Raw genomic sequence first — 144,179 nt, 5'->3', positions numbered from 1 at the left:
TTTCTGCCCTCATCAGGCACTGGTGCTCTCAACACGGAATGGGAACTATGGGATAGCTGAGGAACAGCTACCACAGTGCACCGCTCCTGAAATCGATGGTACTTTGGACCATGGACGCAAACAATCGATTCGGGTCCCACTGTGGACGCGCTAAACCGATTTTATTAGATCTGTTTTGTAATATCGGTTTAAGCTAATTCGAAATAATCGTGCAGTGTAGACGTACCCTAAGGGTTATATTTGAGAGTGAACCCATGGGAAAGATAATCAGCTTTCATTTGTAAGGATAATTTGAGGAAGAAAGTAGAAAGGGAGATGAGATCTCTCAAGTTTGGAGCCTTTGAGGACTCTTGGCAGAAGGAGGGTCGATGAATCGACAGCACTCACAGAAAGCCAGGCAGGGAAAGGGGATTGCGGCTGAGGAGGAAGAGGGAGGGGATTGTCTGACTGTCCAAAGCAGCAGAGAGATCAAGAAGAATATGAAGACAGAAATACTTATAAATGGGTTTATTAGTTAAATTTCATGGGGTAAAGTATTTTCAGTTTTGTTCTAAGGGGACTCTTCAGTCCCTAAATTTACTTTCCCTGAAAGCTTCACAAAATGGTTATTTCTACTTTAAAATATGAAAAATGGGAAGTGCTGCTCATTTCAATGCAAAATTTATCTTCATTTTAAAAGTGTTCAGTTTTGGCTTACATTACATTTTTAGTCCCCTTTTTGATCAAACAGTGCATAACTATGCTTGTTTTTCTTGGAACTGAAACACTTTCATGAATTAACAGACGGTGAAATTGTGGCATTAAGAGGGTTTCAAATATTTTGCACAATTTTTATTTAATTCTTAATTCCTTTTTAAAAGAAAAATAAAGGTGCCTAGCCTGTCATAGAACAGAAGCTTGCAGTTTGTTTCTATTTAACAAAACGTGAAGCTATTAAGCTAAAATACCACAAAAAGCATACCCAACTGATGAATTTAGAATAGATTTTACTTCCAGAACCTGATCCTGCAAACATGCAAACTAGTACTAGCATGTGTAAAGTTACTAATGTGGCAAGGTGTTTGCACGATCTGCACTCTAGAAACTAAAAGTAACACAAGTTGGTTTTTAGGCCCAATTCTGCAACTGAATCCATCTGGGCATAGCCTTCACTTTCTTGATTTCCCCATACCAGCACATAGGGATCCACCTAGGTGGATCTGACTGTGGGTTGAGGACAGAAGGAACCTGCAAACATTGGCTCATGTTCCATTGTAATAGTAGGACTACTCAAGTGAGTAAAGTTACTCTCATGCAAGGGCCCAATAATGCTGCAGAGACTTATGCCCGTGCTTGACTTGGAAGAATTTTGAACATTGAAGTCAATGGAATGACCCAGTGTGTATGGAGAAGCATGTGCGTAAATCTTTGCAGGATCAGAGTCTAAGCAGTTGCAGGAAGGGGCGTTCAGGAATTCAAGTACAATGGTGGTTGGCAGCTGCAGAAGACCCTAAATTAGATAAAGATTGGGGGGTGGGAGGGCAGAATTACCCCAGATGTTTTAATGCTCAGCTACTCCTAGAATACAAATATTTGTGACTCCGTTTTAGTTTATAACAATTCTCAGGACAATACTTTGGTAGGACTGGTCTAAAGCCAGAAAGATTTTCAGAAGCAAAGCAGATTAAAGGAACATAGGGAACAATGCAACTGGAGCAGATACTATTGTCTCGGTTCCACTTGGCAAACTGAGAAGTGAGTACCAGTCTCAGTATGAAACGCACTGATTCTTCCCCACCCCACCCCCCTTTTTGGGCCAACCCAAATGTTTGCATCTGCCCCTGTATTCCATGAAATTTAAACAAGCTCTGACTAGAGTGGGACAAATACTGCAATAGTGTATTTGTGAGCATTCATTTGAATAAAAGCCATTCGTACACATCAGCTTCACTCAACAGTTTTTATTGATCTTCTGTGAGCATTAATACAAGTCTTGCAAATATTCAGGCAAATGTGCTCATTCTGCGTGGCCATCTTAAAAGCTCTTTGAATTATTCTCCGTCTGTTAAGAGTTTTCCCTCTTGTCTACACAGGGAAAATGACTGTCAGAACATTAGTGGTGTAGTTACGTCGCTATAGCTATACCAGCCCTGGGTGGGCATTCTATTCCAGAATCAAAGCAACTTTATTCTAATGTCATCTCTCCACTTTAATTACTCACCTCCCACCCCCAAAAGGTTCTCTCACCCACAGAAGTTGGTCTAATAAAAGATATTACCTCACCCACCTTGTTACCTATCAGAATAAAAATAAAAAGCAATTTTACTGAAATAAAATCCCTTTTATTCTGGGACAGAGTACCTGCACAAGGAGTTATACACGTATAGCTACAGCAAGCTACTACAGAAAATACTGATGGTCAGTTTTCCCATCTCGACAAGTCCTATATTTGCACTATCTGGGTGCAGAAATAATGCCATTTGATTGGGACAGCCAATTACTTGCCACAAAAGAATTGTGAGTAATCAGAAATGGAAGCAATTTGTTGGTAAACAATTCACGCTCAAAAATGTCAAAAAATGAATAAAGGCATTTTAAAAAGGTCTGTTTGTGGTTAATCTGCAAACACACAAAAACGACTAAATTACAGTAACTAGTTAGGTTGTAGACTACAACTAAGTCACAAAACTTTAGATTTGACTACAATCCCAGTGCCAAGGACTCTAACTCAGATAATGTGTTTTTACTTCTTACCCATGCAGTAAGGAGTTCAGAGGATCAAGCCTCAAATCACTGTTCCTACACTTAGGAAACATCGGAGCATATCTGACAGTGGAGACATCCAGACCTATTCATAATATATAGGTAGGCTGGATTCTGTTCTCAAACTAAAAAGTGACACCAAAGAATGCCCTGTAAACAACACCACATTAAAGTTAGTTAAGCTACAAAGAAAATGTTGGAAGGAAAATATGAGCTGCAAAGTGGTTTCAGTTGTGAATGGAACCACTCATCTGTTTGTTTTTTTTTAAACCAAAACCACATTTTGTTACCTCTCTGTTAAGTGTGTGTATCATGAGGCAATGGATCAGAATGCAAGACATGATTTTATTTTTAATTTCTTGAAGGTTTGGACACAAATCACAGCCTGGTAGAATTGTGTTTTTCTCTTTTTCTATTGCTTAACATGTTGAGGGATTGAAAAGGAGCATATGTCAGGACAAGGCTCTGATCATAAAGGCAGAAACTTGGCAAGTTTCCAGATTTTGCTAGTTAAGCAACACTGTGAGCTTCCTTAACAGTTAATTGTGTCTAACTGAGCACATTAGATTCTGTAGATTGACCCATGGCCCCTGTAAACTGGAACTAGCTAATTTTATTTTGATATCACCAAATTGTGATTGTAAGTAACTGTTGGATCTCAGAGGACCACCTAAACATTGACTTGTATGTAGAAAACCCCCCTCAAAAATAAATCCTGCCATCCATTTTTTAAATTTATAAATTTTATCAAATTTATATAAATTCCATTAATAATACCTGCAGTATTGGAATGGTAATGTTGCACACTGAAGCATTCAAAAGTCAAGAAATATCAAAGTTGAAGTGATCTGTGCAATCTTTAAAAAGAAGGGATAGGTAAATGGGTTCTATGACCTAGGTTTGAAATTGAAATTCTTAGTGCCTCCCCCCTCAAAATAAAAAGATACCTGGGAAAAACAAATACATATCTGGCAAAGACAATCTGTATCTCAGGTTATTAAGAGGAGTATGAGCAATCTGTTGGCCATAATTGCTCTTCTTGAAGCTGTGAATTTCATTTGGTAATGGTCATGTCTCCTCACACTTTTCTCCCTTTGATTACCAAAAGAACTTCCCTGTGTAATTTAATTTACTGCTAGTTTAACCTAATAAAGGCAAAACAAATTTTCAGGAGCCATGGATCAATGCCTTGACATCTCCCTTTGATCTTCAGCTTCCTCAATCCACTGCCTACTGTGCTACTTCACAGTTCGTTTTCAATAATTAATGTGCTTGGACATCATTAGAAGTACTATGACTAGAGGGCATCATAATTACCTGCACTGTGAATTCTTCATGATGAGAGGTTTGAAAACAAAACATTGACTGTCCTACACTTTGATCGATCTTGCCACAAAGAAGCATAACAGAAATCCATTCACCTAGCACTGTTTTTCTTAGCATTGCAGACTACATGGAGCCCCATGATGGGATAGCTGTAGGATCCCTGTTGAGTCAGCTACAGAGCATTGTAATTGTAAATTGTTTTCCACTGCCATTTAACAGCTGGTGAGATGGTCCTCTAGAGGTGTAGCCTCCAGTTAAGAATGTTTGTTGGCATGTACTTTTCTATATATAATAATGTAAGGGGTTCCCCTTCCCTGCTAGCTAGGTTGGAGGTGAGTGTGGTTTGAGAGACAGAGGGGCATGGGGAATAGGAATTGAAACAATGTGTTCTTTTGAGGGAGGTGTCATGTGTTGCCAGTTGTAGGGCAAACAGGCACTGCTGTGCGAGGGTTGAGGCTGCCTTAAAGTTGTGTTAGATATTTTTAGACCATGTGGTCTTGCCTCATTCCTTTTGGGCATCCCTGATGTTACAATATTTTTAAAATTGAAAGTGTAGATGTATTATGTAAAGTTTATACTTCATCCTCCTTGCCTTCTTCATGTGTCGCTTGTCTTCTCCAGCCTTGATCCTACAAGAATTTACATGGGTACTTAACTTTTATGCAGCGAATACTCTCTTTGAAGTCAGCTCATTGGGACTGCTCACTTTGCATGAAGGTAGGGGGGTGTGTGTGTGTGTGTTTTAACTCTTTGCAATATCAGAGATAAGCCCTGATCCTAAAAACATTTATGCATGAAGTTAATGGAGCAAGTCTTGGTAGTAAAGATGAGCATGTGCTTAAGTGTTTGCAGGTTCAGGGCCTTAAATGGCAAATTCTTTGGGGGCAAGGATGATATCTTAGTTTTGTATAGTGTTTGGCCACTTCTAGAAGATAAATACTTAATGTGAATTGACACTTCCAGCAATGGTAATGTGGCCCTATTCTCCTCTTCTTTACATTGTTGTCACACCGGTTTGAAATCATTTACTTGATGGAAGTTATTCCTGGTTTAAAGTGGGTAACAGAGGAGAATCAGGCCAATATGTTTCAGAAGCAGCAGATTTACAATAACTGTATTTTCAATGTTTATAAGTTACTTTAATACCATTATTAAAGGAAAAAAAATAATTTTTAATGGCTGTATTTGTGGTAATTGCCCAACACATTAGAGACTCTTATTTTGCACAGCACAAGCATACTTGTTTGCTTCCAGCCTAGATTTCTGAAATGCTGTTAGCAATCTGATGACCTATCTAATGTGCCTCATGGAAAAAATCTCCAGTAATTTTAATTTATCCTGGTTGATTTTTATATATTTTTATTTAAAAAGCATCCTCCCACTCAAAGGAAACTTCTAGTACTAAGTTAAAATTTTTGCTAAGCAACAACTTTTTTAAAAAATGTAGTGTTTGTAGCTGGTTTGATCCCAGGAAATTAGAGAGAGAAGTTGGATGAGGTAACATCTTTTACTGGACCAACTTCTGCTGGTGAGAGAGAAGCTTTTGAGCTACACAGAGCTCTTCCTCCATGTAGGTCTGTGCCTTGTCTTTCTCAGCAACAGAAATTGGGCCAATAAAACATATTACTACTTCCACTTTGTCTCTCTAACATAGGTGGCAGGCATAATAGGCAAGGGGGCACTAAGCCTCCCATAACCAAGCCCTGGTCCCCGCCCATGCTTTGCCCCAAGGCCCTGCCCTTGCTCCAGTACCAGATTTACCACGGCGCCTGGCCAACGGTCCAAAGAGGCCCAGCCCGGCCTGCTTTTCTTTGCCCTGCCACCCCACTCTCTCCTGTGGGGTCAGAAACTTGATGCTGCCAGCTCCTGGAGCTCCTGCTGCAGTAGGGCAGGCTATGCCAGCAACCAAGCTCCTCCCCCGCATCTTCCTCCAGCGCGCTACGTTCCCTCCCTCTCTTCCTGTCGCCAATCAGCTGTTTGCCGGCAGGAGGGAGGAGGAGGGAAAGAGGCGGGGGCAGGGCCTTAGGGAAGGGGCTGGAATCGGGGCATACCTGCAGTCCCCTGCCCATCCTGACTCCTGCATCCCCTCTCACGACCTCTTCCAGCCCCCTGCCCTGATTCCTGCATCCCCCACACATACCCAGCCCCCCCGACCCCATGGCCTGATTCCTGAACCCCCCCCACAGCCCCATCCTGAGCATAAAACGGGAGGTCCTGCATCCCCTCCCCATTCTGACCTGCCACTCTCATACCAAACATGAGCTGCCCTAGGTAAGTGCTCCACACCCCAACCTCCTGCCCCAACTCTGAGCCCCCCCCTCACCCTGGCAAGATGCTGCACCCCGACATTTTTTTACAATATTTGGAAAGATCATTAAGTGGTCTGTTGAGACCGTCCATGATTTTCAAGTGGTCTGTGGAAAAATAAGTTAGGCTACAAGAACAATCAAGGTACCTCACTTTAGTTTCCTTTACTTGCTATTACTTACTTATAATATCACTATACTATTACTGCTGCACTTGCAGTTTACCCCTGGCTCCTCCCTTGCTCCAGGGACCAACCCTAGCTCCCGCCCCACTGTGCTTTTGCCCCCAGCCCCTTTTAGAATCGTTCCCCAGGGGGCCCACAAATATATTTAGCGCCAGGCCCACAAAAAGTTAATCCAGCCCTGCCTCGCTCCCTCTCTCCCCCGAAGCTGGCAGGGGCACAGCTTGGTGCTTGGGCTGGCCAGCGGCCCAGGGGTTGGGGATGGCTAGTGCTGCTAGGGCAGGCTGGCCAGTGGCCTGGGACAGCTAGAGAAGATGGGCTGGTGCTTGGGGTGGTTCAGCCACAACAGAGTGAACTCGGGGCTCTGGTGGGCGAGTGAGGTGGAAGGGGTGGGGCCTCTGGCAGAAGGGGCAGGGCTAGGGAGCTAGCTTCCCCCAAAGGGGAGGTTCACGTACCATCCATGATCTGCAACGTAGCTATTTTGCTGAAAAGGATGGGAAGGAAATTGAAATCCAGTAGTTGGTTGCCACTGCAGTGTTAGAGAATCTTTTCTCTGAAAAGACTTGATTCACAAGTCAATTGTCTCTCCTTATCTTTTTGTATTCCCAGGAAACATTGGTAGGGTGAGTAGTAGTGTCCTGTTTTATGATGTTGTCTGTTTGAATAAGAACATCACAAGTCTTCCTACAAAGAATTTCTTTTTCTTGGGCTTCTATGTAGTGTCTCAGCTTACCTAGCACTAAAGATATTGTGTGACGATGCCTGCCATGATTTTATAGAAGTACTTCTCATCAATGCTAGTGCAAACAAGGGGAAATGGGAAAGAGATCTATATATTATAGACAGGGTCTCATGATTCCATAGCCACAAACTGCTGCACAACCCATCTCTTGCTGCAGAACTGAGCTCCAGAATCTGTTGTCTAACTCTCTTAAATTAACCTTGAAAACATGAACTGAGTGTTTTTCCTCCTCAGTCTGCAGACAACCCAAAACAATAACCTTGAAAGTGCTGGCCTGCACCCATTAATCTCAAGTGGTATTAACCAACAGACAACAATTTCAATGCTACATTAATTTCATCTGCAGATCAGCTAAACATAAACATCTAGCTAACATCCACAACCACAAACTGCCTCTCATTCCTCTCAAAGTGCTTAAAGCACCAAATGTCCCCACTCCAGTTCTTCAGTCCTCTCCTATCTTGCCCTGGAGATTTTCTACAGTGCATCTGGGGATTGTCAATACAAAAACCTGTAGCACATTTGAAACTGAAATTGTGGGGGCAGCATAAAGAACACCACATTTTAATGTACAAGTAAGTAACACGAGCTACTGTACTGATTGGATTATTCATTTTCATATTTATTTAAAATCTCCATTTCAGTAATTTAAATGAAGGCACTAAAGAATCCAGACTGCCACAGTAGAGTGATGTAGCTATTATTTACTATTTCTATTGCAGCTGTATCTGTGAACCTTAATCAGGGCCCCATTGTATAAGGCACTATGCAAACACAGTGCATAAAGACCATCCCTACCCACTGATTGCTCACAATCTAAGAATTAAGGGACCTTGCCACAGAATTTAGGTCCAGTTTGCCATGGGGTACATAGGCCTTGATTATAGCACAAAGGAAGTGGTGCAGTGACTAAAAACTCAGGTTCTTTCTGCATCATATCCCAGGACATGTGATGTTGAATAGCTCTCCTTAGTGAAAGAATGAGGCTAGGAATGCCTCATCCTTTCATCCCAGACAGAGAGCTGAGAGAGGAGAGGTTTACAAAATTTTTACTTCTCTCACTTGTTGGTCAGCTAGGATAGGACAGGATCTCATGTTTTGTGCCATTCAAACAAGGTATCAGACTATTCCCAAGGTAAACTGCATTAAGACATTTTTAGTTTGTATAAATAACAAGAGGATAATGTTGGATGAGGTTAGGCTGCTATACACTGTGGGTGGGAAGGAGATTAATGATCTAGGTGTCATGGATCCACAGGATTGGTTTTATGTCCCCATCTTTGGAACTGTCTCTAGGAGGAGCTCTTTCAATGCACCAGATGTGCCCTTCTGCCCGCCAGGGGGGTGGGTGTCTCACTCTTTCTCCAGGATGAGCCCTGCAGCTTCACAACCTTCTTACACTGGACATCTGAGCCTTCAGCACTCCTGCTTCACACTGTGAACTCCGTTCAGAGAATCCATCTGAAGCAGGCTTCTGAAGGAGATGTGTACGTTCTTCAGGGATCAAAACATTGCTGCAAGCATTTGCAGGGACACTCACACAGCCATATCAAAACAGAAGGGTTTATTAGTCAACTGAACACAGCAAAGAAGTCCAGAGGTTAGTATAGAGAAATGAAGGTTAAAGTATAGCCCATTCTGGGTAGCCAGAGCCCAGCAAAGCTGTAGTGAAGAAGTGAACCCTCTTTGTCAAAGCTCTGTCTATCCATCTGTCTGACCACTGTCTTCAGATTCCCAGGTGTGCCTCGACTGCCTCCTGTAAATCACACTTAAACTTCCACCTCTCAGTCCTTTAGGGGAAATGCTGCTCAACTTCCTGAAGAGAGGGGGTCAGTCTGTATAGTCATTGTTTGCTAGGAGTAGACGTCTCAGTGACTGGATTTGCCATTGTTTTCATGGATTCTATACTGATATGGGGTCAACCTTAGCAAGTCCCTTTCCAATGACCCATTTAGTCCTAGACAGCTAGGTGCCATTCACACATGTGTCTTTGCCCCAGCAGTAAATGATCCCTCTCCACCTTTGCCATCGACTATGCAGCACATCGGGGAAACTAGGGCATGAATACACTTCATAAAAATATTACAAAAATTTCCCACTTCACCACACGAGTTATGGCCCCAAAATTAAATGAATACTTTGGCTTGGCTTTCAATAACGATGATATTCTAGCACATAGGCAGGATGGTGTTAGAATGGGTTCCTGTCTGCATCCTGTATCACTTGCCATACCGGTATTGCCCTGGCCTCTTCCTTTGTCATTCAGTGTTGAACGCATTCTACAACAATATGCATTACCTCACCTTTTGGGGGCGAAGCCAGACCTTTTGGCACCTGCTCCCCTATTTGGTGTAAACATTGCTTGTGCCAATCAGAGGCGAACACACACAGGTTTTGGGGTCTGTCCACTATGACACTTCTGTGATGTCATAGTGGGTATTTTAGGGGTTGCCCTGCCATGTGCAGGCAGAGAGAGGAGAAAACGTGTCCCGTGTATCCCGTGTATGCCGTGTATGCCGTAACCGAGCCTGATCACCTCGAAGCCTCTCTCTCAGCTCACGTGTTTCAAATAGAGCTTCTACGTTTGCCGGTCGTGATGTGTTGGTTTGTATTTGTAAGTATCAGTTATTACTAAATGCTGCATTTTGTTTGTAAATATTGTTAGTAGATATTTTAGGCATTGTGTGTTTTAGGTTTTGTTAACTCTATTAGCTAATCATAAGTTGCTCTCTTACCCCTTGTAACTATCCCCAATAAAATTTTAAATTGATTAATTTTAGTTATGTGTGTGTCTGCAGTTTGCCTCGTGACCCATATTCCCCTTGCATCTCTTACCTATATAGTCTGTTGCCACGTGCAGCCTGGTAAATAACAGGCCTGCATTTTCTTTTGCTCCTGCGAATACGTGGCAATCTACAGATGGCTGATGATAGTTGTATATAGAGACGGAAATTACCAAATTGGAAGTGGAAGAAAAACTGAAAGAGCTTAAGGTTTCAAATTTCCATCCCAAAATACTAAAAACTGTCACAGAAGGTTGCCATTCCAGTAGCAAGGATTTATCTTTCTATTTGAGTATGGGACTATATGACTGGAGAACAGTTAATGTCATACCTATATTTAAGAAAGGGATGGGGGCGGGGAAGTGATCTGGGTGATTACAAACCAATTCGTTTGACCTCAGCAGTATGCAAGGCTTTGGAACAAATTTTAAAGGAAAGAATAATTAAATGAATGGAGGTAAATGGAGAAAGGGATGTAATATAACATAGGTTTACCAAAGGTAGATCATGCCAAACTAACCAAATATCTTTCTTTGAGAAAACTGATTTTTTTAGATAAGAGAAATGCAGTAAATCTAATATACTTTGACTTCAGTAAAGCATTTGAAATGGTATCACATGAGAAATTATTAATTTAACTAAGGAGATAAGGATTAGTACAGGAATTGCAAGGTGGTAAAGGAACTGGCTAAAAGGAGGAAGGCACTGGGTTGTGCTGACAGGTGAACTTTCGGACTGGAGAAAGTGGAGTTCCTCAAGGACTGGTCTTGAGAGCAATTTTATTTAATATTTTTATTAATAATATTGGCAGAAAAAACTAGGAATGTGCCAATGAAATATGATGGTGATTCAAGGTTGGGAGGCATTATCAATACAGAGGAGGATCAGAATATTATACAGGAAGAACTGGATGAACTTGAAGACTGCAGCAACAAAAATAGGATGAAATTTAATAGTACAAAGCACAAGATCATGCACTTTTAGGGTCCAATTATAAAATTTCTGTCACAAGCGAGAGACTCATCACTTGGAAAGGAAAAAAGACGACAGACCTGGGAGTGTTGGGCAATCACAAATGACTATGAGCCACCAATGCAATGCTGCTGCAAAAAAACAAACACGATCCTAAGATCCATCAGGTGAGGCATTTCCAGTATAGCTACAGAAGTATAATGCTATGGTACTAGGCACTGGTTTGGAATACTGTGTACAGTTCTGGGCACCAGAATTCAAACTGGAACAGGTACAGCGAAGAGCTGCTAGAATGATCAGGGAAATAGAGGACCTAATTTACAAAAGGACATTAAAATAACTTGGCTTGTTTAGCCTGGTAAAACGAAGACTGAGTGGGAATATGATTGCTCTCTGTGAGTACATCAGGGGAGAAGTGTGTGGTAAATATTGAGGAGGGCGAAGAACCATTTAAGCTAATGGACAATGCTGGCATATAAATAAATGAGTATAAACTGACCATGAAAAAATTCAGGTTGGAAATCAGAAGAAGGTTTCTAACCGTTGGAATAATGAGGTTCTGGAATAACCTTCTAATAGCAGTCGTGGGGTAAACAACTAAATTTAATTTTGAGAGAGAGATGGTCCAATTTGAGTGTGAATGTATATCAGTATAGCTATAGTGTTGTAATACCATGTATTTTAGGTCCAATTAAAATCATTTTCCATAATGAAAACTTGCAACAAACCACCTGAGAACAAACTTTATGTTAAATATTTGCAGAAATAAATGAAATAACTTAATCTGAGAAAAATAATAAACTCCTCATGCTCTCTTCATGAAAAGAAATCAAGGTTAAATCCACTCAATAAACTTGCTATGAATTATTTGCTCACCTTTACATGGCAATCTGCCTGAAGGTCCACATGCTGCTATCAGTATTTTGGAACAGTGGCTAATCACTAGCAATTAACACTGTATTGTATGTGCTTTGTGTGCTTTTTCACTGTTTCAGTAGTCCTACAAAAAGAAGTGGAAAATTAACATCGTGAGACTGAGCATTCTATGTACCTGCTAATAGCTCTTAGAGTTATTCCTGTACTGTCACTATGCAGAGTCCTCACTTGCTGTATTCTTCTCCTTCAGTTTGCTCAGATTGAAAGCCAACAAAAGATTGTTGTAATGCAAAAATACACAACAAAAGACTTGCTAGGGTGGCTAATGCTGGAAAACGCATATTTGAGATATGTTTTACAATGTGTTACTTATTACTTTTCATTTTGTTTAAAGTGCATCTAACTAAAGCCCTGGGCACAGGAGCAAAAATATCATTTAAAAATACATGCAACATACAAATTGGACCAATGTCCAGAACACTCAACCCTGACCACAATTGACTCCTTCCATGCACTGCAATCCACTCAACCTTTCTTCCACAGTGTAAGAACAGACAAGCTTTTTAGTGAGACCAAGTGGTTGAGGTAATATCTTGAAAGTGAGGTGTCCTGACAAAGAGCTCTCTGTAGGTTGAAAGCTCGTCTCCTTCACCAACAGAAGTTGGTCCAATAGAAGGTATTACCTAGCCAGCTTTGTCTCTCTAATAGCCTGGGACCAATATAGCTACAATAACACTGAGAACAAAATTTTTAGCGTGCCTTGACCAAAAGCAATCCCAGCTCTCATGGTCCATCTTGGAAAGGCCTCCATGGATTCTGTAACTCCATGAAGTTCCTCTTGTGGCTCCCCCAAGGGGCAGGGTTGGGGATTCATGAAGGTGGGCAAGACTGGGAAGCTGAGCTCCATATATTTAGATCTTGGGGAAGTCATGTGGAGCTCAAGCTCTTGTGCAGTATGCCATTAACCCTATCTACAGACAGTGTGCCTGTACACCTCCTTTTCTGTCACTGTGGCCCTCTTTTCTCCCACTCCGGGGAAGACTGAGCAATGCAAAGGAGAGTTAATGCACAGATGTAAGCTCAGTAAATCACCATTACATAAAAAATACATGCTGCAAGATTGTCTGGTTCCACAGCTTGCCATTACCTTCCAAACACACGAGTCCCGTGTGTGTGTGTGTGTGTGTGTGTGTGTGTGGTGCATGGCGAGGCAGAGCCTTCTGTGGGTTCCCTGGAAGGGTAGGAGAGTACTATATATCTGCTCTCCCTTCACCTGAAAATACTCCAGCCTTTCTGCCCTCTTTCTCCTTCCTTTATTAATGCAATCTCCGTTGGATTGTTTTAAGCAGTTATTAATTGTATTTCTGGGCAGGAAGGATAGTATGCTTAGGTAGGTCAGTGGACTGGGAGTTGAGACCTGGTTCAGCTCATGGATCAGCCCTGTCTCTCCCCCCCCCCCCCCCCTCACCCCCCGACTGCCTGTCTCTTTGGATAAGCTGCTTGATGTGCCCAACTACACTTCAGTTCCCCAACTGAAAATGGGAACAATTCATTCCTGCTTCACAAGAGTGTAGTGAGAATACGAGACACTCACAGCTGTGCTCAAATGCTCTCATAACAGGAGCCATATATGTACTGAAGTAGAGATTCCCGCTCCTCCAAAGAAATCTGCCAGAACAGCTTACTAGATCTCAGTGTTATCACATAGAATGGCTCTTCTGTGTATCTCTAACTGTGAATCCTGGCTTAATCTGAATTTGGATTCATTTCTGCTGCCCATTTCTTGTTTAAAATATCACATTTTGTTCTGTTTATATTTAATGTGTGTTTATTTACAAATACGAACGAATACCAGCCCCCTCCCCCTTCAGTTTTTTCCAATTGGATTCTTATGCTTATGAAAATTAAACCCCGCTACTGCACATAATTTTCATAAAATATTAATGGTTACGTCGTTTCTGTGCTGTGTGTGGAACATATAAGGTATGCAGATATGTATTTGAAGAAGGGGCTTTTGTGAAACCCACCGCTTTTTATGGAGTGTGTAGCCTAGGAACCATTGCAGACTACACAGCAGAGTTTAATACAGAAATTGTTGCAAATATTGGACAGTAAATACTTTATTTTCCTGAATAGGACTCAGTGGCCTTGATCCTTGACTGAAGCTGGGGAGTGCATAGCCCAGCTTGGGAGAAGAAGGTGTATGTCGCCTGTAAGCCATGTTCTTTGCTCTCCTAATACCCTGGAGGACCAGACTGGCCGACTGACTCTGAGTTAGAGCAACCTTCTGATTGCTCTACCATCAAGCCAAAACAGCAGTGAGCCCTACAGTGGTGTAGACGGTGTTGTGCTCTTCTTCCCAGCTATCCCCCTTGTGCCAAAAGAGAGAGCAGAAACCGCTGCACTAGCTCTGTGAAAGAACTTCCTAAAAGAGGATGATCTTCCTGGCTTTAGGGCCACTTAGCATCAATGCTATGGGGGGCAAAGTGGCTGCTGCATGGCCCAGGATGGGGTCATGGTTTTAGTCAGTGTTTTTCAACTTGCTGATGGCAGTTAATTTTTAAAGAGAAGTCTTAAGATGCAGAATCATTTAAAATGATGTTAATTCCAGGTGAACCCCAGCAGCCACGGAGTTGACTTTGGCTGGCCCCACACCGGTATACTAGGCATGCAGAAAAGGTGAAGGAGCTCTTCTCCATCCTACAACTCACACGTAAGGTGCAGCCAGAATTTGTTTGCAAGGCCTTGTGCTGGGCATGTTGGAGATGAGCTAGGGCTGCCAGGATTCTCCCAGACATGCCCCCTCATAGCTGATGGTAGACTATGGACTCTCCCAAGCCACCCTGGCAGAGAAGCACTTGGAGAATGCTAGCTATGCTTTCTCAGATATGTAGCTAGAATCAATTCCTAGATGAGTCCTCATGGCATCAGTGGAGTCTGTATATTTTTCAAAGGCATAATGAATCCAGGCAACACTGCTTGAATAATACACATCTTTCCTAGTGTACCATCACCTTGTAGGAGGCAAAATTTGGCCTCAATTGTACAAACTATTGTGACAGATTTATGTTACCAATCTGCCCAGGGCATTAGGTGATCAGGCTGAGGCTGCAGGAATTTTAGGGGAGGAGATGGAGGAGCACACTAAGTGACTAAATTTTAAAGCTTTATTAATAAAATAACAGCAGAGAGTGCTGGGGGTTCCCCACGTCACTCAGAGGAAGGATGAAAACGTTAGCGCTCCAAGTCCTAACCCACTTTCATATTCACACCTGCACTACTGAGGCTGGCCAAGTCTGAGTGAAACATAAGAAGAAGAGGGGGAAGGGTGAACAGGAGTTCTTGTCTTGTGCATGGGTCGTCCAGAGTCCACTGTTGATCTCGGACTTGCTTTGGCTCTCAGGAGGGTTTTAAGCTCTGGGTTCTTTTGGGGGCGTTTCGTCCGGGGACCTCTGTCCCCCGTCCTCTTTGTACCAGTCCATACCAGCTTTCTGTGGCTTCCTCAGCTTTCCCAAAACACACTGGCTTCAGGGATGTGAAAATGGTTGTTTTCCCTTGGGCTGGCCTTCACTATCCCACTTTTTTTTTTTTTTTTTTTTTTTTTTGCAATCTCTTCAGTCCTGCTCAATTTAGTTCTCCTTTTCTCATGGCTGGCTGGGGTTGGCTAAGATAGGAACACAACTGCAGACTGCTTGTCGAGTGCCATGACCTTGGACTGGGGCCAGCGTCTTATCTTTAGACTGGGCTAGCTGAAGCATCGAGTGAACCCGTTCTCTGCTCTCTTCAGCCTCCCGCAACCTGCAAAGGAATCTTCCACTCCACACTCATACCTTTAACCCTTCCCAAAATGCCTTGTGATGCTTGCAACAGCGTTAGTAACCTACAATGCTGACCTGCCTCCCCAGGGGACCCCCCTGAGGGAGGAGGCCACTGGGTTGTAACACTATTCCTCTTTCCATGTTTCTGAGCCTCCCTATTTGTACGATGAATCTATTTTATTGCTTGACTCTCTCTATCTTTCTCCCAGTGTCTAAGAAGTTGGGATGGTAATATTTAAATATAGATGCACTGGGCCAAATCTCATGTTCTCCTTTGCAGCCCTATGAATGTCAATGCATTTATAGTGGTGGCAACAAGATGAGAACTTGGCCCACATGTTGAATTACACAAGAATGCAACATGAATGGGTTTAAATGGGATGCAGCGATCCCCATTTTTATGTTGCAGTTTACATTTAATCTAAGCAAAGTAGGTTTCACTGAAACATGTTCTGACTTTGTTTTAAGCAGAGAATGTTCAAAGCTCTTTTTTGACGGAGGATATCATATAAGCACACTTACATCTACCAATGTGATATATGCCATCATGTGTCAGCAATGCCTCTCTGCCATGTATGTTGGCCAAACTGGACAGTCTCTGTGCAAAAGAATAAATGGACACAAATCAGATGTCAAGAATTATAACATTCAAAAACCAGTCGGAGAACACTTCAACCTCCCTGGTCTCTCAATTACAAACCTCAAAGTTGCAATTCTCCACCAAAAAAACCCTTCAAAAACAGACTCCAATGAGAAACTGCAGAATTGGAATTAATTTGCTAACTGGACACCATTAAAAAGTATTTCTCCATGCTAATTTTTCCCTTACGGTTACTCTCAACTTCTTGTCAACTGTTTGAAATGGGCCATCCTGATTATCACTACAAAAGTTTTTTTTTTTCTCCTGCTGATAATAGCCTGCCGTAATTGATTGATCTTGTTGGAGTTGGTATGGCAACACCCATTTTTACATGTGGTGTGTGTGTGTGTGTGTGTATATGTGTGTGTGTGTGTGTGTATGTATATATATATATATATATATCTCTTCCAACTGTATTTTCCACTGCATGCATCCAATGAAGTGGGTTTTAGCCCACAAAAGCTTATGCCCAAATAAATTCCTTAGTCTCTAAGGTGCCACAAGTACTCCTCTTTTTTTTTGCTGATACAGACTAACACCACTACCACTCTGAAACCTGTTACATATCCCATTCTTCACTTCCAGTTACTTTTAGGTAACTACAAAGAGACAATAATTATTTTTAAGGTTCCATAATGAACACAGAGAAATACCAAGTGAAAGGACTCAGTCAGGTTAAACTCATGAGCCAAATCTTCATATAAACCAAAGTCAATGAACCTGTGTATTTACCCCACCTCTGGATCTGACTCCATGTATTCCTTCCTTATTAATGTAAGGGTGGAAATCATCCTATGCAGGGGATCAGCCACAAGGCCTATGTTAAACTTAGGGTTTGAGGCTTGGTCTACGCTACAAACTTAGGTCGATTATAATCTGTATTAAGTCGATCTAATAACGTTTGTGTCTACACTACTGAACCCCTTCTGCCAACCTAAGTGGCCAGTAAATTAGACATTTGTATTCCGCCTCTGTGAGAGGCATAGTGCTTGATTAGACATTCACAGGTCAACATGGGGATAGTGTAGACATAGCTTTGTGTAATTTGAATGAATTGGCCTCCAGGAGGTGTCCCACAGTGCTCTGCTGTGACCACTCTGGAGAGCACTTTCAACTCCACTGCACATCAGCCAGATACACAGGAAACAGCCACTCCTCTCTTAAAGCCTCAGGAACTTTTGAATTTTCATTTCCTGTTTGATCAGTGTGGAGAGCTCACCAACACAGCTGATCATGGAGACTCAAGTCTGCAAATGTGCTCCATCATGGAGTACACAGGAGGTGGTGGATTTTATTGCCGTGTGTGGAGAAGAGTCTGTGCAGGCAGAGCTCCAATGCAGCAGAAGAAATGCTGATATCTATGCCAGGATTGCGCTGGGCACAGGGGAGAAGGGTTACACCAGGGACACGAGGCAGTGCTGTGTGAATATAAAGGAGCTTCAGCAAGCATACCAGAAGACAAGGGAGGTGAACAGTCAAGTTCTGGTTCTGCCCCACAGGCATGCGACTTTTATGAGGATCTGCATGTGATTCTTGGCAGTGACCCCACCACTACCTCAAAATGCTCCATGGATACCACCAAGGAGCCCCAGGCGACCTTGAGCAACAACGAGGAGGACATTGTTGAGGAGGAAAATGTGAGGCAGGAAACTAGAGGATCTATTCTCCCTGACAGCCAAGAACTGTTTTTAACCCGGGAGCCCATCCCTTCACAGGACAAGTTGGCAGTGGAGTGTGATGCCGGGGAAGGCACCTCTGGTGAGTACACATTTCCAATCAAACTGTAGAGGTTACATGCTGCTTTTTTTTTTATTTAATCTGAACAAAAAAGTAGATGTAGTAGGTATCAGTGGTCACTCCAGCTATGCTCTCTGAAAAAGACTCTTTTATGTGCACAGGGATGACCTGGGAATCCTCCACGGAGATCTCTAGGAAGCTTTCATGGAGGTACTTGACAATCCTTTATAGAAGGTTTCTGAGCAGGGCTGTCTTATTTCGTCCACCATGGTAGGACATATTCTCACACAACTCCAGAGTTAATTCTACTGGCATCATTGCAGCACACAGCACTGCTGCATAAGGACCAAGTCTGTGCCTAGACTCTTGCAGCATCTGCTCCCTTAATCCACCTCTGTTACCCTCAGGAGAATGATATTGCATAGGGTCACCTAGGGAAAATGGGAAAAGTTTTCAATGCTGGCCCTTAAACTGCAAACAATTCATCAAGTAATCTACCCCATTTGCTGAAATCTGGGTCATATAACCATGCTTTCCCAAACATGCTATGGTGATCCCTTCCAATCACAACCACATACTGCAAACAGCATTGGAGAAAAATGGATGGTGTTGTCTCCTTTCCCTCCCAACCCAGTGCCGCTTTTGTACAAAACCAAACCATTTGGAGGGTTTTACAATGGTGCCTGTCTTCAGGATCCATCCAGGTTGCTAGGGGAAAGGGAGCTTTTCTCAGGTTCCAACTTGTGATCCCAAGGATGATGTCTTCACAAAAGCAGCAGCACAAGAGTTCTCACCCATGCATCCACCCATGGCTGGAGCAGCAAACTGACTATTGCAATAGCCAATGGTTATGATTACGTTGTGGCTTGCAGTGAAGTGTATTGATGGGTGCTTTTTTATTAAAAAAACAAAAATTAACTTTGCATCAGAAACAAGGTTTGCACTGTCAATGCTACCCTTGTGATTTGCATTCCTTGCAGCTGAAACTTTGTCCGTTGGCGCATCCTTCACACCAGGACAGAGACTTTCCCAGATTAGAAGGTGGAAGAAGCAGACTTGGGAGGACACGGTCAGTGAGTTAATGCACGCCTCTGAGACTGACAAGACTGAGCTCAGAGCATGGAGGATTCCACTGTCTGAGAACCTGAAGAGGGAGGACAGGAGAGCATGCATAGAAGAAGAGCTTGCCACGCAGGAAGAGATGCTGCCAATTATGAAGGTGCCATCAGACATGTTGAGGAGTCTGGCTGAGGGTCAAGAAAAGCAGCTGGATGCTAGAGTCCCTCTGCAGCTTATGCTGAACCTGCTGCCATCATCATCCAGTTCTATATCCTCCTCCCCCAAACGTCCTATGAGGCGGGGTGTAGGGTGGGATGGGATAGGAGTTCAGCATCCCTTGCACTCATCAGCAAGGGAGGATACAAGGACCACGAGGCACCCATTCCCACACCTTTGATTGTTGTTGCAGTGTATCTGTAAGCAAGCTTTCCTTGTTTCTCCCACCCCCACGGTGTTATCTGCCCTGTTGCCTCAGATTATTTTACCTTTCTTTGCTGCCTCTGTGTGTTTGTGTGCGTAATAAAACTTAAAGGATTGACAAGAAATGACTCTTTTATTCATTCAACATGGGGTAGAGTTTACAGGGGAGAAAATGCAATGGAGGGGACAGTTTGCTAAGGAACAACACAGGTAAGTGTCACATTACTCTGGCTCGTTGCTGAAAATGGTTTTCAAAGCCTCATGGAGATGAAGAGCCCCTCTATGTGCTCTTCTTATTGCCCTGGTGTCTGTCTGGCAGCCAATTCTGAGCACCCAATCTCCCTCAATTTCCCACCCCAGCCAAAACTTTTTTCCCTTTGTTTCACAGATATTATGGAGCAGGCAGCAGTAACAATGGGGATATTGCTTTCACTGAGATCTAACTAATAAGGAGACAGTGACAATGACCTTTTAAACATCCAAAGGCACATTCCATCACCATTCTGCACTTGTTCAGGCTGCCTGTGTACGGATTCATGAGCCATGGGAACAAGGGGCAGGCTGGGTCTCCCATGATCATGACTGACATTTCAACATCACCCACAGTTATTTTGCAGTCAGGAAAGAAAGTACCTGCTTACAGCTTTCTGAACAGACTGGAGTTCCTAAAGATGCGTGCGTCATGCACCTTTTCTGACCATCCCACGTTGATGTTGGTGAAATAGCCCCTGTGATCCACCAGCGCTTGCAACACCATTGAGAAGTACCCCTTTTGGTTTATGTACTCCTTGGCAAGATGGTCTGGTGGCAAGATAGGGATATGCATTCCATCTATCACCTCACTGCAGTTAAGGAACCCCATCGCAGTAAAACCATTCACTGTGTCCTGCACGTTGCCCCACTGACCGGTAGCAGTCTGGCATTGCAAGCTTCCACAGAGCTATCGCCACTTGCTTCTCCACTGTCAGAGCAGCTCTCATTTTAGTATTGCTGCACTTCAGGGCTGGGGAAAGTTCTTCCCACAGTTCCTGGAACATGACCTTATGCATTCGAAAGTTTTGCAGCCTCTACTCGTCATCTCATAGCAGCATAACAATGCAGTCCCACCAGTCAGCGCTTGTTTACCAAGCCCAGAAACGGTGCTCAACTGTGTAAAGGTGAGGTGTCACTGTCACCAGTAACTGCGCTGCTCTGTCTTACAGCAGGACTGCTCACACAGCCTTTCACTGTTCCATGCAGCAGCTCCTGTATCAGCTATATAAATACCGCAGGATAAGGTGTGAGGTGTTTGTAATGCTCACAGCAATAGTGTACAGATGAGTGGGTCCATGCAGATGTCCATGTGGGTAACCCAGGCTTACGAAAAAAGAAGTGAAAAAGGCTTGGTTTGTTTGCCATTGATTTCAGGGAGGAAGGGAGGTAAGTGCATCATGGGAGTCTAATGCCATGTTCCCATAAACACCTGCACCAATGTTTTGGGCATATAAGGTATTACAAGACCAACCCAAAATTCCACTCTCCTACGTGCACTGTGGGATAGCTACCCATAGTGCAGTGCTCCGTGCGTCAATGCAAGCCCCGCTAGTGATGCATCGACTTGATTACATTGACGGCTCAATGTTGATTTACATGAAGTCAACTTATCTTTGTAGTGTAGAAAGGGCTTAAGTGAGATTTAAGTGGGACATAGGTCTTGTGCTGATCTCAACACCGAGGTGAATTTTGACCATAACATCTTATATTATTAAAACTGAAAGGATATTAGATATCAGAGCTGGTTAAATTATATGCAATTAGCAATTTATTCTTGAAATATCCTTGATTGTGATTTAAACATCTGTGGGCAACTGTTCAACTAACACTTTATGCAAGTACATTTCAGTTTATGGACTGCTCCTAAATTGTTCATTTCAAGAATCTTTTTGCTATTCATTGTATGAGCTGTGTGAATGGTTCGTACTGTTTCTGCCACCTGAGTTGAGGACTTCTATAGGTTCTTCCTATAACTTCTATAGGTTCTGTTCCAAATGTGTCACTCTGGTATGAATGCACACACTTGTCTGCAGATGTGAGCATGCCATGATCATTTGCGTGAACACAATCTTACCCATTGGAATGTCTGCGAATCATCAAACAGATGGGGATCACAAATGTAAATGGCTAATGTGGTTCATACAAAAGCTTACTCATACGCTTTGGTAGTACTTGTTAATCTTTAGGAAGAATCTAGTTTGCTGTTCCCTATTTATGTTGTATACTTTTTGCATTTTCCTTATATTGGACAATAAAAAAAGAAAAAACAGAAAGGAAAAAAGAAAGGGGGAAACATAGTTTTATTTGTTTTGAATCTTATCTGTCTGTCTTATAGTTCCCCTGCACTAGCACAATGATTAGCAGCGGCTCCAGGTACCAGCGCTCCAAGGGCATGCCTGGGGTGGCAAGCCGCGAGGGGTGCCCTGCTAGTCTCTGTGAGGGTGGCAGTGTGGCAGCCTTTGATGGCTTGCCTGCAGGAGGTCAGCTGGTCTCGTGGATTCGGCGGCAATTCGGCAGCGGGTACACCAAAGCCGTGGGCCCAGTGGATCTCCCACAGACAAGCTGTCGAATCCGTGGGACCGGGGACCTCCCGCAGGCAAGCTGCCGAAGGCTGCCTGCCTGCCGTGCTTGGGGAGGCAAAAAGCTAGAGCCACCTCTGCCGATGCAGTGTTTTGTGTGGCAAATGCCACACAACACCATTCGAACCTAAACAAAAATCTTTTTAAAAAATAATGAAAATAATACTATTAATATAAAGATTTAGAAAAAATATTTCATTTAACAAAAACCTTTATTTTTTGGTCTAGACTACTTGACAGTGTTCCCTATCTCTATTCCTGTGTACCAGTTACTAACGTTCCTCCCCGTGAAATGATCCTCCTTAATACAAAGCACTTAAGCAATGCTTGAGTTCCCAAGCATGTGCTTAAGTGCTTTGCTGAATCACAGCCTGTAAACAACGTTCTATCAAATAAACTTTGTAAAACAAATAAACTTCCACAAAACTTTTCCTAATAAAATTCATACGTATTTTGAACCAAATTATAATTGGCACACACAGGTGCTGGAACAGGGGTGCTGCCACACCCCATGGTTTGAAGTGGTTTCCATCATGTGCAGGATTTACAGTTTGGTTCAGTGGGTCTCAGCTCCCCTGTCAATTTCTAGACTACATAGCATAGAACTGATTCCGTGCCTTATTAATGCAAGATTAAAATCTGGATATTTTTCACATGATGGCATTAATCACAGATTAAATACAGTGGAGCTTTTGTAGCAACAAGTATCCTTTGTATGCCTGATAATGATCTAATCAAATAGGACAATGAGGAAGAGAGAAAAAATCTTTAAGATGCATGTCTGCATTCCTGAGTGAAGGAATAGTGGAGGGAAGTTTGGCCTTTGCCCATCTAATGGGTGTCATAAATCGCTGTCAGGTGATGTGCTTTTCCCCTTCATCTTCTACAGCAGGACCAATATACCAATAGCCCTGTCATAATATGCAAACCTGGAGTCTGCAACTCTGAGTAGGAAGCAAGTTTATTTGAAAGAAGTTAGAATCCAGCTGAGAAATAACTGGTGCTAGTTCTGACAAATGTAAGTGACTCACTTAAACAAGTCAAGGTTTTATAGGGCAGCAAAGATGTGTAGGTCTTTATCCTATATGTTCATGAATGCTGCTCTGTTCAAGAGCTGTTTCAGGAGGGTTTTTAAATATTAATTAAATGAGAATAGGGATATTGTAATTGCTGTAGCTATTTTGTGACAGATTACATTGTAAAGAAGGTTCACGCAGAGTGAATGTCCAAACGCCTATTCAGCCTTAGAGTTACAGCAAGCTGCTTGCCAGAGATTCGAACTATGATGAACAAACACTAAGCTCACTTCTTTTCATCCATTTGACTCTCAGTGTAGCAGGCCTCCATTCTCTTCTCCAAGCAACACTTGTTTCTTTTCCTAGCTTCTCCATTTTTCCTGGTGTCACTAATATAGATGTCATTTTTTTACTTTTCTGATTGAACTAAGGTTTAAAGTGAGAGCTTCATTAGCAACAGGGTAGGGAGAGGGAATTAAAAAAAACAGTTTGCTTTTTACAGACCTATTCAATGCCTGTCCTACCAAAACAGCAGAGTAGAAAATGTTTATCTGTGAGATATTGAGAGCAGACAACTGTCTGTTTGCTTAAGGCTACAAAATCCCTAGATTAGGCCCTGGCCCTTCTTGATATGGACCAACATTGGACACTGCTTGTCTAAACCATTGCCCCCAGGCTTTTATGGCACTAAGCACCCTTTCATCCCATTGACTTCAATGTAGTTTTCAGTATCTTGCAGCAACAGACTTCTTGCTAGAGCTTTAATTAACATGGATTTTCTTTGAAAGAACCATAGAAGATTAGGGTTGGAAGAGACCTCAGAAGGTCATCTAATCCAACACTTTGCTCAAAGCAGGAGCAACCCCAACTAAGTCATCCCAGCCAGGGCTTTGTCAAGCTGGGCCTTAAAAACCTCTAAGGAAGGAGATTCCACCACCTCCGTAGGTAACCCATTCCAGTGCTTCACCACCCTCCTAGTGAAATAGTTTTTCCTAATATCGAACCTAGACCTCCCCCACTGCAACCATAGATGCCAACTTTCTCTTGCGCCGGTGGGTGCTTGATCCCCTGCCCCTGGCCCCTCCACCATTCCAACCTCATCCCCAAAGTCCCCGCCCTAACTCTGCTCCCTCCCTGCCCCAGCCCTCCCTCTTCCCCAACGCACTGCATTACCCCTCCTCCCCTGTCCCCCACTGGTCCGCAAATCATCTGTTTTGTGGTGCAAGCACTGGGAGGGAGGGGGGAGAAGCAGGATGCGGTGGCCTGCTTGTGGAGGAGGCGGAGGTAAGCTGGAGCAGGGGGGTGGGGTAGGGCCACAGGGAGCTGCTGGTAGGTGTTGAATAAAGGGAAATAATTACTTCCCTCGATCTGCTGGCAATGCTCCTACTAATGCAGCCCAATATGCTGTTATCCTTCTTGGCAGCAGGGTACATTACTGATTCATCCAGCTTCTCGTCCACTGTAACCCCCAGGTCCTTTCTGCAGAACTGCCACTTAGCCAGTCGGTCCCCAGTCTGTAGCAGTACATGGGATTCTTCTATCCTAAGTGCAGGACTGTGCATTTGTCTTTGTTGAACCTCATCAGATTTCTTTTGACCCAATCCTCCAATTTTTCTAGGTCACTCTGGACTCTACCTCTACCCTTCAGCATATCTACCTCTCCCCGCAGCTTAGTGTTATCCACAAACTTGCTGAGGGTGCAATCCATCCCATCATCCAGATCATTAATGAAGATGTTGAACAAAACCAACCCTTGGAGTACGCCGCTTGATACCGGCTGCCAACTAGACATTGAGATCCATGATTTTTCCAGGGAGTGAGGTGAGTCTGACTGGTCTATAGTTCCCCAGATTCTCCTTCTTCCTTTTTTTAAAGATGGGCACTATATTAGCCTTTTTCCAGTCATCCAGGACCTCCCTCAGTAGTCACAAGTTTTCAAAGATAATGGCTAATAGCTCTGCAATCACATCAGCCAGCACCCTCAGATGCATTAGGTCCAGCCCCATGGACTTGTGCATGTCCAGCTTTTCTAAATAGTCCTTAACCTGTTCTTTCAGAACTGAGGGCTGCTCACCTCCTCCCCATATGGTGCTGCCCAGTGCAGCAGTCTGGGTGCTGACCTTATCTGTGAAGACCGAGGCAAAAAAAGCATTGAATACTTCAGCTCTTTCCATATCATCTGTCACTAGGTTGCCTCCCCCATTCAGTAAGGGTCCCACACTTTCCCTGACCACCTTCTTGTTGTTAACATACCTGTAGAAACCCTTCTTGTTACAGTTCACATCCCTTGCTAGTTTCAACTCCAGTTGTGCTTTGGCCTTTCCGATTATACCCCTGCATGCTTGAACAATATTTTTATACTCCTCCCTAGTCATTTGTTCAAGTTTCCACTTATAAGCTTCCTTTTTGTGTTTAAGCTCACTGAAGATTTCTGTTAAGACAAGATGGTCACCTGTCATATTTGCTATTCTTTCTGCACAATAGGATGGTTTGTTTCTGCGCCCACAATAAGACTTTGAAATACAGCCAGCTCTCTTAGACTCCTTTCCCCCCTCATATTAGCCTCCCAGGGGATCCTGCCCATCAGTTCCCTGAGGGAGTCAAATTCTGCTTTTCTTAAGTCCAGGGTCCATATTCTGCTGCTCTCCTTTCTTCTGTGTGTCAGGATCCTGAACTGGACCATCTCATGACACTGCCTCCAGGTTCCCATCCACTTTTGCTTCCCCTACTAATTCTTCCCTGTTTGTGAGCAGCAGGTCAAGAGGAGCATGGTCCCTAGTTGTTTCCTCCACCATTTGCTCCAGGAAGTTGTCCCCAACTCTCTCCAAAAACTTCCTGGATTGTCTGTGCACTCCTGTATTGCTCTCCCAGCTGATGTCAGGATTATTGAGGTCCCCCATGAGAACCAGGGCCTGTAATCTGGAAACTTCTGTTAGTTGTCCGAAGAAAGCCTCGTTTACCTCATCCTCCTGGTCTGGTTGTCTATAGCAGATGCCCACCATGACAGCACCCTTGTTGCTCTTGCCTCTAAACTTAACCCAAAGACTCTCAAGAGGTTTTTCTTGAGTTTCATACTGGAGCTCTGAGCAATCATATGGCTCTCTTACATACAGTGCAACTCCTCCACCTTTTCTTCCTCACCTGTCCTTCAGTTTAAACAGTTTAAACCCATCCATGATAGTGCTCTAGTCATGTGAGTTACAACACCAAATCTGTTATTCCAATCACATCATAATTCCCTGATTGTGCCAGGACTTCCAATTCTTCCTGCTTGTTTCCCAGGCTTCTTGCATTCTTGTACAGGCACCTAAGATAACTAGCCGATTGCCTTACTTTCTCAGTATGCATCAAGAGGCCTCCCCTGTTGCACCCTCCTCCTTCTATTTCCTCTTGGTATCCCACTTCCCCACTTACCTCAGGGCTTAAGTCTCCATCCCCCGGTGAACTTAGTTTTAGAACCCTCTTCACTAGGTTAACAAGCTTGCCTGCAAAGATGCTCTTCCCTCTCTTTGTTAGATGGGTCTCCTCTCTTCCTATCAATCCTTCTTCCTAGAACAACATCCCATGGCTGAAGAATCCAAAGCCCTCTCTCTGACACCACGTCCACAATTTGATGGTCCCTGCCAGGGCCTTTTCTTTCAACAGGGAGGATGGAGGAGAACATGACTTGCGCATCAAACTCCTTTATCCTTGATGTATGCCTCCATATTATGTCACTCTGACATGTTACTGTTATAAGGCGTAAAGGTAATGTGCATAAATTTAGAATTAGTTTTAGCAACAGCTATACACAAGCATCCTTGTGGCATTAATTTTTATCGGTGCTTAAACATATCCAGAACCATTTTTCAAACCATTCAAGTATTTCAGAGACTCACCAAATGGACCAAAACACATGGCACATACAAAGCTGGGATTAACGTTTTTGACTGGGTCCACAAATTAATTTTTCATCCCATACCTCAGAAACTACCGAGAGACAAGGTAGGTGAGGAAATAACTTCTATTGGACCGACTTCTGTTGGGGAAAGGGACAAGGTTGTCTCTTTCCCCAACAGAAGTTGAACCAGTAAAAGTTCTCTCTCACACCTTGTCTCTCTAATATCCTGGGAGCAACATGGCTACCACGTGCTGCATGAGCAAAATACCTTGTTGTGATCACACCACTAAGTAAAGAGTTGGTCTAAGGAATATGGAGAGGATTAGTGAGAGAGTGAGTTCCATTTTCAGGTGTTCCCCAAAGTGTGTGTGTGGGGGGGCACATGCGTATGCGCACACACTCACACACACTAATGCAGAAGGGAAATATTTGCTTCTCTCCTGCTGCAGGAGAAGTGGAACCCAGTTGTTTGTGCTGTCTTCTTGCTCATCACACTGGGGACTGAACCATGGCTCTTCAGAGCTAAGAGTATTGAGCTGTTACAGCTTGAGCTACAAAGCTAATCTCTTCTAGTTAGGGCTATAACAGATCGATATCTTCTGTAGATCAGTCTCAGAGGGAGACCTGTAGAACACCAGCAGGTGACACACATGACTGGCAACACAAAAAACAGAGACTTTTCAAGAGGCAGTTATCCCAATACCCCTGCACCTGAGATGTTACTGGAGGGAGTTTTATGTTTATCCTGGTGGGTTTTAGAACTTGGCAAAAATTTAATAATTGCCTCATGCCCCTGTGATGTGTGAAAATCATCATCATCCCCATGTTAAAGAATGGAGTGGGGTAAACAGTTTGAGGCTAAGATTTTCCAAAGTGGCCTTAATTTTGGCTTCTGAATTCTAGCTATATGAATCCTGATTTCCCCACTACCCCCCAGAAGGGCTGACCTCTTACAACTCCCACATTGTTTGTCACAACTATGAATCACTCAGATAGAGGGACCTGTGGGGCCTATGGCCAGCTCTGGATAGCTTTGATGTATATGGAGAACCATGAATAATTTAGGAAAAATCACAGTAACAGACTCTCAGTCTTAACCTTGACAAAATACATCAATTATTATTTCTGCAAGGAAATGACTGGAAATACAAGTGGCTTTTTCAGTGGGAGTTAGGTGCCTAGGCGCTTTTCAGTACAGATATCCACCTAGTGGGGTATCTTTAAGTGCCTAAATATTTTTAAAAATCTGTTTTTTAGATACAAACCCCTATATAGACAATCTGGCTTACACTTGACACATTAGTTTAGTTTTCGGTGACGGGTAAATGGCAGAACCTGTTGCCCAATTTGCATTTGGTTCTGGACCCTAGTTATCCAAGACCAGTTGAAACGGGCTTACTCTTTCTCTTAATCATTTCTGGGAATAGAGAATCTAGTTCTAGTGGCATTAAATATTTCTTACTTCTCTGATAGGTTGAGAACCACTGAACAAGACTATTTACCATTGTGGGCAGCACATGGACACAATGTGTTATGTGGGCCGCATCCAATACTAACTGTATGGCCCTGAGCATGTCATGTGGGCCACAGCTCTGCGCTGATTGGGCAACAGGTTGGGCACCACTCATGTTCTCACTTTGACTGAATGTCTGTTTTGTGATAGAACTGCGATAGGAGTCTGTCTGTTAAGAACTGATTTACTTGAGAATATTGGGGAAATGAGTTACATCAGACTCAATGAAGCATTTTGGGGTACCAAAAGGAATACAGAAGTGTGCTTTTTTTAGTGTGTGTGCTTTTAGTAAAAATAATTGAGGGTTTCCTCCTTTATATTTGAATACTGGCATTTCAACTAGTGCAAGATAAATACTTGATATTTTTGGTTCAGTGGCTGAACCAAAAAATAAAATAAAATTAAAAATCTGTTTGTTTTGAATCAAAACTGAAACATTTTATTTTTTCTTGACAAAATTAAAATTTTGGTTTCAGGTAAAAAGAAACCATTCATGTTGGGCTGAACAAAATGCTTTGTTTGACCTAGAACAGAATTTTGGTTTTATTTTTGTTATGTTTTTGGGTGTTTGACCTGGAACAATTTTTTTGAACTTTTTGCTTTGTTAAATTTTTGGGCTGTTTTTCACCCTTTAAAACATTCTTTAAACAGATCTAGCTAAATTTTTAAATGAAAAGTCAAAACATTTTGTTTTGAAAATATCAAGATGAAACTTTTTTTTTACTTTTTTGATTTTTTTAATCTGACTGAAACCATTACTCAGATTGCAAATAGTTTGTTGCTCTGAAATGGCATTTTTTGACAAATTTGCTATTTGACTGAAACATTCACCCAGCTCTAATTTCAAGTGGAAATCAGCAAATGTGTGATGCCTAATCAGGTAGATGCTAGTGTTAACTCTTGAAAAGTATAAAAAGGAGGAAAGAAAAGGAAGAGATGAAACTGGAAGAAAAGGAATCCTTTCAGACTCCTTAAATTTGGTCATACCTCACCTATATAATTCTTTGCTTTCCTTTTTGCTTTCCTCTACTTTCTTTCTATTTCTCCTGTGTCTCCTTCTGAACTTTAGAGCTCTGTAACTGCAGTACAACTAATTTACCTCCCCATGCCACACACTGTTCTATTGAGTCAGTCAGCCCTTCCTGTCAGCGTTTGAAAGTACATGGCTCTTCTTCAGGTGACAGTTCAGCAGAGCAGACAACTAGGAAAATACTGGCAGCAGCAACTGCAGAAAGAGAATCTGTAAAAGGATGATTCGCTGCCGCTATTGTTCTCAAAGAGAAGGTGAAAAAACTTGGTCCAGTTAACAGTTTGAACACCACGCATGTGGTGAGCTTCATGTCACTTCAGTATGCACAGGGTCTGGAATGGTAGCACCTAAACAAACTACTAAATACTAAATCATAATTCAAATTCTGCACAGAAATTATACATGATGCTGATGTTCTTCTCCTAATAGGAATGGTATGCTGCTTTCCATTGAAAGCAAATAGTTTTTTCTTAAACGATTATCTTGTAGGGGCCTTAAGGTTCTCTGTAGCAATATGCAAAACTTTGTATTGAAATGTTTTACCATACATATTTTTTGTTTCGGAAGCTTTGCACATCTCCATGTGACTGCTAGCTCTGAAAAGAAAGTTCAAGCTGTTTTGTAGGAGGTGTTGCTAAGGTGATTATTATAGAATGAAAATGCATTGGCAACTCATTGTTAACTTGTTTACAAAAGAATATGAATAAAATTTCACCTCCCAGAGCAAGGCAAGCTTCTGTGCCTGATTAACTGTTTCAAAACTATTTGAGAGCAGAACAGTCAATGGTATATATGTAAACTCCCTTCTCCCCACCGACACATACCTTGAAATATGGTCTAGATCTCTGGGACAGTGGTAGGGTGCACTGGTAACTAGCACAACTGGAGTGAAAAATTTTTAATGAATAACCTTAGTCTAATTCTGCCGCCTTCTGTTTTTGAGCAGATCTCAAAACTTCCTAGTTATTCCTCATTCATGATTTTTTTTTCTTTATATGAATGGTTTGCAAACAGTTCATTGAGAATATTCCATACTCAAAGTTTGAGGTACATGTGCATTCATTATTACAGGTGTCCAAATCTGGGAATGTTCTGGATAACTTTTCTAAATGAATACTGTACAAATTGCAAACCAAAATTGTGTGTTCATGCATTTTGAGCATTAAAGCTTCATTTTCACAAGAATTCATTGCAGTAAAATCAAAATGCTTAAATGTGGACGAAAGCGAACACACAAGCACTGTATAAACACAGACATTTCAAACTTTAAAGATTATTAGCAGAATACCTTTTCCATTATTTCCCAGCAGCTGTTACTTGGCCTAAATCAGCTTATGGACTATATTTTAGGTCATGTTTGCATTTGTCCACTTTATCTTTAGCTTGACATTTATAATTAATGAACCATGTTTACCCCGTGCAACTTCTATGAGTTGCACTAGGATGAATTTTGTCCAATAACTCTAAAAGTCATTAAAAACTGAATGGACCAAGGGGAGATAAAGGGGATTGGGAAGGAATTTTCACTGTGCAGGGAAGTAGATGATGTTGTTCAAATCAAGTGAAAATAGTGCTTACATGGCGCATAGGCCCTGTGCTGGCTTTCTGCATAGGGGAGAGGTTTTATGCTCTTGATTTGCCACCTTTGTCTGATAGTATTGTTTCTGCTTCCTGGCTGGCTGATTTCCAAAACAGTTGCATAAGCATTTGGGTAGCACCCTATTTGCATGAATGTTTGTGTATGTGATGGGGCTTTCACCCTAAACAAGGTGTGAAGAATTAAAATAGATCAATTAACCATACAGGCCGCACCTGGAGGAGAGCCAGAGCTAAGAAAACCTGATGGTTGATGAAGCCCAGCTGGGGCAGGTGGTGGGCTGGGTTTATAAGGACAGGAAGTTGGGGTAGGAAGAAGATTACAGGAAGGAGCTCTGTAGTTACTCCCTAGAGAGGGTAGAAAATACCTTTGAGGAGCAGTGAGTGGTGTTGGGGGTTCTCTGTTCAGCATTCACTTCCAGTTCCTGGATTTTTGCCCCTCCCCTCTTTGACCTTCAATCCTGTCCCAGTTTTTTCATTTACTGTCCCCAGTATTTACATGTGCACTTTGTCCATTGGCTGTTCTCCCTCAGTTGAGCAGCTAGGTACTAGGAGGAAAATAAGCCCTGGAATCCTGGCTTGGACTACAGACCCTGGCAAGAACCTGAGGGTGTGAAATAGCCCCAGGAGCACAGTAATAGCCCACAGGGGGAGCTCATAAGACAGGAGAAAAAAGGGTAGCAAATAATCCAGAGAAACAGCAACAGGATTAGAGCTTGAGCACACCATGGTTGCTTGGCATGCAGTCCCTGGGCTGCAACCCAGAGTAGTGGGTGGACCCAGTGGCTGCTAGGGGGACCTTGGAAAGAGGCACAGACTTGGCAATGGATCAGAAGACTGCCTGAGACAGTATATCGAAAGGAATTTGGCTACCCCGGAAGCAGAGGACTATTGTGAGCTGGCCAGAGATGAGTCATGAAGAAGGAGCACCCGGAGTCCAGCAAGGGACCACAGGTGAGCCAGCAATGAGGGGACACCAGACTAGGTGTGAGGTGATCCTCAGATGAAAGGAGGTGCCCCAGTGGTGAGAACAGCATGTATGAGCCGGTGTCATTTTCCCTATTTGCAAATGTTCTTACGAACAAAACTTTGCTTGCACTAATGTTCACAAAAAGTAAATAAAAGGGATCTCTAATACCATCTAAATGAACATACATTTTTATTTGAATTTGCAACATTCACCGGGATCTAGTAAGGGCTGGGTTTTACGTGCTATTGGAAGAAGGCACCTCCTGCTGCCTGTGCCCCATAACGTGGTTGGGCGTTAGTTCTGCATCTCTCTTAGTTCATCAAAACTTTGGCACTCGTGCAGTAAAAATAATTGACATGTTGGCTAACATATACCCAGAGTTCTCTTTAAAAACTATGTTTTCAATATCAGCACCAGAAAGATTTGGGTGGGGGTTTTTCCCTCCAAAAAATGAAACTGTACTTTTTTGAGGGAGTGGGGACGGACCACACTGTACCTTCCTTTGGGATATCTAGATTTTACCTCAATCCTTCATTTCCTTCATTAAAACTGTCAGAGTGATACCAGTTGATTACAGTCTGATTCCACACTTTATCATGCTGTCAGAGCAGGAGGCCAAAGTGGCTTACCTGTGAAGCGTAGTGTAAATCAGAAAATCACTACTTGCAAAGTACTTCACTGAGTGGGTTTTTCTACTTCACATTTGACATATTTAATCTTTATCTCCAAATATGAAAATGCATATTAAAAGAGCTTAGCATCACAAAGAGTGGACCTGATCCATAACGATGGAAATTAATGTCAGTCTCTCCACTGACTTTGATGGCCTTTGGATCAGGCCCATTATGGCTTGGTCTGTCTAGATGGGCTGTGGAGGAGAAAGCAGAGGTTTCCTTCTCCATTTCTCCAGTGCGCTATCACAACCATTATGATTCTAGAAAGTGAGCAGCCAAATTACGGCTGCCTCCTGCATAGGGATATGGGAAAAGGCTCACTGGTTTACTGAGCTAGTGGCCTGATTGCAAACCCACTGAAGTAAATGAGAGTCTATCTGTTGATTTCACTGTACGCTCGATCAGACCCTACATGAATATTGCTTGCTTCAGAATTTCACTCAACTCTCTCTTGTAATGCAGAGTTGATTTGATTTTTTTTCTCTCTTTCTATCTTCTCCCCCCCACCCCCCCAGTCCCAAACTAAGTAACCATATTCAAAGTAAATAACATAAAATATTCAATACCTGCTTCAGCAAGAAAACTAACTGCACTGGCTGAAATGCTGTCGAAATGCATAGCAGAAGAGACTGTCTAAATTCTTTTTATATTCTGAGTCAATACTCTTCATTGTCAACTTTTTCCCCAGTACAATCTGTCATTAAAACACATTCAAATATCTTGCGGGCTTTTTATTCACATCCTCTTGGTTTTTATTTCTGTATTTCCCTAATTTGCTTTTGGACTCTGTAGTCTCTGAAGGGCAGAGTTGCATTCTCAAGTGCTAAGATCGGACTGCTCAGACATCTGATTTCCCCCGCCCCCCATGTTGCATAGAATAAATATTGATCTTTAGAGGAAATCTATACTTGTCTCATCTTTTTTAAAAAAATCTAGCACTTTTTTCCAATTGTAAATAAAAAGTTCTGTCTCACTCCAAATGTAGGTACATTTCACAATTAGTCATTGCTATTGTATAATAAATGCCCAAGAGAAAGTATGTGGCAGTTTATTTACCTTGTAATACTTGCATGTGTAAGTCACTATCAAAATAGTCTGCAAAGAGGCAATATAGGATATTACCACCTAACTTGTTTCTTTATGATGTAGAGAGGGACTGCTAGGTTTTTTTCATTTTCCCAAAGAAGAAAGCATAAGTCTAGGAATTCCAGCATCGGTAGACAGATATGCACTAGCTCTGCTCAGGCTAGCATGCTAAAAATAGCAGTCAGGGTAGCATAGGCAGCGGCTTGGGCTAGCTGCCTGAGTACATACCTAGGAGATCTGGGTGCATTTATACTCAGGTGGCAAGCCCCAGCTATACTGCTATTTTTAGCATGATAGTTTGAGCAGAGCTAGCCTGTCTGTCTGCTTGCCCTGGGAAACACCCTTCTAGCTGCAGTGTAGTGCATATGCAAAGAGGGGGAGCTATTTTGCTTTTAGAAAGATCAGAAAAATCAAGTTTTATATTCTCTGAATCTGCTTTAGCTCTCCTTAGAAGAGGGAGAGATGTGGAGTGGGACACTCTTGAGGCTTAATTAAAGTGGCAGAAGTACAAGGTTATTTAAAAAGGGTGAAATCCTGGCTCTATTGAAATCAATGGCAAAACTTAAAGTGACTTCAATACAGCAGAATTTCACCCAAGCGCTTTATTTCGAAATGTTAAGCATTTGAGTTGCATAAAATATAGAGGGCCAGAATCTGCCATCCTTACCTATGCAGAATGGGCCTTGAGTGGTACATAGAGCTTCTGTTGGCCCTCTGCAATTTCAACTTGAAGACATCTTGGCTTCTGTGCTTCCTTCAGTAACTCAGGGAGGTCAAGTAACTTGGTCAATTTTCACCAAAAGAGGTAGGGGGAACAGAATTTCAAATCTCTCAAACTGGAGTGAGAGAAAAGGGAAAATTTTCAATAACTGTAGCTGTTTCCACAAGATGGGTGAAATCCTGACCCCACTGAATTCAATGGGAGTTTTGTCACTGGTTTCAACGGCGCCAGCATTTCACCCATTGTTTTCCAGGTGGTGTCTGCCATTTTCTGGCACTACTGCCCAATGTGAATTACAAAGGAGCAGCGCAAGACTCATGGAGGGAAAGCAAGAGCATTCAAGAACATCTTTATCAGCTGGCTGAGTGTGTTTGTTTTTACCAGAAATTTGCAATCTGGGCCTGAGTTGGTGTTCCTTTCTTAGGCAAAACTTCTATTATTTTTAATGAGTGTTTTGATTCAGTGAAGAAATAGGAGGACTGGGCCCTGTGTTTGAGGAGGCTTTTCCTGTAAAGACTAAAGCATACAAATGTGCTAAGAGCTGGGTTTTTCATTGTTGCCTTTAGGATTATGACCTTGCTGTTTTCTGAGATAATAAGACAGAGATGCAAGTGTGGGAGATGCTTCACTCCCTAAGTATATCTTCTGAAAGGATTAGTATTTGTAGTGCCAAAGATCCTTAGACATAGACCACGACTGCATTGTGTTATAACGGTGGCACAGGGAGAACACAGTGTTCTGCTCAAGGTTTTGAAATATCAGAATAATAAATAAAGCAGCCCTTGTCCTTTGCTGCATTCTGTAATTTGAAAGGTTTTGTGTAATTTAATTATTGAGAAAGATTTCAAAGAAATCAGGTTTCGAGCTGGTAGTAACCATGTTGCTTTTCTTCATGAATGCTCCATTACCATATGCTAGTACATGGTTTTTTTTTTCCGGAATGAACAAAACCTGCTGCTATCAGTATAACTGCATACTTTGCAGCCCATCTGTATCATATGAACATAAGAATGGCAATACTGGGTCAGACCAATGCTCCATCTAGCCCAGTATCCTGTCTTCTGACAGCAGCCACTGGCAGGTGCTTCGGAGGGAATGAATGGAATACGGCAATTACTGAGTAATCCATTCCCAGTCCTCCACTCCCAGCTTCTGGCAGTCAGAGGCTAGGGACTTGGGGTTGCATACTTGCCCTCTTAATATCAGCTGTGTTATTTATTTATATACCATTGTTGGAGATGTGCGCAGCACTTAATAGTAAAAATACATACATTGAAAAAAGCCCCATTTATAACACTGCTCTACAGCCAAAATGCTTCTGAAATAAATGTAGTCAAACTTTACTAATTCTGGGTCACTGAGAACGAAAATGATGCTTAAAATTGTTGATTGGCTCTAGTTCTTAGCTGTTGGGCTCCACTACACAGTGATCTCTGGCAGGTGATGTTAGTTTCCTAGTTCGTGACCGTTCAAAGTGATCTGTCCCATTTTCTATGGAAGGTGATCTGTTAGCCTGCAACACATCAGATGGTTGATGGTCAGGCCCTCAACATCGTTCACGATCCAGATGAGTGGAGACGTTCATTGATCATCGAAGACAAAGTCTTTAAAGCCATGTTTTGCGCAGAATGCAGTGTTTGGCCTCAATTCCAGTTGGTCATGCAGTCCATATTGAAGAACCTTAAACATGAACAACTTTTTGATGCATAAACTATGACCAACATCAGTGGCAGGGTTTGTGGCGATGTGAAGCTGTGCGTCTCTGGCATTGTCTCAGACCTGGATACACAAATACTTGCCTGTTTCTCTGCGAATGGAGGGTCGTGCAAGAGATTCCCTACTACATCAAGAAGATTGGCCGACTCTGACAGTCATTGGAGCCTGAGAGGAAAAGTGTTCAGATCCAGCCACTATGTTGAATCAAGGCAAGATTTTCGTTACCACCCTTTACACATCAAGCTGCGGTCTGAATGAAGAACTTTTGTCAACGCCATTGACAAAAACACAAGCACTTTCAAGTTACCTCCGTGGAAAATTTCCAAGGTTAAGTTGAAGCTTAAGATAAAGGAAGTGTCTTTGTTGGTCCTCAGATCGTGAACTTTGCTTTAGATGATGATTTGACCCATGCACTTGCGTGGCCAAGGAAAAGACGGCATGAGAAAGCCTTCCAGTTATGGCAATACATTTTCTCGGAAACAACAAGGCAGACAGCAACCAGGTTTGTTGTTGGGAAAAACCTTCCTCAAGGCATACAAAACTTTCGGTTGCAACATGTTCACTAAAAGATACATTTTTTGCATTCTCATCTAGATTTTTTTCCACGAACTGCGAGCAGTGAGTGACGAGCACAGGTAGCAGTGATTTCACTAGGACATTGAACAATGTGAGAACGCTATCAGTGGCAAATGGAGCCTCAATGCTTGCGGACTATTGCTGGGACAGTGACAAGAGATGTCCATTTAATGAGTACAGAACAAGCCAGAAGCCGCCGAGTAGACCTGAAGTATGACTTAAAACTATGTAACATAATAGTTTTTTGCCTTTTTTTCAATAATAAATTTTTATTTATATAACCCTTTTGCTTGATTTTTAAAGTTTACATAAACAGGGACAGGTGAATATCATATGTTAAGCAACCATATAAACACATTGAAAAAGACCTAGGTTACGAATTTATGATTAAAACTCTAACCTGATCTACACATATACATAGACATAAAATGTAAAAACTAAATATCTTAGAACAGATAGCCAATCAGTTGTTTTAATTGTCATATTTGAATTCAGCACATCAAAATACATAATAAATACCACATTTTATCTCTGAAGCAGATGACTTCTCAAAAATTGTAGACCAGTATAATCTAAGGGCACAAAGAGGCACAGGACAATTAAAACAACTGTCACAGTGGAGCCATTGAAGGCTGTTTTGGAATGGTTTCCTGTGAAGGATACATGCAGGATGGAGGATGGTTTGTTTTTGTTGTCTAATATACTTCTGCGGTCAAATGGTAACCATCAAGTTAACGAGGTGATATTCTAATGCTTTCAATTCCATTCATGTTTTTGTTTAAGTAAAATGTAAAATAAAATAACCTTTTGTATGCATATTAGAATTTCTGACAGTTGGATGTTTCCATGGATACATACAAAAATCTTTGGTTGCTTGAATCTGTGCAGAGCACTCCATTTTCCCCTCTAATAGGGGGAGGTTTTAGTCTGATAAGAAACTAGTGCTGCCAATCACTTGTACACTATGGAAGTAATATAAATCTTGAATGTTGTATTGTATGTAAAGAGACAATTAATTATAGCCACATGTCTTTATATCTTTGGTCTTAAGATAACTTTTTCATATGGCTGTGATAGCTAAAATAAACACTATTTCCATGGTGTGATGTGACTAGAGCTCCAGCAGTGTTGCAAATTCCAGTGGTGGGACAAGTCAGGTCTTTTTAAGTAGCCAGTGTTGCTGAATGTTCCTGACCTTCCATCACAGGGCACCAGATATCCATGCTGGGGCAATTTTATAGGAAACAGTTCCTTTTCTGTACAGCAGAAGGTGTCCTGACGGTACATCAGGCACAGATATGAATCTGAGGAAGTGTAGGAATCTTGCGAAGGTCATAGCTAATTGCTTTTGAGGAAGACCTGTGTTTGGGGAAGAAGTGGTCATTTGGCGCTCACACTTTTCAAAGCATAAGGAACAACATTGTGGAAGGAGATGTGAAGATGAAAAAGATTCAAAGTGGGCTCTTAGATCTTCGTAACGTCCTGCTCTTACCATCTCATTTCTTGATACTCACCTTGCTCCCATGTAATCTGTGGGCATCTGGTTCTTCTTGCCCTAAATGTAGACCACAGGTCAGAGAGGCACATCTGTTTTCCACTCTTCTCACCAATGTGACAAACTCCTGGTTGGTTTGGTAATGGCCTTTCTGGCAAAGTACCTTCTGCTCCTCAGCAGGCTCAGTCTTTTTTAGCCTTGGAGACACAGGCTTGGGCAAGGCAAATCCTTACTGGTAGCACAGTGTCTGGGGAAAGGAATAGCCGGTCAGTCCCTTGTGCTTGTTTTCCTTCCCTTCTGGGGAGGGAATGCAGCCTTCCTTTCTGGAAAGGTTTGGTGTCTTGCTGCATCTAACCTACGGGCAGCTTCCCTGCTTCTCTCTCTCTCTCTCTCTCGCACACATGCACGCACACACCTCCCATGCAGGGGAGGGTTTAAAAAGGTCTCAAGCAGTTGGAGCCAGCTGAACCGAATTAGTTCCCTGGTAACCCCTTTTCCAGCTGAACCTTATTTCCCTATGGCTCTCTCCTCACTGGGACTAATTACTACCCCTCCCCCTTTGTGGCAGTTTGTCCTGGGTTTACCACACCTTATACTAATTCCTTTAGAGTAAGTTATGTGCCACTGCACTTTCATTTAATTGTAGAAAATCTGTGGAGAACCAATTGCCTGTGGTCTCCTGTCAATAGATACAAGCAGTGTATCGAGGCACATATGAGTTTCTTGATTACCATCATCCCCTTTTTACATGTCAGAAAAGGGTATCCAAAGAGAGACCACAGTTGACTAGCAACACATAGTCATAAGAATCTGACCTGCATTGCTGGGAAAGCAAAGTTCTTGACCAACACTGTTGAAACCATGTTTCTGGAAGCCTGATGGCTGCTGATGACACTATCGTATATAAAGTTTCCTTGAGGAAATCCACAGTTAATTTGGATAGGAAATGCTGAAACACACTGTAATGACCAGAACATTTAGGGCCTAAACTCGCCTTGCAGAATTCAAAAGAAGGATTCCACTGATTTCAGTGGGAGCAGGAGCAGGCCCTTAGTTTTCACGAGTAGATGCACTGGCCCCATTCTGTGGCCAGTGTATAGGAAAACCACAATGAGACTGTTTTTAAATTTGTAACACTTACCCTTCTCTATCCAGGCATACCAGGGAGCTTGGAACTCTTTAGAGTTTCTTTGGAAGCCAAAAAAAATTGGATTTCCCCCCTGCACTTAAGAGTAACTAAATGTGAGCCCTGTAAATGAAAAGGAAAGCTTGCCTTTGGAAGCTTAAAAAAAAAAAAAAAAGGGAGGGTTGGGAGAAGCAAACTAACACTCAGGATTCTGTCATTCAAGCTTGAAGGGTTAGTCAGGCTGCAGTGTGAGTGTGCAGTTGCTACATTAGTCAGTGAGAATAATGGCTCTTCAATAATGTGTACTGCTGTATAGTGGTGAGGATTGTATTAGCTTTGAATTATGTGTCTTTATGTTACAAATTTGTGGACAGTGTAGACTCAGCTGCCTACACAAAGCTGTATTGCATATAGTTCTGTACAACATAACCATTTGTTTTAGGGACAGAATGCCAAATTCTGCTGCTGCTAATGCACTAGCAAAGCCTATCTGTGAGCTCTTGAGGGTAACTGGTCTAGTATTCACTACCAATCCTCAGAAATATTATGCCACCTGATGGTTTAGGTAATAGAAAGGGCAAAAAAAGATGGCACTCATGAAAACCTAGCCGCTTATATACAGCCCCTCTGAGGAACTAATACCAAAACTTAAGTCAAGCAGACTGTGAGAAGATTAAGGGGTTGAACGTGATTTTGCTTTTCAGTAATGATTATATAATCAGAAGGTTAATGACTGAATTTCTTATGACCTCTTTGGTGTTCTTTTTATATACACTTTTACAATCAAAGTATATTAACTGCATTGCATTTACCCTAAATATTTTCAGATATATACTAAGCTTACTAGTTATACAGCATAAATGCATAGTAATTACATTCCAAAGGAATAAGTGTAGTTGCACTGTAATTACTGAATAGAACAATGCAAGTACAATGTGATGGTATCCTTGAATGGCCAAAGACTTCCTGCAGAACCCTTTATAGCTACCAAACTGCAGCTTGCTTCAACCATGGCAGTTTCTTTCTGAACAATAAAATCTTATCTGTAGTACAAGAAGTGCCTTCAGAATTACTTATTACATGGCATATCCAACTTATATGAGCATTTGAGTTTAAAACAGGTTTCTCAGGAGGGATTTAAATGTTCAGTGCACTGGTATACTCATTTTTCAAGTTTTGTTTCACTTGCCAATAAATAGTAGGGTACTGTATATTTTGTGTGAACTGAAGGACTGCCTATACCTCCCCCCCACACACCTTCTTTTAATAGGAACTCCTGTTGTCCTCTTCCACCACTTCTGACAGGTAGTGACCTTGAGATCTGCCTTGTCTTGAGGTTGACAGCTGCATTGTCACATCAATTAAGTTATTAGACTTGGAAAATGGATTGTTGTGGCTTCTACGAGGTGCCCATAGTGTCTAACAGGAGAAGGAAGTCCATAAGAAAACTGTACTCGGAGAGCAGTTATCAATGGTTTACAATTGAGCTGAAAGGGCAAATGAACTGGGGTGCCTCAGGGTCTGTCCTGGGTCCCGTTCCATTCAATAGCTTCATAAATCACTTTGAAATGATGTAGAGAGTACACTTAAAGTTTACGGACGATATCAAGCTGGGAGAGGTTGCAAACACTAAGGCCTGGGCTATACTAGCTGGGGGCTTCAAACTAAGGGCATGGCTACACTTACATTTTTGCAGCGCTGGTAGTTACAGCTGTGGTCGTACAGCTGTGTAGGGCCAGCGCTGCAGTGTGTCCACACTGACAGCAACCAGCGCTGCAGTGTGGCCACATTTGCAGCATTTGCAGCGCTGTTGGGAGTGGTGCATGGGGAAAACAGCTATCCCAGCATTCAAGGGCTGCAACGTGCTTTTTCAAAAGAGGGGGGTGGGGTGGAGTGTGACAGGGAGCGTCGGGGAGACAGAGAGAGTGGATTTTTGGAGCAGACACGTGTGTGACAGCTCCCTGCCTTGCAAATTCTGGTCATTTCCCCCACCCCTCTCTCATCACTCTTAAATGTAAAAAGGCTCAGACCAGATAAGCAGCTTCTCCGACGGACCTCCCTCCCCTCTCCCCCCGCCGTGCTGTTTGTCTCCTCAAAGCAAAACAGCTGTGAACATTCCAAAGCCTCGGCTCGCTCGCTGCAGCAAGAGCAGCTGTGTTTTGTTTTTAGATAAGTAGCTCTGGGAGTACCTTCCGTGTTGTTGTATACAGGAATTGTGGGATGCCTCCTAATACCCTGGAGGCCAATAACAGTGCTGGTGAGTGTCCACACTGATGAGCAGCGCTGCGTCAGCAAGAAACGTGGATTTGCTACACCCGTAGCAGACCAGGTGTACAGCCAGCGCTGCAGGAAGGGAGTTGCAGCGCTGGCTGAGCTCTGTAAGTGTGGACACCTGGTAAGTTGCAGCGCTGTAACCCCCTCACCAGCACTGCAACTTGCAAGTGTAGCCAAGCCCTGAGACACACAACTTCAGCTATGCTAGTCGCATTTCTGAAGTCGAAGCATCTTAGTTCGACTTACCTGGCAATCCTCATGGCGACGAGTCAACTGGCGCAGCTCCCCCGTCGACACCGCTTACTCCTCCTGCCGAGGTGAAGTATGGGCGTCAATTAGCGGATCGATTTATCGCATCCAGACAAGATGCAATAAATCAATCCCCGATACATCAAACACTACCTGCCAATCCGGCGGGTAGTGTAGATATACCCTTAGAATTCAAAGTGATATTGACAAACTGGAGAAATGGTCTGAATTCAATAGAATGAATTTCAGTAAGGACAAATTCAAAGTACTATGCTTGGGAAGGAAAAATCAATGGCAAAATGGGAAATGACTGCCTAGGAAAGAGTATTGCAGAAAAGGATCTGGGAGTTATAATGGATCACAAATGAAATATGGGTCATCAATGTGATACTGTTGTCAAAACAGAGAACCTCATTCTGGGATGTCTTAGCAGGAGTGTTGTAAGCAAGATGAGAAGTAATTCTTCCACTCTATTCAGCATGGACAAGGCCTCAGCTGGTGGTGTGTCCAGTTCTGGGCATCACACTCCAGGAAAGATGTGGACGAAATGAAGACAGTCCAGAGGAAAGCAGCAAAAATTATTAAAGATCTAGAAAACAATCTATCAGGAGAATGAAAAAAAGGATTTGTTTAGTCTGGAGAACAGAAGACTGATGGGAGAACATAAGCCTTCAAGTACATAAAAGGTTGTTATAAAGAAGAGGGTGATAAATTTGTTCTTCTCAACCACTGAAGACAGGACAAGAAGTAATGTGAGATAAAGGAAAAATTTAAGGATTAAGGAAAAACTTCCAAACTGTCAGGGTGGTTAAGCACTGGAACAAATTATTTAAGGAGGTTGTAGAATCTCCATCACTGGAAGTTTTTAAGAACAAGTTCCACAAATACCTGTCAGGGATGGTCTAGATGATAACTAGTCTTGCTTCAGTGCAGGGGACTGGACTAGATGACCTTTGAGGTCCCTTGTAATCTCACACTTCTGATTTTATGAATTTCTCATTATGACCCAAGACCAGCTGTGGATTACAGTGCAGTGCCCCCTCCCCCCACAGCCATTGCTTGTCCTGTGTGATGTGGGTAGGACTTCCAAAATAGTGAATGCATCATGGTTGGCTTGTGTTTTTTGTGGTAGTATAGCTTCATTCTCATTTGAGTCAAAATGAAAGAATGTGAGAGCAATCAGACCACATGCCTCTATTTCCTGTGTAGAGGGATCAAGGGGGACATCATCAAGCATGTGGTGGTGGTGGTGGTGGTGGTTTTTTTTGTTTTGTTTGGGAAAGGTGATCAAGAATTTATGGAAGTCACAGTGCAGGAATACACGAGTGATAAGTGGAAAAATACTCTCCTGCAAAACTCTCTCATTTTAGTTGTTAAAATTAGACTTAAAAATAAAACCAATGTTTTAAAATTCTTATAACCACTTTAATGAAGAATCAAGAATCTAAATTAAAAGACTGTATTTTGTTTCCTAGGTACATATAAAAACTGAAGTTTGCCTTGTAACTTTAGATCTGGGTTCTCAAACTGGAGGTCGGGACCCCTCAGAGGGTCACAAGGTTATTACATGGGATGGGGTTTCAAGCTGGCAGCCTACACCCCAAACTCCACTTTGCATCCAGCATTTATAATGGTGTTAAATATGTGTTTTTAATTTATATGGGGTTTCACACTCAGAGGCTAGCTATGTGAAAGGGGTCACCAGTACAAAAGTTTGAAAACTACTGCTTTAGATCAATAAATGAAAGTAGGAGGAATAAAGCATACTTTGAAAGAATGCATCATTGCCACAAGTGGTCTATTAGGAAAGTAAACTCAGCCCTAAATAAAGCATGGTTGTTAGTTTTATGATTTAGCCCATCGCTTTGCATTTTTGTAGCCTCCGTGTCATGGTAATGAATGCGTCATCTCTGTGTCATTCTCTATCCAACCACTTTGGAGTACTAGGAATTTTCAGAACAAAGACATTCCCTGTTCAAGAATATTTAAGCTTTCATAAAAGAAAACTTTGAACACTATCACTTCATACTAATGTTTCTGAAATCTGAATCAGAGAATGCCTGCCTGCTAGATAACACCTACACAAGATGACATTTCCTGCAATTCTGTATGATTGGTGGGTACTAACCCATAGTGATGATCCCAGAATAATAAGATCCATCTTGTGTCTCTGGATGTATTACAGCAACTCGCCTCTGATTTGGAAGGGTTTGTTCTCAACCATTTCATACTCCCAAGATGGTGTAGAAATGATCACTGTATGTCTTATTCAGTGTTTTTGTAGCAGTGTTGGTCCCAGGATATCACAGAGACAAGGTGAGTGAGGTAACGTTTTATTGGGCCCACTTCTACTGGTGAGAGAGACAAGCTTTCGAACTACACAGAGCTGTGCTTCAGGTCAGGTCTAAGAATGGTCTTAGGCAGGGGTGAAAATAACTTAAAGGACTTGCCAGTACTCTGGAATCCGGAGGAGGGGCGTGGCCTCCACCGGAAGAGGTGGAGCCTTTAAATCCCCAGGCCCTTTAAATCAGGATTTAAAGGGCCCAGGGCTAGGGCTGTGTTGGCAGCAGTTGGGAGCCCCAAGCCCTTTAAATCTCACCCCCTGAGCTCCCAGCTGCAGAGGTGGCTGAGAGCCCTGGGGTTCGGGGGCAATTTAAATGGGGTGATTTAAAGGGCCTGGGGCTCTAGCTGCTGCTATTGCAGCAGAGCCCCTTGCCCTTTAAATTGCTGATGGAGCCCCGGGGCTCCTGCTGCCACTACCCTCCAGGGCCCTTTAAATCATCTCTGGAGCCCTGCTACTGGAGCTCTGGGGTAGCAGTGACAAGGCTCTGGTGGCTATTTAAAGGGCCCAGGGTGGTAGAGGCAGCAGGAGCCCAGAACCCTTTCAATAGCCACCAGAGCCCTGCCACCGCTACCCAGGGCTCCAGCAGGCTCTGGGGCCTATTTAAAGGGCCCAGGGCAGTAGCAGCGCCAGGAGCCCTGGTCCCTTTAAATTGTCACCTGAGCCCCGCAGCCACTACCTCATGGCTCTGGCAATGGGGCTCTCGCAGCAATTTAAAGGGCCGTGGACTCCAGCCCTTTAAATTGCTGCCTCAGGAAGCCGATCCAACCCCAGTATGGCGCACCAGCTCTTGCCAGCAGGGGTGGCAGGGTTGTAGAAATTTTAATGGTGCCCAGAACCTGCCCCTGCCTAAACTCTGCCCCCCCAAACTTCACCCCCTACCTGCCCAAGACTCTGGGAGGGAGCTTGGGTGGGGGAGGAGGTCTGGGGTGCAGGCCCTGGGCTGAGGCAGGGGACTGGGGTGCAGGAGGGGTGCAGGTTCTGGGAGGGAGTTTGGGGATGGGAGGGAGTGTGGAGGGAAGGGGTGCAGGGCTGTGGGCTGTGGGGTGAGGCTGGGGTTGGATTTGGGATGTGGCTGGGGATGAGGGGCTTGGGGTTTGGGAGGGCAATCAGGCTGAGGCAGAGGGTTAGGATGCAGGGGGATGAGGGCTCTGGCAGGAGCTGGAGATGAGGGTTTTGGGGTGTTGGAGAGGCTCAGGGCTAGGACAGAGGGTTGGAGTGCAAAGGGGATGAGGGCTCTGACTGGGGTGTGGGCTCTGAGGTGGGTCAGGGCTGGGACTGAGTTAGGGGTGCAGGCAGGCTGCCCTGGGACTGGATCCAGAGAGGACGACTCCCCCCAACCCTTTCCCTGCTGGCAGCAGCGAGCTCTGTGGTAGGGACCCCTTTCTCGCCCCCCAGCAGTACACTCACCCCCCCCCACTGTCACTGCAACGATGTTCCTAGGGCCCTAGGCCAGGATCCCCTGCCCTCCCCTGTGGTGGGTGCATTGCCGGGTGGGGGTTGGTGCCATCACCAGTGTTCTCGTCCCTGCTGCTGCGCCTTCACTGTACGTCTCACTGGGCTGCCCCTTGTCCCAGCGTGGGCAAGAGCAGTGACTGCAGCAGGGGGTGGCTGTACTGGTGGAAGGTCCCACTGGAAAATGAAAGGGCCGAGGGGGGGATGAGGGCAGACTGCTCTGGCAGTGTGGCAAAAAGACCCTGTGGCAGCAGTTAATGCAGGCAGGCAGCATGGAGCTGCAGGATGGGGAGAGAGAAAAAATTTTGGCCCCTCTTGGGGCTTTTTCTTTGGGGGGGAAAACCCCCAGGGAGGTGTTGATGGGGGCAACAAGAGCGGGCACACTCAGGAAGAGGTGAAGGGAGCAGGCAGGTGGGCCAGGGGGGAGGCCCAGCCCCTAACATTCATGGAGCTGGGTCCCAGACCCTCAATTTTGCTGGAGCAGGTCAGAGAGGGAGAGAGTCTCCATTTTCTTGCCGGTAGCTACTGCACCTTTTCTTACCAGTCCTCATTACCGGGTTACTTTCAACCCTCTGGTCTTGGTCCCTAAACTAAGAGTTGACGCACATCTCTGTCCTGTTTGATCTATGTATTTAGCTAGACACAGGACTGGTCTACACTACGGGGAAATCATCTAGATTACGCAAATTTCAGCTACTAGTGAATAATCACCGTCCTCATCCGGATACTCACCCGTCCTCACCGCGCGCGGACGGAATTACTCACCCGTCCTCACCGCGCCAGTTCAGAGATCGAGTCTCGGCTTCCCCTGTCGATTCCGGAACTCTGTTGGTTGGGAGCTCCGGAATCTATATAAGCGCGTTCAGGGATCGATATATCGCGTCTAGATGAGACGCGATATATCGATCCCCGAGCAATCGATTTTAACCCGCCGATACAGCGGGTAGTCTAGACGTAGCCACAGAGTACCTTTCCCAGACCTGAAGCGGAGCTGTGTGTAGCTTGAAAACTTATGTCTCACCCACAGAATTTGGTTCAGGAAAAGATATTCGCACCCATCTTGTCTCATTAGGGGTTTTGTTTTTTTTTAAGTTGATCAATTGCCCTCTATGGGAGTGCATTTCTTAATTGATATTGGATTGTCCAAGAATAATAAAATATGCCTCCACACAGTTGATAAAGATTGGTTTAAAAAGTAGGAACCAGACAGTCAATATCTCTTCTGACCTTATGGGCTGTTATCCTAATAAGCATCTGTCAAAATTCAAATCTATGATTTTAAGGTTTAGCACAGCAAGTATTTTTTCATTTGGCTGGCACTGAACTGACAACTGCAAATAAAAACTTTAGTAAAACAGCCTGATAGATTCAGTATTGCTGTTCTACATGGAAATACTCCTATTCAACCTAATGGAAGGATGACTAGTTTGGTACACAGACATTTATATACTTGCCTGCCTGGGTGCCACATAGGACCTTTTCTCTCCAAAGCAAAACCAGGCCAAACACCATGATAGCAGGTTTCAGAGTGGTAGCTGTGTTAGTCTGTATCAACAAAAACAACGAGGAGTCCTTGTGGCACCTTAGAGCTTTCATGGGCTATAACCCACTTCATCAGATGCATGGAGTGAAAAATACAATAGGCAGTTATAACTATACAGCCCATGAAAAGATGGGCATTGCTTTACCAAGTGTGTGGGGATCAGTGCTAAAGAGGTCAATTCAGTCAGGATGGATGTGGCCCATTCCCAACAGTTGACAAGAAGGGGTGAATATCAACAGAGGGAAAGTTACTTTTTGTAGTGACCCAGCCACTCCCAGTCTTTATTCAGGCCTAATTTGATGGTGTCAAGTTTGGAAATTAATTCCAGTTCTGCTGTTTCTCATTGAAGTCTGGTTTTGAAGGTTTTTTTTGGTGAAGAATGGCCACTTTTAACTCTGTTATTGAGTATCCAGGAAGACTGAAGTGCTCTCCTCCTGGTTTTTCAATTGTTTCAATTCTTGATGTCTGATTTGTGTCCATTTAATCTTGTGTAGAGACTGTCTGGTTTGGCCAATGTACATGGCAGAGGGGCATTGCTGGCACGTGATGGCATATATCACATTGGTAGATGTGCAGGTGAATGAGCCCTTGATGGTGTGGCTGATGTGGTTAGGTCTATGATGGTGTCCCTTGAATAGATATGCAGACAGCATTGGCAATGGGGCTTGTTGCAGGGATTGGTTCCTGGGTTAGTGTTTCTGTTGTGTGGTGTGTAGTTGCTGGTGAGTATTTGGGTATGTCTACACTACGGGATTTATTCCGATTTTACATAAACTGGTTTTGTAAAACAGATTGTATAAAGTCGAGTGCACGCGGCCACACTAAGCACATTAATTCGGCAGTGTGCGTCCTAATGGTTGAGGCTAGCGTCGATTTCTGGGAGCGTTGCACTGTGGTAGCTATTCAGTAAGCTTATGCCATAGTTCCCGCAGTCTCCCCCCCCTTGGAGGTTTGGGTTGAGATTCCATGGCTGATTGGGGCAAAATCATTGGTCACGAGTGGTTCTGAGGGTAAATGTCGTCAGTCATTCCTTCCTCTGGGGAAAGCAACAGCAAAGAATCATTTCGTGCCCTTTTCCCTGGATTGCCTGGAGACGCCATAGCACAGGCAACCATGGGCCCATTCAATTTTTTGTTACTGTCACCATATATCTATCTGGATGTTGCTAACAGACGTGGCCACTGCAGCGCTACCACAACAGCATTCATTTGCCTTTGCATTATAGCAGAGGATGGTTATTCAGTCGTTCTGGTACCATCTGCTGTGCCATTTAAAATTGACAATGAGATGATGGTTATCTGGTCTTCTGTACCGTCTGCTGCCTGTCATGGGTGCCCCTGGCTGGTCGGGCCGGGGCACAAAGACAAAAATAGGGATTACTCCCCTGAGTCAATCCCTCCTTTCTATGTATCTAAAATAGTCAAAGGACCTGTCTCGAATATGAGGCAAGTTACTAGAGAACCAGGTACCAGGAACTAGAGAGCACAGCCGCTCCATGTCAGACCCGCAGAAATGTATGAGCTACATGCCATTCACGGGGGGTACCCCTGCAACCAAACCCACCCGTTGCTTCCCTCCCTCCCCAATGCTTCCTGGCTACCGTGGCAGTGCTCCCACCCATTTGTGTCATGAAGTAATAAAAGAATGCAGGAATAAGAAACACTGACTTAGTGAGTGAAGATAAAATGAGGGGGAGGAGGCAGCCCTGGGGTGCTAGTGTGGATGTCCAGGCAGGACATTAAGCGATGTGGGGCGAGAGGAGGCTCAGCATCCCACTGCTATGGAATAGTCCAGGCAGTACAGAATCTTTCCTTTACACAGGAAAGGTGAGGTGGCTGATGAGCTTAGCCCCAGTTGCTATGATGAGGACAGTTACCAAGCCGTTCTGCTTACCATTCTACTGGGAATGCGGCCCGGAATCATTCCTATTTTTTACCCAGGCGCCCAAGCCGGCCTCATCTAGGCCGCCAGGAGCACGCATGGGCTCATGACGAGGACGGCTATCAGTTCTTCTGCACTGTACCATCTGCCACCCGGGAGGGATGTGAGAGAGGATGCTAACTGCTTTTACTGCTGCGCACGTGTCTACCAGCAGCCATACAGTATACATAGGGTGACATATAAAGAAAAGTCAAGCAAACAATTTTTCCCCTTTTCTATCACGGAGGGGTTAGGGGGTTAAATTGATGAGATAGACCCTGAACCACCACCGGACAATGTGTTGACCCTCAGGCATTGGGGAGCTCATCCTAAGAAGCAAATACTTTTTCGGAGGGACTGCAGGAGGGACTGTTTTTTGGGGGGATTAGCTGGAAGTCCTTCAGTACCCCCCCTCCCTCCATGAGCGTCCATTTGATTCTTTGCTATCCGTTACGCAATGTCACACAGCACTGTGCTGTGGACTCTGTATCATAGAGCTGAGAGATTTTGTGTAATGCTTTGGCATTTCGTCTTTCTTGTAACGAGCTCTTTGATAGAACAGATTTGTTTCCCCCATACAGCAGCCAGATCCAGTATCTCCCTGTACGCGTCCTATGCTGGATGCTCTTTTTGGATTTGACAATGCATCGCCACCCACGCTTATCAGAGCTCCACAGCTGGCCAAACAAGGAAATGAAATTCTTAAAGTTCGCAGGGCTTTTCCTGCTCTACCTGCGCCGTGCATCCGAGTTCAGACTGCACTGTCCGAGGCGGTTCACAGTGGAGCAACTGTGGATACTGCCGGGGCCAATACCATCGATTTGCAGCCACACTACCCGTATCCGATATCGTAATACTGATGTTAGCGCTACTCCTCTCGTTGGGGAGGGGTCAAGAGGAAACCGATGTTTAAGAGCCCTTTTATATCGCATTATTTAAGGGCCTCATTTGTGGACGGGTACGCATTAAATCGGTTAAAGCTGCTAAAATCAGTTTTTTAAACGCATTAGTGTAACCAGGCTTTGTTTCAGGGTTGGGGGGCTGTCTGTGAGGCAAGGATGGGGCCTGTCTCCAAGGTCTCTTCTTAGAGTGGGGATTGTCCCTCCAGGATAGGTTGAGATCCTTGAGATTGCACTGGAGAGGTTTCTGTTGGAGGTTGAAGGTGATGGCTAGTGGTGTTCTGTTACTTTTTTTTGTTGGGCCTGTCCGGTACTAGTAGTGGGTGACTTCTGGGTACCCTTCTGGCTCTGTCAGTGTATTTCGTCACTAAAGCAGTCACTACTAGCATGGAGCAATCAGTGTACATTTTTTACCCAACCATGATACTAACTTGTACTGTAGACTCCCTGCCTACCTCTAACTACTGTGAAGGTAGAACAGGGTTACAGTATGACTTTTATGTACCATTTTGCACTGATATGACAATCTGTTTAGAAATTGATTTAGTAAAATCAGTGCAATGCCCTTGTGCAGGTGCAGTTGTACTGGTGTAAAGTATTTTTTTCAGCCTGGCTTCTTATCGGTACAACTGCATTGGTGTGGCACCAACTTAACTAGACCCATTAAGTGTCTCTGGAAGGATGGTACTTTTGTGAGAGATTGCTGCACAAGAAATGCTGACTTGGTATTGAAGTGGGTGTTTCCATGAGGAACCACTCTTGGAAAAAAGCATTATGACTGAGGAAAAATGAGGCACTACAGTAAGTGATTTCTGCTAATACCTGTAGCTGCTGGGTGTTTCAGTAATTGTATTGTGCAGTTATGAAAGCTTTTAAGACCACTTTGTAGAAAGGATACTTTGAACACTTCCCTCTAATTGGCTTTTCCAATCCAATATAAATGTTAATTACAGTATTAAATATACATTCAGAATAAATGTTGCACAGTAACCTATTAGGAAAAAATACAAGTTGATGATTGTTTTCTTACTAAAATGTGAGTGTCTGAGTCTATGTATTTGTTACTTGGCTTCTTCATTACATAGAGCAGTGAACCAGCAGTTCATGGATATGCTTAGATAGACAGCTAAATCTGAGATTTTGTTGTCTTTATTTTTTAAAAGTGGATTTGGTGTTTGGGACAAATTGGAGTTTAGCTACAGTAGAGACTGAAGCAAGTCAGTGGCAGTATGCGATTATTCACTCTGTGCTGCTAAAAGGCCTCATCTGATCTGGAAAGACAACATTTAGGAGTTAGAGAATAATTCAGACTGTCAATCTTTTGGCTCTTGTGAGCATAAGAATTACCATACAGGAAAATCCCAGCGATCCATTTAGTCCAATATTCTGTAACTGACCGTACTCAGATGTTAAAGAGAAGTGCAATACTGTATACAATTGTGGAATAACTGCCCATAGAAGAAATATCTTCTAAGCTTCCATTAGTTAGTGATTAGCTAATCCGCTGAAGCCTGAGGGTTATATCCATTCTTAAAAATAAATCTTCTCATGAAACTGTGGATGGTTTTATTAGACATATAAATGTCCAATCCTCTTTGAAATCCTACTAAGCTTCTGGCCTGAGTGATAACTTGTGCAACTCACTGCCACTAGATAATTGTGTTAAAGTATTTCCTTTTATTAGTTCATGTTGCCATTGTCAAGATTGTCAGGTTCCTAGTGGAATGTACATACTGCACAGAACTTGTTATATTTTTTGTTGGCAATGTGATCAAATGAGAAGTGTACCATCCTCCCAGCAGGATCAAGAGCAAGATTTTCAATGGTTCTGTACTTCAATGGTTCTCTACCTGCATCCTGGCTCCCAGAAAGTATGGGAAACTAATTGAATCTACTTTAGTGTCTCATCTTCAGTTGATAAACACAGTTAATATTAAGGGTCAGTTCAGCTTTCAGAAGAGGGAAAATATAAAGTATGCAAGATTGATGTCTAACTAAATCTCCAATCAAAACTTATGACACTTTTTTCCTGAAGCGCCCTCCAAATATGCATGCCTACTGGAGTGCCCCTAAATTATAGCACAAAGTTTTTGCATGTACAAAATGAGAAACATGGATGCACAAACTAGTTGGATAGGCTTGTACAAACATTTTGAAGTACTTCAGTTTTTGGAAGTGTGAAATGGCTGATGCAGATGTGCAAACAGTAACTACCAAAAAATAAACACTAGAGGCCAGATTTTTAAAGGTGTTTGGGTGCCTAAAGATGCAAATAAGTAACTACTTGAATTTTCAGAAGGGCCTAAATTGGTTGCGTAACACCTGTCGAATTCAGGCTTTGCTGCCTATCTGCATCTTTAGGGGCCTAAATACCTTTAAAAAGTTGCCTTCCATACTTAAGCATGCCATTTCGAGCACATATATTTGGTGATTGGGTTGGGACCCCTCTGAAAAATTAGCTCACGTACTCCATAAGCACTGTCTTGCACCTTGTGATGCAATATGGAGCCTCTCTTTTACCAAGAATGTGAGAGAAGCTGTGCTAAGCATCTCTCATTTGGGAGTTGTTCTTAAATATCTTACAACTAGATTTAGCAAAATAACAGCACACACAATGTATTCTTCTCAGGTTGTCTTTCGATCATAAAAAAAAAAAAATCTTCTCAATGACTGGATACAGGAAGAAGAGGTAACTATCTCATCGCTTCTGTTTATCATGTAGACTTAGAGAACTGCATGTGTGACTGAGACCACAGATGACTTGTTACCCCCTCTACACTGCAGATAAGTGAATAACAGCACAGATTGTCTCTATTAAGCATTAGATTAATTCCTTGGCCTGCTGACAGTTGGAGAGAAATATTTTATTAGTTGTGCTGCTGTTCCTGTAGCTGTGCCTGTTTCCAAATCACATCTGAACTATTTAGCCAGGATAAGCAGTTGAAATCAAAATATCTTCATTCCAAGGGCATCTGGGCAAAAAAGATGCATCCATCAAAACAGCTCTCTAGTCTTGAACCATCTTATTTATCTGATCACTTTCCCTACACTCCTGATGGGTCTTTGCAATATTCTCATTCTTTCTCTTTGTGTGAGTCTCATATCATTGTTATGCTGGGAACAGAATATTTGCTAGTATGTAGTATAGTCATACCAATTCTATCTAATACTCTCATCCTGGAATAGAGCGACTGCACTCTTTAAATGTTAAACTGACACTGAAAAATAGATGGAAGTTTCAATTAATATATATTAGTGAATTTGTGACTAATGCTGTACCAAGACCTTTGCTATTGTGAAGACCTTATTAACTTGAACGGAGCTGTGCAGGTGCCGGTGCCAGTGCCTGCCCAAGTGGTTCTCAGTGTAGAATTGGAACCTTAGTGCTGGCAGGATTGACCCCTCTACACTTTGAGTTTTTTCTCCGCCATCCATCATGGTGCAAACTTCCCAAAATACCAACCCACTAAGATGTCTCAACATGATGCAGAAAGTTAGTAGTAGGTAGTTCAGTGTTCGTACACATCCAGTCCTTGGCTTGCCACTGAAATTCTAAGGAAGGTGCCAGTTCTGTGTGATGGTGGTGGTTTCCTGTTGTAAGCATGTCCTTTAGGAACTGGACAAGTACCCAATGGGGTTCTGTCTATCTGTGTGCCACGTTATTCATTTCCACAGTTCTTGCTTGAGCAGCCCAAAGTGTGATTAAAAAAACAACAACCCTCAGCGAACACCTCATGATAAAATCATCAGAAATTCTGAGCCATTAAAACATAAACCAAATCCGTAGGTGCTGGAGCTTGGGGGTACTGCTGCACCTTCTGGCTTGATGTGGTTTCCATCCTATACAGGGTTTACAGTTTGGTTCAATGGCTCTCAGCACCCCCACTATGCAAATTGTTCTAGCACTCCTGACCAAATCATTTTTAAGGTTCAAAAAAATGTTTGACTTTGGCTTTGTACCTGTTCTTTCTTTAAATTTCACCAGCCCTCCAGGTGTTCTCTCTCCTAGCAGCCACTACACATCAAGATAGAGCTGTTCTTTGTTACTACTGCCAGATGAGGCAGAGACAGAGCAAGAGTTTCCTAACTGACAGTGAAGGGAGTAGGGAGGGCCTTCCCCTGTAAACATAAGTTAATATTAGAACACCTGGGTCTTTTTTAAATCTATACTAGAGAAAATACAGGATGTGGAACATAGCTAAATTAGCAATGCCACTGAAACCTCAACTTCTGCATTTCCTGACTTATAAAAATGTTAACGTTATAACCTTAACATCGGTAAGGGGAGCAGAATCTGTTCCAGTATAAGTAAGAGAGGCAGAATCAGGCCCTAAACTTTTGGCATGAAGTAGTTCCTGTTCAAGGAAGTTTAGAAGTTTCACTGCTAAGACTACTTCCAAGGTTGGCAGGTATATGATTCACAGACAATCCCTTACAAGGTCTATCATCCTAACTCTGTCCTCTCCATGCTTACTGCTGGGTAATGTCTTAGAAAAACCACTGCCTGTGCACAGCCTTGTTTCCAGGCTCATCCTCCGTGGGGTGTGTAATGAGTGTAATACTTGTGCGCTGTGCGTTAAGGTCCCGTCCTTCTAAACAGGGATTGTTCTTTAGAACCACAATCTAAATACATGCCAGTAAAGTTGGGAATAAGGATTGCATAGTACTAGTTCTCTGACTGTTCTTTCACACTAGTTAGGCATTTACAAGATGTTTCCTGGATCATATGGAATAGTGTCTGTGCCCTGTAAGTTTTATTAGTGTTGTATTGTATTGTCTATCCACATTAAGCTTTGACAATAATAGATGAAATGATTGTTTTATACAACTGTGGGTTTCCATCCCACCCCCCTTCCAAAGTGGGGTGCCCTACTATGTGAATGTCACCATGCCTTGGGAAGGCTATGGCCCAGAGAGAAGTTGATATAGTACAAAGGTTATAACAGGTCTCAAGTGTCTAATTAGAGGAAAACCCCAGATAGATTAGACTGGACTGTGTGCCTCTCAGATGAGAAATATTAATGTTAACTGCAAATCTAATTAGTGTGTATGCTGAAGCAGGAAAGGTAATTGATTTTTTTTTAAATTGTTTTTTGCTCTGCTGGTGGTGGTTTTATTCCATGTTTATCACTCTAGTATCCGAGCATCTTCCAGTAATGCATTAAATATCATATGGTACTTGTTCTCTCATCCTCTCCCCCCCACATAGAGAAGTGAGTGCCGTGGAGTGTTTTGGAAGGTAAAAAATATCTAAATGCCTATATCACATGCTGCTATGTACTTGTTAGAGAATGTAAGGTCAAAGAAATTCTCCTTATACTTAGAGCTGAAGATGGTAATATTTTGTGACTGTTCTTTAGTTCCTGTAGAAGTTCATTACAGTCTTGGACCTGCCACCAAGAAAGCTCTGTCTGCCACACAAATAAACCTTACTCTTGTGGTAGAGAGCTCTACTGTGCCTGATAAGTGGAGTTGCTAACTATGGTATTCACTGGGAAGCTTTAGATCTTTTGGGAGTGCTGGACTGAGGTCACTGAATGCCTTGAATATAAGGATCAGGACCTTGAATTTGAAATGATATTCTATGCAAAGCCAGTATAGGGAGTGGAGGACATTTAATTTTATTTGCAGTAGCCATTGTTGCTGAAGAGATGGACTACAGTGTTCTGTAGCAGTTGGAGTTTCCCAAGGGCTGAAGGCTTCATGCTGATGTTTATTGTGACAAAAGTGGATATAACTAAGTCCAGATAATCATCCGCCAAGATGGGTTGGAGTCTGCTAGCCAACCAAAGATGATAAAAAGCATTACTCATGAATGCTGCTATGAGAGAGCTTGGCATCAGGGAGGAATCTAAGAGCACTCCTAAGATATAGACTGAATTGACCAATTGCAGGTGTACACCCTCAACCAAAAGAGACTGCAGCATGGCTGCAAAGTCCTTAAAGTGCTTCCCTGTCTCCTCCAACATCATTTCTGTCTGTCTTGGGTTCATTTTATCCAGGAGCAGACTTTATCCAAACGGTGGGCCTTCTTGAAAGCGGTGCAGTCATTTGTCATGGAGGACAAGTAGAACTGTGTGTCACTGCATATTGTTGGCACTTAAATCCATGTTGTCTGATCAGTTCACCTACTGGCTGCACATAAATGTTGAAAAAGACCAGAGAGAATTTATCCTTGTGGAACTCCACAAGGGAGGGTCTGCTAGTGGAGGTGCAGTTCCCTATCATTACTCATTGAGCGCTTACCTCCAGGAAGGAACTCTCACCATTTTAGCATGTTATCTTGGATCCCTGCCAGTATCTTATGGTCACCAGCATCAGATGCCTCAGAAAAGTCCAGGAGGATCAGATAGGATGTCAGCCCTCTATCTTTTGACAGTAGAAGATCATCCATCAGTGCCACTAAAGTGGCTTCAGGTACATGCCTGAATCCAGCTTGTGCTAGGTCTAGGATATTTGCTTCTATTAGATGAGCTTGTTAGTTGAGCTTTGGCTAGCTTTTGTGTGATCTTGCTTTGTAACAGGAGACTTGATGTGGGCAGTAGTTGGCTAGCACTGAATTTCATTTAGGGAATGCCACTTCTAATGGCACTGTACCTCCATAACATTGCAGTGCAGCAGCATCATTGTCTGAGCCCAAACCCTGCTCTGGGATTTGATCCATAAATTTGAAGCTCACTAGTGAGAATGCAACCATCTGATGTGTAGTGACATTCTTTCAGCAGCTGTGTAATGAACTGCACCAACAGCAAGCCTGAGTTTCTCATTAAACATAGTTGATTATTTGTATCAGTTTGTGCTGTGATCTTGTATGACCTCTGTCATAAACAGATAGCTAAGGGTTAACAAAACAGGGACCTGGGACACCTGACCAGAGGACCAATCAGGAGACAAGATACTTTCAACCATGGGTGGAGAGAAGTTTGGGTGTGGGTCCTTTGTTCTGTGCGTGTGTTCTTCTCTCGGGGGGGTCTGAGAGAGACCAGACATTACTACAGGCTCTCTAAGGTTCTGTTCAAATAGTAAGTAGGAACAGGTGATTTTAGTATTTTTAATTGTTTTACTCTATTTTCAAGTGTGGATCTGGCTGGTTAACTTTTATATGTGTAGTTGCTGGGAATATTTTGATTTGTATATTTCATCTTGAAGTTACAGAGATAATTCTTTACTTTTCCTTTCTTTTATTAAAAGATTTCTTTTTAGAGAACCTGATTGATTTTTTTCTTGTTTCCCTTGTTTTATCCCAGGGGATTGGGATAACTCACCAGGACTGGTGGGGGGAGACGGGAGGGGGGAGAGGTAGAATCTCTCTCTGTTTTCCTTGAATCTGTTTGCCTCTTTGTGGAAGGGAAGGGACATGCTTCTCTGTATTGTGATTTAAAGAGTTTGGATCAGTAGTCTCTCAGGATAGCCCAGGGAGGGAAAGTCTGGGAGGGGGAAAGAAGGGGGAATGGTTTATTTCTCCTTGTTTTAAGAACCCAAGGGGTTTGGGTTCTTGGGGTCCCCAGGGAAGGTTGGGGAGATAAGAGTGCCCCAAAACACTATATTTTTGGGTGGTGGCAGTGCTATCAGATCTAAGCTGGTAATTAAGCTTAGAGGAATTCATGCAGGTACCCAAATTTTGGATGCTAAGGTTCAGATTTGGGAATTATACCTTATGACAACCTCTCAACCCAGCAGGTTTTAATTCATGGTCCATTTTAGGATGGAGGCTTTTCTTATCCTCAGAGAAAATCTTTGGATGCTGCCAGAATTGGTGTTTATAATTCAGTATATGATACACTTCCCTGTGAGTCAGCACTAAGTCAGTGCCCCAGCATGGTGTTACACGACTACTGGTAGATGCTGACTCTCAGATGTTCAGACCTCTTCTCCTCCCGCCCCCGCTCCTCTTGTTCCCATGAACATCAGACCGCAAAGTTTTTCCCAATTACTGATGTTAAAGATCCAAAGGCACTTTTCACATGAGTAGTTAGTTGTTCTGATGTCCTAGCCAAATTTAAAACCTGGTATTAGCTTCTTTACCAAAACTCACCCTGGAAGTTTCAACTGAATACAATCTTCTTCTTCGTCTTGCCTTAAATTTGTGTAGTTCTACAGTGTGCTACTAAATATCTACTGTGTTCCATTCTAGAGGTGATTATATTTCAGTGGCAGGTGAAATTATTTGTGCATGTTTGAACAGACGTTGCTTGCATGTCATATTTTTTTAAAAGTTGTGAAGTATTTTGGGATCAGAGGCACTATTTGAATGTAAGACATTACTGATACTGCTATTTAGAGTTCTGAACAACTGGAAAAGATTTAAAACATTTTCCATTGTTTTTATATTTTCAATGGGTACCATTGTTGGTATAGGCAAAGGAAAAAATGAAACTTTTTTTTTAAGAAAGAGACAGAATATAAAATCAAGCTTGTCAGCTTTATTTTTTTCTGAAAACAGGACTACCTTTATTTCCCAGAAGATTAATAACCTTTTTCCTGACCTTTTTATTTTATGAAAGCCAATGAATTGCATTTCATTGGAGTCTTATTTTCTGTCTCTATCTAAAAAATACCATTGTTCTCCTTTTATCCTGTGTCACAGGGAAGAATAATTTTTAAGGTTCAATGCATAAATGTCTGTGTGCACAATGACTTGATAACTCAAATGCAAACATTTATATAGTTTAAACATTCCATCTTAAACACAGAATTGAGGTCATTTTTTTAAAAGGTGAAGGATCCGAAGATGAATCCTGAAATCACATTAATCTTTAAAACTCAGTATGTCAAATACTATCCTATAATTCAGTGTTTCCCAAACTTGGGACACCACTTGTGTAGGGAAAGCCCCTGGCGGGCCGGCCAGGTTTGTTTACCCGCCGTGTATGCAGGTCTGACCAATCGTGGTCCCAGTGGCCGCATTTCGCTGCTCTAGGCCAATGGGGGCTGCTGGACATACTGGTTGCCACTTCCAGCAGCTCCCATTGGCCTGGAGCAGTGAACTGCGGCCAGTGGGAGCTGCAATCAGCTGGACCTGCTGACGTGGCAGGTAAACAAACCAGCTCGGCCCAACAGGGGCTTTCCCTACAGAAGCTGCGTCCCAAGTTTGGGAAACACTGCTATAGTTCTTGGGAGAATATTAGCTAGCTCAAGAAAGCAGAATTTTCTGTTTCCTGGCCTCTGTGGTGGATCTAATTGTGAGTAGGCTTTTATTCAGAACAAATATACTGTGTGTTGTATGTCTTTGTCAAACTTTTCATTTAAATTCAAATTCTTTCTTTCCTTTCTATGATATACCTGTGCCTCCTAAGACTTTAGGCAACTCTCATATTCTAGCTAGCACAGAATTCCTGTGGATTCAAGATGTCCTTTTGTCTAGTTTTTGGTTGAAGCTCTGTGAACCTCCACAAGATTGATATGATGAAATGAAGTTCACTTGGACCGCTTCCTCACAGACTCCCAGCCTCTAAAATAGCATCGGCTGCCCCTATTAACTAGCTTTTCAGGCCAGAAAGGGTCTTCAGTGGAATGAGCTTGCCTGTTGGCTTTCCCTGCTACCACTAAGTCAGCATGAAAGAGTTAGAAAATATTTTGTTGGTCTTGTTACTGTCTGTGCATGTGGTCTTGAATGTTCCAGGCTGCACCCATCATACTCTGCCACCAGCTATCAAGAAAGCTGCAAAAGTGGAGAGGTTGGGGAAGTTTAGCCAGATCTAGTGGGGACTAGGTGCTGAGTTCTCCCCAAGGATCTCTTAACCTCTAACTTAAGTTTGCATACTTCAGCCCCAAATTTTCACACTGCTGTAGCCAGTAGATACTTGTTCACCTATAATATTCATTTTAAGTGCTTTGAATTGCATTATCTAAGAATCAAGAGCTCATAACAGTTAATCCTGAAAGTAGTATAACTCAGTCAGTGATAAGTATCTCATAATATATTCATGATTATTCAAAAAGTTCATTTAAAAATCCATAATGAGGCACAATGGAGAAAATCTGCACCTCTGTGGAGCTCCTTCAGTTTTAGTTTGCAAAAGTCCTGAATTTCCATTCTCACAAGATGAATCTTCTTAGGCAATTCAATTTGCAGGTGTTGGTTGACCTTCTTCTTACTCATTTTTTGATTTAGGAACTAAAAGATTCAACGGAAAACTCAAAAATAACAGATGCATCTAATTAGAGCCATTATAAAATTGTTTCAAAATATGACCACAGGTCACTTTCTTAATTCTGAACTGAAATCCTAGTGATAAAACTTGCTGATTTTTTGGGTGACCTTGTCACTGAATCTCTCACTTTACTGGCTGGAGTCCAAACTGAGCCCAAGTTTATCTAGTTTTGGCTTTCATTATTTTCTTTCCCCCCCCCGCAAGTACAATCTGGAAGTATTGTAAAGCATCTTTGCAAAATGCTGGACATTAGCAGAGACCAGGAAGAATAAACATGTTAGAAATCAAAAATAATTTAGAAAACGGATGAGACCGTTTGTGCTCTAATCTGAAAGAACTCCCTTCAGGGAACTGGCAATAAAATATGTTCTTCTAGGCATGTTTCATACTTAATTTTCTATATTTCTGGAGATTAAAAACAGTTCATTCTACCATATATAATTTTCATTTTTACAGAGGCACAATGAAAGTAGTTATTTGAATAATATGAATAAATGAATATATTCACTTTCTGCTGCTGCCAATGGCTATGTAAATGTTACCTTCACAGATACCTTTAAAGATATGCTGGTACATTTGTTACTCCTGTCTGGATCATTTATCCCCCTTAGTCGGTGATTTCATATGTAAATATAACCTTTGCACTTCCTTCCATTTAATTAAGCTGTATTGTATGTGGTTCTCTTCTCTAATGTTACCTCTATATATGAAGTCATTTGTTTGCATGATTTTTTAGTTTCTTAACTTGCCTTGAAAACTTCTTATTGAAAAAATGAACATATTCGATTAAATATGGTGCAGCTCTATTGTAATTTACCCCTATTTAAGTTGAGTATGTGGCTTCCTAAACAGCATACTAAAAGGCTTTCATATCAACCTTGAATAGAACTACTTCCTATTATATTGACTTGTTCACCTTGCTCATTATTAACCTACCCAAAGGGAATTCATGAAGAAGAATCTCTAGCATTAGTGCCACCCACTCCTGTTTTTAGTTGTTTTAAGTATGAGTCAGAGAACACATTGGAGAGACATATAAGAAATTCCTGAATCTCTGGTTCTGACTGCAGACTAGTTGAAATTGTATTAGCAGCAACAATGGTTTTGGCATGTTTTTTCTAATCAGTGTGAGAACTCTTAAGTACTGTGCAGGGCAAACTGTAAATGGCTCATAGAAGTGGTCGATAGAACAGTTAATGCAGTTCTTAAGATAAATAGCCCTCTTTGTACTGATTAGGAAAACACATTGCCAGCAGTTCTAAATGTAGAATAACAAGGACTACCATATATACTTTAACGTATGAACCTCCTCCTCTATTTATCATCTGTATTTTCCTTTAAAAAATGATCCAGGTGGTTTAGCAAGCGCCTACCTGATACAGAAGTTCTAATGAGAACATAATGATATGGCAGTTCCTAAAGAGCCACTGTCAGGTCTGAAGACCTGCAGGAACAGGTCCTGCCTGTGATCTTTCAACCTCACAAGAGTAAAGAGGACCAGCTGGTTAGTGGCACCGTATAGCACGCAGCTCTTATAAACTATGCATGCTTCTTGGGCCCAGTGACTCTGTCAAACTCTGCAGAGAAAAGGGGAGAATTGCCAGATCCAGGGATTGTGCTCATATACGCTCACTGAGGATCTGACCCATTTTTATCTAATGCAAATCTGCCTGTGGATTTTTCTGTTCTTACGGTCTACTCAACATTTTAGATGAGAAGTTAAGTTAAGGACTATTATGAAATATTATTTCCTTCTGTCTAAATACCTGCAATGCTTGAGTAAGAAACTAAAACTATGCTGCAGACTTTTTTCTTCTGCTTTTTTGATATTTTCATTGATAAAATGGTCTGAGCTTAAACTCATTAAATCTTCTTTCCCAATCATTTCATATATATATATATCTATCCATCCAGGTTCTCTTATCTCCTCCATGAATGGTTTGTTCCAGTAGCCCACTTATCGTCAGATTGTCCTGGTTCCTCAACATCTGACGCGGACCTTGTTATTCCGGGTGACGTCTGAGCCGGCATGACTCTCCTAGTTTGTGTCATTCTCATATTTGAGGTAGGCAGGTGAAGCGTTAGGGGGTCTTTTGTCCAAGGACCCCTACTGGAAATTTGAACCCCGGTCTCTCGTATCAAAGGGCAGTCTCCCGTATCAAAGGGCGGCGCTCTTAACCACTATGCTATCCAGTCGCTTGGAACANCCCTATATATATATATATATATATATAATATATAAAAAATGGGTGTCTGGCTTCAGTGGGACTAGGATTTCACTCCATTGGAGTTTTGCCATTGACTTTAATAAGGCTAAGATTTCACTTTCTCCATTTAGTAGTAGACTGGATACCATACTCAGGCATGTTTGTATCTCTTTGAATCTGGGGCAGCCTCGTTTCTAATGCTACCAGGTCAGTTATGTTTTGGCGAGTTATTTTGAAGGATGAGGATCAGTACTTTCTGCCACTTAAAGTTCCTTTGTTCTGTAACTGGGTACAAGGTTTAGGTTCAGCAAGCAGAATAATTTGACACAGGAATCACAGGCCCAATGTACTCCGCACTCCTAATATTCTTCATAGATTTTTGAAGGGCTTCACAAAGGTAGTAAAATTCTCCCTATTTGTATGGGGAAAGTAGGCACCATAAGATCAAATGAGTCACCTAAGTGAGTCAATAGCAGTATTGCAAATAAAATATAGGTCTCCTGACTCCCACATCTTTGCTTAACAGCAACTGCTAGGAGTATGACCCAGGACATAGGATCAATCTGCCAAACCTTCCTCTGAATGCTTGCGGACAATCCTTACCACCTCCTTCTGAATATACAGGGCTTGTCCTATGTAACCAGAAGCTTCTCTGTTTTAAGAGCTTAGATTTCAAGGGCCCTCCTCCAAAGAATCCAACACAAAATAGCTGAGGAATCCTGCCTATGGTTTACGTACAGATTCACAAGCTGCCTTTGGCGTGAGAGTACATCAGAATTACCCCATTTTAAAACAAATATTTTATTCACCTTGCCCCATCACAGCATTCATGTTAAAGATATGTAATTACTCTCTTTAACTTGAAGAACAGCATGAAAGTAACTCAAGACGTTCCAGTCTTTGCTTGTTTGGAATCCTGCCCACAGATCATTACTAGTGGACATGTCAGTCAGAGAGTAGTGTGCTCAAAATTAAATTTACTGGCAATGACTTGTATCAACTGCTTCAGTCCTACTGGTTTCTATTATACACAATTGAAGTATTCAGGCTGCTTAGCGTACACCCTGGCAATCCACAGCTCACCTGCTGGCCTTCAGGAATCTTCAGTGGTCTTTTAATACATTCTGTAAATTGTGTCTAATATGCTAATAGCTACTAAAAAGTTTGTGGTTTTTCATGATTTAAATCATCCTATTTCTTTTAAAACAAAAATTAAAAAGGGAGGCTGAGCGATTGTGTGGGGAAGGTGGAGACATAAAATTGAATTTCATGCTTCCCCCTCCTTGCACTATATCAAATTGTCTGTCTATTTTTCTATGTTGATCAGGCCCTCATAGGCAGCAGGTCAGGGGAACACAGTATATGATGAAGACATTAATTGGATGTCACAAAATCAGCAGCAGAAGAAGCTAGGAACAATGTGGGATTAGTTTTAACATATTTTATCTTCAGTACTGAGGTTCAGCTTCATTATTAACACTTTTTACAAATAGTGAGTGTGCATAGAGGAAAGCCCTCCAAACTCCATTGAGTTACTGATCTCAACACCTGTGAAGTAGACAAGTGATGGTATTCCTAGGGGATAGAAACACTGTGTTCAAATGTTCAAGTGACCACACTGTGTAAGAGTTGGAACCAGGATTGGAATTCAGGAGTTCTGGGCTCCCAGAGCCACATGCATTCTACTAGACCAGTGGTTCTCAACCTTTTTAAACCCAGGTTCCAACTCATCCTGTGGTTTTCTTTCTGGAACCCACAAATTGGGATCATGATGTTCATGCATCTGAAGAAAAAGGTCACATCCCTCTAGTTTAAGACAGATAATAGCTGGGGCAGAGGGAGTGCTGGTAGCTAATCTTGCTAACTACACAAGTAGAAACACTTAAGAATCCAGGATGGTTTCTCAGGTTCCAAACATGAGTAACGCATGGTGGCATGTCCCCTTATTCATGTGCAGTTGTATAATATGGCCCATTTCTTCTAGTTGTCCCTCAGCCCATGAGTTCTACCCCCATCTGTCTAAGTGGAGTCAAAGCTAGTTAACTTTCCTCCAAGTGACTAAGAGTACATCTACATTTAAAATGCTATAGCAGTGCAGCTGTGGCGCCTCAGTATAGACACTACTTATGCCCATGAGAGGGGTTCTCCTGTAAGCCTATGTCATTCACTTTTCCGAGAGGTAGTAGCTAGGTCAACAGAAGAACTCTTCCACTGACCTAGCTTTGTCTACACCTTGGCTTAGATCAGCACAGTTACATCTCTCAGGGCTGTGGATTTGTCGCACCCTGAGAGAGATCACTATACCAATGTAATTTCCCAGTGTAGACCAGTCCTGAGTAAAAGACTTAGCTGGGCTGCCTGGCCCTGATGAAATGGAGATATTGAGCTCAGTATCATTTGAGACATGCAGTTCTTCTATCTTTGTCAACATGGCATCTTGAACTCTAGAAAACTAACTTGCCTTTGAAGAGGGAAGGTATTTTGTGACTGCTGTAGCTGGGTATTTATAAAAACCATTGGCAGTAGGGTGATTGTCTGGCCTTTCTGAGGGGAAGCCCATTTGCTCTTCTGTAGATATGTCCATCAGTGTTGGTTACTCTAGTATATGCTACAGTTGCTCTTACTTTGCATTTGCCTATTTCTTAGAAAGGAGAAGGTGGTGTTTCAGAGCCCTGTTTCTGATTTATTTTCCTTCCAAGAGTGCAAGGCTGACATGAATGCATGAAGGGGCATATCCTGCTTCTGTGGTTGCTGAAAATCCCCTGGCACCAGAACCAGTATGGTTCTTCCGTCTCAGTGGAGATGTGTAAGAAAACAAAATTCCAAGGGACCTTTGTGCAGCATGGAATTTAGCCCTAGGGGACCAACTTACAGAAGCCCCTGCACAAAGCTATGAAACAGTCATAGAATATTAGATTTGGAAGGGATCTCAGAAGGTCATCTAGTCCAACCCCCTGCTCAAGAAAGCAGAATCAATCCCCAGACTGATTTTTGCCCCAGATCCCTAAATGGCCCCTTCAAGGATTGAGCTAACAACCCTGGGTTTAGTAGGCCAATGCTCAAACCACTGAACTATCCTTCCCCCCTGCAGATGCTGCTCCTGCTCCTCCTCCATTTCCTCTGTTTGCAGCTGAGGTCACTGGAGCAACTTTGCTGCCTGGAGGGAAAGGATTCCAACCTCCAACAGGTCTCTACTTGGACTCGGAGCTGCTATCCAGGGTTTGTCTATATGTGCAAACTATTTTTTGTTCTCTTTTTATAGCTTGGTGGAAAGGAGGTTAAAAGAATTATCTAGTTGTTGTTTTTTAATTAGGTTATATCTAATTATCGGCGATTCCACCAATTCTCTTCTCTCCTGATGTGACACGGTCACAATCCACCTCAGTATATAGGGTTGTAACTAAAACTTCAAAGGCTGTTGCTTTATATACAACTTTTGACAGCTAAATGAAAAGTTAGACATCATACCCCTCCCGTACAGCTAATTTTGTGGTGTATAAATTACCCAAAGTGACATAAATATATAAAAGCCCACCAAGGCTTTCTGCAGTGTTGTTCGAGTGCTGTGAACTTTAAGCTAGAAATATTCATTTCTTGACCAAATTTGTGTTCACCATTAAAATGTGTCTCTGGAAATCTTGCCTTAGCTGTGCTTGGAAAAAATCTGTCTCTGGGGCTCTGGTCTGGAAGGAATGCTGGGAGTTGCGGTGGGAGACAGTTGTGCTCAGAGATGATAAACTTTTCACTTAGTACATGCTGTGTCTGACAAGTTTTCAGAGTCAAAATGGTATCAGTGATTCAGCAAGAATGACTTTTTTTGTTTTTTGTTTTTGTTTTGTTTTTTTAAAACCACAAACTCAGTCATGAGATATTAAGCCTGTGTGTGCAGTTCCTTTCGAGAATAATCAAGGGCTTATATTCTGCAGCTGGTTCCAAAAATAACTGAGGACTGACTCGAACCCAAATAGCAGCATGTGTTAGAAAATAAATGATACATTTTTATAGGTTTGTTTCTTGGCTTCTAATCAAATATAGCATGAACTTTAATATAAAATTAATATGACCTTAAAAGTTTCAATCTTATGAAGACAGAAGGTGGCTCTAATATAAATGTGCTGTTACTGATATCTTAAATCTTAAATTCAAAGGGACATTTGCATAGAAAGTGTGGTGGCTTAGCATAACTTTTCATTGCTGTACATGCATATTGTATTACAATTTAACCCTGGAATTCTCAGTTTTGAATGTACACTTTTCAGAAACGCTGATGGGCTATATTTTGAGCTGTTGCTTTACATAAAATGAGGAACTGGTGCAAGAAATTTGACAGTCATGTGTAATCTACATTATTTAGCTCATGTAAAATATTTACAGACCACATAGCATTCCTCCTATACGATCACTTGCTAATGTAATTTTTTTTTCCTATAGGTATATGAAGCTTACTGCATGTGTGATTTCATATTTACCACATTATTAGAAATTTGAGATCTAAGTTTTATAGATCAGAATAAAAATTCATTTCTGACATCCAGTTACTCTGCCGCTACCCACATTCAAATCAGGATACAGATGCCAGGAAAGTCCCTTTCTGTTAAAAGAAAATGTCAGAACAATGTACATGGTAAAGCACAAATCTAGTTCAACATTATCTGACAGATATGTGGGTTAGTTTCACTATCTCTAATACTGGTGGATGATCACTTCAGATATTTGACAGAAATACATAAATGCTGAATTGGACAATATGGGGAATATCTCTTTCTGCCAATGGAGAAATAACAGTGCAATCTAGAGATAAAGAGGCAATAAAAATTCCATTGGCAGAAAGAACATTCATAATTTATAGACCTTCATAAATTGGGTAAATTTTACAGTTCTACAAATCACATGATTTATCTGAATGTTAAGATTATTAGAGACATTTGAAAGGAATGACTTCATCTTCATATGTGCCAATGGATTATAGATTTTTCTGCATGTGAGTCTTTACGGGTATGTATAGACCTTTTAAGGCAAGTTCAAATCTCATTGCACATCAATCATTTTTAAACAAGATTTCAGACTTCCTGTTTAAGGATGTCATCCAAAGTGCACTGAAGTAAATGGAGACTCCATTGAAGTCAATGGGCTCTGGATGAGGCTCTAAAAGCCTTGAAATAGATTTCAGAATACTAGTGGATAAAGCGTTAGAGATTTCCATAGTTCTGTAATATTTTCATATTGTTGTAATGAGTGGAGACTTTGGATATCACCACCAATGTGGGTAAAAGTTTTGCTTTTATGTCCATGACAAAGTGTTAAGGTCCCAATTCTGCATTCATTAGGACTATCAGCCTGTGTAAAGTACAAGCTTAAGGCTTTAAAGGATCAGGGTACATGTACCTTTTTTTCTTCAATAATAATAAATAAAAAATCTGAGCATACTTTTGCTTTTTTAAATAGGAGGCTATTTCAGCACTTGATCTCTTCCCCTGATTTAGAAGGGGCTTATTTGCAGTGTTCCGGAACATGCTATAACCTTAGAGACACAAGAATGAATGACTAGAAACACACCAACTCAGTGCAAATTTCAAATACATACAACACTAATCAAATCTAGGAATAATTGTATTAATCTGCTTGAAGACATATATTACAGCAACTCTGGTTTCAGTGCAAATCTATACTAATGGAATCTACACAGTAGCCCTGAAAATCACTTCAAAAAGAATCACAACAAAGATTTTTGTTTCATGGATGACTTAATTACTGCTCTATAGCATGGCTACTAAAAAAACTTTCAGGATTTCCTGTATTTTGAGATTTTTTTTCTTTTGGATTCAGAAATAGACAAAGTAGAAATATGTACACAATAATACAAAAAATTTGCTTTAAAAATCATTTAAACTGGATTTTAGCATTAAATCGTGTATGTATCACTAGTGTGCCTAAAAGCTGACACGTACTATAAAACCACCTACCTTTCCACCTCTCTAGCCTTCTCTACCATTGTCTTGTTTTTACAGAACGTTTGATATTTCAATATGTACACTAACTTGCTTCATTAGTACTGATCTCACTGTAACAGAGGGCTCAACTGAGGTTAATTTGTAGAAAGGACTTAAGCTTTCATGATTAATAATCTAGCTGCCATGATAATGCACTGTGGCTCTTGCACATTGTGCATGGTTACCAGGTGTACTTTTGCAGAGGTAATCAAAGTAATGAAGTATCTGTTAAAATATAAGTGATTACTCGGCAGAAAAATCTTATTTTCTTTTTTCTCTTCTCTTCTCTTTTTTCTTTCTTTCTTTTTTCTTTTCTTTTCTTTTCTTTTCTTCCTTCCACACCCTCAGGTGCATAGGGCCAGTTTCTACCATTTATTTCAATCTTGCGCTGGTCTGCTCAGACTTCTGCGTATCCAGTCAATGGATTTGGCTTCTTTCTATTCTACATAATGTTTTTCTAGGCAGCCCTCCCTTTTGTCCCATTCTTCCAAGGTGGTGTCCACGTTATCACTCGACATGGAAGTTATACTTTAAGGATGCCACCACACATCTTCAGTATGTCCATTGTTTGTCTTGCAATGTTTGATGCTTTAGGTTGGATTCTGTGATCTTACACAGAAATCTTCTGTGTAAGATTTCTGATGTTGCAAGAAACTCTTTCCAATGGACACTGAAGTGCCCGTGTGGATTTAAACAAGAAACCTAACGAATTTATTAATTTTGTACATTGGCTGTATAAAAGTACGGTTGCCTTCCCATAACTGCTTTTGCATACAGGGTTATTTTGGGGATCCACCTGCCTCCCACAGGACTGATTTGTCTCCTTGTATAGCTCAGGAGTGAAGATGCAATTTGCACCATTCCAGGCATGGGGGAGTGAATCCCACCCCACTTGTTTCATTTTGTTTAATGAAGACATTTTTGTATTGCATATCTATTCTCTATTTCTATTGCAAATATCAATTCAAAAGAATTTAGTATTTCTATATTTTGGATATTTTCTAAAACCTACATGGGAGGTTTTGAGTTTAGCCCATTTTACGGATGGGTGGAGAAATTCGTATTGTATAGTGAAATACCCACAGGTAAATGGGGGCGGGGGTGCCATTGATTTTAAAATTCTGTTTTTTGGGGTTGTTCCAAAACATAGCTGTGTAAAAGTAAAACCCACCCTTTTAAAGAGATTAAGGCTTTGTTTACACTACAGACCTCACAGCAGCACAGCTATCCTGCTGCAATGTCTCCCATGTAGCCACTGTATGCATTGGCGTGGGTTACCTCCTTTGCTACTGGTGAACTAGCAGTGGGTGACTCACAACATATTTCAATAACAACCATCCAGCAAAATCTCATAACTCCATACACTAACAATATGCATATTTTGACAGAACAATGAGTTTTAGCAGATCATGAGCTTTCATATGATACTCTGCAAGGCATGCCTTGTATGAAATATCACAACCAAATACCAGTGATGAATATGGGGTTGTTGGGGCTAATTTGAGGTACAGTGTGTCACATAGTAAATGTGTATTTTCTTTTTTAATATTCCACTATAAGCCTGAGAGAAAAGCAAAATCATTGAAAAGACCACTTATTTTTAGCAGCATATAAATCAACATTAGGGGAAAATGTGGTAAATTTCCTCTATCAACATAGCAGTCTTGCAAAGGATTGAACATCCTGCGAAACCAAAAGGAAATGCTTAAAAATGGGACAGAGATGTTGGTGGATAGGTGGGTTGCAATTTGATCTGAACATATAGAAAGTTAATAGACTACAGATTTTACAAGCATACTGGCAGACTTTTTTTTCTTATTTTAATTTTCAAGTGACAGTGGGAGTTGCACATTAAATGCTTGCTTTGCCAAGTATGAAACCAATGTGATGCACTGTACATCCACCAATGCAGCGTCTGGAGAAAAAATTAGCATTGTCATTTCTTTCATGTTAAGCAAACTTTCTTCCTCAGAAAGGTATTATGAAAGCTTCTTTGATAAGGCCATTCAGAGTGGAACAAGTTGCCTAATGAAGTAGTTACAGCATAGTCATTCAACAGTATTAAGATATGATTAGATCACTGCAGGACAGGGCCTGTCCAGGTTTTTACGGGTTTAATTGTTCTAAGGTCTCTTCCCAAAAGGCCTGAGCCAACCACTTTGGAAAGGATAAGAGCTCACCCTGAAATTCATCTGAAAACTTGAAACTAATTCTAACGTACAGTTATTTTAGAGTCACACACTCACATATATACATTTTCACATGCCTCTATTTTGCTGTGGCATGAAGCAACATATTGAAATACTGAGTATGTTTGGTCCAGTTGGAAGTAGGAAATATCAGAACATGTGAAACTCTTCTAATTAGGTTCCCAATCTCGTTTTACAGAGTCCAGGACCTTGTTTAAACTAGGAAATTGTTTCACTAACTTCCCAGCATGAATATCAGTTCAGCACCACCTGTGGGGATCTCTAGCCCAGGATAAAAAGTGTATTTAAAAAAATGTATTAGCTAGAAATTTATAATGTGCTTTAAAGCTCTGGTGTAGCCAAGGCAAGTTGTATTTTAATGAGTTTTAGCCGGTTGAGGTAACTCTAAGCTCCCCACTAGGGTTCATCTCAGCCAGCTAATGCTGCTTAAAAGACATGTTGCCCTATTTCTACTGGGACTCCACTTTTCAGAGGTACCCAAGGGAGTTAAACACTCCCTCCACAATTGCCTGACTCTCTTAGGCTCGTCTGAAAATATCTGCCTAGAGTTTTTTAAAACAGGTTAGTTAAAGTTTTAGCAAACATATTTTAAAAGTACATTCTCTATCCTGGTATAGGCAAGCCCATGTGTTAGCAACATCAGGAGTCATAGTGTAGAGGGCCCATTGGCTGCCACCACTGTTTTAGGCACCATATTGATTATTAGACTTTTTTTTTTAAATGAGTAACTTAGTGCTTAACTCATTGTTCATTTTTACTTTGCAATTTACCTTTAGTGAGTAGCCTGATGAAAGATGCAGACTTTACAAGTTAAGAGACCAGTCCTGCAAGGTGTTTGCTACATTGGTCTGGCATTTAGGACATCTATTCCCTCCTCTTTACCCCGGAGAAGCACCCATATTTTCCCCTTTTACATCCCTCCAGGACTGAGCTATCAGTTTGTTTTACTCCCAGCTTTTGAGGTCTATTTACTTTAACAAATGTACAAAAGATAGTTGTAATGTGTTTTTAAACTTCTCTTCTTTAATAGTTTAATCCAGGGGCAGGCAACCTATCGCACAGGTGCTGAAGGCGGCATGTGAGCTGATTTTCAGTGGCACTCACACTGCCTGGGTCCTGGCCACCGATCCGGGGGGCTCTGCATTTTAATTTAATTTTAAATGAAGCTTCTTAAACATTTTTAAAGTCTTATAGAAAGAGACCTTCTAAAAATGTTAAAATGTATTACTGGCACGGGAAACCTTAAATGAGAGTGAATAAATGAATATTCAGCACACTACTTCTGAAAGGTTGTCGATCCCTGGTTTAATCTATGCCTTATTTTTAAATTTTTACATTGGTTATTTGTAGTATATTGAACTTTTATTCGAGTGAGATGCAGTGAGTTAATGTAGTCCCGAATAAAAATCGGATTTAACACACAGATTTGGTTCAGTCTAGTCTCTAAGGAGTATTTGTTCACCACATGTTGGTGTGATTGACAAACTTATCAGACAATGCAAAACTTGGTTTTACATAATACATTCTATGTGTGTTCACTGTAAAGTAAAAAATGCTCATGAAAATCTGTGAGTTCGGGAATATGAAGTCCTTTATCCTCAAGAGCTACTGAGTGTACAGTGTCCGTGCAAATGTCCCCATGCCACCCATCCAAAGTGCTGCAATCTTAACTGGTTGGAACCGGCTCCTGGAGGTGAGATTAAATAGTTCTATGTCTACATAAGGCTGTTCTTTGTATTCAGAATATAACAGTTTATGGATGGGCTTGCAAGCAAAACTACACTCCTCTTCTCTTTCCCCTGCACACACGCTATATTTAATCTCTCTCCCTTCCCCTATAATCTATCAGTTTTCTCCCCCTATATGTTAGTGTTTGCTCTTTAAATCTGCAGCCGCCTCAGAGCACCTTAGTTCTCCTGGTGTTGTCTGCTCTTTCATTTGTGGCAGGTCTTCTTTCACCAGCACTAGCAATAGAATTGTCCTTGACATATAGGGTAGCCACCTGCAGAGGTTGGAAGTTACATCTGGATGTATATGTGCACAATCCTAAAGCCAGAATGAAAAAAGATGCAAATGGCGTGTTTTTCAGTTAAACAAACTTGAATATGGTCTCCCAGGATGAATAATTTACTGCAGTTTGTGGCCACTTTATCTCACATGCCAAGATGTAAGGGATTTTTTTCACTTGAGTTACAGTATGTACTTTTTCTCTAACTGCGGCTTCCTGTAGTAGATACAGCCTTCTAACACTGAGCTATAGGGCACATTCTCACAGAAACTAAATCATATACATAAAGTGAACGTGAACTATGCCATCAATGGAAACAAACTGATAGAGATTGCTGTAGCAATTTTACTTTATTCAATTCTGGAGTGCAGTATATGGTCACATAACATTTGCTGTATGCAATTTGTTGACTAGAATGTTACATCAGCTTCAGAACAGAATCAGATCAATACATCTTACTTAACTGCAGAGGGTTTGTTGCCTTTAAATGTAGTAGAGACGCATTTCCCTAACTAAATTAGTGTCTTGTACTTTGAGATGTATGACAAACCAATCCAATTATACACATTAGGGAGAGGGGGGCAAAATGGAAAGTGAGAGAGAATGAAAAGCCAAAACAGACTTTATTCAGAAAGACGCAGTGAGCCTGATTCTGATCTACTTTAGTGGAGTTACTAAAGTTTTACAGCAGTTTAAGAAGATCAGAAATGGTTTCTTTCTCAAAGTCTCAAAACTGGTGTAACATCAAAATTGGGTTTTCTATTATCTTCTGAGTAACACATGGAAACACAAGTAAATGATACATACACTACTTAATTAGACCATTATGAAGGAGGAATTGAAGGCACAATATAGGGAAAGCTATTATTAGAGAAATTTAGGTCTATAATTTCTTTAACGACTTTTGAGGTGTCTCAATAAACTCAGATATGATGTGTGCTTTAGAGGTTTTTTGGGGATGGATGGTGTTATCAGTAGAAAGTAATAATCCAAAGATTCTGATGGGTTTTTTTGATAGCACAAGCTGTCAGAACACCATTGGGGTCTACGTTAAGGAACCCAGTGGAAAGAATTTTAATTTACTTAGTGATATGTTCACGTGAAATTTTTTTGGAGTGCAAAGACACCTTAAATCAGCCTTGATTTATGCTGGTTGTATCATTATTAAAACCAGTCCTTTCAAATTGAAAAATCTAAATGTTTCATTTAAAAAATGTCAACATGAAATATTTAGATTTTTTTCAGAAACTTTTTAGTTTTTTAACCAAAATACTTCAGAAAAATCAACACATTTCTTAAAATATTTTGATCAACCTGAATCTGCATTTTTTGTCCAAAAAAAAGTTTTAAATGAAAATTTTTGCCCAGCTCCACTTATCCATAAATGGGGCTAGATTTCAAAGTGCTCAGCTGTCATTGTGATCCTTATGGCCAGGTTTTTCAAAAGAATGCAGCTCCCCATGTGCTGAACGCTCTCTGAAAACGTGACTGCTTATTTTGGTGATTAAGTAGGAATTGATCTCTTGAAAAATGGACCTGATTGTGAGTTCTCGGCTTCCCTGAAAATGTGGCCTTTAATGACATTATCTTGGTAGAAACCAGCAGTCCTTCATTTTGTAGCATGTACTTTGGAAGATGGGTTTGGTAGTGTGATTTAATTCTATTCCTAATAGTCATTTGCTATTCCACAGTCACATTCCATCTACGTACAATATTTGAATGCTACCCAACCAGAAGATGCATCTAGATATACATGATTCTAGCACACAAACTATCATGGTAACAAAGTGCTTGTGTTTGTTGTGTTGAGCTGTACCTGCAAGTAACAGGGCTGTTTTCAGGATGAAATAAAAGCCAAGGTAAATGTTGGGGAACAGAGTGAGTGAATAGTTTTTAAAAGCCTGGGTTTAAAGGCAGTTCAGAGCTTCAGTCAAGGGAAGGATTGAGGGTAATGAAACCATGGTGAGGTTGCAACCTTTCAGGGCTTTGGCAGAAATCCTGGCTGGGGGATTGGTCTGGATATATTGAACACAATGTGACCTCATGCAGTAAGTCTCAGTAAGTATAGGGTGGGGCTGTAAATATGGGGAAAAACAAATATATGTATCTGTTAAATGTATCAAAATGGAAAGTGCAGTTGGACTTTCTAAACTGGAGTTTGTCCCTCTCCTTTTCACACCCTTTGTTCAACACTTATATAGCCTTCATAAAATACAAATGTGTTAAACGATGGCTCGTATGCTGTGGTCTGCAGACCACTTGCTGGTAGCTTGTGACTGATCACCTGATGGTGATTTCCCTGCATGGAAAAAAGCTGGATACTTCCCTTGTATCACCTTTTTTTCCATGCAGGCAAATTTCTGTACTTGCCAAGGGATGTTGCAGGATTGCAAAAGGAGAGTGGTCTGAAAAAAATCAATGAGAGGAAACGTGTCATAGGAGACAATATCGCTGTTAAGATGTGGGTCAGCCTAAGCAAAGTTTGAGAACGTTTACTTTAGAACTTGTCTGTTCAATACAGTCCAATCCAATAAATACCTGCTTATACAGGACTTTATTGCAGTGGATGTAAACATATCTGTAACTGTTCAGTGTTGTTAGGGAGGGCTGGAAAAAAATGTTTTTGCAAAAAATTGGAGTGTTTGGAATTAGGTTTTAGTCTACACTCGAATGAAATGGAAACCTTTAGAGTTTTTTTCGCAAAAGACACGCACACTGCAGAATAGCCAGGGCATTCACCTGTGATATGGACATCTCAGTTTCAAGTCCCTGCTCTGCCACATCCAGTGTGAGTGCCCTTGCTATTAGGCTATTGGCTCTTGATCAGAAACTCCATCCTGGATCCGAGAAATCTTCCTGACAAACTTTTTTTGTTGAAACTGATATTTTTCTGCAAAAGGTTTTGACAAATCAGCATTTTCAGACAATGTTTTTTGTCAAAATTCCCAACCAGCTCTAGTGCTAATAGCAGATTGCAGGCCTTGAGACAGGTAAGGGTGCGTCTACACTAAGGGATTATTCTGATTTTACATAAACCGGTTTTATAAAACAGATTGTATAAAGTCGAGTGCACACGGCCACACTAAGCACATTAATTCGGCGGTGTGCATCCATGGTCCAAGGCTAGCATCGATTTCTGGAGCGTTGCACCGTGAGTAGCTATTCCATAGCTATCCCATAGTTCCCGCAGTCCCCCCCGCCCCTTAGAATTCTGGGTTAAGAGCCCAGTGGCTGATGGGGCAAAAATCATTGTTGCGGGTGGTTCTGGGTAAATGTCGTCAGTCATTCCTTCCTCCGGGAAAGCAACGGCAAACCAATCATTTCACACCTTTTTCCCTGGATTGCCCGACAGACGCCAATCAGCACGGCAACAATGGAGCCCGTCAGCCTTTTTTTGTTTTTTTTTTTTATTGTTACAATCACCGTAGTGTACTTGAATGCCCGCAGAACAGAGGCGATACGCTAGGCTAACACAGCAGTCATTCATTTGCTTTTTGCATGATAGTACGAAGACAGTTATTCAGTCGTTCTGTACCGTCTGCTTGACGGCGTAAAATGGCATGAGTATATGGGTTATCTGTCCCTCTGTACTGGTCTCTGCTATTGTGGGTGCCCCTGGCTGAGATTGGCCTGGGGCCAAAAGCAACCCTGGGGAGACTCCCCGGAGTCAATCCCTCCTTTATGGTTTCTAAAATAGTCAGCCCTGCCTAGAATATGGACTAAGTGTAGCTAGAGAACCAGTGTATCAGAAAGCACAGCTGCTCCGTGTCAGATCCAACAGAAAATGATGAGCTACAAGCCCATTCACGCGGGGTGCCCTGCACAACCCCACCCATTGTTCTCCTCCTCCCCGAACCCGTTTCTGCGGCTACGGTGGCAGTGTCCCCCCATTTGTGTCAATGAAGTTATAAAGAATCAGCGAATAAAAACAGAAGACTTGGTATGAGATAAAATATGGGGGGAGGCAGCCTCCCGGGGCTATGACAGTCGAGGCAGGACATTAAGCGGTACGGCGGAGAGGAGCCCAGGCATCCCGTGCTATGATAGTCCAGGCAGTACAGAACTTTCTTTACATCAGGAAAGCAGAGAGGTGCCTGAATGGAGCTCAGCCCCCAGCCTGCTATGATGAAGATTGATTACACATTTGTTAACCATCTACTGGGAATGACCGGGAGTCATTCCTATTTTTACCCAGGCCCCCCTGCCAGCCTCACCTTGAGGCACCAGGAGCACTCACGGGCTGAGGGTGATGACGGAATAGCAGTATTGCACCATCTGCTACCAGGGAGGAGAGAGGAGCCGGATACTGCGCTTGCACTGCGCAGCATCGCGTCTACCAGCACATTCAGTAGACCATAGGGTGACCATTGAAAGAAGTCAAGAAACATTTCTTTCCTTTTCTTTCCCGTGTGTGTGTGGTGGGGGGGGAGTAGATGACGAGCCTATTCCTGTAATCACACCAGACAAGTGTATTGACCGCTACAGGCATTGGGAGCTCGAGCAAGAATGCAAATACTTTTCGAGACTGCTGGGACTGTTGGATAGCCTGATCTCAGTACCCCCTCTCTCTCTCCCTCCATGAGCGTCCGTTTTGAGTCCTCTGGTTTCCCGTTCGCTTGTCCGCAAGCCCACTTGTGCCTGGAGATTGGTTTTTCAAACGCTTTGGCATTTCGTACGTCTTTAACGGAGCTTTTGATAGAACAGATTGTTCCCCCAGCGATCAGTCCAGTATCTCCCGTATGTCCATGTGGAGCTCTTATTTGGATTTTGGACTGCATTGCCACCGCGTGCTGATCAGAGCTCCATGCGCGGCACACAGGAAGGAAAATCAAAATTTCACGGGGCTTTTCCTGTTTACCCTGCCACTGCATCCGAGTTCAGATTGCTGTCCAGAGCGGTCCACAGTGAGCACTGTGGGATACCGCCCGGAGGCCAATACCATCGATTTGCGGCCACACTAACCCTAATCCGATATGGTAATACCGATTGTAGCGCTACTCCTCTCATTGGGGAGGAGTATAGAAACCGGTTTAAAGAGCCCTTTATATCGATATAAAGGGCCTTGTAGTGTGGACGGGTACAGCGTTAAATCGGTTTAATGCTGCTAAAATCGGTTTAAACGTATAGTGTAGACCAGGTAAGATGCTGCAACTTAACCAAAAGAATGGAGTAATTCTTTACTGTGGTGGCAGTGTCTTTAGTCATTCAGTATTGCACATAAACACACACACACGGTCTGTCCATGAGGCTAATCAACTTATAAAATATATTGTGGACAAGCTAATGGGGTCATTATATTAAGCCAGTTTTGGAGGGGGGATTGTTCGTTTTGTATTTGGTTTGGATTTTTGCATGTCTCAGCTGAACTACTGGGAATATAGCCTCCAGGCAGCAGATGGTTAGTGGGTGAATCAAGATTCAGATGGTGATCCTTTACTTATTTCACTAATCCTAGGCTTAAATTTTAGTTTTGTTTAATGATTCTCAACCCTTTGGTCATAGTAGAACGTATACAGTGCTTCCTGTAAATGGATCCTTTTTGATCTTTCAATGACAATTATTTTAATGATACTCTGTTTGCTCTCTGGGCCAAAACCAAATACATATTTTGCCTTTTTTGGAAGGTCACTATGTGTCTGAACTTGTAGCTGTTTCAAAACTAGTGGAGAACATGTGCCCTCTTTTTGTCCTATTTTTTTTTTAATTTTTAGTGACATCTTAGAGTTGTTCAACTATGAAATTCTTTGTTATAGGAACAGATTAGCAGGGGGTCGTTTTGATCTTGACTATCACTGTTCAGTAGACTGCTAGTATCTATACATTTTAATTTTTTTTTTTCTAGTGGGGGATTGCTGCTCTTTTGGACCTCTGTTACAATATCCAGATTATTTCTCACCGGTTGAGAATACTAAGGATCTGATTCTGATCTCACACTGACTTTATCTTAGTTTAATTCCATTAATTTCAGTGGAGCTAGTCCTGATTTATGCTGGTGAAAGGAGGAGAATTCAGCCATAAGTCTTTGTACTAGATGAATGGCACACTGCTGCATTAAAAGGCCTGAAAGAGCACAGCTGATTAGGGGATATGGAGGTTTGGTATCTTGAAAATAAAAGAGGAAGAGATATGGGGGCGGGGAGGTTCCTACTTTCAATTAGAAACAAAATGTTCTCCACTCTGCTTGGTACTGAGCAGAGTTTTTGAGCTAAATTCAGCATCTCTCTTGTTCATGAAATCACCATTAGACCTGGGCAAAATTATGGACAAATGGTTTATTTGGTGAAAAATGCAGTTTGAGATCAACAAAAACTATTAATGAATTCAAAAAGCAAAATATTTCAATTTGCTATTTTCTACAAGAAACATTTTGACACTTTATTTTGAAATGACTTTTCTTTTTTGAAATTTAGCTATTTGAAATGTATTTTAAAAACAAGGTGTGCTGTGGGCGGGGGAGGGGGAATATCCAGAAACAAAACAAAACAAAAAACCTGAAAACAATCATATTCTTTTGAATGAAACTTTATATGGAACCCAAAATCAGTCTTTTGGGTTTTCATTTTGGCGACAAAAAACGTTTCTCAGGTTGACTTTTAACACACCTTTTCGCCAAAATTTTAGGTTCAGCTCTAACTGTATTTAGGACAGGGTGTTAAATGTTTTCCTCCCAAAGAGGAACCTGTGGGCACCAAGAGTGCTTTAAAACCCTGTATTAAAGGCTGGGCGGAAAATCTGTTAGATTCTCAATGCTACAATTGGTTCCTGGTCTGCAAATGTGACTTATGGTCTCACTTTTGCAAGGTGAGGAGGTTCCATATTAAACTGTCAGATTTGTGGTTTTGCTTGATTTTTTTTTTTTTTTTGACGTGTAAAATCATTCAGATTGACTCAAACCTGGTCCCAGCTCAAAAGGGTTATAAACCACAGAGGGCTTTTTATGAAACTCTGGCCAATTTAGGCAAAATTCCCCCTGACTTCAGTGGGAATAGAATTGGACCCTCGTGCCTGCCCAACTCAAGGTCTGGGTGCAACAAATTTGTATTTTAAGATGCACACCAGTAAATAAGTAGCTACATCATACTAGTCGGGTTCTGCTACTTTTCCTTTATATGGTACCTTAACATCTCTGGATACACATCCAGGTCTACAGTTTAACTTCATTGAAATTCCAGTGGTATAGCACCCATCTAAACCTTTACATTGGTGACAGAATACTTTGAACTTTAACAGAGATTTTTTAACAAAAACTAATTTGTCCCTCTATTATACACATCATAAATATTCAGTGAGAAATCCTAGCAATTATTAAACTCGTGAAAATAATTTCCGAACTCTCAGATTAATTCATTCTTCAAATCAAAGATGTTTTCAACTGCAATTCAAAATTTGTCACTCTCAATTAAAAAAGAGATGTTAAACTATTTTCTTTTGGTAATATTAATCATAGCAACACATTCATTATTGTTTTCTCTTGACCATTAATGAGACGACAAACAACTTACCAAGTCATAATAAAAATGAAAAATATTTAGACACTGTCAAAATAAATGTCACTTAAAAAAAAAAAAATCCTTCCATGTGGTGCTAACTAGGGCTAGTAGTGCCATCTATAGTTAAGATTGCCAGACCTTTCCCATTATAAGGTCCTGCTTTCAGTGGCTTTTAACTTTGCCAACCTCTCAAAATTCTGGATGAAAATTTTCATGCTGGGTGCCTGCCTTGCGGGGGGGAGGGGGGGAGGGGTTAAGTTTCAGCTAAAATTGTTCAGTCATTTCTCTGAACAAGGTTAAGAAAAATGTAAAAATGTTTGCCTATGTCTGTTAAAAAGTATATATACTACAACTCTTTCACTGAGAAGTTCTCAATACTTTGAAGCAGGGATTTAAACGTGGAATGGAACCCAGGAGTCCTGAGTCTCTACATCCCCTGCTGTCAGCAAATAGCTGTCAAACTCACTGCAAAATGTGTCTCATTCCCCACTGCAGGCTGGTCCACATAGAGGATGACAACCTACTATTTGCTACCACTTACTCCATAAACTCCAGTGGCAGAGGTATTTGTGTTGTGAATCAAAGTCTGAACCCTACTAATGATCAAAGCTGGTGATCAGTATAAGGACATGTGATAGAATTTGTTTGGTTTTCTTTTTCAAGGTTTTTTAATTAAGACAGTGTGTGGAAAAATGTAATTAAAAACTGTTTCAATGAATACACAAAAGGAGGCCAAATTAAGGCTTCATGGGCTACTTTAATTCTGGAATTTCTTGTCTTTTCAGTGCTTGACTTTGCCATCTTTGCATTTATTTAATATTATTTTATGAAACTGACTATACATTAGGTTTAAATAACCTAAAGTTCTAAAAAAAATTTTAAAAAATCACCATTTTCAATGAGCTGGCCATTGATGTCTTGCACTTCATACTGCTAGAAAAACATCAACTTCTTTCTCTTTGTAATTATTTGAACTTCGTTGTTCCCATGTGTAGCAAGGTATGGCCCCCCTCAGAGGCGGCACTGCAAGCCTCCTGGTGGGTGGAGCTGAGAGGTCCATGCCCCACATGCTGGAAGCAAAGGGATGGGACAGGAAGAGGAAGACCGACCCAGCAGATCAATTAGAAGGGAGCTGCTGAAGGAGACAGTGACTTCTTCCCCACTGCTGGAGTGAAGTGCCAGGAAAAACCTCTGTTGCCCCGGGGAGACTGAGCTTCTAGGGAACCCTGACGTTCCTGATGTGGAGGAACTGCTACCGCTAGCCTTGGCAGTGTACCCAGAGGAGACTGAGGCTGACGTCTGGACACAGGTAAGCCCGAGAGGGAGAGAATGAAGCAACCCGGGGAACCAGGCAGTAGTCTGGTGGCAGGGAACCAGGTCAGCATGTTGCGGGCAGATCACCGCTGACCCTGCCACTGATAGGGCCCTGGGTTGGGACACAGTGGAGTAGCGTGGGCCCCCGTCACCACACCCCTGCGTTGGCAGTACTCCCCCCTCCATAGGCCAGAAGGCCTGTGCTCCTCAGCTCAACCCCTTGCCTGAGCCCATACACTGGGCTAGTATGACAGCTCTGCCTTATTGCAGGCCAGAGCCTTAACTGATGGCGGCTCCAGTCTGCTTAAGGGCTGGGTGAATACACAGCTACAGCCCATCCAGGTCACCAGCCAGAGCCCAGACTGTGTATGGCCTGCCCTTGCTTGAAGGATGGAGCCCCTTGTGAATCGCTAATTCCTCTGCTCTTGTTCTGCTTCAAGAAGGCTGGAGCAGACCCAAATTGCGAGGAGGCGTGGCCCCTCTTCCCCAGACGCAAACACAAAGGAAGGGCCCTGCCAGCTTACACCATGTATTAATCGGAGGCTACAAAGTTTGGGATCCATACAGTATGGGAGGAAAATTATCCTTCATAATAAGTTCATTTCCTACTGAAATAAAATAAAATCATGGACAAATTTCAGTGTTTTTAATTGATTTTCAAAACCCAAATTTTGGACCTATAATGAGCTGACAATGTCCATTTAATACAAATTTAAACTACATAATGTTGTACAATTAAACCATAATCTGCCTTTTTGTAGTGGCAGGGAACATTTTTACCCACAGAATTTGAGACCATAGCCTTTTAGACTTGAGGACCTCAATGAAAAGCAATTTACAAAGTATTTCTAATATAACAATTATTTAAAGGTTCCACTCTACAATTAAATTTTGTTCTCCGTTGTCAAGGCAACAAGCACTCTTTCTGGAAAAGCTCATCATATGGTTGGCAGTATACCGAGAATAATTAGAGTGAACAATTTTGTAAATGCCATACACAAATTCTCCCTTAATTAAGCAGTATTTGCTGCAAATCCTGTTATTGTTACACAGCATGTAGAAGTGTTGAATTATTAAACTACAGCCTGATCTTGCATTCCTATTCTATCCAAAACTTCTGCTCTAGGGTTGCTACTGCGTACCTGTCCAAAAAGGATGAGAACAATATAGTTACTTTCAGGTAGCGTGGAGTGTGTACACAATGGTGTAAAAACTGCCACCTCCTGTGAATGAATAACTTTGATTTGTCCCAACATTGATTATAAAACTATCTGTTAAATCCTAGGAACAGGCTCCCTGCCCAGAAAATTATGATATCCGGTCAAATTTCATCCCATTTCTCCTAGTGCCTCTGTCTCTCACATCTGAACATTGGGAACAGTCTGTGTTGACCTGTGTACCTGGCTGTATACTTGTAATATTTTGGGAGAACTATTTTAATATTTTTGGGAGAAAAATACCAGTCAATTGAGGAATTAAATTACCCTTATGCATGTTTTACTAATGCGGATTTTTAAAATGTTTTCTCATAAAAATATTCAGAAACACTTCACAAAAATTAGATGTTCCACAATTGTCGTGTATTGTATTTGAGGGGTGTCTGATGATTTTTCTTCTAGTACTTTGCTTGTTTCTCTCTCTGAAATAATCAGCTAATAGTATATTACAAACATACTTGTCTCAATACACTATAGAGAATGCATGTCTAGGTGGTCACTTCAGAGTCTCCCCATATTTGAAACCCTTTCTTGGTATTTGTATGTATGTTGCCTAGTAAATTGAGAGAAATCAGATGTGTGGGAGATCTAATTTCATTTCTGTAACTGATGATATGGCCTTGAGCCTTGGAGAGGTTCCCTTTATATAAACGTTATAATAAAGCCGTACATTTGAAGCTGCATATTTATACAAAAACAAACTAAAACTGAATGTTTGTCTTTTAAAACTGTTTTCAAAGCCAAAAATAATTCAAGCCATTTATGTACAAATGCTACACTTTTTCATGTGAAATACCAAATTGAAAACAATATTTACTCAATTCCTTTTTAGATAAGACACTGCATTTAAAATGGGACCTTTTTGTTCTATGTGCAGAAAGGCAACAGGAAATGGAATGGACATGGATGAAATGAGATGTATTTACTAACCTGAACTTTGAGTAGCCTCAATAAGAGGACATTTCACCTGGGTAGCGCTGTGTTAAGAGTCTAACTCATATTTAACAAGATGAAATCATTCTAAAATGTCAGACAGGGAATAAACAAACCTCCATTCTGTCTGCTAGAACTTATTATACTCCTTGTACCTGTCAAAATCAAGGTATTCAACACTGGCTGCTAGCTTATGTTCAAGGTAGACTCTGAAATGGGTCACAAAGTCCTTGATGATGTCACTTGCTGACCAGTATACTACCCCCAAAGAATTGTGGAACCATCTATGACTATACATGTGACTTCTTCTAAAGTATGTCTAGTTGACACATCTGTCTACTGCATCTTCTTTAGGTTGGGCTATGTCTACACTACCGCTTATGTGGGTATAACTATGGCTCTTAGAGGTGTGAATATTCCACCCCTGTGAGTGACATAAGTTACACTGACATAAGCATTTGCGTGCAAAGCGCTAACTTTGTAGATGTAGAGCTTCTCGTGCCGATACAGCTAATGCTGCTTGTGAAGGTGTGGGTTTTTATGCTGACAGGAGAGCTTTCTCCTGTCAGCATAGTGTCTTCACCAAACATGCTGCAGCACCACAGCTGTACTGGTCCAGCACTGTACATATAGACATGGCCTGTCAGTAAAAGCGCCACAGTGGGTGATGCCTTTTTTTTTCTTTTTTTTTTTTGATGTTCCCCCTGTTCCCTCCACCTGGCTATGCCACTGCCTTAGACTTAGCTTCAGTAATGCTTTTGTCACCAGAGTCAGTGAACATTGAGGTTGGTAAAGGAGGTAACTCAAGTAACAAAATATTTTTGATGTCAACCTCTCATGAAGTTTTTTATAGGCCTGTCATTCTTGAATAGATAAGGTTAGTATCAAATATCTTTGGACCAACTTGTGCATGTTTTTCTGTCACTGCCAGTGTCTCTGCTATCCTTGGTATTGTTATAGAACCTGTAGCCTGACTACAGGGGCAGCTCTAGGCGCCAGCGTTCCAAGCGTGTGCTTAGGGCAGCACTTCTCGAGGGGTGGCATTCTGTCCCTTTGGGGGTGGCTCTTTTCAAGGGGTGGCACCCTGTTTTTTGACATGGGGCAGCAAAAACCTGGAGCCGGCCCTGCCTGGCTACATTCAAATTCTTGTATTTTGTGAATTCCAGTTGTAAATGTGCCCTCTATCACTGACAATGTTGACTAATGTTCCTGGGTGATTAGTGGGGTTTAAGGGATAGATGCACAACTCTAGCTTCTTACTAATGTCTTCTGTCTACTGCTTTTGCAGCATTCTGTTACTTCATTTCTTCTTTGTGGATCCACTGTATTTATTCCTCATTGGTGTCATTTTTGTTTGCAATGTCTTCCGCCAGCCAGCTACATATGTGGATGCTAAGTGCTGAGGCTAAATGAAAAGTAAAGTCCTACAAACTGCAGCTAGGTACTGATAGCTAGCATGGAAAATAAACAACGAGAAGCATAAAAGAAAACAAATAGTGAATGAGGAAAACACCTAACTGTCTTTTGGTTTATAATGTGTTATTTGTCTAACTGTCCAATATCATAGAATATCAGGGTTGGAAGGGCCCTCAGGAAGTCATCTAGTCCAACCCGCTGCTCAAAGCAGGACCAATCCTCAAACAGATTTTTGCCCCAGATCCCTAAATGGCCACCTCAAGGATTGAACTCACAACCCTGGGTTTAGCAGGCCAACGCTCAAACCACTGAGCTATCTGCCCCTAATATTTGAAAACTCATTCTCATGGGTGAATATGTAAGAACTTAAGTGAGCATGCTCACAGAGTACAAAAAGAAAATGACTTGTGTCATGTTTCAGGGGAATGAAGAGGGGCATGCTAGCAAGATACACTGCTAATGCAGACATCGCATATGTACTTCCTAGCTAATGTTCCATTACCAAATATTAGTGTGAAGTTTTCATTAAAAATAACTGAAATTCAGTGAAAGTGGTTTCCTTCTGAACTGGTTTATGAATTGGGGAAGGGGTGATAGTAATGCTCGTACTTCAAAATGCTCGACAGTGACAAGGTGTCATCAGGCAGTTTCTTTGAAATTAAGGTCTGATACTGCCCTCTTCCCCCCCACCCCGCAAAAAAAACCAAAACACCTTGGCTACTGGACTACTTCTCTTGACTATTACTACGTAAAAGGGATGGAGAGAGAAAAAGCAGAGATGTAGCTCCCTTCTCTCCTCACACTGCACTGCAAGCATGTATGAAAATGTATTGTCATCGACTCAGAGCTTAAGAGCAGATGGGATCTTTAGTTTATCTAGTCTGATCTCCTGTCAATCAAAGGACATTATACTTTATCCAGTTACCACTATACTGAGCCCAATAACTTGGGACCAACTGGAGCATATCTTGCAGAAAGGCATCCAGATCTGAAGACATAAAGTGATGAAGAATCCACCATTTTCCTTGGTAGTTTTTTCTTGTTAATCACCCTCACTGTCTTTACAAATGTGTGCCTTATTTCTAAATTGTCTGGCTTTAGCTTCCCATCATTGGTTCTTGTTATGCCTTTCTCTGCTAGATTAATACCTGGTATTTTCGCCTCATGATGGTACTTAGACACTATAATCAAGTCACTTCTGTCTACTTGCTGATAAGCTAAACAGATGGTGCTCTTTTTAAGTCTCTTCCTGTAAGACATTTTCTCTAGCCCGCAAGTCATTTTTGTGGCTCTATTCTGCATTTTCCACAATCTTTTAACATCCTTTTTAAAATGTGGACACCAGAACTATGCATCAGTCTTACCACTGCTGTATACAGAGAGAAAATCACTTCACTACTCCTGCTTCCGTTTATGCATTCAAGGATTGCACAAGCCCAGGGGTTGGCAACCTTTCAGAAGTGGTGTGCCACGTCTTCATTTATTCACTCTAATTTAAGGTTTCACATGCCTGTAATGTGTATTAACGTTTTAGAAGGTCTCTTTCTATAAGTCTATAAACTATTGTTGTAAGTAAAGTAAACAAGTTTTAAAAAATGTTTAAGAAGTTTCATTTGAAATTAAATTAAAATGCAGATCTTATCAGTTTAGTGCAGTGGTTCTTAACCTAGGGTGCATGCACCCCTGGGGCAGGGCTGGTGCAAGGATATTTTCTGCCCTAAGCGAAACTTCCATCTTGCACTCTCCCCCACCCCCCAGCACATCGGTTCATTGAGGGGCAAATCTCAATGAGCCTTTATAGATCCCAGGGGCCAACCATGCCTCCCCAGACCAGATTCCCTCCTCCCCACCCCCTGAACTCCCCTGGAGGGTGCACAGCCCCACCATGAGTCCTTCCCACCCCACCCCAGCGGCCCCTGCCCCGAGTCCACTCACTGGATTTTCCAGTCTTGGGCAGCAACAGCAGGGAGGAGCTGCCTTCCGGAGGCACTGGAGAGCTAGAGCATCATGCTTGCAGCAGTAGCGAGCCCCAGCCATGGAGGAGCCGGCGCGGTGCAGGGGAGCAGCAATCCTGCAAAGGCAGTGGCATCGCTAGCTGGGAGCAGCCCTGTCCCCCCACCCCTCCTGCCCAGGCTGCGGCTGGGTGTGGTGCCCCTCCCCCCCGTCCAGAGCTCCTGCAGGCTGCAGTGGACGTATGCAGGCACCAGCCCCCATGTGTCCCCCGGCTCCCTCTTCACCTAGGGTTACCATATTTAACAATCAAAAAAGAGGGAAGAGCCCTGACTTAGCCCTGCCCCCATCAAAACGCCCAACCTCTCCCCCAGCTCCTTCTCCGCTGACTGCCTCCTCCTGGGATCCCTGCCCCCTAGAATCCCACCCCCTACCTAAGCCTCCCTGCTCCTTGTCCTCTGACTGCCCCCTCCTGAAACCCCCCCCAGGACCCTACTCACTACCTGTCCCAACTGCCCCAACCTTTATCCACACCCCTGCCTCCAGACAGACCCCCAGGGACTCTCATGTCCCATCCAACCACTCCCTGCCCCCTGACAGGACCCCCAGAACTCCTGACCCATCCAACATTCCCCCTGCTCCCTGACTGCCGCCTGGGACTCCCCTTACCATGCCGGTCAGACGCTGGCTCCACGTGGAGTGCTGAGGCTGCAGGAGGGGCAGCAGTGTCTCACGCTTCCGGGAGCCGCAGAACCCAAGCACAGTGAGGGGGAAGCTGGGGGGCACACCTGCCGCCGGTCTGGGGTCCGGGCTGCTGGCCCTGCTCAGCCTCCTGCCAGCCTGGGGTTCCGTTCACTCAGCCGGCAGTGGACTGAGCGGGGCTGACGGCCAAGATCCTGGTTGGCAGCCATGTGCCAGGCAAAATCAGCACGCATGCCATAGGTTACCAACCCCTGCACTAGCCCTTTCTACCACTGCATCAGGCTGGGCATGTTTTCCACTATGACCCCTAAATCCTTTTCAGAATCACTTCTTTCCAAGATAGCTGTGGCTTGCCTATCTAGGAACAAGGAATGTAACCTTGTATTTAGCTATATTAAAAACAGAGTTTGGTCAATGGCTCTAGGTTGCCAAGTGATCCAGAATGCTCTCTGTGACTGCCCCATACTCATCTTTTACCACTCTGCCAATCTTTGTATCATCTGCCAACTTTTCAGGAGTGATTTTTTTATCTACTTTCTGATCATTGATGGAAATGCTGAATAGCATCAGAGCTACTATTAATTTCTGCAGAACTCCTCTAGAAATATCTACCACACTTGTTGACAATTCCAGCTGGACAGCTACCTTTTGAGGTCTGTCAGTTCACCAGTTCTTTCTTCATTTAATGTGTGCTCTATTAACCTTGTATAGTACTAATTTTAATCGGAATGTTGTTCAGTACTAAGTCACACGTTACAAAAGTTTAAATATAGTATATCTATAATTTCAAGAAATAATGAAATCAGGCTCGTTTGACAAGACCTGTTTTCCATACACAATGCTGACTGAAGTTAATTATATCCCTATCCTTTAATTCTATAGCAAGTGAATCTCATATCAGCTTTTCCATTATTTTGCCTAGGACTGACATCAGCTGAAACTGTGTACACTTATCAAGTTATATCACTTGCTTTTTTTAATATTGGCACAACACTGGCACTTTCAGACTCCTGGAATTTCTCCAGTATTCCAAGATTTATTAAAAATTAACCTCCATGAACCAGAGATTTAGTTAGCCAACCCTTTTAGGATTCTTGAGTACAAGTTATCCTGGCCTGCTGATTTAAAAACGTTTGTCCCTAGGAGATACCTCCGTGGTTACCATCCTCCTTGGTTACTAATAGACTGAAAAGTACTTCATCTTCGTGTGGTATGAGTATGCTTCTGCCTCTTCTGCATTAATAACAACTTTACTATATCCATCTAGTAATGGGTCTATATCATTGCTAGGATTATTTTTGTTCCTAATATACTTAAAACTGCTCCTTATTGTCTTTAGGGCTGCCAGCCATGGATGTTTCTCTGATGTCTTTAGCTTCTCTAATCAGTTTTCTGCACGGCAAACTTTACTTTGATTGCTCTCTCCCTCCCTTCAGATATATTAGGTTATTGCTTTATTTCTAATTGCTGCCTTCACTTCACCGCTATCCAGGATAGGCTTTTAGCCAAAGTTGTCCCCTTTTTTATAATGTGCAAACTTGGCTTTTTGGCTATTAATTTTCATTCACATTTTTCTTTATAAATATGTCCTCCCAATAAAGAGCTGTTGCTTAGTCCTGCCTTGAGTTCAGGGGACTAGACCAGATGACCTATTGGGGTCCATTCCAGCCCTACAATGATTGTGCTCAAAATGTTCTTCAGCTTTGGGGAAATTAGCCCTTTTGAAGCACCAAATGTATGTTTGTTTGCCCATATTGAATGTGATCAGGTAAGAATTGCTCCTCTATCAGTAAGCAACAATATGCATCCCCATAAGGTGGGTATACACTCCTTGCATCCATGCAAAACAAAGAACAAAAAAACCACCTGGAGTTTCCACTGGGGAGCTGGAGCTCTGCACTGCCCCTGACGTAGCTGGTGCCTAAATAGCACAACTGAGCACTAACAGGGCAGTGGAATTTATGTCACTTTGAGAGCTTGTGGGATGGATGGCAGCCTAAATAGCTGCCTTTGACTTAAATGACATGCATCCTGTGTGCCACAAAATGCTGTATTTTCTACTGCAATCCTTCCATTTGTTTATAAAATCAAAATTCCCAAAGGTTCTCAGCGGTCTATGCACAATATCCCTCAGTGTTAGATTTTACATCTGGATTTCTGACTAAACAGCAATGTGTAAAATTGGTTGTAGCCTGTGAAAGGAGACCTCATCATTCTGTGTATTGCACTTCTAGAAGCGGAGGTGTCACCTTACCTGCTGCAAGGGCAAATATCAGGCAGACGTGATTGTGAGTTGCTATTCAGATGCCCAGTAGTACAAGGTGAGTCTCTACTTTCTTTCCCTCATGGAGAATGAAGAGTAGTCTCATCATGGACTATGAGTATTTCCCATTAAAATTAAACATGCATGAGAGTTTGCAGGGTTGGGACCTTAAAATGCAAGATCTTCAGGACAGGGGCTGTCTTCCTGTCTATAAATGGATATTGTCTAGCACACGGATTGCTACCATAATACAAATAATAAACAATTATTTTCTATAGAGGCTCAGAAGTACAGGTTATTCTAGTTGAAGTTGGCATTAAACTCAAAATAGTCCCTCCAGATCACAGTGTGTTTCAAACAATAGCATGTAACATAACAAAGCTGGTTATCAAGTTCACTTGGGGGAAAAATGTTCCAGTGAAAAACAAGGACAATACAATAAATTTCATTTTTGGACCATTTACATTAGCCACAATGAGTAATTATTGAGGCTTTATTTTTTAAAATTACACCTACATTTGGTCAAACTATTCTCTATCATTGGAGAGTAGGAAGACACACAGACCTGGAGAATCTCAAAGTGCAGAGATTGTCAACTGCTTTAAAATAATAAGAAATGAAGCAAAATCTGGGGATCCCACTGTGGATTTGATGGTAGAATTCTGGCTAATATTTTAGATTGCATATTAACACATACTTTAAATATTTGTATGATCCTGCTCCTGTTTGTCAGTGGAAGAATTCCTATTGACTTGAATAGTGTAGGATCAAACATCAAAAGGCAGATCAGAAACCCGTTGAAGTCAGGCTTTCCACTGGATTTTGGATTAGATTCAAAGTGTTGTTTACTAGTGCAATGTTAAATAGTTTTTGTAGAAAGACACAGTTCTGTTAGGAACAACAGTGGTGCTTAACTTATTACATTGCATTTTCTTAAATTTAGGTAAATTAATATTGGGGAATATCCCATTGGGGAAACAATACAGTTATCTGAAGGGTGTATGTACCACAGAACTCCTAGTCTGAGAAAGCATTTGCTAACATTTTTTTCTTTCTAGTAAACAAGAAAAACTAAGAGTCACTTTGTTTTGTGAAGGCTGATTTAAAGGTAAGGCCAAGTCTATTGATTTTTTTTTTTTCTGAAATGATTTTATACTGCTTTTTAATGTCTTTCCAAAGGAGTTTCTTTTATCTCTTGGTCGATACTAGTGTCTCAGAGTTTTTAATTTACAGATGTAATCAATCATTCATGACCAGAAGCATTTGAAATATCTAGAATTTCTAACATTAAACTTTTGAAGCAGAATTTGGCTGTGAAAATTGTACTGAAGCCTGAAAGAGAAGCTACTTAAACAGAAATAGCTGGGTTTCCATAAATTCACTTTTAATGGGTAGCTGACTGATAGTTTAAATTAATTTAGCCCTGTTGTTACCAAAGTGACTTCAGAACAGCCATTTATAAAAGTTCTACTCGTTCTCAACCTTACCTCCAGTGTACTGGTGCTATAAATCAAAAACTCAGATTTGACTATAACTAGGGATAGGTGGATAAAGTAAAAACTGACTTTAGTCCAAAGTTGAAACTAAATGTAGTGTTGGCAACTAGCACCATGATTTGATTGCAAGTTTTGTGTTGTTTGATGGCCTTTTTTTAAAGGTCAGTCTCCTGATGTCCTGTTAACATTTGAGAATCTCAGCTTTCAAATTTTTCAAATCTTCATAGTTAAGGAGAAAAGTTTGAACACCTAACCCCTAAATACTCTACTCGAAAGCAAATAAAAATAACATGCTCATTTGTATGTTAAAAAAACAACAACAACAAAACTCGCCACAACACCTTTAAGCAAACCTTTTTTTCTTTTGTGCTAGACTCATGACATCTGAATGCTTTTGTTTGGTAATACTATAAACCTTAATTTCTGGAAAAGGACTGGCTACTGCTTGCGAGGGAAGGATTAGGTTTATTCCCTGTTCTCACATGACTCCAAACTTCCTAGTTTGCCCTGGGATCAGAGGAAGTGAAATGCCATCACAGGGGTGAGTCTCTTGATATTTCATCTACTTACAGCCATTTCACAAAATTCTGATCTCAAAGAACATTTTGCATTTATGCACTACCTTTCATGTTAGGGCAGTGGTTCTCAAACTTCTGTACTGCTGATCCCTTTCACATAGCAAGCTTCTGAGTGCAACCCCCGCCCTTATAAATTAAAAACACTTTTTAAATATATTTAACACTATTATAAATGCTGGAGACAAAGTGAGGTTTGGGTGGAGGCTGACAGCTCACGAGCCCCCATATAATAACCTCGTGACCCCCTGAGGGGTTCCAACCCGCAGTTTGAGAACCCCCTATGTTAGGGTTTCCAAGTCTCTTTACGTAGAGCTACATTGTGGCATTCAGCCAAATCTGGCATTGCGGCAGGTTTGAGCTGCACCTCCCTACAGGGAAACATCTGGAGATGTTTGTCTTAGGGAGGCACAGCACTTCCTAGAGCAGCCTGTTTTGTTGAGATAGGGTGGGGAGGGGGTAACTTTCTATTATGCTTTTAAAGGTATATGACGTACTCCTTCCCTTCACCATCCAACTCCACTAGTGGCGCGTGGAAAGGTGAAGGACAGAGCTATGTCTCAGCCTGTTCTCCCCATTTTCTGCCCTGCTGGAGTAGGATGGTAGCAGTCCCAGTGTGCTCATTGTAAAGACAAGCTGTTCTCTGATTGGTTAAAGCACTAGGCCGCTTTCTTAAGAAGAAACAGAATGTAGAAGTTCAATAAATAATGGAACAGACAGTAACTTTCACTCTACTGCAGTCACATCTGCTAACTATATATAAATTATATAAATATGGATAGTGGATTGCAATTCAGCCTCTTGCACAGAATGCAACACTTGTTTTATTATATATATTTGTTAGTGAAAGTTATTTGTATTAACAATGGCATATGGCATGTATGTCAAACCTTTTAGTTATCTTCTAAAATGAAGACAGTTTATAATTGTATCTTTCAGACTTTCATAGAATATGAGGCTTAGCTTCAATTTAAAGGGTAGATACAACCACATGGAATAGTTCCTTAAGCTTAATAACGGTGCTAATGTTCTCCTATTACTTCTCTGAGCTTTTGTTTGCCAGCTATTTGAGAGTGGGCTTTTCGCTGAGGTTTTATTGTCTTTACCTTCACCATCAGCCATTTTTAGAGGGTAGGGAGCAGCATAGGAAATCTGGTATAAAAGGGATGTAGTAATTATGAATGTATTTAGTTGAATAATAAAGTCTCTGAGCTCATTAAAAATGAGAAGCTATGGCAACCTCAACAACACATCCCACACATTATACCTAACTAACAATGTGCAAAGTACATTTATGAAAGAGAAATTAAACAAAAAGAAAGGGGTGAGGGAGCCCTTGCACTGCGTTTTTATATTGCTATTTTTAACGCCACAATCCTGAACAATGACATGCTTATTACTGCTGATGTAATAAAATAACTTATAGGGTAATTCTAATTATCTTTAGTTAAAAAAAAATAACTATCAGGCTTCTGTATAAGCCCCTACCTCTCAGTCTTAGTTCTCAGCATCACTCTTTACTCTCCTGGGATTTTGTATCTTTAGTATAGGACAGAACTCTTCCTCCTGCTTTGAAACCCAGGGGAGGGTGGTGGTGGAGGAGAGAGGAGACTTTGTGGAGTTTTCCTGGAGCTGCCTTCTCTTGAGAGAAAGGATTGGGAATTTAGGGGGACAGGTGAGGCCTCAGTTCTCTGGATCCTAAGGATATATGTGTTAAGGCAGGAGCCCATACTGCCAGGATGACTGCTGCTGCTTCACTGGCTTCTAGCCCGGGACCTGGAAGCACAACTTCACCAGGAACTATGTGCATAGTGGGTCTCCCTGCACTGTAAGAGGCATGGAAAGGAGCGAAAGGGAGATGAGAGCTCAGATTCCTGTTACCTCCCACCCAGATTGCAGGGAATGGTGTTGTGAAAGATGGCACTTTCACTGGTAAAGCTTTTCTTGCCCCTCTTCCTGTCCCTTCAACTCTGGGGGGGTCCAGCAGGTGGGCTTTCACATAGGGCAAAAAGAAGTCATGGAGGGAGTGGGCTCCTTTCCATGTGCACAGAAAGCCTAGGGCATGAGCCAGACCACAGAGGGCAAACAGAAAAACAGCATTGCCTCCTAGAGGTGAAATTCTGGCTCCATTGAAGTCAATGGGAGTTTTGCCACTGACTTTAGTGGAGCCAGGATTTCACTCTAGGCTTTGTATTCTGTGCTTACCCAAAACTGACAAATAACTCAGATGCTACAGTTTGTTGAGTGGCATATATTCCCTTATTTAACACACTGTGCTTTCTTTCTCTCTTAGTACAGAATATTGACATGCTGTAGCTTAATTAAAATTGCAATACCAGAAAATAAGCATCAGGAGATTGTAGGCTGGAAGATTGATAGCTTTCTCTTAAAATACCCTTGCTATCACAGGGATTAATCATGCAGATTCAGTATGAGGCTGTGCGTAGTTAAGAACTAAAATCAGTTCTAGAGGCAGCAACAGTGATTGCTCGAGCAAAAATGCTTTCATTCTCAATTCTTAAGGTAACTTTCTAGGTGTTTCACCTTTTTCAGCTGAAATCCTCTGGGTCTTGCCTCTTCCCAAAGACCAGAACTTGTTCCAAAAATCAGAGCACAAACACTTCAGTTACAAGGAGAAGGAAACAGAGGACCAAATTCTCATTGGTTTCAATGATGCTGATTTACATAAGATGAAAATCTAGCTCTAAATATACCTTTCCCCCCCACACCATGATAAAATAGTTCTGCAACATTTTTTAAACAGCTCTAGCACTAAAAGCACTCTGGGTAGAAAGCTGAAATATGTCTTGGGAATATCCATAATGAGAGCATGTGTTTGCACAGACTAATGGGGGGAATAATTTGGATGAGTTTAATGATGTTTTAAATTAAATAAGTAAATATTTAAATATCAGCAGTGTCCCTCAGGCCCTCAGCCTACCCTGCTTGTTGTGCTCTGTATTCTGCACATCATCTGTTCAAATTCTGCAGGTGTAATGTGGCACAAATTCTACTTAGTATTTCCTTCACTCTGGAGCAAGGAGGGGACGAATTGGGACCTAGTGCAGCGGAAGGCAATACCTCTGCTATGAGCTTGAGGGCTAGAGAAGCTGGGAAGGTAAAGCTAATGAAATCTGGAACTTAGAAAGAAAGCAGAAGGGAACTTCTTATTGCTTCTGGAGAGCCTATATTTTATTAAATTGGGGTGAAATTCTTGCCCCATTTACATCAATAGCAAAACTTCCACTGAAATCAGTGGATCAGGTGTTTCACTCCTGAACTCTAACTGAAAAGCATTATTCTTGTATTCTTTGCATTTTACAATCCTGGAAAAGGTTGGTACCTTAAGATCAGTGTCCTACCCGCTGATGGTTCTTACATAACCCAGTGATAATGTCCCAAATTTGTCTCTCCCATAATAAAGTGGTGTCTACATGTGAGGGATTTTTTCCTGGTGACCATTGTATTATGCTGCCTCCAGATTATATGTTTCTTTTCTCTGACATCTTTGTGTACACCTATCTGCCATCTTGTTGTTTTCCAATGTGCCATTGATTTCTGTAGAGCATAAAATGCATGTCTTTAAATAAAAATGCCAAAAAACCCAAACAAACCCTTGCGTGCAATTCCTTATCACCACAGTTTGGAAAATAAATGCCTACATTCATGCTAATGATATCAATTGCTAAATTTATCATAATTTATGTCCTGTGAGATAATTATCTAAACTGTCCTAAATGATAACTTATTGATGGATAGTTAAACCTAATATTTGTTAACACTAAATATCTGTATTTCCTTTTCATTGTGTACAATTTTTGTAATAGAATGAAATATTTGCCACTTGTGAGACAGAAGTGACAAAGGAGAAAAGAAAGGGCACAACACTCCAGCGAACGACTATCTCCTCCAAGACTACACCTGTCACTTTTGTGGGAAAATCTGCAGGGCACGAATTGGGCTCCTCGGCCACCTAAAAACCCACCAATGAACCCCGTTGGCAGACATCCTCCCCACGTTGAGAGCTAGCCAAAGTAGTAGTATTCCAGCGACCTGATGAACTAGTTTAGTTAGTAGTATAAAGTGTGGCATGTAGATCCACTACTGACAATCATGTTGGGATTGGGAGATACGATGGAGAAATATGGTCATCATGCTTTTATATACCTAGTGATTTTGGGGATATTAAAAAGAAAAATCTATAACTAATGGCTTTTGTAAAGAATGTTGTAAAGTTCAAAGCACAAAACCAACTAGGTGAATGTATTGTTTGTTAATAAGCATTTCTGTAATAAAGCAGTTCATTACTGTAATTTAGCCTCTCTGCTGCTAAAGTGGTTTAAGTTATAGATCTATCCTAAGTTAATTACCCAAGGTCATATGTTCTGGGTGCAGAATATTTTTTCTTTATGAAAGCAATTGCATGCCAAGATCATATGTGATTGAGACCAACAGCAGACATTTGGAGTTGCCCATCCATTTTCTCCATCCAGTTTGACATGCACAGAATCACCAGGTCTGAATGATGTTTGATTTAAAAGTGTTCATATACTCTTTTAATCCTTTTAGCTGATTTGGCTACTCCCTCATGTAGGGCTACTTTGGAAATAGATTCTTTTCCAAAGTTGGAAGCCTAGTTCTGAATTGTTTTCTATCAGTTGTGCTGGACTATATACAGTAGCCATTATTGGTGCTGATTTGTAAGTCAGAAGAGCAGGAAATAGACCTTCCTCCTATAGGGTTTTCTTGGCTGTTTGTACAGCTCTCCCTGCTACTCCATTTGCTTGTGGGTAGTGTGGACTGCTAATAATTTGATCAAAATCATATTTTGTTCAGAAGGACTTAAATTTCGCTGCAGTGAACTGTGATCCATTGTCCATTACTAGCTGTTCTGAAATACTGAATTAAACAAAAGCGCACTTCAGTTTCTTGATAATGCTGCAAAATGTTAAGTCTTTCCAGTACAATATTTCTATATAACTGGAAAAACAGTCCACAATGACGAGTTAATGATGTCTTCAGAATTTGCATAAATCTGCAGCTAGTCTCTTCCAAGGTCTGCCTGAGAGAGGTGTTGTTACTAAAGGTTCTTTGTGTTGTGTTGGTATGTGAAATCTGCAATGTTCAAATACAGATATGTTGTCCTTGCTAATGCCCAGCCACCACGGGGACTGGCTGGCCCATTCATGGCATTTAGTTAATCCTTGATGTCCTTCATGGATGAGGTTTAGGATTTCTGCTCTTATTTCATTTGGAATTACAATTAAATTGCCTCTAATCATGAGTCCCTTTGAGTCACTTAACTTTGCGGTGTGTAGACAATTGTCTCTTGTTGTTTTAGTGTCCTTTAGATACTTGAGCCAGCTGTTCCCTAATGTTAATTAGAATTTGCTGAAGTTGTGTGTCTGAGGTTGCTTTTTGTAGCTGGAGTAACCCTTTTCTGACATTTATCTGTATGTGTTCAAAGCATCCATCGTCTTTGAGATCACATGGTCTCCATGACAGTGTGTGTGCAGGGCCGGCTTTAGGCCAATTCCACCAATTCCCCCAAATCGGGCCCTGCGCCTAAGAGGGCCCTGTGCCCAGTGAGAATCCCTTCCCTGGCTAGAGGCGCCTTTTTAATTTTTACTCACCTGGCGGCGCTCCGGATCTTCGGCAGCACTTCGATGGTGGGTCCTTCGCTTGTTCTGGGACTTCAGCGGCTGGTCCTTCAGTGCTGCCGAAGATCTGGAGTGAGTGAAGGACCCGCCACCAAAGTGCCACCGAAGACTCGGAGCACCACCCAGTGAGTACAAGCCCCATGTGTTTTTTTACGTGTTTTTTTTTTTCTTGTCTTCCCTGCCGGGGCCCCGTCGAAACCGTTCAAATTGGGCTCCGCACTTCCTAAAGACGGTCCTGTGTGTGTGTTACTACCAGATTTTCTCCTGGAACATATTTAGCAATTGGGTTAAATTGCATTACCTTACAATCTACCTCAGCAATAGATGTTAGCATCTCAGTGCTGCATGATTTAGGTCTTGTCTATTGATGAGGGTTGTAAGGGGTTTATGGTTTGTTTCAGATCTCTGTGTGGACTGAATTTGTTACACTGATAAAAGTACTCACATGGCTATAAGCTTGCCAGGCATCCCACTTCAATCTGTGCTTATTGTTTTTCTGCTTCTGTGAGTGTGCGAGAACAAAATGCAACTGGTTTCCACTCAGACCCATGTTGTTGCAGCAATATACCACCTAGGCCATAGCAGCTTGTATCTGCACTGACCATTGTGAGTTTATTGACATCCTAGAACTTGAGAACTGGAGCTGTTTAGATTAGGGTTGCCAGACGTCCAGTTTTTGACCGGAACACCTGGTTGAAAAGGGACCCCAATGGCTCTGGTTGGCACAGCTTACTGGGCCACTAAAGGTCCATTTGGCTGCAGTGGCTGGCTCAGCACGGCTCCCGGAAGTGGCCAGCATGTCCCTCTGGCTCCTAGGCTCAAGGGCAGCCAGGGGGGCTCTGAGCACTGCTGTGCCAGTCGCACAGGTTATGGCACCGCAGCTCACAATGGTCAGGATTCACAGCCAATGAGAGCTGATGGGGTGACACCTGCATACAAGGGCAGTGCACAGAGCACCTGACTGCCCCTGCACATAGGAACCAGAGGGTCATGCTGGCCGCTTCCGGGAGCCTCCTGAGGTAAACTCCACCCAGAGCCCGCACCCCTACCCAGCCCTTAGCCACCTCTCAAACTACGAACCCCTCAGCTCCACCTCCACCCTACAACCCCCTCCTGCACCCCAAACCCCTCATTCCTGGCCCCATCCCAGAGCCCACACACCCACGTGGAGCCCTCACCTCCTTCTGCACCCCAACCCCCTGCCCCAGCCCAGTGAAAATAAGCAAATGAACAAGGTGGGGGGAGAGTGAGAGACAGAAGGAGGGGGATAGAGTGAGTGAGGCAGGACTTCTGAGAAGGGGCAAGAGTGGGATCTTGGGGAAGGAGCAGGGTAGGGGGTGGGGCAAGGATATTCAGTTTTCTGCAATCAGAAAGTTGACAACCCTAGTTGTCATTTCTCTTACCTTTTTGAAGGCAATTTCTTGATTTTTTTTTTCTTGCCCATGTTCCCAGGATGTTTTGGACTTACTGTTCATTCAGTGGTTTTGTGACTGTAGAAAGGTCTTGTAGGTATTGACCAAGGTAACTTATCATCTCCAATATATGTCTGAGTTGTGGTAAAAAAGTTGGTGCATTCAATTGTCTAATTTTTTTACTGTCTTGGGGCTAGTACTGAATCCATCTTTTTTTCTCTGTCCCAAAAGCTCGATTTGGAGTAGGTGGAAAAACATTTTTCCTTGTTTACCTTCAGTCTAGACTGACTGATTAGGCTTAGCACTTCATTGAGAGTCTTGTTGTGTTCCTCCATTGAAGATCCATACACCAGAATATTGTCCTTGAAAACTACAACTGTGTTCAATAACAGTTCTGCCTTCCTTTTAGTTCTAGGAGAAGTTCGTGGTGATTGCAAGTCATCTCGGAAGCAACTTACATCAGCTCCTGAGTCAATTTAAAATCAGTAGTCTTGCCATGAATATTCATTTTCACTTTTCAGGCAGACTCTGTCATCACAAGTGATAGATCCCAGCATCAATGGCTCTTGATTGTCCATAATATGAATCATCTCCCTGACTGCTTTGGTGCAGCAAACATATGCAAAACATCCATATTTCATGCATTTATTACATCATGTGCCTGTAGTGGGACATGCGTCATCTCTTGGCATATGACTTTCCACACCTTGTATACATAGGCTGGAATTTGTTCCTCTTAGCCTAGGAGTTCACTCTTCTTGCCTTGGGTTTTATGATGATGACTTTTAACACTCAAGTATCTGTTTAGTTTCTGAGCTAATTTCAGGTTTTTCAGGTTTGTCAAATTACTGTAGGTTTTGCTATCTCACCAGCTCAGAATGTTTTGTTCTCTGTATAGCTGTGGCTAGGGTTAAACCTCTCTCCAGTTGTAGCTTCTGTGAAAGGTTTTCATCTATTGTCCCAATAATCAGCCTGTAGCTGATATTTTTGTGTTTTGCATTCCCAAAATTACAGTTTTCAGCCACTGTATGCAGCATTCTTATAAAACATTCAACATTTTCTCCTGGTTCTTTAATTATCTGGTGAAAACACATTCTTTCATATACCTCAGAGAAATGTGGTTTAAGGTATGTATCAAACACACCTAATGCAACAGTGCACCCCATAATGCTTTACAGAAATATGTTTATGAATGTAAATATGACATAACTGGAATGTGTTTTATACTAGTTATGCCATGTAACATATCTCTGCAAAGATTATGATCTACTGGATATATTCATCCTATTTGTATGCATGTATTATTTTTGTATTCAAAGTTATGAATATTGGCTATGTACTTGTTTAATTTTAAGTAGCCTCGGTGAAGCAGTTGGTCTGCTTCCTGAGAAAAGCCTGTTCTCAGTAAGTGCCCAGTCAAGAAACACTTAAGCTAACAATGAACTTGGAGATGCCAATCCATATCTGAGCTTTCCTGGGCATGTGGCCTGGCTGGTAAGGAAGTGAGTCGTGCATGGACATGTGACTTGTCCATGGGACTCCAAAACTCCATCTTGGAGCTGGATTCTGCATAGGAGAGAGGGGGGGTCTCCACCCACAAGAGAGCATCTGTTTAAGACCAGGGGAGACCCCTCCATTTTGTCTTCAGCTGGCTTAAGAAAGAGTCTCTCCACCCCTAAAAGATACCTGAAAGAAACTGGAACAAAGGACAGTAACCACAGGGGTGTGAGTGATTGCTGGACTCAGACTAGAAGGAGGCTAGTCTGTAAAATAAACTCATTGGAATATTTCTGAGGCTCAGATTTCATCTTTAATCACTTTCTTACTGTATTAGGTTTAGACTTGAATATTTTGTTTGATAATTTACTTTGTCTGTTGTTATTTAAATCCTTCTTTTTTTATTTAATAAAATCACTTTTTACATATTAATTAACCCAGAGTATGTACTAATACCTGGGGTAGGGGGGGAAAACAGCTGTGCATATCTCTCTATCAGTATTATAGAGGGCGAACAATTTATGAATTGACCCTGTATAAGCTTTATACAGGGCAAAATGGATTTATTTGGGGTTTGGACCCCACTGGGAGCTAGGTAACTGAGTGTTGGAGACAGGAGCACTTCCTAAGCTGTTTTCAGTTAAGCCTGCAGTTTGTGGGATGTAGTTCAGACCTGGGTCTCTGTTTGTAGCAGGCTATCCAGAGGTCCCAAGCTGCCAGAGAAAGCGGGGTCAGAGGTAGTCTCATTACATCAGTTGGCAGTCCCAAAGGGGTTTCTGTGATCCAACCCGTCACACCAAAAATCCTTTCATAATCCTCTTTGTGACTGCCTGAAAACCCTGTATATTATCAGTTTCCCTGTGGAACTTGGTAGCAATGCAAAATCTTGTTTCCAGTTTATCCATTCTGAAGGTTTGTCAAAGCTGAAATTCTCTGGGGCGTTGAAGAATGGCATGTTGAGATCCTGCAACCTGTGTTGCTTTGTTCCTTTTGTCGTCGGTCTTTGTTGTTTGTTGCTATTTTCCTTCTGTTTCTGTTCTTAATTTATTTCTGACACCATGTCATGTTCCTGTACCGGATATGGACTAGCTACAGAGCCTGCTTAAACATGCTATATGTGGTCATCTTAAGATTCTTTAACTCTGTCAGATGTTGGGGAGGTTGGCTTCAGTAAGGCATTTTATACACAATGCCACCTACTGGCTGAACAGTATGATACAGTGTAGTATTCCATTGCAGTCAGAGATGCTCTAATAGAGAATTCTCATCTAGAAATGCTGTTTAACACCTAGTCCTGACTCTTAGGTTTGATTTGTCCTTTGTGTTAGAGTCTGCTTGATTTAGTATCATCTTTCTAAAGACTAACTCTCACCCATTAATTTTCATAAAGGCTGTCCACTTCACATTCACTTTAGCTCCTTCACTCAGGGAAAACTGGAAATTGCCAATCCTTGAGCTGAAATGCTGGTTCCTATCCGGTTTTATTCTGCTAATGCATCTATAAAACAGTAATAAGCAATTTCTCATCATCAAATTTTGTGTGTCTAGTCCTGATTATTTTTTTTTTTGAATGAATTGATGTTGATTTAAAGCCAACAACTTTTCAGAACACACAGGGCCTCTACAAGTTTTTTTTTCTCCTTTAGAAATATCATGAACTTGGAGTCCACCCACATTTCCTCTTTTAAGTATTCAATGAATAAGACTAATTAAATGAAATTTATTTTTCCGTGCAAGTAATTTTTTTTTATTCATGATTTTTGAGTTTGTACCATGCTTGGAGATGCTTCTTTCTGTGTTTGAAATATTGCTGCTACAAACATTATTGGAATTATTACATTAGCCTGTTTCTGCCAGCATGCCAGGTGAGAACTAACTTTGCCAGGGTATGCCAAGAAGAGCGAAAAGAACATGGCCACAGAAAGGTTTTTTTTATTAGAGAATGTTGGCAGTTGAAGATGGAAATATCTTATCATCTCGTTAACTTGTTGTATCATCAAGTAGTTGAAACTTCAGTGCTTTGCCCAATCTATTTTGAAATGACTCAGCTGGTGGGGCTTCCACCACTTTGGAAAATATTCCAAAGCTGAATGGACCTTACTTTTATCATTTCCCCATGCTCTCAAACTGATGCACCCACTGATATTCAACCTAATTTTTTCCCTTGCTTACTTCATCTAATTACTCCTAGTTTTGTCCTGTTGGACAATCCATCTTATGTGTGAATGAAAATGTTCTTTCATATATTATATATGCCTATCCAGCCCAATGCAAAATGTCTGTGACTATCCTATCTCCTACTGACTCCAGCAGAAAACCCATGGAAGATCTGCCATTTATGAAACTTGTTGTTCCAGCCCCATTGCAAAAATTAAGGACCAGAAGTTTTTCTACTGTGCTTCTCTCATGCCTTTGCAGGTCCTACCTTCCTCCCAACTCCCTGGTAGGGTGTTTATTTTTTTTCTTTTTTGCAGCTGTAGGAAACACTTGTATCTTGAGAAAACTAGTTAAGCTCCATCCTAGACAAACCTAGAAAGAAACTGAGACATCCCACTAAACAACACAAGTGTTACACGCTGGCAAGATATCGAAGTAGGAATCAGAGAGTTCGAAAAATAATAGCCTAGGAGATATAAGTCCCTGCAACGCACCAAAATCCCCGAGAAGTAATTTTATCTTTCGATGTGGGCCTCTCCTTATGAAAAAAAAATCCTACAAAATTGAATAGAAAATTGTCCTTGCTGAAGGAGGATTCAAAAGCCCCTTTGAAAGAATATTGTTCTCTATAAAAATCCTTACATATTTAAAGTAATTTCATTAAAACTACTTTGTTTCACTCCTAATAAATTCTATATGGCTTTTCCATTGGGCTAATCTCTTTTTTTCCCCTCTGGCAGGTGGAGGCAGTGGGAGAGGGTTCACAAGTGGAAAAGCCGAAAGGCATTGGGTGAAATTCTGGCCTCAGTGAAGTCAATGGTAATTTGGCTTTGTCTTCAATGGCGCCAGGATTTCACTTGTTGCCCCTTTTGACCCAAGCAGCTAATCAAACTTTAGGGACCTGTGGGTGGTCCAGTCGGGAGTAGAAATTGCTGGTAGTCAAGTATTTCTTTGATGCAGTTTTGTTTTACAGATAATGTACAAAGTCCTGCTACTCTGCACACAGAATGAAGCAAGTAGCAGGAAACACATAAGAACAGCCATACTGGGCCAGATCAAAGGCCATCTAGCTCAGTATCCTGTCTTCTGACAGTAGCCAATACCAGGTGTCCCAGAGGGAATGAACTGAATAGGTAATAATCAAGTGATCCATCACCTGTCACCCGTTCCCAGCTTCTGGCACACAGGCTAGGGACATCATTGCTGCCCATCCTGGCTAATAGCCATTGATGGTCCTATTTTCCATTAACTTAATCTAGTTCTTTTTTGAACCCTGTTATAGTCTTGGCTTTCACAATATCCTCTGGCAAGGAGTTCCACAGGTTGACTATGTGATGTATGAAAAAATACTTCCTTTTGTTTGTTTTAAACCTGATGCCTATTAATTTTATTTGGTGACCCCCTAGTTCTTGTGTTATGAGAAGTAGTAAATAACACTTCCTTATTTACTTCTCCATACCAGTCATGAAAAGTCATTCTTTTGCTCTGAGCACTGTTTACAGCCTGCACCCCAACCGAAGATCCTCACCCCAGTTTTCTTTCAGGATCACCCAACCTGCCTTTGGCTACTCCTTTTAGGGGGTCTGTCTCTCCCAGTCTCTCTTGTCTGTATTCAGTTTCTTTGTGTCCTGCCTCCCTACCCCCACACAAAACCATACTCAGCAAAAACTCCTGGGTGGTTTCACACACTCCTTTTGTTTGAGGTGGGGTTTATGCTTACAGTGATATTAACTTGAAGGATCAGTTCACACTATCAACCTTAATTCCATAGCAAGGTTTCACCCAGCTCATAACCTACATTTAGTGCTCAAGACCCTCTTGAGGAGTTCTACTTCATAATGTAACGATGTTAGCAATATGTAGCAGAGTATTTTATACAGGGCAGCTGCTGCATATTGCCTTATATAGCTCAACCTCTTTCAACATATGTTTTTCAGCATACACACAAGGGTGAGTTAGTGGGCTGATACATAAGTACTGACTGACTCCCATTGCAGTTGAAAGAAATTAGATTATTTTCTTCAATGGCCCAAAATGTAAAGGCTTATTATCCCAGATTCTGGAGTTGTAGAGCCGGAGTGGACATGGTGTTCTGGTTCTACAGAATTTCGTTACAAGTAACCTCTGAGCAAGCTATCACTATAGTCAGCCCCATCGGTCTGAAAAGCTAGAAAATTGTAGATGATGATTTAACATTGTGAAGTGAAATAACACAATCCTTCCAGTCATGGACCGTTTACTGACCAACTAATGCTAATGAGAGCACTTGAAGTGAATGTTTACCAGTGACCTAGTACCACTGAGTGATGCAATACTAATTAGAGGATCCAGTGTGATTCTATACTAATGTAGCCCCAAGAGGGCAAACAATTAATGGATTTTTTCGTTGCTGTTCAATGTAGTGGAAATAAATTGAGTAGGTATACAGTAAGTGTAAAACATTATTTTGTGCTGAATTTACCATGAATGCATCAGCTTCAATCATGGCAGACTTTTATTCTGAAACATTTTTGACTGGCTGAAACACTTAAATCTACAGGCGAATCATACATCACTTTGTATAAAAATAATAGCGAAAAGGGCAACTGCAACAACTACAGAGGTATCTTGCTACTAAGTGTAGCAGGAAAAGCTTTCGCAAAAGTCATCTTAGGGCACCTACAGTAGCTGGCGAATCGTGTCTACCCTGCATCACAGTGTGGATTCAGGGCTGGAAGATCAACTATAGACATATTTTTCTCTGCGTCAACTCCAAGAAAAGTGCAGAGAGCAAAACCAACCATTGTACATCGCCTTTGTGGACCTAACCAAAGCATTTGACACAGTCAGCAGAGCAGGTCTATTTGCAATGCTAGAAAAGATAGGATATCCACCAACCCTGTCAAGGCTTGTACATTCATTCCACAACAACATGATAGCAGTTGTCCACTTTTGACGGGTCCACTTCCGACAGCTTTGAGATGAAAAGCAGAGTGATGCAAGGATGTGTTCTTGCCCCTACACTCTTTGGAATCTTCTTCCCAGTACTCTTGAACTGTGCATTTAAGGACATGAAAGATGGAAAAATCTTCTTCACACAAGATCAGGTGGGAAACTCTTCAGCCTGTCCTGACTTAAGTCAAAGACCAAAATTAAAAGAAGGTGCTAATCAGGGAACTTCTGTTCACTGATGATGCTGCCCTCATAGCCCTCAATGAAGATCTATTAAAAGAACTCATGGACCTCCTTTCAAGTACCTGTCAAGAATTTGCTCTCTCCATTAGCATCAAAAGAACAGTTGTATTAGGACAGGGGGTTCCACAAGATCCTTCAGTTACCTTAAATGCAAACCAGCTAGAAGTAGTCCAAAAGTTCAGCTATTTAGATTCCACACTGACCACCAACCTCTCACTCGACGAAGAACTAAATGTTTGCATTGGAAAGGCTGCCACCACCTTTAGCAGACTAACTAAAAGAGCATGGAACAACTCAAAGCGCAAAATGCTAGTGTACCAAGCTTGTGTCCTCAACACACTCATGTATCATGGGGAAACATTGATAACTTATGCTCATCAGGAGAAGAGGTTTGCATCTGTTATTTACTCTGCATACTCAACAGCAAATGGCAAGTTAAAGTCACCAACACAAAGGTTGTTCAAAGGGCAAATTTACCAGCTGTGACAGCCCTGCTCAAGCAAAGATGACTATGCTGGCTGGGCCGTCTGAAGTTGGAAGATGGACGCATACCGAAAGACATGCTATATGGGGAGCTATCAGAGGGAAAAAGAATAACAGGAAGGTTCCCAAGCTTTGCTATAAAGACACATGCAAGCGAGAGATGAAGGAATTTGGAATTGATCTTGACCAATGGGAAATCTTGGCAAATGACTGTAACAAGTCTCCCTCAGAATATCAGAGAATGACAGGAGCTGGCACCTATAACTTGAGGAGAAAAAAGCCTGTGGGAAGCAAGCAGCTCACAACCAAGATGCATCAACTTTGGCAGTTATTGCAAATGCATGCAAATCTTGGATTGACCTATTCAGTCATGTGAGACATTGCAAACCATCTGCATCATAGGTTGCAATTCTCACCGTCTCTCACAGATGAAAGGATGCCAGCGGAATCATACAGATGGGAAACAGGAAAACAATCTGAAGCTTCCCCTTAAAAGATGGTCTCAAAGTATCCATTCAAGTCAAGTACACTGTCTTTACTGATTAGAGAACATTGAACAATTACATTGTGCAAACCACTTCATCAAAACAGCAGCTGTTTTTAAATGGCTTTGAGCTAAGCCTTCAAAATAAGCCAGTTCTGTTGGCAATTCATAGGGCTGGCATTTTAAAAAGAAAACATTCTGCTTAGAGGTAAAAATACTTTTAAATTACAAAGACAACTTCAAGACTGAAGGTGGTAGGGTCTCTAGCCAAAGGACATTCCAGACCAATATTCAGGGCTTCCTGCTTATTAATAGGAAGGAAATAATGCAAGAATAATAGGAAAGCCTGGAAACAGCAACCACAAGCTTATTGGATTTAACCTAATGAGGAATATTTTAAAAGAATGTCGCTGTCAAGGTTGTTATATTTTGGGAAAGTGAATTGTAGAGAATTAGGAAATCTAAGTCAATGGAAGGATGTATTAAAATCCACCAGTATGAAAGAAGGCAAGGAAATTCTCTGTTGCCAACTTCTGCCATTTTTATTGTCTCTCTCTCAATATTTGTTGTTTTTTTCTCAAAGCTCTTGCTTCTGGAGGCATGGGATTAGGCAAGAATTTCAGCTTTAAATGAAAAGTTTTTGTTTGATTGTAAACAAAAGCTTGAAAATACAACCTAAGTGAAACCTAATGGCTCAAACAAGAAGGCAAGTAGAAATCATAAGATGAAACAGAGACTGTAGCTCCTGTGATAGGGAACAGGACAAGGAATAAAAGCAAAAGTGGGACATGCTCTCATAGGGCCTGATTTAACAAGGTGCTTAAGTATGTGCCTGATTTTAAGAACAAGTGGATCTTGGTCAATTGGACAGCTCAGATGCTTAAAAGTACCCATTTTAAATACCTTGCTGAATCAGGTAATACAAAAATGTCTCCCTGCAAAGCTGATTCACACTCTGCTTTTTGTACTTTGGCATGAGGTTTGCACGTCTTCTAGTTTACTCCTTTCATTGTTCTATAGGTAGAATAATGATTTCAATGGGGAAAAGATTATTATTAATATAGTTGGAATAACAAGTGAGCAGAGGAGACTTCAAAATTAAGTTACCTTATCTCTACACAGCAATGGCTTCAAAATTGATACTAGGTTTGGTGTGGGTTTTGTGCTTGCAAACCAGAAATGTAAGTGAGGTTTTATGAAAGAAAATTAAACCCACGCCAACATGTCCCATTTCTAATATAAACTAAAATTACTGGAAAGCAATTTTTAAAAAAAAACCAAAAACTCCATTAAGTAGTCTTATCTACTCAGTTGTAGGGGAAATAATATTGTCCCAGCTTTTGTTAAAATGCAATCTGTATTACTCTAAAACAAGTTGCCAGACAAGAATACAACCCCTAGTGAGAAAAGTCCCACTGATCTCAGTGTTAATGTGAAGGGACATCGTAGCTTAAAACAAAAGCTTAGAGGCAAGAACCTCGACAGCTAGAATGAAATGAATCAGGCTGACAGAAGGCCATTTTCTATGATAAGGAAGCTGGATTTCTCATGGAAGTGTGTGTGAATGCACAGCTGGTATTTTGTGTAGCAGTGTTTATAAGGTAGTTTATGTTGCACATATATAAAGGGGATGAGGATTACAATTTACTGAATTGAAGAAACTGTAACACTTTGGCCAAGAAACAGTGGTGGATTTAGAGTTGGTGGGGCCCTGTGATCAGCTTCATTTTTTGGGGTCCCCCACAGGACCCAGACAAGAAAAAGAACATTCTCTCTTCTTTCCCCCACCCCCCATTCTTCATTCTTTTTTTCTTCATCCTCCTCCTATATTATCTGTAATAGGAAGTAAATGAAAATAAAGGGAGATACCTTGATTGTTTTTGTAGTCTAACTTTTCTTTTCACAGACCACTTGAAAAGTGCTGAGGGTCTCAGCGGACCACTTAATCTTTCCAAATATTATTTGTACCATTAGCTAACTATTGTAAAGTGCTTTAGATAAGAGTGCGTTATGAAAATAAACCCCATCATAACCTTTCCTCGGTCCACATGAATGGAGTTCTCGGACCACAGTTTGAGAACTTCTGGTCTCGATGAAAGCTTGTATTTGTTACGTTAACATGAAAAATGTGTAAAAATAAGAAGTATAGATGATGCATGAATGGAAAAATAAAACTCAACTTTCTCTGAAGAAACTTATTCAATTGGAAAAAAAAATTATTCAGATAGATTTTTTTCCTAAACTTTTTCTTTACAAAATCATCAATTAAGTCATCATAAGTAATAATTTGTAAAGAGGCACTTTCAGTTGTCAATATTGCTGAACTTGTCAAATGTTTCTGTCTCATCGTATTTCGCAAATAATTTTTAACTCATTTCAGTACAGAAAAAGAACAGTCACCAGAAGCATTTGTGACAGGTATTGTTAAAAATATTTTCAGAATGGTTCCTACATTTGGAAAGATTGCCTGATTTGACTATACAAATTAACTGGTGATCTTGAAGCACAGACCTCATCATTTTCAATAAAATGAATGAAATGTTTCACTTAATCTTCAAAAAGATTTATGTCTATGTCCTCTCAGTAGAATTCACATAATTTTTTATTGTAGTGGCTTTTAGCATTTTTGTCCATATTTCTGTCAAAAAAAATGCAAAATAAATCTACTGTTTTCCTTAGAGATTCACCTCTACTCTGCAATTGCGCTATTATTGTGTCACAAATAATATTGACTGTCTCAATTATAATCTTTCCCTTTTAAACTGATTTCATTGTCTCTAGTTTAATCAAAAAATAACTTCCTGTTTTTTTATGCTTCTCATCAGATATATCAGAGGAACCTATATTTCCTGTTAATGTTAGTGTATCTCCTTCCACCAAGCTATAGTCATTTCGAACTTCCATGATAAAACTTGTAACTGAGGCTAACAATTGTGAAGCATTTAGTACATTTGTATCAACCTTTTGCAGCAACTTGCTGACAGCATTTATTCTTTTAAGTAAACGGTTCCACAGAAGAGTAAAAACAGCAATGTAGTACTTTTCTACGAAGTATTTTGCTTCAGTTTTCACACGTGGTTTTTCAGAATTTGATGTGGCTATGTCTAATAAGAAGCGACAAAGAGTCCTGTGGCACCTTATAGACTAACAGACATATTGGCGCATAAGCTTTCGTGGGTGAAGACCCACTTCGTCGGATGCATGTAGTGGAAATTTCCAGAGGCAGGTATAAAAATGGATCCAATATACTTGCCTCTGGAAATTTCCACTACATGTGTCCGACGAAGTGGGTCTTCACCCACGAAAGCTTATGCGACAATACGTCTGTTAGTCTATAAGGTGCCACGGGACTCTTTGTCACGTTAGTCTGGATCTGTAAAAAGCAACAATCCCTCTGATACATGTCTAATAAGGTTTTCTTTATAACATCATAGCTAATTTTCAAAGCCAAAACAGCATCTGCACGAGCAGACCACCTGATGTCACAAATTCTTTTGACTATCAAATGTTTTCCATTTGCCTGCTCCAAGCATGATTGTAATATACTCCACTGATGGGTGGAAACTGAAAAAAGGGCATGTGCATTTTGAATGAAGTAAAAAAAATGTTTAGCTCCCTGTCAAGATTTGACTGCAACATTGCAGATTAAATTTTAGGAATGGCTGAAATATGGTATGAATAAAGCAGAGGGATTTGCATGTTCAGTCTTAACTGAAGACCTGAATGTTTTCCTGCCATATTTGGGGCATTATTAAAGCTCTGCCCATGACAATTTTTGATGTCCAAACCTACATTTGCAATGATTTTCAAAACACTTGTCTCTAGATATTCAGAAGTGTGGGATTTTAGCACGACAAAACAAAGAAATTGTTCCAAAGCTTCACCATGGCCGGTCACATGTCTTAAAATTAACGTTAATTGGTCTACATGACTCACATCTGGTGTTGTCGACTATTAAGGAATAGTACTTGGCATCCTTTACTTCATCAGTGAATTGGTTTCTGAGCTGCTCAGCCATTATAGTGATGAATTCATTGTAGGTTTGGTGCATAAAAAAGTTGGTCTTCCCTGAGCCACAATACTGATGATTTTTCAAATGTTCATTGAAAAAATTGTCAAATTCACTAAGATATTCAAGGCAAGTTTAAAAAATTATCTTTTTGATTTGACAGTGATGACTCATCATGTCCCCTTAGAGCTAGTTCCAAAGAAAACAGCACTTTGATCATGGAAACATGTCTCAGCACTTTCCTTCAATAAGAACATTCCTTTTCAAACTGAGCCAATAACAGAATCAATTCTTCCAGATACTTTACACGTTTGAACGAACTTACACATGGCATTAATATGAGCTTTGGAAGTTTCACGCTCAGCAATATGTCTTGCAATGTTTCTCCAATTAGAGTGCCTGTTGACAAATGTTTGTTTACCTTTACTATGGTCAGGGAATAATTTGCTGGAGGATGGGGCTGGCCTTGGTGGTTTCCAAAAAAATCAACCAATTTCTCATTTGTGTCATTCCGTTTTTCTTCATTCTCAGAAAATGGGACTCATGAAGACCTCTAAATTGCTTTCATTCTCCAAACTTGTACTCTTTTTTTTAAAAAAAAAAAAAAATCAAATTTTCCATATTACCTATGTTTTTCTGTTTATTTACTAAGAAAAATTCTATCATCTCCAATGAAACAGATTTTGGCCATAATGCAATGTCTTCAGGGTAGGTTTCTTCCCTTACTTCAAAAAAAATTACCAGTATTTTGTAATTCCATTGACTCTTCAGAGTCCTTTTGTTCAACTTTTGCAGTTGTGGTATCCCCACAATTCAGCAAGTGATCAGATAATTCAAATGTTTCCTCTCCCACACTTTTTGATGAATGTCCACTGTTTAATACTTCAAGCTGTTTAAAATAACAAACTGTCTTTTTGCTTAGCTTCGTGTTCTTCCCTCGCCTTCATTTTTTTTCATTTTTGACTGCGAGACTCATAGTGTCACTTCATTATTGCTAAAAAAACTAACCTTGATTTTACGCAGCTTAAAAATGTGTGAAAGAGCAGTGGCGTAGCCATGGGTGACCTGGGTGGGCCGTGGACCACCCAATTCGGTTTAATGCCAGTGGCACTTGAAGATTTTTAATAGTGGGGTGCTGAGAGTCAGCCCATGTTCCTCCCAGGTGCTGACCCATACCTGAGCGTGGGTCGCAGGGTAGCAGCCGGGACCATAGGCACAGGACCTAGGGGTGCAGGCCATGGATGCTTACAGAATTACTAGGCCCCTGGGTGGAGGGGGCTCTGGTCCCCCAGAAGGGGTGGGGCCTTGGGTGGAAGGGGCGGGGCTGGGGGACACAGCGTGTGAGCAAAGCCGCCATGGAGCTGGAGAAGGGGATCGGAGAGGAGACACCAAGATCTCCATGGCCATGGAGGACAGTTTCAGGCGCCCCAGTGGCTCCATGTTGGCTGACCTAGAGAAGTGGGCAGAGACCTGCATGGGCTGAACACCCACCTAAAGGTGAGGGGTGAGCATGGTTCCATTGGCGGCCACCTGAGCGCCTTGCTGCTTCCGCGTGCTCATCTCCACTCACCTCCCCTTGCGGGCTCTGTGCCCGCTCCTGTGGCCAGCCACATCCCCTGGCCAGGCCACTGCCCACAGGCTCTGCATTGGTTCCAGCAGCCAGCCTCATCCCCCAGCTGCCATCCCCCTTTGGGCTGTGCCCAGCTGCCACTCACCAGGCAGCGGCAAGTGGCGTGAATGTGGGCAGGAGGAGCAGGGGGAAGCCATGCAACCAGTGGCCAAAGAGAAGTGGCAGTTTCCACTTCAAAGTACCACTTCTCTCCGGCTGGATGCATGATCGTCCAGTGCTCTTCCTGCATCCTCCAGCCCGCATTCACAGACTCGTCGCACTTGTACCTCCTGCCTGCTCCTCTGAGGCTGCAGGTGAGTCTCCCTCTCTGCTCTCCTTTCCTCCACAGCTTCTGCCCCAGTGGTCCCTTCCCTTCCCCACCGTGGAGCAGGCTGCCCAACTGCCTGGCCCTGGGGGCCCCATGCCAGGGCATGGTATGTTTCATGGTAAATACGCCCCTACCAAGAAACATATTTTAAGAATTGTCTGAGGAAAATGCATCATGTTGGAAGGAAGTGGAAAGATATCAAAGATGAGAAGTAGAACATTTTCATTACAGAATCGGAAACCACATGAAATGTACATGGCTTTGAGTTTCAAAGCTTTGTTCAAGTTTGCTCAAAGATGTGGTGGTGAACTGGGTTACTCCTGGTTGCTGAAAATGTATACAAGTCACCTGGATTTGACATGAACCTAAGGGAAATCTGATTATTTTAAGAAAGGGTTTGGGTACTCAAATTGGAAAGTTGGAGAGGAGGGTGAGTATTTGCAACTCAGGAGAAGAGAAGATCAATACAAAAACTGAGAATTCTGTAACAGAAATAATTAAAAATAATATATATAGGTTTTCATGATTGAAGATGAACCCGGACTGAATATTGTAGTTGAATTTTCATCTCCAAATACTGGCATGTCTGAAATCTTAATATGTTTATAAAATCTAAGATGTGCATGGGATGGGGATAGATATTTACATTTTCATATGGATCTTCGCTAAGACTAACATTCGTGTTTTATCTGCTCTACATGGGTACTAAGGAGATTGTGGTGGTACTTGCGAGATTTGGTGTATATCCAGCATCCTTGTCTACTACTGTCTTTCCCCTAGTGTCATGATATGCACTGGGAGAAAGCCATCCTTTACACCAGAGATGACTGTGCATCTTCAGTCCATTGTGTGTGCGCATACACGTGTAGTATATGAAGTTCTATTAGATCCTTCAGGATGGAAAGAATTAGGTAAATTAGAGGTAAAATGAGGAGGAGACCAGGTTGTAATTAGGATGCAGATTAGATTTAAACTCTATTCTCAGATTTGGGTTACCATAGTTTGGTTTTCATGGCATCAAAGTTTCTTGAGATGTTTTGTGAGCTGTTATCTCCAAATGGGCATTATGCCATCTTTGACCAAAGTGTCATTTGAATGGCAGCTCTCATGAGAGTTCAAACCCCTCTGAATCAGGAACAAAATGCCTTTCCGAATGTTGGATCCTAACATTCTAGTTCAGGGTTTCAAATACAAATGCCACCTTTTTCTTCCAAAGCTCAAAGAGGTCTGGATTTGAGATTCCAGTGTTTGGTCCAGCTGTAATCTATTCTTATCATTATTGACTATTTTATGTTAATATGATTATTTTTTCCTAATGCAATGTGTTATTACATGCTGCAGTAATACACTAGTGCTGACTAATAGCATCCTCATATAATCACTTTAGGCAACATCCAAACCTATTTCTATCATTTTACCAAAAATTCCAGTTCTGATACCAGTGGAAGGAGAGAGAAGCGGTTGTTCATTGCGTTACCGACATTCCCCACTCTGAACCTTAGCGTTCAAAAGATGGGTATACCAGCAATTTATCTAGCTAATTACCAGCTTAGAACTGTAGCGCGCCACCAACTAGCGAAATTCAGTGTCCTGGCTGTACACTCTGGTCCCCCAAAACCTTGTCTGAGGACCCCCAAGACCCAGACCCTCTGCGGATCTTAACCCCAAGGAAAAGTAAACCCTTTCCCCAACCGTTGCCTCTCCCAGGCTTCCCTCCTGGGTTACCCTGGAAGTCACTGTCCTGGTGGATTCAAACTCCTTGAATCTATAAACAGAGAGGAAATGCACCTTCCCCTCCTCTCTCTCCCCCTCCCAGACTCCTTCCTGAGAGGTACAGTAATCCTGACACACAGAGAATTAGCCTTTCTACTCCCCTTCCCTCCTTTCTCCCCCCAATTCCCTGGTGAATCCAGACCCAGTCCCCTGGTTCACACCAGAATAAAAAAACAATCAGGTTCTTAACAAGAAAACTTTTAATTAAAGAGAGAAAAACAGTAAAACATTATCTTTGTAAATTTAAAATGGAATAGGTACAGAGGTTTTTTATCTATAGACACTGGGATACCCTCCCAGCCTAAGTATTTCAAGTACAAATTAAATCCTTTCAGCAAAAATACAAATTTGAACTCCTTCCCGGCCAATGCACATTTGCAAATAAAAAAAACAACATAGAGCCTAACTCGCCATCTACCTAGTACTTCACATTATTTTGCAATGTCTTATGACCTGTATCGGGAGTTGGAGAGAGAAACTGGTTGCACGTCTGCTCCTCTGAGCCCCCAGTGAACACAACCAAAAACTAAACAGCACACACAGAAACTTCCCTCCCTCAGATTTGAAAGTATCCTGCCCCTGATTGCGTTCTCTGGTCAGGTGACAGCCAGGCTTACTGAACTTGTTAACCCTTTATAGTTAAAGAGATATAAAGTACTTCTGTGCTATTAACTTTTCTTATCTGTTTATGACAGAAGGAAACATCAGAATTAAAATGAAAGCAGTGAGAAGTAACAAAAATTGAAGTAATGTCACTGTAAGACTTATCTCTGAAGTTCCTTTTTCAAAACCACTGTGACTCAAGCAGTTATTGTGTGGTGCTAATTTCATAATGTTCATCAAAGGTGCACAGATGCGCACAAGCATGCATGTGTGCACACATGCAAAGACATTTGACAGATGCATGCATGGAAATAAGTAGCAAACTACAACTTTTATTAAACTTTAACACAAGGAAGGGGCACTACCCGCCCAGCACCAATACTCTCCTGTACCAGACATTTAATTGGTTCCAGGCTCTTCACCATACATCTCTCTAGCACTGAGTTACCAGTGGTTGCTAAAGCAAGAAAAAAACAAACTTCACTGAAACGTTCTTCTTTCTTTAGCAACTAACCACACACAACGTGAGATATATTGTTTTTCTGGGTGTTGCCCCAGTGACCCAGACATGACAGTGATAGCAGCAGAGGTAGTCACAGCAACAGCTCTAGGAGCCAAAACATAACTCCCTCCAATGTCAGTTGTGACCAAATCTGCAGAGCCTGGTAATGGTCATGGCTGTAGCCTTCAGCTTTGCGTTGTGGTTTTTATTTATGTATTTGTTTGTTTTCACTCTTTGACCCAGAAGTTTACCGTATTTTTTTTCATTTGGCAGTGGCCTGAGGAAGTGAAATATAATTGCAAAGACGCAGTCTCTCCTCAAATGCTTTTGACAGAGGATACTGCAACAAGGGAAATGCCTTTAAAGGTAGCCACCTACAAAAGCACTTTAGGTGTGAATAGTGGTGTATACTAAAATCCCGTTTTGGCTTAATTATTTAGTTGACTTTAGTTTTAGACTGCATCTGTTGTCTAGAATGGCTGTGTCATGTGGCGGAGGCTGAGTGCGCTGCTCTGACACTCCTGAGAGGCAGAATCCATCAGAGCAGCATCAGTCTGAAGGCATGAGTCTGATCTCAAACTAATGTAACTTCAGAGTGACTCCTGATTTTTTTCCACTGGTGTGAGTGAGATAAGAATTGGACCTTCAGCCTCTCACTTTCAAGGGGGGAGCCTTTTGACCTCTGCCTCCCTTTCTATGACTAACGTATGGGAAACAGATCTAGTTGCCCAGAAATCCACTTGCGGGGAGGTGCATTCTTGAGCCAAGAGAGGGAGGTGTGTTGACACAGGCTAGCCCTGACTTTTATAAAAGCATCAGCAGGAGTCATTTATTCCTTGGCTCCTTTCCTATCTTCCTCTTGCTCTGCAGCAGCACCTTAGTTCTCTCCCCGGATGGCTCTGCATCATGCTTCCTCCCCCGTTCTACTCCCACTCCCTTTTGAGACATTTGATTAGATCTGGTGACATCAGGAAATCTTTGAAAAATTACTCTGCCCCCCCCCCACCCCGCACTTGAGTTGAGAAATAATGCACTTGTGAGGCAGGGAGATATAATATAGATATAGACATATAAATAAAAATATAGCACATGCTGATTTTCCTCCTTCTGTGTATCTATAAATAAATGTGCCTACCACCCTTTCCAGCTGCATGTGCACTATAAAAACACATACATGCAGTGTTTTCTAAGATTTTTTTAAGTCCCCCTTAACCCCCTCCCCAGGAAAGTGAAAACAATCCCACACTTATTTCAACCTCTTGGTGTGGTGTTAGAGATCCACCCAAAAAGAGCGGTCACTGTGTTGACAGTACAGATCTTCACAATATGATCCTCCCTCTCCTGTCTTATGTGCTTTAAGTAGTTCAAAAGTTAACAGCATCATTGTAAACAGCGCTGGTATTTACACTACCATCACTGGCATCAAAGAGTATGTCTACACGAGTCGGCTAGCATGAGCCAGCCGTGGTTGTGGTTGCTGGGTAGACATAGCCTGAGCTATCATTCCTTGGAATGAATGGGGCATTTCTCATCTCAAAACCACCATTCTAGGCTTTCTGCAGACTCAAGCAGATGTTACTACATCAATTATACTTGGGTCACGTTTTTGAAGGGTTTTTTCCTCAATCATAACAGCTTGAGAATTACTTTAAAAAAACAGAAGAAGAAAGCTGAGACTCTGGAGAATAACTGAGAGGCCTAGTCACAGATCTCTGGCTAGTCCTTTGTGTGTGCCACCCCCCGCCTTCTACTGGCATGACCCACGTTTTGAGGAACATTGTATTAGCGTACAGCCAAATGGTCAACATGTCAATTACATTACCTTAATCTCTTCCCCATATCAATGCGCCCTAAACTATCCGCCCAGGGGAGGACTGAATAAATGGGCCTTGCAGAGTGTCCTGAAGGTCAACGCTCTCCCAAAGGAAAGATGGGTCTCTTTCCCGAGGAAAGGAAATCTTCTGCAGGACAGTTGGGATTTTAAGGGCCCAAGACACTGTGGGTGTGTACGTGTGTGAACATGTACATCTTCTGCATGCTTATTATACCTATCAGAATAACTTGCATTTGAACTGATAATGATGAGCTGGCTCTTGAGACTTAATAGCAAGAAAAAAGTTTGTAGAGAAATCTTTAACAGTGAGTTTATTAAATAGGTATGTGCGTAGGTGTACTGAGCTTGTCAATGCAGTACAATACAGAAAAAGTAAATTAATAGTGCCAGGTACTGTGTATTGGCATTGTTAGTTTCTATGTCCCCTTTGCATTAAGTACTAAAATAACCTTCTGCAACACAAAGTGTCTTTTGTAGTGAGGAGGTATAAAAACCTCAGACAAAAGGGATATGAAAACTTTCTGCATAAATGCACTTAAATGTGGCACAGAGCAAAGCTCTACAAGCATGTAAATGTGATTTTAGAGAGAATTTCTAGAAGTAAGCTGTACATAAAATGTGAAGAGTTATAGGGCCTGCTTTAATTAACTTGACTTAACAAACTGTGCACATGCTGTGCTAAGGATAACATCTAATATAATCTGAAATCTGGGGGTCCTTTTAACAAGATGTTTAGATACAGGTAGCTAAGCATTAATGACCGTTTTATCCAATTCAGCCCTTTAACAGTTCATGTGCTCTGAATGGCTTTGCAGTGTGTAAAAAGTACAAAGGATATAGGGTTTTATAATGATTAGAAACTAAAGAGATTTTCTCTGCATGAATTCATAAAATGTGATGACTATGAATTTCTTAATTATTTCTTTTCAGCAAGAGTTGGAGTGTGTGTCTTTGTAGTGAAGGGAGGAATTTTGTCTGTTCTATTGCCAGTGGTTGATAGTTTTGTATGAAGTGACATGTTCTCCTTTTCTGCATGAATAACACAGTTCTTTAATTACAAGGGTTAGCAGTGACTACACAATAATGAATGAAGGAGAGTGGGTAGTTCCGAGGGTATTCAAGGGTACATGGGAATTGGTATACTACATCAGATCTCTGGTCCATCTAGTCCAGTATTCTGTCTGTGACCATGGCCTACACCAGATGCTTCAGAAGAAGATGAGAGAAATGCCACTGCAGGCAGATGTGGAGTCATCTGCCCCTATGAAGGTCACATCCTGAACTCTAATAGTAGCCTTAAACCCTGAAGCATGTTTAATTTCCCTTCCAAATTGCTTGTTAATATTAAGAGTTATAACTCTGGGTATTCTTGTTTATCCATTTAAATTTGCTAAATTCTTGGCCTCAGTAACATCCAGTGGCAATAAATTCCACAGTCTAATTATGCATTGTATGAGGAAATATTTCCTTTTATCGATTTTAAATTTGCAGCCTTTCAGTCCATTGACTGTGCTCTTGTCCAATGAGACAGGGGAACATAAGCTCCCAATCTACCTTCTCTGGACTACTCATTATTTTATATACTTTGATCATGTCCCCTCTTATTCATCTCTTTTTCTAATGTTAACAATTCCAGTCTTTTCCATCTTTTTCTTTGAGAGCTTTTCCATGTCTTTACTCTATGCTTGTATCCATCTCAGAGCCCCCTCTAACTCTTCGATATCCCTATTTTAAGATGTCACCAGCACTTCACACAATATTCCAGAGAACTACTGATTTATACAATAGCATGAGAATATTTTCTGTATTACTTTCCATCCTGTTCCTTATACATCCTAACATCTTGTGTATTTATATGATTGCAGTTGCCCATTAAGCAGAGCTCTTCTCCACAGTAGTGCAAAGTTCCCTTTCCAGAGTTGTTACAGTTAATTTAGAACCCTCTTGCTGTTAAACTGCAGGAACAAGAGTCAGTTATTTTCTGTTTTGCCACTTAATGTCTCGTCTTTGCAAGTCAATTAGTTGAAATGTGTATGCTTAAAGTTAGGCAACTAAATATATCTGTAGTTATCTAAGTTGCTACCTTGGCTGGATTCTGAGCTATGAATTTATCTGTACGATCAGTAAGCTCAGCAGAACAGGGAAAGATTTACCCCAGGAGAGGATTTTCAGTCAGTGCAACCCCAGGGGACCTAACCAACCTTTGGCTAAGTGAAGTTTGGTAGATTAGGAATGCACTGTATCGTGTGTGTGTGTGTGTGTGCATATATATATCAATGTTTTGTTTTATTTCCCCAGACATCTGTAGTTTCACTTGCCTGTCTTCAGTTTCTCTCACTGTTACAGCACATTATGAAAAAGTACAATAGGCATTTCCTTTACTTTACAGACTGTTTTAAACCGCTGCTCACTATTAGATCCCAAAAGCTAAGATTTGACACACAAACTAGCTGTCAGAACTGTACAAGGAAATGGATACGGAGAGGGTGAGCAATGTATAATAGATTCCTTTTTTAACAGGCTTTTTCACTGATTATATATGTATTCTGTATGTGTGTATCTGTACAGGTCTGTCTCATCTTACTCTGGGGTTACGTTCCACGGTCAGTGTTGTGATGGGGCAAGGCCAGATGGCTACAGTAAAGTACTGAGAAATAGGTATGTTAGCCCCAGGCTAAACAAATCCCTAGTACCCTGGTAACCAAATGACAGTTGCTCCAGGTTAATCAAGGCACCTGGAGCCAATTAAGATCTTTCTAGAAGGAGCAGAGATACTACTTTAATTAAGAATCAAGGGCACTGGGTTAAAAAGGAGCTTTCACTTCCAGTCAGGCAGGAGGAGCCACGAGAGAAGGAGCGTTGTGAGGAGCTGGGAGCAAGAAGGCAAGGAGCTGAGAGTGAGAGAGTCCTACTGCTGGAGGATTTGAGGAGGAAGATTATAGCACAGGAGGAAGGTCTTGTGGTGAAGGATCACAGAACGGTGTTTTGGAGAGGCGCATGGGGAAGTAGGCCCAGGGAATTGTAGCCTGTCACTGCCCTGTTACAGGAGGCACTATAGACATAAGCTGCGATCCACAGGGCCCTGGGCTGGAACCGCGGAGTAGAAGGGCGGGCCCAGTTCCCCCAAACCTCCCAACTCCTGATCAGACACAGGAGGAGCTGACCCAGACTGTGAGTTCCACAAGAGGGGAAGATCACTGAGGTGAACAAATCCGCCAATAAGCGCAGGACCCACCAAGGTAGAGGAGGAACTTTGTCACAGTGTTTAAAGCGAAAACCGCATATAGTCAAAATTACATTGAGTTGAATGGAGGGCAGAATCGCCCGCAGTACAGGAACAGTATTTAAATTGTTGTTTTTCTCTTTTTTTTTGTTTTTGCCAACTGCATAAAACTGAATTTGTGCATGTTAAATGCGTGTAAGATGTGACAGACCTGTATATGTTAATATAAAAAACCCTAAAAGTACCAAAATAGAATAATCTAAGTGTGTAAACCTGTTTAAGAGTGTCCACGTAGGAGTTTATGCATTAGCTTAACTAAACAGATTTAGAAACTATTTTTCATAGATTTTTTAAAGCCAGATGGACCATTATGATAACTCTATCTGACTTTCTCTATAGACCGGTGAACATCACTCAGTAATGAATGTTCACTCCTAGTTTAAACAAACAGATCTTTTAGAAAGATCTCCAAGTTGATTTTAAAACTTCAAGAGATGGAGAACCCACCACATCCTTAGTATGTGATTGACTGTAATGGTTAATTAGCCTCACTGTTAAAAATTTCCATTTGAATTTGTCTAGATTCAACTTTCAGCTATTGGATGTGTGCATGCCTTATTCTAGATTAAATAGCCCTATACTATCAGAAATCTGCTCCCCAGGCACATACCTAGTCATCTCTTTGATAAACTAGATTGCTAAAGTGTTGGTTTGCTACAGATTCCCAACAAACCTAGTGGTGAATCACTTGCTATATTTTTATAAACCATTGAACAGAATATGACCCAGACTAAGAGACATTTCCAAGATCACACAGTGAATTGGAAGCAAGAACAGGAGTAGAACCCACCAGCCAGTCCTGTGCTTAAATATCTATTTAAAAAATTAAACATTTTAATATTTAAAATTCATTATATGATTTTAAATTGTTGACCGTTCAGGCTTGTATAGTAGTTTTAAAACCAATAAGGCAAGAGACACAATAGGTCTGATTCTGATTTTACTCGTTTTACACCAGTCTAACTTCATTGGCTTCAAAGAAGTTATCCTGATTGACCCTTGTACCTGAGATTTAGAACCAGTGCCAGACAGATGATGTTATACAAAGGCAATTAAAATTAGTGATCTGATCTTAAATCTTTTCTATGATCCCGGTGACCAGCTTTTGTACACACAGGCCTATGCTGTGGTTTTTAAGCCATAGCCTTGATTTAGGGATAAGGCAGAGACGCACTGGAGAAATTGTACCTCAGGAAGGTACAATCTCTACGAGGTTGCTCCTTGAGCAATCCCAGTGTGCTGCTCTACCTTTTTTCTGCTTGTTGCCTAGAGAGGACAGAAGTCTCCATTATGAGATGTCCATGTGAAACCTCACAAGATGATTGGGGATCTTGCACTCACTGCCATCCCTTCACAAAGATCTCTCATCTCTCTAGCCCCTGGTATCTACTTCCCAAAGTACATATTTGGGGGGAGGAGGGGACGATGACCAAAAAGGATGACTAAAAAGAAGGATGCCAGATAAATAGCAGTTTCTAAAAAAATAAAGGATTTGGTTCATTAGCATAAAGGATATTTTTGGTAACCTCGTGCTCATGATTTGGCCTTTCTAATGTTATAGTCAATGCAATGCAGTAGAACCTCCCTAATACACATTTCACTACTCCATATACCTTGTGCAAAAATATTGGCAGCCTTTACCCACATTTCAATGCATATTTGATATCAAAAGCTATATGAGTATCTTGTAGAAATAACCAAGTCTAAATAATGCAAGATAAACTGCAACACATTCGTTAGTATGTTATGAAGTGTTAGCATAATTAATTGAAACTCTGCTGGGGTTGTCAAAATAAATGAACAAAGTACATTTTAGGTGTGTTATCCTTGCTTTTTTAGATTTAATTTTACTCACTAATTCACAACATTCAGTTATGCATAATGGGTCTCCTAATCTTTACTGTGAATTATTGAGGCTCTGCTGCAGTAAAAGTACCAAATGTCTGCATGGCCTATCTGTTCAAAATTCAGGGGGCGCTTTTTGCATGAAATTGGAAGAGTTGATGTTATGCATGGCTCAGCATTACTGGCTTATTAGGCTAGCTGAATATTCCACATGTCTAGTGATGGTTTCAGTCAATAGTACATGCTTATCCGACATTAGGAAGCAAAACATGCTAAAGCTTTATTTATTTGCAGATGGAGCAGCAGCAACAGATTCTTCCTAAATGTTGGGGGCAGGGCACAAGGCCCTGTTCCCTGGCCAACCCGGAAGACAAAGCCTGGCTGGGGAGCCCGTGCCCCTCCACTTGCCTGGGGTGGGGGTGGGGCCTGAGAGCAGCCACTGACCCATGTCCCTGCAACCCTGCCCAGGGCAAGTGGCGGGTTCATGGCTCCCCACAGCTGCCAGTGCAGCTCTTACCCCAAATCTGCTTCATCTTCCAGCCTGGCCTGGGGGCGGAGCTGGAGCGTGTGGGTCTGAGATGTATGGAACAAACTGATCAACTGAAGAGTAATGAGTCACCAGTAAGCCTGATTTCTGTACCAGGCAAATTGGTTGAAACTATAGTAAACAACAGAATTATCAGACAAATAGATGGACGTGATATGTTGAGGAAGAGTGAAAATTGTTTTGGTAAAGGGAAATCACGAGTTATCAGTGTGTTAGAATTCTTTGAGGGGGCCAACAAACATGTGGACAGGACAATCAAGTGGATATATAGTGTACTTGGCCTTTTGGAAAACCTTTGAGGTCCTTCACCAAAAGCTCTTAAGCAAAGTAACCAGTCACGGGATAACAGGAGGGTCCTCTCATGGATAAGTAACTGATAATAGGTAAGAAACAAAGGGTTGGACTGAATGGACAGTTTTCAGGATAGAGAGATGTGAATAGCTGTATCCCCCAATGAATTGTACTGGGACCAGAGTTCTTCAGCATATTCAGAAATGATCTGAAAAAAGAGGTAAACAGTGAGATGTTAAAATTTGCACACCATACTAAATTGCTCAAGATACTTAAATCCCAAACTGTGAAGAATTGCAAAGGGGCCTCTCAGAATTGGGTGGTGGTCAATAAAATGGCAGATGAAATTCAATGTAGATATGTGCGAAGTAATGCATATTGGAAAAAATAATCCGTACTATACATACAAAATGATGGGCTCTAAATTGGCTATTACCACTGAGAAAGATCTTGGTGTCATTCTGGATAGTTCTCTGAAAACATCATCATCTCAGTGTGCAGTGGCAGTCAAAAAAACTAACAGATCGTTAGACACTGTTAGGAAAGAGAGAGATAATAAACAGAAAATATCATAATGCAACTTTATATATAATTGTGTGTGTGTATACACACACACACACACAATATACATGGTACGCCCACACTTTGAATACCACATGCAATTTTAATGGCCCCACATCAAAAAAGGCATATTAGAATTGGAAAAAGTACAGAGAAGAGCAACAAAATTTATTAGGGGTATGGGACAGCTTCCATATGAAGAGAGATTTAAAAAAACTAGGACTGTTCAGCTTAGAGAAATGACTGAGGGGCAATATGAGACAGATCTTTAAAGTCATGAATGAGATAGAGAAAATATATAAGGAAGTGTTTTGTGTCCAGTCACATAACACAAGAACCAGAGGTCACACAATGAAATTGATGGGCAGCAGGTTTAAAACAAACATAAAGCAGTACTACTTTGCACAGTGCTTAGTCAACCTGTGAAACTTGTCACCAGGGGATGTTGTGAAGGCCAGCACTATAAATGGGCTAAAAAAATTCATGAAGGATAGGTCCATCAGTGCATAATAGTCAAATGGTCACTGATACAACCTCATGCTCAAGTTGTCCCTAAAGTTTTGACTGCCAGAAGCTGAGACTAGATGTCAGGGGATGGATCACTCAAATTACCCTGTTCTGTTCATTTACTCGGAAGCATCTGGAACTGGGCGTTGTCAGAATACAGGATACTGGGTTAGGTGGATCATTGGTCTGACCAGTAGGATCATTCTTATGTTCACAAATTGTAGCAAGGTTCTATATCTTAATAATGAGCTGCTGTTATTATGACTTGTATTTTTATAACAGTCACAGTATGCCAAATATATCCAGGCTAATAACTGATTTTGCAGTTTGCTGGTAGTTCTGAAAAGAAAAATCAGTTTAGGATGAACCAAATCCAAAAGTTGTGAAAAATTTTTGATGAATCAAAAAAATGCAGTTTGAGTTGAATGAACATGTTGTTCAATCCAAAATTTTTTGTTTAGGGCTTTTTTTAAAGGGCTAGATTCACTAAGTGGAGGGAAGAGGTGTGGTGATTCCCAACTTGTGACTTTTAACCCAGTGGTAAGTGCACTCACCCGGAACATGGGGGAGACAATTTCAGTTCCCCCTTCTGCCTAATATGCATGAGAGCACCTGGGCTATGGGATATTCCAGTGTTGGGGTGGGGGAAGTACCTTAATGTCTCCTTTATATGCCCCCTCTATAGAGTGCACAGGAGGATCAGGGTTTGGGAGTAGAGCCAGTGGATCCATGGGTATGCATATCCATAAATCATTCCTCCTTGGAAGTGGTGATTTGCCCTGATTTTACTGTCTCATCCATGGAGCAGGTTGACTACCTTTCTGTGGCATGGCAAGGAGAATTCCTTCTCTTGCAGACCTCCTTAGCACACAGCCTGATTGCTTGGGTGCTGGGATGACTGTTGGTTTCAGCATGGTCATTCTTCCAACACATCCAGTTATAGGGATACAACAGTGCATTTTTAGAAGACTGGCTGATAGGAGAGAGAGAAAAAAAATCTCACCAGTTTCTAGACAATGAGATATATGCTCTAAATTGTTGTATATTGCACGTTCCTGCTCAATCCCATTAGCCGTACATCATAAATCTCTATTTGCCTTTTCAGTGGCTTTTAATCTGAATCACCAATAATGCTGGGGAAAAAAAAATGCAGAGAGATGTGGAGGCCATTTTCCACACAATGTTAGTTTCATGTGTAAATGTAATGATAGCTACACTGAAAAAGCCTAGATTTCAATGTTTATTATAAAGAAATTCAAACCTATATAAACAAAGATTCTTTTAAAATGTCTAATGCTGACACTTTTGATGGGATACTTGTGCTTTAAATCATAGTCTATGAAAAAAAAAGGCCAATTGTACATTACACATGTGTAATCATCTTCAAGTTGAAAATGGAAACCCTTTGAATTATTGCAAGATCAAGTTTATGGTTATTTCAATTGACAAATTACATGCATTGTTTTGAATGAATCTCATTGGGGTGCTCTAATCAAGCACAGGTAAACATTGTAAATAAATAGAGAAGTATGTATTTTTCCATAAATAAAATAAAAATTGGACTGCCCTCTAATTACCTCAATGCCCGTTTTTTATTGTCATAAAATAAATTGTTTTTAACTGACCACATTTGTTGTGTAAGTGAGATTTCAGTGTTGTCATGGATGATTCCTATGCACACAGGAAATGTATCTGAGGGCTTGTTTACACTGACACTTTACAGTGCTGCAACTTTCTCACTCGGGGTGAAAAAACACCCCTATGAGAGTAGCAAGTTGCAGCACTGTAAAGCGCCAGTGTAGACAGTGCACCAGTGCTGAGAGCTGCGCCCCTCGTGCAGGTGGTCTCCCAGTGCTCTGTCTTGACTACACAAGCCATGTTAAAGCACTGTGGTGGCAGTACTGCCGCAGCAGCGCTTTAACGTTGCCAGTGTAGACTAGCTTAATACATCAAGCGTCATGTTTCATGAAAGTGGTACCTATCATACATGGTTTTTTCATTGGGAAAAGCAAATAGGGGCACTGCATTATGATTATTTGTAGAAAGTATATGAGGCATTATGCTAAACAAAAGAACAGCTTTATGGTGCATAAAAACACATATATTTAATCATCATTTTGGCAAGAAAATGGCAAAAATAACCTATTCCTAAAAAATAAATACATGTGGATTGAAAATTCAGGTACTACAGACACTTTCTTGACAAGATCAAGACACATGCTAGATATCACCATTTGCCCAAGCACTTGCTTTTGTTGCATGGAAAATACTGTCCCTTGTTTGTAAAATGTAGCTGGCGCCATTTAGGCACAGCCTATAGTTATACCCCTTTGTATGCTGGCTATGGGTTGTGGCACTGCCTTCTGTGCATCCCTACTTGAGGCACTGACTACCCCCAGAGCGCAGGCATAGAGCACCCTTAACCCAGCATCTTGAATTCTGCTTGGCAAGGTTCCTCATGCCCCCATTTCCAAACTTCACAGTAGTGTAAGAAGCAGACAGAAAGTAGCCCTTAGATTTTAAGCTCCTCAGAGCTGGACCTCTTATCTCCTTGTTTGTTTAAGAGATATTAGATAAATAATAAATAATCTTTCTTAAACAGAAATTAGGTAGCTGGTGGGGTTCTATATTTCCTCTGTTTTGTCTAATGCCTGTTTGCCACCTCTAACAAGATCTTCTCCCATTCAGGTTAGCTCCATACACTGAACTGCTTGCCGCTGTAGGTAGGGTTGCCAGGCATCCAGTTTTCAATTGGAATGCCCAGTTCAAAAGGGACCTTGGTGGCTCTGGTCAGCACTGCTGACCAGGCCTCAAAAAGTCAGGGTGGTGGCACAGTGAGGCTAAGGCAGGCTCCCTGTGGCTCCCATAAGCTCCGGCATCCGGCCCCTAGGCACAAGGGTGGCCAGAGAGGCTCTATGTGCTGCCCCCATCCTGAGTGCCAGCTCTGCAGCTCCCATTGGCTGGGAACTGCAGCCAATGGGAGCTGTGGGGGTGGTGCCTGCAGCTGTGGGCAGAGTGCAGAGACCCCTGGCTGCCCTTCTGCCTAGGAGCTGGACATGCTGGCCGCTTCCAGGAGCCACCTGAGGTAAGCGCTGCCTGGAGTCCACACCCCAAACATGCTTGCACATTCCAACCCAGGTCAGAACCCCATCCTTCATCCTAACTCCCTCCCAGAGCCACACCCTGAACCTGCTCCAGAACCCCTCTCCCAGTGCTGAGCCCCCTCCCTGCACTTGTCCCGCACTCCAATCTCCTGCCCTAGCCGGCCCTCCTGCACTCCTGCCCTAGCCCAGAGTCCCTCTCCTGCACCCCAAACCCAGTGCCCCACCCCCAGCTGGAGCCTGCACCCCCTCCCACACCCCAACCCCCTACCCCAGTTCTGAGCCCGCTCTTGCACTGAAAACCCTTCAGCCCTAGGCCAGAGCCCTGTCCTGCACCCCAAACCCCTCATCCCCTGAGGGATGGGGAGATGGAGTGAACAGGGATGGCGGGGCCTCGGGGAAGGGGTGGGGTGGGGTAGTGCAGGGCCGGGGTGTTTGGTTTTGGTGTGATTAGGCATCTGGCAAGCCAAGTTATAGGAAAATAATTACACGGGAGCAGCAGATCCAGGCATTCAATATGTGTTTCAGATAAGTCATTTGGTAACTATGATACAAAAATGATGTTTTTGGAAACTTCAGGTAAAAAGACTGCTTTTTTAAATTTGTCCTGCCACACTCTCACAGATTCAGCTTGGGTGTGTGTGACCTAAATCTTTGTAAGTAATTAGGGTAAAGAATTGTCACTGAAGAGCATGTACTTTTCCACTACCTGAAACTAAAAGTGGGTAGCAGCCAATACAGATTGAGCACATCCCAATTATAATCTCATGATCCTCCCACAATGCCACTTGAAGAGCTTCATTATATTTCATAGCCTGTTACGCTAAGAGCGAACAGCTTTATAAATGCATATTTCAAATTATCCATATAGCTGAACCAGCTGAAAAATATCTACATGAGAAACAGATTTTTTCTCATGGAGACCTGGATATATCAAGATCAGCTGAATGCACTTGAAACCATATTGTTTTGTAAATGATATTTACAATGTGGCTCATGGCAGTTTGAGAATTCTTTTATTTTCAGCAATACAAGGCAGGGAACACCCAAATTTGAGTGGAAGGTTAGTTAATGTTGGGACTAAAATGAGTGAAGTCCCTCAGGGAGGAATATTTGAGTGATGAATATGAAGCCCAGTCCTGCTTCCATTGAAGTAAGTGGGAGTTTCACAACTGACCTCAGTGGAAGCAGGATTGGGTCATCAAATTAATAGCAAAAAAGCACCTCTAACTCCAGCTGACCTCACTTACTAAAATTGGGCACAATGAGAATAACAAGGTCTGTAGTTTCAAGACACAGTCTGGGTTTCATTTCATCAGAAGTGGTTTCAATTTTAATTGACTCCTGTATTGAACCGTTTCCCTCTTTTTCATTAATCCTAGATTTATTTGAATTTTTGTGTTCTAATACTGTCAGTGTATGATGTTTATGGTGTTTAAAATTTTTATTTAAAAACATGGTGCTGGAACAATTTTAATAGTGGGGGTGCTGAAGCCATGTATTTGGGTTGTTATTACTTCATCTCTGAGGTGCGACACCTTCGATCACAAACTGACAATATATAGCTGTGCAGTTTCTCAATTGCTGCAGTGGCATGATTTTAAGTGGCTATGCTTCCTTCGATATAATATTTTTACTTCATTTCAATAACCTTTGTGTGAGCTAATTTTGGTACTAACTCGCATGAATGTATTATTTTTTTTAAGGACATAAATCATGTATGGTATACAAAGGCCACCAAACAAACCCGTGTAGTGCATTATCTTCCAACTTCATCCAGATTAAATCACACAGTAAGTGTGAAGCATTGTGACCATCCCTAGTATTAGTATCCTGACTCTGTAGACTTTCTAGCATGAACGGGACTGAAAGATCCTGCAGCTGTGATTTGAACTGTTGCCATGGCCTAACTGGAAGTTATTTCTAAAAAACATTTGCCTGTAGCCAAATTAAATTTAATAGGGATTAAATCAACAGGGTTCTATAGACATATAAATGGATATAAACAAACTATTCTAAAAACTGACAGTTTTAAAATTTCCATTAATTCTAGCTTTTTTTTAAAGTAGCCAGTAAAGTTCTATAGCAGGGATATAACTTTCTATCCAAAAAAGCAGATTACTAAGCAAATAAAATACTCAAACTAAGCTTGATTCACTAAAGAAATTGGCTACAAATAGTAATTTCTCACCGCAAATGTTGTTTCAGGCAGATTACAGAGATTCTTGAAAGCCAGCTCCATTGGCCTGCAGCTTGAAACTTCAGGTATTATTACTCACAGGCTAGACAACCTTAAGCCTGGGCTCAACTCTTCTCCCCTCAGTTCAGTTCATCTTTTCAGGTATTTGCCAGTGTGTCTTTGGGTGCGGAGGCAGAGGAGAACCATGATGATTTCACTCCCCTGCCTTATATAGCTTTTGCGTATGGCGGGGACCTTTTGTGGAAAAACACTGGCATTCCAAGGGGTCGGGGTCCAGTACCAGGTGACTCAGACCCATGTCTCTGCAGGGTTGTAGCAGTCATTACTCGCAGGCTATCCAGGAAGTCTAGAAAGACCAAGCTCTTTCACCGTCCATTGTCTTTGCTGATGGGCCATGTGATACAGCATGGCCAGAGGGCAGCATAAGAGTGTTAGCAGGGGGCCTTATTCCCTGCCAAGGGAGGAAGGTTTGCTTTAGATTAATTAGAGCACCTGACTCCAATTAGAGCACCTGACTCCAGTCATGGGATATAAACCCCTGCTTCAGTCAGACAGGGTGTGGTAGTTGAAGGAGAAAGGTTGGATTGGAGCAGAGTGCAGATTGCAGAAGAGAAGAGTTTGTCCAGAGAGAAATAGAAGGTTTGGAGGAGTGCTGCGGTGGATTGGGAAGCCCAACAGAAACCCTAGGTAAGGGGCACCAGGCTTGTATAGAAGAGAGGCGAGAAGCCCTTCACAAGCTGACGGGTATGAGAGGGAAGTAACCCAGGGGAAGAAACCGCTAGTCAAGTGGTTCACCACAACCCCAGGGCCCCTGGGTTGGGACCTGGAGTAGAGGGCGGGCCCAGGTCCCTCCCTCTCCACTCCCCTCCTCCAAGGACACTAGGGGAGTGATTAAGAACTGGTTCAGAGGCAAGCAATATCGCCCTGAACCTACCCCAGAGAAGAGAAAGCGCGAGACCCAGAGAACAGTACCGGCAATTTGCCACACTACCCCAGAGAAGAGAAAGCGCGAGACCCAGAGAACAGTACCGGCAATTTGCCACAGCCATCAGCCCTATCTGGCTTTTCATTGTTGTATCTGAAGGGCTAGTTGTGGGTGCACCCAAAGTAGCACATTTGAAATACAGGTCATCATCGTGTTTATGCCTCTGGTGTGTAGCGCAGTGACGAAGCTCCTCAACTCATGTCTGTTTCTGGCAAATCTTTCAATGATCCCCTAGCTGTGCCCCAGGTTTTTCAGCTCAGCTTCCACAGCTCTTTGCCATGTTGTTTTCAGCCAGCCTCATTTTCACTTGCTTTCGGGTGTCCTTATTGCTACTGTGGTGATGGAATCAGTTTCCATCTGAAGCCCCTGGCCAATCCATCTCCAGTGTGTCCTGGCAATGATGGTGTTCAGATCCTCTTGGCTGCACTGTGTCAATCGATCTTGATTTGAGATTGTTCTGGACCAAAAGATATAGAGGATTTTTCTGAGGCAGATTGTATGGAATGAAGTCAGTTTGGACATGTCATATTTTTTCATTCCTAACTATTCTGCACTATAAAGTAATGTTGAAACTACTCAGCACTGATAAATCTTGAGTTTGGTTTTGGTGGTGTATTTTGTTGATTTCCAGACTGTATTTAAGCTCCTGGAGGTGTTCCTGGCTATATTGATTTTGTTCCAGATGTCCTGGCTAGTTCTACCATCCTGACTGATGATGCTTCCCAAGTATGTGAATGTTTCTACATCGGTGAGAACATAATCCTCCATCCGTACAGGTGATGGTGAGGCAATATTAAAGGTCATGATATTTGTCTTACTGTGATTGATTTTTTCAGTCCAATTTGCTGGCTTAATACTTTAAGTCGAGTTGTTTTTTCTTGTATATGGTGTTGGGTATGTGATGGGAGAGTGAGATCATCTGCAAAGTCCAGGTCTTCAAGGGATTAGAAGGCATGTCTTCTGTTGTATGCTGAATTATCCAGGCAATCCTGAAGAAGACTGCAGACATGACACACCTCTGACATACTCCTGTTTTGATTTCAAAACCGAGCTCACTGTAATCAACACTGCACAGAAAGTTGAAATAAAAGCTCTTGATGATGATTATACAGCGAAGGATTCCATATGCCCACAAAATGTGCCTTAGGCTGGTCCTATGAATGCTATCAAAAGCCTTCTCAAAGTCTATGAAGTTTATGTGGAGCTGCTGTTGCCATTCTAATAATGGTTTTATTTGTTTCAGAGAGTGAAGATTTGGTCTGTGCATCCACAACCTTTCCAAAAACTGGCTTGCTCTTGCTTTTCTGAGAATGCTATCGACTGTCTCTGATATATGCTGGACTATGATCTTACACAATACTTTGCGTGGCACAGATAAAAGTGTGATACCACACCAGTTATTACAATCACTAAGAGTTCCTTTCTTTGGTATCTTCACTATAACCCCATTGGTCCACTCATCTGGCACTTTTTTTCCTTTCTCAGACTGATGTAAATAGAGGGGCCAGGATAGATGCTGCTAACTCAGGATTTACCTTGAACTATTCTGCATTCAAGTTATTCTTGCCAAGAGCTTTCCCATTTTTAAAGGGTTTGATGGCTTGAATGATCTCTTCCTTAGTTGGGGTGTCTGTGTTGATATCAATATCATCTTCTGCCTCCTGGATGTTTGCTTCCTCTTTAGATGGCTCCCTGTTCAGCAATTCTTTGAAATGCTCTGTCCTGTGCATTTCTTGTTCTTTTTCTGTTGTTAGGTGGCCTTGTTTGTTCCTGATGAGAGTGTGTGTTGGTATCTGCCGTTTGCCACTGATAAGCTGCGTCATTTTGTAGATGGTTCCTTGTTCACCACAAGAAGCTGCATCCTTTGCTTGTGTTGCCAGATTATCAATATGTCATTTCCCCCCGCTCACAAGGCATTTGATCTCCCAGTGTGCCTTGCTGTGCTGCTCGCGGTATTTGTCCATTAGCTTCTGGGATTTTGTGTCTAAAACTTTTTCTTCAGGGTTCATCTGGTTTCTATGGCATTCAGTGTGCTGGGTGTAATCCACTCCTTCCTTCTCTTCTGCCCGTAGCCTAGAGAGGTTTCACTGCTCTGTTTATAAATTGCTGTTACTCTGTCCCACTTCTTGTTGATCTCCTCATCTGCATTCCCCTCCTCTTCATCAAGATCTGCAAGTGCCTGAAACCTGTTCTTTAACTGCAGAATGAAGGCTTTCTGTGTTTCAGGGGATGTTAGCTTGTCAACATCATCATAACATCTATGTCCCTTGTTTGGTGGACCCACACTTCTCAGTTTTAGCTTGATGGAGGTTGTCATGAGGTGGTGGTCACTGCCAATATCTGCACCTCTTCTCACTTTCACATCTGTCAGTGAGCGTTGCTATTTGCCATTGATCATCATACAGTCAGTCTGGTTCCTCTCTGCCATTTGGAAAATACCATGTCAGCTTGTGGATTTCACGATGCTGAAATATCGTTTCGCTCATTACTAGGACATTTATATTGCAAATTGTATATTGAGAGAAATCAACAAGTCTCTCTCCATTTTCATTCACAGTACCATGCCCATATCTTCCCATTGCTCTGTCATAGTTTGTTTTTGTCCTTACCAACCTCGGATTCAGGTTTCCCATGTTTGATAGTTAGTGCGTGGTGTGATACTCTCTTTAACTCTGCCTATAGTGAAAGGTAGAATTTCTCCTTTACTACGTCATCACCATCATTTGTCGGAGCATAGCACTGAATCAGGGTGATATTATTGTATTTCCCTTTCAGTCTGACTGCTTATGGACTTCCATTCAAGCAGGAAATGCTCCACTCCCTTCTTCAAAAGGATGGCAACGCCCTCATGGTGTTATCCATCATCCCATCCAGAACACAGTAGAGTTTCTCCTGAGGCTGCTGTTAATCTTCCTGATCCTGTCCATCTGCTGTTGCTGACACCCAGGATGTATAAGCTGTAGCATCTCATCTCTGCTGTGACATGAGCTAGCTTCCCTGTTTTATACATTATCCGTACGTTCCAAAAACCAAGTTTGTTTTTTGTCTTGGTATTGAGCACTTCCGTATTCATGCCAGTGGCTTCCTTTCAACTTTCACCGCTGGCAGTCACACAGGCAGGGCCGGCTCCAGGCACCAGCATTCCAAGCTGGTGCTTGGGGCGGCAATCTCAAAGGGGCGGCAGACCCTATTGTTTTGCCCCCAAGCAGCACACCGAATTGCCACCCTGGACGGCGGGGGCAGTCTATGTGCCCTTAGGGCAGCATGCGCATTTCCGAGGTGGCGGCAATTCAGCAGCAGCTTCAGCTAAACATAGAAGCTGTGGCCAAATTGCCGCTGCCGCAGAAACGCGCCTGCCACCCTAAGGGCACACAGACTGCCCCCCCACCTACGGCGACAATTTGGTGCGCTGCTTGGGGTGGCGAAAACTGTAGAGCTGGCCCTGCGCACAGGTCATTGACTTCTGAAGTCCCTCACACACAGTAATGGCCAATTTCTCCATCACCATTTCCATAACATATTTTGTTTTTTATAGGATAGGGCTTCTGTGCCTAACCCCCAGCCTAGAGGACCCAGGTATCTGTTTTTGTCTGACACTTCCCCCACAGATCAATCTGGCATGGTTGAACCTACCAGGAGCAAAAAGCCCCTGCCGACGCAGACTCTGGGTATCGCTAGAGCACGCAAGCTGTCCCGCCATGACAAGGCGCGGACACCAGAAGACAGATGCATGCTTAATATTCCTAACTTTAGATACATGAATGATACACGCGTACAAATTGGATAATCACATTCAGTAAATCGTAACCTTTCCAATGATATCTCACATGAGCCACCTTGCATAAAGTTATGCCATATCCATATCATAAGCATATTTCCATAAAAAAATATGGAGTGTAACATCACAGGGGGATTCTAGGATTCAGGAATTTGGGACTCCTGATAGGTGGGCTGCACTGTTGCTTCAAGGAGGACTAACTAACCAGCAGAAATCACCATTAAAATATTAACAATAGAAGTTAACATGGAAAAGATGGCTGGCTATTAAGTGCAAGGAATACTCCTCTCATGTTTGAGGACAAATGGAAGAGAAAATAAACACAAAGTCAAGCACAAACAGGATTTACAGTATGCCTTAAGAAGCAGGAGATGCTGCTTTCAAAGTATGGGTAGATCATCTTCAAGAAACATTCCAAGCTGCTAGTGTGTCATGAAGCCAATACAGTCCCCACTTGGGGGAGGGATAGTTCAGTGGTTTGAGCATTGGCCTGCTAAACTCAGGGTAGTGAGTTCAATCTTTAAAGGGGCCACTTAGGGATCTGGGGCAAAATCAGTACTTGATCCTGCTAGTGAAGGCAGGGGGCTGGACTTGATGACCTTTCAGGGTCCCTTCCTTTTTTCCCCCCCCCCCCCAAATAAAGTGAAGAGCTGATCAGAGAGGGCAGTGCAATGAGCCCTTTCGTGCAACTGACAGCATTTCCTGGCACTCACATCTCATTTGGTAAATATATTTACAAAGTAGCTATAAAAGTTTTTGTGCAATGTAATATTCAATGGTCACAGGTATCAGCTGCTGAAATATTATTTCTCATTAAAACTCTTATTGTTACTTAAGTTGCAAATATAGAAAAATCCCGTGTGCCAGAAGTGCATTTGATTACTAAGCAGAGTCTGCACTTTTCCCTAATTCTCTCTTCACCAGCTGAATGGTGGGATGTCTCCCTGATGTACTGTGGCAGCCATTCAAATATGCCTATGAAAGAATTATCTTGCCTTTAGTTGTGTAATGCTCCACTTATGCCATACTCCAACTCTGAATATGTATTTCAGTACTGGTCACCTTTTTGGACTGAAATAAAATTAGTGTGTTCCTACTAAGAAGTATATTGAATTTTCATTAGCTGAGTGCAGAAATATGCTCCCTATATACAGAGCACTAATGAGGGGACAGTATTTAAAAATAAACAACTTTACAGAATGTCAAGTATCAGAGGGGTAGCCGTGTTAGTCTGGATCTGTAAAAGCAGCAAAGAGTCCTGTGGCACCTTATAGACTAACAGACGTTTTGGAGCAGGAGCTTTCGTGGGTGAATACCCACTTCGTTGGATGCATGTAGTGGAAATTACCTTACATGCATCCGACAAAGTGGGTATTCACCCACGAAAGCTCCTGCTCCAAAACATCTGTTAGGCTATAATGTGCCACAGGACTCTTTGCTGCTTTTACATAATGTATGTAAATATATCTTTTTGTATGTTTTGTTACACACAATAAAAATTAGAATAGCCACAATGGAAGACAAAAATAGGCTTTTGCCATTTTCTGCACGTTTCTGATGTATAAAAATCTATAAAGCTTTTCTGCACCTCAGCTCCACTTTTTCTGCTAAATTTTAAAAGTAGAAATTCTTCAACTCTTCTCTACCCTGAAAAATATATATGATGCCTGGAGAACTAGTGAAATTATGCCCTCAGACTCAGAAACCAAAAGCTAAGAAATTGAGAGAGAAAGTAGAACTGCTCAAAATATGGAGTTTCCGTTCCATGGAAAATTGTGAGATTTTTAAAATTTGGATTTGTCCTAAATCAAGACAAAATATCAATCTCAGAATTTTTCACAAGATTAAATACTTCATTGGAACATTTTGATCAAAATGTTTTATTGTGACTGACATTATTGAAAAGAAACATTCAGTAACACAAATTTCCCATCAAATATTTCAACAAAATCAATATATTACTGCAGAAAGTTTCAATTTAATCAAATCAGCATTTTCCAACCGAAAAATGTATCAGAAATTTTTTGACCGGCTGTAAGAAAGTTTTTGTCTTTAAAACTCTAACATAAGAGGAACCCGAAGGGTTAAAGGACAGTACTGGGCCCAGGTTTCTCTGCCCCTCCAGACCTGCAGAGCATGCTCCAACAGGAGAAAGGTTTGAAAAGGGAGTAACTCAGCTCAGAAGAGGGAAGGCTCGGGAGGGAGGACATACATACCCTGAAGGTTCCTGACGAGGACATCAGAGAAGCGTCATTACCTCATCAGACTATGCTGGGCCTAGCTGCAGCTGGTGGTTTGGTTTCTTTTTCTTTTTCTTTTTTACTTATAATGGAATGAAGTCTGGTGGAGAAAAGCAGGCTGTGGGAAGTGACCCAGGGACAGTACCTTCTGAGGGCCAGAAACTGTTGACCCCCCCTAGGAACCTGGGTCAGAGCCCAGTGGAGGGGGCAGGCCCTGTTTCCCATACAAACTGCATCTACTCATCTCACTGCCCTTCTGATTAAAAGAGGGACTGGACTGCAAGACCTACCCACAGGGAGATGGCACTCAGGATGCTAACCACCAGGCCATCTGACCCAGCGAGGACTCTGTTACAAGGGGCCTTCAGTGGAGGACTTTCCAGTAGCCAAGTTCCCCTCCGACGCAGCTAGAAGGACTTGTGAATACATTGTGTAGGCTTCTGTACAGGCAAATCAACATCAACCAGTGGAGGGGATGTAATGGAGGTTAGTGCTACAGCAACATTTAGGAGAGGGTGGTAGGGAAACATTGACTGTTGAGGAGCGACTCTTTATTTTATGCTTTGCACTATGCAGGAGTGCGGCATAGCCCCTGTTTAAACAGATTACATAGATGCAGGGATTTGCTTGTGCATTATATTGGTGCTGAATTAGGTTTTGGGTGGCCATTTCTGTGGTGCTTGGTTCCCCAGCTGCACTACAGTTGCCCTGTAGCGTTGCCCTATCAGGGCCACCTGCAGTTCTCCCTGAGGTTGCCATACATTTTGTCATCTCCTTTTTGGTTTAGCTGTGTAGTTCTCTCAATTTTTCTTTGTCCTCTGGCTTCCTGCCACTGACTGGGCCCTGACGACTGCATTGACTTCATTTATTATCTGGTTCCACAGCTGCTATTTTTGTGCTGCAGGTGCATTGCAGGACTGTGGATGCAGCCGAAAGTCATAATGGGCATCTACCTCCAGGAATGGGTGCAACTGTCCCACCCATCCCCTATGAAACTGAGTTTTCACATTGTGCTTTTTTGCTATTAATCTCACTGTACATGCTGACACCTGCTCCACATCCTGACCATGACTAGGTCCCTGCTCCTCCTGTGGCAGTTTCAGCCCTGCCTTGCTCAGGATGTTCAGTTTGTCGTTGAAAAATGCTCTCCTATTCAGAGTACTGTTGCATATGCAGAGATTATTAGCATATGCAAATATGATGTTTGCATATGCATAGTGGGGTGTTTAGGAGTAGGGAGCCCATGCTAGGCTACAGACAGGGATATTTTCATATCTGGGTTTGGAAACTTGGCACCATATGAGTGTTCCAACCCCCAGTAAAGCCCTGCCTGCTCTTGGTAACTATTAACAAATTTGCTTCATTCAGCCCAGTAAATGGAGCTGCTTTCTGCCAGTGGCAGCCAGGCATTAGGGAGTGTGCAAAAGAGCTACCAGTTAGTTTCTCAGACAGTTATTACTGTTCAGTTTGATCTTTCCACAGTCTTTGACTCTGAGATAAGCAGATTTCTGGACATCCAGGTAGCCCGGATACTGTTTGTATGTTGGATAAATTCCTCCTTTCCCTCCTCCTTCTGAAGTTGGCATTCAGCTAGAAATCTTCCATGAGGCACCAAGGTTTTGAACAGTAGGAGGGCAAATATGGCTGGTAAGTTGTTGAACGTGGTACATGGTTGATTTTAGGTGACCAGGGTGGTTATTGTTTTGAGTACCTGAAAAATTAGTTAAGTGTCCTCAGTCCTTGGCCAGTACACAACCCATACTGTAGCCCATTAAGAGTTCACAGAGTACAACCTAGTGTATTGTGGGTGACTCTGACCCTTGATCAGTTTCATGTTGTCTCCCAAAGTGCTGCTGTCAGAAGATGTTCCCTGACATTGTCTTGCATTTCTACAAGAAACATGGATTTTGGGTGAAACTATGTTGCAGTAGCTCTTTATCTAGAGCATGTTCCTTCTCTGCACCATTTTGCCTGCAGTCAGCTTAGACAAGTAAACTAAAATGAAGAAAGGAGTTGACCACATCCTCTAAGAGCACTTCGCTTGCTTCCTGGCCTTCTGTGGGTTCTTCCTATAGGCTAGTGTGCGTGCATAGGACTAAATATGGCTTCCTGCTTAGAGTTGGTGGTGCTGGGGAAGCTGAGGAAACCAGTGGCATTTCACAAGTGGCTCAGTAGTGGCTGGCTACAATACCTTTATATAAAAGCTGCCTTCTGTAAAACCTGTTGACTGACCACAGAGATGGAGCCAGAGCATCAAGACAGCCTAAAAGGGCACAGAGGTAGCATAGTTTTTCAATTTAAAAAAAAAAACCAAAAACTCCCACTATCAATTTTGAAAATGCCTCCAATTTACAGAGTGGTCATAAGAGAGGACGTGACTTTTCTGCCGTCCATCCCAAATGGTTCCTTAGTGCTTAACAAAATTCAAATCAACAGTATTTCTATATATAAATGTAAAGCCAGACACGTAATTAGAAAACTTTGTATACCTCACCGTTTAAAATCTTAACATGTCCATTTCTAAACAAGCCCATCATTGCTCCACGCATCATCCCATCACCTCTCCAAATAACATAGAGACAAAAGGTTCTTGGACCTAGATTAAGATCTTCAGACTCTTTCACATAGGCTATGGAATAACTGTTTGATGGTGATTATTTCTGGTCACAAAGCCTGGGCCAGATTTCAGCTGATCCTTAGGGTAGTAAGTCTCCATAACACATTAGCAGTCCCCAGAAGCATACAGCCTCCACACAGATCCTTTTAAAAATGACAGCTTGATAAGTAACTTGTTTTAAATCTAGGGTGTCAGCAGCACTTATAATGGGGAGGATTTTTTGTTAGTTTTTTTCTGCAGTGGATTGGCATGAGCTATTGGAGTACAGGTGGGCTTTGTTTGTTTCACAGAATGTGTTTCATTAATTGCACAGCACACTGGCAGACTCCTGCAATGTCTTTCACATTCACTTTAGACAAATGTATGACGTTCAGCAGGCATAGGGTGAAGGGCCACATTGTGGTGGTTATTCTTCTCATTATACTAGCAGTTTTCCTCCTCGTGTCTCTGAAAATGTCTCTTATAGATAATGATGACATTGATAACAAAGCTAGAATTGGAGGTGGGGAGAGGAGGGTTATCTGATATCTGGTTCCAAATGACTAGCCTTATATATGCTGGATGAATACAGCTCTGTAGCCAAAATACTTTTTGTCCACAGAGAAGGTACTGTAGGTACGGTGGCAATGAGCGCTCCCTTGCACTGTGTGCCTCAATCCTGACAGGAGTGAGTGCAAGTGTGAAGGCAGTTTCTGAGATATGGATACCTGTTCACTAGGAACTTGATTCCAGACCTACCAGTTTATTTCACGTTGGCCACTGAGGAACAGCCATCCAATGGTCATACTTTTTATTCAGTACTCCCTCTGGGCTACTACTGATCTCATGATCTGACCCAGAAATAAAAAGTGTTTCCATCCTTTTGCCAATCTCCTGAGCCATCCAGTCTCTCTCAAAAGCATATATTTTTAATTTGACACCAATTAACTCTCTCTCCTGAGTGACATAGGTACTCTGATATTGTGATGGTGAAGGCCATAAGATACCTAAATAAACACTCATAAGTAATTAGAAGAAATATGAAATAATGGGTATTTAAGAATTCCCCAAATAATCAAGAAAAGCCAAACCCCACCAACAATGGCAAATACCAGAAATGAGTACAAAGCCTACAAATTCCTGTATAACTTAGAACTCCCAGGCTTTCAACAATGGTTGGTTGTTATGCATTAGGCATAAACTCAATGCCCTTGGAATCTGGAGGACTGACCAAAATGGCAAGAGACCTCAATGTCATGATTGTGTGTGTGTTTTAGGGGAAGAGTCACTCTCTCCTTAGAGAAGTTGATCTTCCAGAAAGAAGAGTTTTCATGAATGTGGGGAGTAAAGGGCTTGTTGGGAAGAGGGCTTACATAGTGCCTGCTTAGCAGAAGGATTAATTGCTAGTTTTCATGCTGAATGCTTTGAAGATGCTGGAAGAAGAATAGCATTGTCTACAATGCTACACTTTGAGACATCTCCATCCCCTCACAGTGAAGCATCACCCATGCACTTCCATTCTTAATATCAATGTATAGTAACTGGTGCATAACTAATATAGATAACATTGTTTGTTTGTTATTTTTGGTTTGACTTAATTTATTTTAAAAAAATGTAGACAGTGCATTAGCACTATTACTGAGTGATGCTGTGATGCTTGAAAACTATTATGAGGAGAAGCTAAGATTCTGTTCAGATTTAAATTGCCAGCATGTTTATATCTTGGAGGATTTTTAAAAGCTGCTTATTTTTTGTTTGCCCAGCAAGCTTGTTGTGGGAACCTAATGCAATGCTGAGAAAAATACAGAAATGAAACAGCTGTAAGTGACCCCACAGCTCAGTCTGTCATTGTCCTTTCCTAGGCCTGTGCTATGTTAAGTTCCCCGCTGGGAATTATGTCAGAGGGAAGGTTTTCATTCTCTCTCTAAGGCAACACTCTCCCCCTCCTCTCCTCTCAGGATGCAGTTACAGCCGAGTATCTCTAAAATTACCCCCTTAGGCTTGTAAGCAAACTGTTTTAGGCTCACTATTCTGATTATTTCTAAATATATGGAACTTTTCTGACACTGAATAACTATTATGACACATAATTATGACTAGATGTCTTCATTATATAATTGCATGATATATAATGAGCTGCAAAAGTCTATTTCCTCAGCTCTTTGAATACTCAGCTTCTGAGATTAATTATATTGATTCTAAAGATACTTTTAATTACATGTACTGTGTAAACATCACTGTTGAGATCAGCTGAGAATATCATTGCCTGAGTAGTTTGTTAAATCTTTCAAAATCCCCATTGTCTTTGTTTGTTCTAGATCAAAGTCTAAAGAAGTATGGTTTTACTTTTCCTTGGAAAATCTCCCCCAGTGATAGAAGCAATGATGAGGGAGTATTAGAATGATTGGTGAAGCTGCCTTGGTCTAATTGCTGTGCAAGAACAAGTTATTGTAAAAATGGAACCATTTTATTTTAATAAATGAATCTAAATGTTTAATCCTACCTAATGTATTTTAGTAGATATAAAATGGATTAAATATATTTTTCCGCTTGAAACTACAATTAACCCCAACAATTACCCTAATAGCAATGGCAGCTACAGTACAATCAGTAACATATCATCAAGCCTTGTGATTATTCTCATTGATCTCCCTATGCTGTACTTCATATGCACCAGTGTGTAATTCTAATCTAGTGTCACGCAAAGTCACTATCCATTTGTTTTAGTTCAGTGGGAGTGATAAACTAATGTAACTAGGCACAAAGCCCACTCTGAGAAACCACTAATTGTCAGCATGAAGACAGCTATCAGCATGACTGACATGATGACAGTTGGCTTGTGGTCACACTCATCACCTGTGCCTTCCGTGATTCTATTTAAAGAAGCAGTTATGGAAGCTTGGGAAGTAACAAAAAATTATGTTCTTTATCTATAATTGGATGCATTGCATATGCTTGCTTTGCTGGTGGCAACCTTTTGTGAAGAGAATTATAGCTGTTGTTTTTGGGTTGAGTTTGCCTGAGAAATTTTAGTTCACTGGCAAAGATGGACAGAACACAAACATCTCCCCTGCTGAAATCATTCTAATAGAAGAGGGAACAGTTTGAATTACTTTGTGCTAAAATAAAGGGATAGATGGCTTTTTAAAATTTGACTTTTAAATTTTTTGTTTTTTAAAATGGTGACTCATGTTTTCGAACAATGTAAAAGGGCAGGGGGAGCTACAGTGAAATTAGTGTGCATATTGCATTTGTTAAAATGTGGCCTAAATATTGTGCTTCAACAATTGTGATTTGCGGCTGTAATGGGCCACAGAAAGTTAGCCCCGTGCTATTCCCACACACAGATCATTGCCAGTTAGTGTTTGAGACATTAATATACAGAGTTTGCATGTATAAAATCTTTGTTTCACCACAGTGGCTGATGGGATGGTAAACAGGGACGATGGTAATTTTTTTTATTTAATTGCACGAAATACCCACAGCAACCCACCTTCAATCTCCTTTTTCTTTGCCACGGCCAATTTGTTGTGCATTTAGCTTGCTCGCACTCTGAGGCCCTTCCTCTTGATTGACACTCTCAGAGGGAAATCCTGCTCCTGCCTCAGTGGCTTCAGATGACTATTCTGCTGTTTCTCGCAACAAAGCAAGTACTGATGTTCATGCATTATACAATAGAACAGTACATGCTTGTATACTGTATATATCCTTTCCCTTTATGGTTCATAGAGTTACTATGGGACTAAGAAATGAGCTATGACAAACATAGGTTTGGAATTTGTAATCTAATGCCTAAAAGCATAGATTCTTTATGTAGGCCATGTACCTAGTTCTCCATTGTATAAGGGAACTGGGCTTATTTAGCCTTCAGAAGAGAAGAGTGAGGGAGGATTTGTTATGTAGCCTTCAACTGCCTAAAGAGGGTTTCCAAAGAGGATGGAGCTACGCTGTTCTCAGTGGTGGCAGATGACCGAACAAGGAGCAATTGTCTTAAGTTGCGGGGGAGGGAGGTCTAGGTTGGATATTAGGAAAAACTATTTCACTAGGAAGGTGGTGAAGCACTGGAATGGGTTACCTAGGGAAGTGATGGAATCTCTATCCTTAGATGTTTTTAAGGTCCAGCTTGACAAAGCCCTGGCTAGGATGATATAGTTGGGCTTGGTCCTGCTTTGAGCAGGGGGTTGGACTAGATGACTTCCTGAGGTCTATTCCAACCCTAATCTTCTATGAGTCTATGATTCTAAAGAATATTTTGCAATATTTAAGATATTTAAAGACAGACAAGCTGTGGTGAGAAGGATGTTGTAAAGATTTGAAGTTTTTCACTTAGGTCTTGTCTACACTAGAAGCAATGTAGTGGCGCAGCTGCAGTACATTTGGTGAAGATGCTCTAAGTTGACCAGAGAGAGCTCTCCCGTTGGCATAATAAATCCACCTCCATGAGAGCTGGTATCTGCATTGGCAGGAGAAGCTCTCCCATTGACATAGCACTGTCTGCAC

The sequence above is a fragment of the Chelonoidis abingdonii genome, chromosome 8 (genome assembly GCF_003597395.2).
Source record: "Chelonoidis abingdonii isolate Lonesome George chromosome 8, CheloAbing_2.0, whole genome shotgun sequence".
NCBI classification, from domain to species: Eukaryota; Metazoa; Chordata; order Testudines; family Testudinidae; genus Chelonoidis; species Chelonoidis abingdonii.
Note: the sequence above shows the minus strand (reverse complement) of the source record.